A 144,179-nucleotide genomic window follows, 5' to 3' on the forward strand; every position below is an offset into this window, starting at 1 on the left:
CAAACAGGAACTAAAAAGCCTCTTGAAGAAAGTAAAACAGGAGGGTGAAAAAGTTGGCTTCAAACTCAACATTCAGAAAACTAAGATCATGGCATCCGGTCCCATCACTTCATGGCAAATAGATGGGGAAACAGTGACAGACTTTATTTTGGGGGGCTCAAAGATCACTGCAGATGGTGACTGCAGCCATGAAATTAAAAGATGCTTGCTCCTTGGAAGGAAAGTTATGACCAACCTAGACAGCATATTCAAAAGTAGAGACATTACTTTGCCAGCAAAGGTCCATCTAGTCAAGGCTATGGTTTTTCCAGTAGTCATGTATGGATGTGAGAGTTGGATTATAAAGAATGATGAGTGCCAAAGAATTGATGCTTTTGAACTGTGCTGTTGGAGAAGACTCTTGAGAGTCCCTTGGATTGCAAGGAGATCAAACCGATCCATCCTAAAGGAGATCAGTCCTGGGTGTTCATTGGAAGGACTGATGCTGAAGCTGAAACTCCAATAGTTTGGCCACTTGATGTGAAGAGCTGATTCATTGGAAAAGACCCTAATGCTGGGAAAGATTGAGGGCAGGAGGATAAGGGGATGACAGAGGATAAGGGGATGACAGAGGATGAGATGGTTGGATGGCATCACTGACTCAATGGACGTTAGTTTGGGTAAACTCCAGGAATTGGTGATGGACAGGGAGGCCTGGTGTGCTGCAGTCCATGGGGTTACAAAGAGTCGGACACGTCTGAGCAACTAAACTGAACTGAACTGATGACTGGTTTAAGCAAAACTTGCAAATGGTCACAAATATTTCACAGAAACATTGACAGAGCTGAAGACACAAACTTGAGCTGAGCTTCCAAAAACAGCTATGAATCCCACACCAAAGAACTGGCCTGCCAAGGAACAGTTGCTACGTCTCCCACTTTTAGGGAATTAGAGAAGCATGAAATTGGCTGACATGGCCTCTAGATTCACGGCAAGCCTATCTTTGCCATGAACAGAAAACTGCTGAATCAGGAAAGTCACACCAGTGGTCCTAGATGCATAATTATACCACCATTACCATGATCCTTGCCAGCAACATGTCTGCCCTGTATCCTTTCTTTCTATGTAACTCCGTTCTGTATCAAAGACTTATACAAATCCATCTCACTGGTGGAGCTCAAATCACATTTAGACTTACTGCAAAGGGAACTGAGAAACAGAGTTAGTTCTTTCACTTTTCAAGGTATCATGACTAGAAGGTAAGTTGTAAGGGGATCAGAACTGTTGTTGACAGCTAGGTGTCCTATTTAGGCACGTGTTAGTTTATAACCTTATTCAGTCTCTGCAAAAACACTGTAAGGTAGGTATCATCATGCACACTGAAAGTGAACAACATTTATGCCCACATTAATGAAGTCATCTGATGAGAGACTCTTGTGTCTTCTTTCTGGAGTTCATCAGCATCCTCTTTTCAGTTGCACAAATTGGCAATTTTTGTTTTGTTTATGATTGAATACTTTAGAGTTAAAAAGCAGACCATGACACTGTTTTAAAAATGTAAAGCCCAAGAGGGTACAAAAATGCAAATTTATGAACTTCCTTCAGAAGTGTCTTGCTGACTTTCAGCAGTGTTGCAAAGTATGAGTGAGGTAGTTTGGGACTTTCCTCCTGTAAAGGTGGCATCTTGGCGTACTTCCATAATAGTGGTCTAGTTCTCAGCTCTGCAGATACAAATTTTTCATTTTTATCAATTCTTTTTGGATGATAGACTAATAGGCAACATTTTACTAAGGGCATGTCTGCTAATATTATACCAAATTCATAAGAGATGGACTTAAAAATCAAATTAAACAAGAATGGACTGCTAAGTAACATTTACGGAATATTTACTGTGTGGCAGGCACTGTAGAAGGTATTTACTTGTGGATTTTTATTGTTCCCCCTAAAACTCTGGAAATGAGGTTTCCATCATTGAAACAAGTAGGTGATACAAGGCTTAATGACATGCTGCCACACCAGTTTAATGGACCTGAAGTGGCAGTAATTCTGCCTAGCAATGGGCCATATCTAAAAGTAGCTGTAGGTGTGCTTTTGGCATCAAGGAGTTGTTGCGAATCAACTTAGAAAACCCATATAATCTTAATACAGTTGTATTGCTAAAAGTGCTGCTGACCTAGAATAAAAACAGGTTGATGCTGTTTAATAAGTAAACAGATCTCCATGTTCAGAATTTTCTACAGATGGAAAACAGGCAGAGAAAGTTACTCAGTGACAGGGCAGATTAACTTATACCTTCTTTTAGAAATAACCAAAGAGCTGTTGGAAAAGAAAAAAAAAAAAAAAGCCTCAGAGCCTGGACCCAAGAGCTGTGGAAAACAGTGACCTAGTATCTAATAAAGGAACTTGCCTACCCTCAGTGGGGAGGGACATGGCCTGTTTGCCTAGTATAATCTCAGAATTTTCTCCTGGCCAGCGACTACTGTAGGCCTTTTATTCTCTCTCTTTCCAAATCGGAGTATTTATTACAGTTATTATATCCATACCTCATTGTATACTGATATGTGTGAAGAGCAGATTGTCCAAGAATTTATAGACCTATGGAATCAGATGAACCTTATCTTAACATGAAGTAGATCAAGAGATTCTGACCTTCAAGCTTGGGGCTAGAATTACATAACACTTTTAAGATTTTAGGATGGAGTGAGCATGTTTTATGTGTGGAAGATAAATATGAGCAAAAGGTGTAATGTGATGATTTAGATTGCTCTACAGCAAATATTTGTTCCCTTCTTCCTTCCACTATAGGCAAAGTATACTTCCCTGCATGGCTTCCTGACATGGCTTTGGTCATGTGACTTTTTGACCAATGTGATGTTAGTGTATAAGATGTTGGAAAAGGCTTGAAATGTATTTGTAAAGTGGATCTTGTCACATTACACTTCTGCCATCTCCATGAGAAGAACATCAGGTGGACTGCCTACTGCTCAAGGAGGAGGAAGGTATGCAGAGAAGACCTAGACATAATATGCAACCTGAGGACAAGTAAAACTGTGCCTGGTTTAGACCAGAGGACCCTCAGCAATTCCACCAGCATCAGGTTAGAAAAAATACAGGCCGGCCACAGAGACAGTGCAGGTTTGGTTCCAGACTACTGCAATAAAGAAAATATTTGACCAAGGGAGTCACACAGCTTTTTGGTTTCCCAGGGCTGGAGAAGGGATAGGCTACCCACTCCAGTATTCTTGGGCTTCACTTGTGGCTCAACTGGTAAAGAACCCACCTGCAATGCAGAAGACCTGGGTTCAATCCCTGACTTGGGAAGATCTCCTGGAGAAGGGAAGGGCCACCCAGTATTCTGGCCTAGAGAATTCCATGGACTGTATAGGCCATAGGGTCACAAAGAGTCAGACTCAAGTGAGCAACTTTCACTTTCACCTTAAGATCTGCTTCACCTTAAGTGCATATAAAAGTTATGTTTACACTACTCTGTAGTCTACTGAGTGGGCAATAGCTTATGTCTAAAAATGTGTATGCCTAAAATATTTTATTACTAAAAGTGTTAACCATCATCTGAACCTTTAGCAAGCTGTAGTAGTAATATCAAAGATCACTGGTCACAAATCACCATAACAAATAAAGCAATATTGAAAAAGTTTGAAGTGTGAGAATTACTGAAATGTGGCAAAGAGAAAAACAAATATTGTATATTAATATATATATGTGGAATCTGGAAAAATGGTATAAATGATCTTATTTGCAAAGCAGAAATACAAAAGTAGTGAAAAGACACTGTTGGAAAAATGACTGATAGACTCATTTGGCATAGGGTTGCTACAAACCTCCAATTTGTAAAAAAAAAAAAAAAAAAGAAAGAAAGAAAGAAAGAAAAAACAGTATCTATGAAGTGCTGCTGCTGCTGCTAAGTTGCTTCAGTCGTGTCCGACTCTGTGCAACTCCATAGACGGCAGCCCACCAGGTTCCCCTGTCCCTGGAATTCTCCAGGCAAGAACACTGGAGTGGGTTGCCATTTCCTTCTACAATGCATGAAAATGAAAAGTGAAAATGAAGTCATTTAGTCATGTCCAGCTCTTAGCGACCCCATGGACTGCAGCCTACCAGGCTCCTCCATCCATGGGATTTTCCATGCGAGAGTACTGGAGTGGGGTGCCATTGCCTTCTCCATTGAAGTGCAATAAAGAACAATTGAACAAGATATGCCTATAATTGTTGTTTTAAATCACTGATTCTCAAATATTGAAGTGGGTTGTCACACAGAAAAAGTGAACTGATCTAGAAATAAATGAGCAATTTAAACGTTCCAAGAACTGCCTCCCTGGTGCAAGAAACAAGGAAACTACATTGCCAGAGTTTACTTGAAGTACACATACAAAATCTAAGTAAAGAATTTGCAAATTTTTTATGCATTTCCACTGCCAGAACACATTTCTGCCAGTGACAGTATTATCACCAGTGGTGGCCTTTGGCTTTAAAGATTAGAAATCAACTTCTGCAAACTTGAGATTCAAAGAGAATGTATCATAAATACTATACTGTTTATAGAATCAAAGAGCTTTGATTACTTTGAATAACTAAGCTTTGATTATGCAGCCATAAGAAGGAACAAAATTGGGTTATATATAGAGATGTGGAAGGACCTAACAGTGACATACAGAGTGAAGTCAGAAAGAGAAAAGTATAGTATATTAATATATATATATGTATATGTATCTATATGTGCATATATATATATATATATATATGGAATCTGGAAAAATAGTATAAATGATCTTATTTGCAAAACAGAAATACAAGCACAGACATAGAGTCCAAATATTTGGATACCAAGGAGAATGTGGGGGTGGGAGGGAATGGAAGATTGGGATTGATGCATGTATACTATTGATACTGTGTTTAGAACAGATAACTCATGAGAACATACTGTATAACACAAGGAACTCTACTAAATGCACTCTGGTGACCTGATTGGGAAGGAAGTCCCAGTGGAAGGAAATATATGTATATATATGATGGATTCATTTTGCTGTACAGTAGAAACTAACACAACATTGTAAAGCAAATAGACTTTAATAAAAATTAATTTAAAAAAAAAGTTCAGGACCAGAGAATATTCACAGATCCTAGCAGCAGACTCATGGACATTTTCATGCTCAAAATTCAAGTGACGGAGTCTGATTAGCTTTGTTTATTTGATATGTCCAGTTGCATGGAGGGGAGGAGGGGCCGTGCTGTTGTGACTGATAGTTCCATTAGTACACTGTGAGTTGAGTTTCTTAGTGTCTAGTCTAGAAATAGCACTAGATGTTATACTTCAACTTCAGGATGTCTCCACTTAAGGTCATCCAGTACTTATCCATTCTTTATAACCTTATCAATAGCACCTTATGTAAGTATATCACCCTATATCTTTCAAAGAAATAAATCTTTTCATTCTCAGGGAACTCTAGATAGTTTCAGTTACCTTCTTTGATTCCAGTATACATGGATATTTTTGAAAGATTTCTTAAAACTATTTTCTCTGCCCATCTCTGATCTTTTTCTTAATAAATTGTGACTAGACTCTGCAAAGTATGGGTTGTGTTATCTATTATCTTTTTCTGCCTGTTCTCTTGGGCTGCAGGTAAGGAGTTCTTTGTATTGTGGGGACAAGAATCTAAATCTCCACCTTGCGCCTCTATAACATTACCTTCACGTCAATGATTAATTTGTGGATATGAATATCAAGAACGTTCTGGGCCCATTTAAAGAAGTGAAATTGAGAAATGTTTCTAACAAATAAGGATTATAATTTGGCCATGACTAAATGACCTGGGTAGCAAGCATTTTTCATCTTCATGACTCATTGTAGATTAAAGTTCTGCCTATCTTTATTCCATTCCTTGCACCATTCCATTCCAAACTAAAACTGATGAATTATAAGCAATAAAAAGGATTCATGATAGTTCCTGTTTCTGCTTATAAAAATAACAAGCTCCAAGCTCTCTTTCTCTCCTTTCTTTTTTTTTTTTTTTCTTTTTTTGGTTCTTATTTCATTTTGAACACTGATGTTTGGGGAGGAAAACATCATTCTAATGTCTCAAGAGACACGAGAGACATCTTGTATAATAAACATACCTACATCTTTATGGTAGCAATACTGTCTTCATCATTGTCCCTCGCTGATAGTGAAAAACCATCAGAATGAATTCAAGAGTTTTTGCGCTTTTCTGTTTGGTTGATTTTGTTTGTTAGTTTGCTTGTTCGTTTTGCTGATAAAGACAATTCTCCTGAGTGGGTTTCTCCCTACTTTGGAGTCAGCAGACCTCAGTGAGAAAAATAACTGATTAAAGGGCAATCTATCACCTAAAAGAACCCATGTAACTACATGATGTGCCTAAAAGAATAGTCCAGTTCCTGGAATAAGTTAGTTCAGGCAAAGAATAACTAAATGCAAGAGAGAATCTTGTATACCAAAGTACATCTGCTTGATTGGAATCTTTGGAAAAACTTTTTTTCCCAGTGATCTGAGAAAGCAAAATTCAGATGACCAATTCACCTTTTTCAGTAAAGCAGGCTATCTGACAATACCTCTTTACGAACCTCTCTAATGTATATTTAAGCAATCAGTGTGTTTCATTTGAATACCAAATGATTGACAAACATATTATATCAACATTTCTGACTTAGATGTACCCTCCTTATATTTCCTTAATTTGCCTTTTTTTCCCTCTGAAATTCTTTTATATCCTGCTTCTTATCTTTGGGTTTTTTAAAATTAATTAATTTACTTTAATTGGAGGGTAATTACTTTTTAACATTGTGTTGGTTTTGCCATACATCAACATGAATTGGCAACATGTATACGTGTCCCTATTGAAGTAGATTTGACTTACAATGTTGTATGTTAACTTCCATATTAAAAAGCAGAGACATTGCCAACAAAGGTCCATCTAGCCAAGGCTATGGTTTTTCCAGTAGTCATGTATGGATGTGAGAGTTGGGTCATAAAAAAAGCTGAGTGCTGAAGAATTGATGCTTTTAAACTGTGGTGTTGGAGAAGACTCTTGAGAGTCCCTTGGACTGCAAGGAAATCCAACCAGTCCATCCTAAAGGAAATCAGTCCTGACTGTTCATTGGAAGGAATGATGTTGAAGCTGAAACTCCAATACTTTGGCCACCTGATGCTAAGAGCTGACTCATTTGAAAAGACCCTGACATTGGGAAAGATTGAAGGCAGCAGGAGAAGGGGACAGCAGAAGATGAGATGGTTGAATGGCATCACTGATTCAATGGACATGAGTTTGAGTGAACTCCAGGAGTTGGTGATGGACAGCAAGCCATGGCATGCTGCAGTCCATGGAATCACAGTCGGACATGACTGAGAGACTGAACTGAACTGAACTGATTTTTACTTCCACTATACAACAAATTGATTCAGCTATATATATATATATATACATTATTTGTCATAGTCTTTTCCATTTGGTTTATCACAAGGTAGTGAATATGGTTCCCTCTGCTATACAGAATCTTGTTGCTTACCCATCCTATGTATACTAGTTTGCATCTGCTAATCCCAAATGCCAGCTCCATCCCTTCCCTCCTCCTTGGAAACCAAGAACACACTTTCCCTCTGAAATTCTATTTTCACAAGTCAATAAGGGATTAAATCAACTGACTTTCCTTCCTTCTTTCTTCCTTTCTTTTCTTCTTTATATATCTTTTCTTTCTCTCTCTCTTTTCATATTTCTTTCTCTTATCTTTGCATTCAATTTCCCTTTTTTTTGACAAGCAAACATTTATTGAACATCCGCACAGCTCTTGTGTTATATTTCCCAGAGAATAATATAACTGAGCTCCAAGACATTAGAGTTCTGCAGTGAAGGGAATACACCTCAGATTAGTTCTGCTGCTTGCATGAGACACACCTTGATTAGCATCATATTTTAAAGTATTCTATTTGTGAATAAATGACAGCAAAGCATTTGCTGAGCACTACTCTATATACGTGGAGAAGGCGATGGCACCCCACTCCAGTACTCTTGCCTGGAAAATCCCATGGACGGAGGAGCCTGGTAGGCTGCCGTCTATGGGGTCGCGGAGTCGGACATGACTGAGTGACTTCACTTTCACTTTTCACTTTCATGCATTGGAGAAGGAAATGGCAACCCACTCCAGTGTTCTTTCCTGGAGAATCCCAGGGATGGGGGAGCCTGGTGGGCTGCCGTCTATGGGGTCGCATAGAGTCGGACATGACTGAAGCAACTTAGCAGCAACTCTATATATGTACCACTGTTTTAGAGCTATGGAGCATACAGAAGAAACTTTCATGGGTGATCTGCTTTCAAAAGCTTTACTCTTTTTTTAAAGAGAATATGAAAAAGAATTTAGGAAAACATCAAAGAACGACACAGGCAGCATAGAACAGAAGCAGAAGAGAATAAGAAGAGGTGGCAAGAATACACAGAAGAACTATCCAAAAAAAGATCTTCATGACCCAGATAACCACAAGGGTATGGTCACTCTCCCAGACCCAGACATCCTGGAGTGTGAAGTCAAGCAGACCTTATGAACCATTACTATAAACAAAGCTAGTGGAGGTTATGGTATTCCAGCTGAGCGATTTAAAATCCTAAAAGATGGTGCTATGAAAGTGCTGCACTCAGTATGTCAGCAAATTTGGAAAACTCAGCAGTGGCCACAGGACTGGAAAAGCTCAGTTTTCATTCCAATCCCAAAGAAGGTCAATGCCAAAGAATACTCAAATTACCATACATTTGTGCTCATTTCACATGCTAGTAAGGTTATGCTCAAAATCCTTCAAGCTAAGCTTCAACAGTACTTGAACCTAGAACTTCGAGACATACAGCTGGGTTTAGAAAAGGCAGAAGAACCAGAAATAAAATTGCCAACATTCTTTGGATCATGGAAAAAGCAAGAGAATTCCAGAAAAATATCTACTTCTACTTCATTGACTACACTAAAGCCTTTGACTGTGTGGATCACAACAAAATTGTGGAAAATTCTTAAAGAGATGAGAATACCAGATCACCTTACCTGTCTCCTGAGAAATCTGTATGCAGGTCAAGAAGCAACAGTTAGAACCTACATGAAACAACAGACTGGTTCAAAGTTGGGCAAGGAGTATGAAAAGGCTGTATATTATCATTCTGTTTATTTAACTTCTGTGCAGAGTACATCACAGGAAATGCTTGGCTAGATGAATTGCAAGCTGAAATCAAGATTGCTGAGAGGAATAACAATGTCAGATAGGCAGATGACACCACTCTAGTGACAGAAAGAGAAGAGGAGTTAAAGAACCTCTTGATGAGGGTGAAAGAAGAGAGTAAAAAGGCTGGTTTAAAACTCAACATTCAAAAAACTAAGACCACACCATCTGCTCCCATCACATCATAGCAAATAGAAAAGGAAGAAATGAGAACAGTGAAATATTTTCTTTTTTTGGGTTCCAAAATCACTGCTGATGGTGACTGCAGCCATGAAATTAAAAGACGCTTGCTTCTTGGAAGGAAATAGTGAAAAGTTGCTATAAAGTGAAAGTCACTCAGTCGTGTCCGATTCTTTGTGACCTCATGGACTATAACCTGTCAGGCTCCTCTGTCCATGGAATTCTCTAGACAAGAACACTGGAGTGGCTAGCTGTTCCTTTCTCCAGGGAATCTTCCCAACCCAGGGATCAAACTCAGTTTCCCCAAATTGCAAGTGAATTATTTGCCATCTGAGCCACCAGGGAAGCACAAGAATACTGGAGTGGGTAGCCTCTCTCTTCTTCAGGGGATCTTCCCAACCCAGCATCTCCTGCATTGCAGGCAGATTCTTTACCAGCTGAGCTACAAGGAAAGCCCTGTATTCTCCTATGGTGTACCAGATATACTAAACAAACTCCAAAGGAACAAGCGCTGAATAATATAGAAAAGAAATCTTACAAAATGCATCAGAAAGTTGACATTAAAAAGAAAAATAAATTCTTAAAAGCCAATAAAGTGAAAGTTTGAATTTAGAGAAATATCACCAGGTATTGAAACTCACTTTTTTTGAGAAAATTCTTAAGAATCAGTGTTTTCATTCTGATTGTAATATAAATAAAAGAATAAGCAGCCAGGTGTAACACCACCACTTATTAAAAAAATTATCCTTTTCCTATTAAAATAAAAGTGCTATAAATATTTGCATATAAATAGTTTATTGTAGTTTAATTCAATGTTTTGTGTTATGCTCTTTTGATCTTTTTAAACCATTTTTTTTAATTGAAATATAGTTGGTTTACCATGTTGTATTACTTTCAGGTATACTGCAAGGTGACTCAGATATATATATGTATGTATATAGATAGATGGATATTCAATCATACATATATTTTTCAGATTCTTTTCCATTATAGGTTATTACAAGGCACTGAGTATATTTTACTGTGCTACTAGTTGATCCTTGTTGTTCATCTATTTTATATACAGTACTGTATATATATTAACCTCAAACTCTGAATTTCTTTCTCACCCACTCCCCCCCGCATTCTCACCTTTTGAAACCACAAATTTATTTTCTATGCCTGAGTCTGTTTTGTAAATAAGTTCATTCATATCAGTTTTTAAGATTCCACATACAAGTGATATCATATGATATTTGTCTGACTTCACTTTATATGATAATCTTTAGATCAATCCAGATTGCTGCAAATGGCATTATTTCATTCTTTTTTTGTGACTGAGTAATATTCTATTGTATGTATATACCACATCTACTTTATCCATTTCTCTGTTGATGGACATTTGGGTTGCTTCTGTATCCTAGAGGCTATAAATAATGCTGCTGTGAACATTTAGGTGCGCGTATCTTTTTTATTTTTATTTTTTGGTGGTGCTGTGTGGCATTTGGGATCTTAATTCCCCAACCAGGGATCAAACTTGTACTCCCTGCAGTGGAAACACAGAGCCCTAAACACTGGACAGCCAAGGAATCCCTGCATGTATCTTTACAAATTACAGCTTTGGCTGAGTATATGCCCAGGAGTGGGGTTGCAGGATCATATGGTAACTCTATTTTTAGCTTTTTAAGGGACCTCCATACTGTTCTCCATAATAGATTATTAAGTTCATTTTACCAGTGGGGAAACTAAGATATAGAGAGTGGTAGGAACTTATTTATTTGATTGGATTGTTTTAGTTTCCTGATTCTAAGCTAATTACCCTACATCAGTGGTTTCCAAACTGACTATTTAGAGAGATTTTTAAATATAGATTTTTCATAGTATCCATCCTTAGACTATCAAATCTTTGGAGTTTGAGCCTGGGAATCTGTCATTTATGTAAAGCTTCCCCAATTTCTGCTTCAGTCAAGAATTTTCTTTTGTCCCAGGCCAGTTACATAGGACTGACTAAAAGTTCACATAAGGTCACCCCAAAATACTAATATCTCTTTATGAGAGAGGTTTTGAAGTGATTATTAAAAACAGTATAATTTGGGGGAACAGTCATTAGGACTCATTAACACCAGAAGAGCTCTGAGTTCAAATTTCAAACTGGCCTTACTTTAATCTCAATTCTGCTATTAATAAATCATGAGATTTTGGGCAAATGACTCAACCTCACTCAAATATAATAAGCTTTATTAATCTTCAAAGTGGAAATATTGGAAGAATTGAATGGGATAACATATGTAAAACAGAAATTCCAATGTTGATGTTGTTGTTCAGTCACTCAGTCGTGTCTGACTCTTTGCAACCTCATGGACTGTAGCATGCCAACCTTCCCTGTCCGTCACCATCTCCTGGAGCTTGCTCAAACTTATGTCCATTGAGTTGATGATGCCATCCAACCATTTCATCCTGTCATCCCCTTCTTCTCCTGCTTTCAATCTTTCCCAGCATCAGGGTCTTTTCTAATGAGTTGACTCTTTGCATCAGGTGGCCAAATATTGGAGCTTCAGCTTCAACATCAGTCCTTCCAATGACTATTCAGGATTGATTTCCTTTAGGATTGATTGGTTTGATCTCCTTGTTGACCAAGGGACTCTCAAGAGTCTTCTCCAACACCACAGTTCAAAAGCATCAATTCTTTGGCGCTCAGCCTTCTTTATGTTCCAACTCTCATATCTGTACATGACTACTGAAAAAATCATAGCTTTGACTATAAGGATCTTTGTTAGCAAAGTAATGTCACTGCTTTTTAATACAAAATTCCAGTACGAAGTTAAATACAAGCCCTGAGTATGTTTAAATTATTATTATTATTTTTAAAATATGGCTTTAAACATTTACCTTTATTTCCCTGTTTGCTTTAACTATTCCTTTGCTTTGCATGAATCTTTCCATTTATACTTAGCGTTGTTCATCTGATTCAAATTTTCTGTAAGATTTCATGCTAAGGAATTAATAGTGCTGGGAGCCTGTTTTGAACATTTATTTTTAGTGATGAGGTCACTGAATACGCAACTTGTTTCTCAATCATCAGTGCTGAAGAGCCTTCAATTAGGGGAATAGAATTAGAGGCAGGTGTGGAGACTGCCCCACCTGCCACCTATAATTATTCTACAGACTGAGTCCAAATGTCAATGGGGATGTTGCAATGAAGGAGGCAGCTGAGTGAGCTGACTAAGCTGGTGATGCCAACACTAGATTTAGTTTGGTTTTAGCAGTCCTGACTGTCACTCCAAGGATAGGAATACCTTAAGTATGTCATGGGAATAGGATTTTAAAGAAACATAGTGTGGGGTGTCAGAAGACACAGTCAGAAAGCAAGTTGTTATTTTTTAACAAGAAATAGAGGAAACAAGCAGAATTAGGAGCACACCAAGAAATGAGTGCAATACAAGATTAGCAGAGAAACAGTTTTTTGAGGGCAGAGAGAACAATTAATCTAGTTTTTCTGAGTGATCACCAGGTAGATAGAGCTAGAGGCTTATGTGAGAGCATTGTAGCATTGTAGCAAAGAGCATGAGTTCTGGAGCTGCAGGCCCCGGGGCCAACTCCTGGCTCCCCTGCTTCTGAGCTGTAGGATCCTGGGCAAGCTACTTTTATTGTGTTTCTTTATTTATCTTCTATAAAAGGGAGGTGATAAGTTTTAGTGCCTCTTCACTATAAGGTTATTATATGAATTAAATTAGTTAATACACATAGGGAGGTATTAGCAGAAAGTAAACAATAAATGTTAGTTACTTTATGAGAAAGTTGTGCATATAAAGGAGCATACTAATTTTAATTATATATGAAATTATATAAAGTATACATTAAATTTTAATTGTATACATAAAATAGGTATAGGAACACATTGTACTCGTGTAACTTCTTTTTTTTTTTTAATCTTCTTTTCTCTGTAAAATGGCTCCAACCAACAGTTCTTTACCTTAGTTATTTCACCCCAGATACCAGTAGAAACTTGGGAGAAATATCCTTGCATTCTCCAAGAGGAAAATGGCAAGAGTACAGTAGACTCTCAGAGTATTAGGTCATGTAAGTACTTAGTACACAGTAAGCACTTTGGAAATAGGAGGAGCTGGATAAATCCAGAAATATGTAAAACAGAAGTCAGTCACTCAGTCAACAGTCACTTTCTATGTATTAAGCTCCTTACTTGGTACAGGAGTTAAAAAATCAAACAGGACATAGCTAGCAACCTCGAGAAACTGGCAGTATCATTTGGAAGACACACTTATAAATCAGTGGTTGTATGATAATGCACTAGTAATAATAAAAACATGACATAATATCAAGAGAGCCCACAGAGGAACATTTGCATCATGACAGAAAGTGAGAGACTTCTCAATGTGGGCAGATCTTGAATTGAGTTAAAAATAAAGAGTAGGAGTTTAGTTAGATTAAGGAGAGGGATGGGAGACTGATTTGGATGATGACAGAGGCAATTAACAAAAGGCTGTGTTAGGAAATGCGAACACCAATACAGCATACTAACGCATTTATATGGAATTTAGAAAGATGGTAACAATAACCCTGTATGCGGGACAGCAAAAGAGACACAGATGTATAGAACAGTCTTTTGGACTCTGTGGGAGAGGGAGAGGGTGGGATGATTTGGGAAAATGGCATTGAAACATGTATAATATCATATAAGAAACGAATCGCCAGTCCAGGTTCGATGCATGATACAGGATGCTTGGGGCTGGTGCACAGGGATGACCCAAAGGGATGGTACAGGGAGGGAGGTGGGATGGGGGTTCAGGATTGGGAACACATGTACACCCATGACAGATTCATGTTGATGTATGGCAAAACCAATACAATATTGTAAAGTAATTAGCCTCCAATTAAAATAAATTTAAATTTAAAAAAAAAGGAAATGCAAATCATTATAGTTGAATCAAAGGAGGAGTTGAAAGAGAGGAGGCCACAGGACTAGAAAGAATTTAAAATTATAGAGTTGAACACCAGCCTAGGGTTGGGAGTGTCTCACGTTTTAAGTAGGAGAGTGAGAGACCAAATGTGCATCTTAAAACAGACTGGAAGTTATTCAGAGTGAAGCAGAGGGTGTTAGACTGGAGGTAGAGAGGCTGAGAGTGAGGCCAAGGTAATAGACCAGGCCACACATGATGAGGGCCTGCTATGGCCATGCCAGTGGAGAGGCAGGAACATACTTTGAGAAATCCCCAGTAAGATTCTGCAGAGCTGGGTAACTACTGGGTGTGTGGAGTGTGTGCAAAAAAATGGCCAAGAATGATGCTGCAGTTTCCAGTTTGAGGGACTCCATGTAAGTTAAATCCATCTTCAAGACGGGAATTGGAAGACAAATTGGTCTAGAATTTGCAAACTGCCCTCAGAGATGAACTTTCTGACACCCAAAGGGTATGTATCAATAAAAGGACAGGGAAGCCTGACATGTTGCAGTCCATAGGTTTGTAAAGAGTCAGACATGACTGAGCAACAACAATAACAAATAATTATTAGCAACAAGGCAAAGGCAGAGAAATACCAAGTCCAACAGAGAAGAAATGAGAAGAGGAGGAGGAAGGCAGAGTTGACAGGCATGGTGGTGAGAGAAAAAATGAGTAGGATTTGTGATTGTTATTGAAGAGATATCTCAGACAGAAGACAGCTACAGAAGGGCCCTGTATTGGGGGAATAATCTGGAAATTTTACAAATAGTACTTTTATAAATCAACCAAACTCTTCTTTTCCTTTTTTTTTTTGTTACAAGAAATGCTGCCAAAGTCCACCCTGGAAGGTCACTCTCAAGAGGTCACAGCTCACTAATTCCTACAGTCTAACTCTGCTGGTTTGCACAGGCTGTTGCCTTGACCAAACTCATGTGAGGAGCAATTCCCTTAATCCAGATTCTGAGGTCGTCAGTGGCTTCCCTCCCAGAGTGGGGACAGCAGAAATGTGACCAAGACCTCATGTCAAGCGCCTGTTTCCTTCTAGGGTCCTGTCTGTGTGTGACTCCAGCAGGGGACTTGGATTTCCTGTGCAAGGTCAACCCAAGCAGAGGTGAGCTAGAACCACGGGAGAGTTGAGCTGTTCTTATATCCTTTTTCTTCTTCCCTGAGGTATTTAAAAAAAGAAGACTTACTCTGAAGAATAGTTTAGGATCTGGCAATTTAGAGAAAGAAAGAAGAAGAAAAGAGAAATGATTCTTAATCAGTAACCTAGCCTAGTATCCCTTGCTTTCCAAACATTTTTTCCCAGTCCCAGAGAGACCATCCATCGGCCCCAGCTCGGGCAGGCCATGAGACGACACAGTAGCAGCATGATGCTCTGGGGTGGAGCTGTGCTGTTGTTAGTCACTCAGTCGTGTCTGATCCTCTGTCCATGGGAAATCTCCAGGCAACAATACTGGAATGGGTTGCCATGTCCTCTTCCAGGGGATCTTCCCAACCCAGGGACTGAACCCAGGTCTCCTGCATTGCAGGCAGATTCTTTATTGTTTGGGCCACCGGGGAAGCCACCAGACATGAGCACTGATGAGTGTCTGACTTTTTGTCCTGCACAATGTATACCTTTGTTTTCTTTTTTTCTACTACATCTTTCATATACTTTAAAAAAATAAAAAACATTTTCTTTCCTGTCTTTCTCTTCTCTCCTTCCTTTTCTTTCTCCACTCTTTTTATCTGTCTCTTCTCTCTATATTTCTTCCTGTCATTCTTCTCTTGCTTGCTTGGTTTCTTCTTCCTTCTCTTTTCCCTTTCCCCTTTCTTCTTAACTAGACTAATTAAAAGTGTGAACTTGAAACCGACTTCTTGGTTTGGCTAAAATCTGTCTTCACTTCTTTGGTATATAATCATGGGTAAATTTCTGGACTTCACTATAGCATATTTTCCCTATCCACAATGGAAAGCTACTAATCACACCTACTTCAGAGTTTTATTCTAAAGGTTAAATGATATCACATGAGACTCTCATCATGCACTTGGCAACTAATAAGCATGCCATAAGCATAAGATACTACCATTAAATTTTAGGTTGCCTTTGGAAACTCAGTTCCCTCTCCAGGCATTTTTTAATTCCATTGATGTGACTAAGAAGTGCAATAGTCCCTGGCCCCAGCTCCCTCATTATCATTTTGCATGTGTGTGTGTGTGTGTGTGTGTGTGTGTGTTTGTGTTTAGTTGCTCAGTCATGTGAGCCCATTGACTGTACCCACCGGGCTCCTCTGACCATGGAATTTTTCAGGCAAGAATGCTGGAATAGTAGCCATTCTCTTCTCCAGGGGATCTTCCCGATTCAAGAATTGAACCTTAGTCTCCTGCATCTCCCATTGGTGGGCGGATTCTTTACCACTGCACCCACCTGGGAAACCCCATCATTTTGCATACAAACCCTAAAACACTGGACTCTTTTTCTAAGTGAACACTTTCTAAGTCATCTCACTCAAAATTTCTTTTATTATATTACAAAAAGGACAAAACCCTGTATTTTATTTTCTCATGTCGAATTTTCACATTGGAGAAGGCAATGGCACCCCATTCCAGTACTCTTGCCTGGAAAATCCCATGGACGGAGGAGCCTGGTGGGCTGCAGTCCATGGGGTTGCACAGAGTCGGACATGACTGAGCGACTTCACTTTCACTTTTCACTTTCATGCATTGGAGAAGGAAATGGCAACCCACTCCAGTGTTCTTGCCTGGAGAATCCCAGGGAGGGGAAGCCTGGTGGGCTGCTGTGTATGGGGTCGCACAGAGTCGGACACGACGGAAGTGACTTAGCAGCAGCATGTCATATTTTCACATAGCATCTAGACCCAGATAGGCAGAGCAATTCATAATACAATAAAAGATTTTGATAATGAACAATTTAGTTGGTCATTACATTTTTTAAAGGCCTCTGTAATGTTCTACATGGGAAAGGAATCTAAAAAAGAGTGGATATATGAATATGCATAATTCATTCACTTCTCTGTACATCTGAAACTAACACAGCATTGTAAATCAACTATGGTCCAATAAAAATTAAATAAATAAAAAGATAAAATATTTAGAATTACCTATTAAAATTCAAAGTATAAGTTATAAGAATGCATATAAATATCTTGTGTGTGTGAATAATTTGAGTATTCTTAACTTTTACTTTTTAAAATGTGATTAAAACTTATTATATGTTTACAAAAAGAAAACTATTTGCAAAACTGGAAGAAAAAAGGCCTGAGCACACACATTTTGACTGAATTAAATGAATGGAGTGCTTTAGTTCTTATACCATGCTTTTGAGTCTGGCTGGTCACATGAGTTAATTTATCTGACTGGCTTTCCTCTGATGAGTTTTTTGTCCACATGCTTGACTTAGGGTGATGGGTAGTTGCTTTACCCTTGAAGGTAGCTTTTATTCTGTTTTCTATATATGTTTTTAATTTTCAAAATTATCAATAAAAACTTTTTCATCTGTAGAATGAAACTAAAAATTAAACAATAGGTGAATGTTGCCCTTATACCAAGAATTAAAACTTATAAGCTATAGGGTAATATTGGACAGAAATGGGCATCATTAGGTAAAATTCAGAAACAGATTGTAGTACATAGTGAAACTTACTTAAAGTGATAAAATGACATTTCAACTAAATAGAAAAAGCACAGATTATTCAAAAATCACATGGTATTACTTTTGGCCTTGTTTGATTTCATATATAAAAGTAAATTCCCTAGGGGACTTCCCTGATGGTCAACTGGTTAGGACTCCATGCTTCTAATGCACAGGACACATGTTTGATCCCTAATCAGGGATCTATTAATAAGATCCCATATGCTACATAGTGCTGCCAAGTATTTAATTAATTAAAATTTTAAATAAATAATAAATTCTAGAAGTACCACCTCACTTCAGTCAGAATGGCCATCATTAACAAGTCTACAAATATAAAATGAAGGAAAGAGTGTGGAGAAAAGGGAACCCTCTTACACTGTATGTAACAATGTAAATTTGTGCAGTCACTATGAAAAACAGAATGGAGGTTCCTTAAAAAAACTAAAAATAGAGTCTCCATATGATCTAGCAATTGCATTCTTGGGCATATATCTGGACAAAACTATAATTCAAAAAGGTATATGCGCCCATATGTACATAGTACAACTAGTCACAACAGCTAAGACATGGAAACACTCTAAGTGTCCATGAACAAATGAACAAGGAAGATATATATATAATATATATATATATATATATGTGCACACATATACATAAAGGAATATTATTCAGTCATTGAAAGAATGAAATAATTTGCAGCAACATGGATGAACCTCAGTTCAGTTCAGTTCAGTTGCTCAGTCGTGTCCTACTCTTTGCGACCCCATGCATCGCAGCACACCAGGCCTCCCTGTCCATCACCAACTCCCAGAGTCCACCCAAACCCATGTCCATTGAGTCGAATATGCCATCCAACCATCTCATCCTCTGTCGTCCCTTCTCCTCCTGCCCTCAATCTTTCCTAGCATCAGGGTCTTCTCCAATGAGTCAGCTCTTCACATCAGGTGGCCAAAGTATTGGAGCTTCAGCTTCAACATCAGTCCTTCCAATGAACAGTCAAGACTGATCTCCTTTAGGATGGACTGGCTGGATCTCCTTGCAGTCCAAGGGACTCTCAAGAGTCTTCTCCAACACCACAGTTCAAAAGCATCAATTCTTTGGTGCTCAGCTTTCTTTATAGTCCAACTCTCACATCCATACATGACCACTGGAAAAACCATAGCCTTGATTAGACAGACCTTTGTTGGCAAAGTAATGTCTCTGCTTTATAATGCTGAGATGTTGATGCTGTCTAGGTTGGTCATAACTTTCCTTCCAAGGAGTAAGCGTCTTTTAATTTCATGGCTGCAATCACCATCTGCAGTGATTTTGGAGCCCCCAAAAAAATAGTCAGCCACTGTTTCCACTGTTTCCCCATTTATCTGCCATGAAGTACTGGGACCAGATGCCATGATCTTAGTTTTCTGAATGTTGAGCTTTAAGCCAACTTTTTCACTCTCCACTTTCACTTTCATCAAGAGGCTCTTTAGGTCTTCTTCACTTTCTGTCATAAGGATTGGTGTCATCTGCATATCTGAGGTTATTGATATTTCTCCCGGCAATCTTGATTCCAGCTTGTGCTTCTTCCAGCCCAGCATTTCTCATGATGTACTCTGCATATAAGTTAAATAAGCAGAGTGACAATATACACCCTTGACGTACTCTTTTTCCTATTTGGAACCAGTCTATTGTCCCATGTCCATTTCTAACTGTTGCTTCCTGACCTGCATATAGGTTTCTTAAGAGGCAGGTCAGGTGGTCTGGTATTCCCATCTCTTTCAGAATTTTCCACAGTTCTTTGTGATCCACACAGTCAAAGGCTTTGGCATAGTCAATAAAGCAGAAATAGATGTTTTTCTGGAACTCTCTTGCTTTTTCCATGATCCAGCAGATGTTGGCAATTTGATCTCTGGTTCCTCTGCCTTTTCTAAAACCAGCTTGAACATCTGGAAGTTCATGGTTCACATATTGCTGAAGCCTGGCTTGGAGAATTTTAAGCATTACTTACTAGCGTGTGAGATGACTGCAATTGTGCGGTAGTTTGAGCATTCTTGGCATTGCCTTTCTTTGGGATTGGAATGAAAACTGACCTTTTCCAGTCCTGTGGCCACTGCTGAGTTTTCCAAATTTGCTGGCATATTGAGTGCAGCACTTTCACAGTGTCATCTTTCAGGATTTTAAATAGCTCAACTGGAATTCCATCACCTCCACTAGCTTTGTGCGTAGTGATGCTTTCTAAGGCCCACTTGACTTCACATTCCAGGATGTCTGGCTCTAGGTGAGTGATCACAACATCGTGATTATCTTGATCGTGAAGATCTTTTTTGTACAGTTTTCTGTGTATTCTTGCCACCTCTTCTTCATATCTTCTGTTTCTGTTAGGTCCAAACCATTTCTCTCCTTTATTGAGCCCATCTTTGCATGAAATGTTCCCTTGGTATCTCTAATTTTCTTGAAGAGATCGCTCGTCTTTCCCATTCTATTGTTTTCTTCTATTTCTTTGCATTGATTGCTGAGGAAGGCTTTCTTATCTTTCCTTGCTATTCTTTGGAACTCTGCATTCAAATGGGTATATCTTCCCTTTTCTCCTTTGCTTTTCATTTCCCGTCTTTTCACAGCTATTTGTAAGGCCTCCTCAGACAGAGAGATTATCATACATACTAAGTGAAATCAGTCAGAAAGACAAAAACAAATGTATGATATCACTTACATGAGGAATCTAAGATATGACACAAATGAACATATCTACAAAACAAAAATAGATTTGCAGTTATAGAGAACAGACTTGTGATTGCCAAGGGGGCGTAGGGATAGAGGAGGAAGGACTAGGAGTGTGGGATTAACAGATGCAAACTATTATATATAAGACAGATTAAAAAACAAGGTCCAACTGTATAGCACAGGAAACTATATCCAATATCCTTTAATAAACCATAATGAAAAAGAATATGTAAAAGACTATATATAATAACTAAATCACTTTGCTGTACAGCAGAAATTAATATAACACTGTAAATCAACTATAATTCAATATTTTCAATTTCAAGTATATTAAAATAAATAGAACTAAAGACAATCTAATTAAAAACATTAGCATTAAACATAGAATACTAGCAAAATATCCTGATGAAGGTGGCCTTTGTAAGCTTTCTAAGAAGCTTTGATCCATAAAGCAAAGTTTGACAGATGGTTTCATAAAAAGTAAGACATTTTCATTTGCAAAAGATACCATAAACAGAGGCAGAAAAATATTGTCAAAAATATGGTAGGCAGAAAGTTAATATAATTTTTATGGGAAGGGCTTTAGCTATTAATAAAAAGAAAATCAAAATAGTTTGGAATGAATATGAACAGTAGCAAAATGTAGATATGGACAGTAAAATTTTATAAATGTCTTCAACTTTATGAATGGTTAGGACAACACAAGTCATAACAACAAGATGTCACCTCTATCCCATCAGATTGGTAAACCTGGCATTACGGTAAATATGGCATTATGACTTATTTAATGCCATAAAGATATGGGGCAACTGACACTTTTTATACTGTTCAAATGAATGTGAATTTTTAACACTTAAAATGCACTTATTCTTTTTTTATTATTATAATTAATTAATTTTTAAATTTTATTTATTTTAATTTATCCCAGTGATCCTATCCTTCTTCTGGGACTCCATCTCGAAAGATACCAGCATATAAGGATGGAGTACAAGGATGCCTATTATTGTTAATTTATACATTGCTAATATAGATTCATTGTTAAACATGCATTTTTATCAATTAAAAGTGAAAACTTCTTGAATTAAATATGGTACATTCAAACTATGGAATTTAATGAGGCTATATTAAAAATAATTGGTAGATGGCTATACCCTTGGGAAATTGTTCATGATATTTTTTAAGTGAACAATGAAAATGGACAGAGGAGTCTGGTGGGCTACTGTCCACGGAGTCTCAAAGAGTCGGACATGACAACACTCACTCACACACATACGTATACCTATATGATCATATTTTTTTCTTCCAGTTTTATTTAACTTTTATTTTGTGTTAGAGTCAGCCGATTAACAATGCTGTAATAGTTTCACATGCACAGGGAAGGGACTCAGCCATGCATATACATGTGTCCATCTTGCCCAAACTCCCCTCCCACTCAGGCTGCCACATAACATTGAGTAGGGTTGCCTGTGCTATACAATAGGTCCTTGTTAAATATAGTCATTTTAAATGAATCAGTGTCTTCCAGTTTTATTGAGATATAATTGACATCCAGCACTGTTTTAAGTTTAAGGTGTACAGTATAATTATTTAAATTACATAATTATGAAATGATTACCACAATAAGTTTAGTGAATGTCCATCACCTAATACAGATACAAAATAAAAGAAAAATATTTTTTTCTTGTGATGAGAACTCTAAGGATTCATTCTTTTTTTGACTTCCATATATAACCTACAACAGTGTTAATTATATTAATCAAGTTGTACATTACATCTCTCCCCTGGAAAAGAAAATGGCAACCAACTTCAGTATTCTTGCCTGGAGAATCCCAGAGGAGCTTGATGGGCTGCAGTCCATAGGGTTACAAAGAGTTGAACACAACTGAAGCAACTTAGCATGTACACACATTATATCTCTGCTGCTGCTGCTGCTAAGTCCCTTCAGTCGTGTCTGACTCTGTGCAACCCCATAGACGGCAGCCCACCAGGCTCCACTGTCCCTGGGATTCTCCAGGCAAGAACACTGGAGTGGGTTGCCATTTCCTTCTCCAATGCATATCTCTAGTATTTACTTATCTTATAACTGAAAGTTTGTACATTTTGACCATCTTTGTCACCATACAAAAATATTAATTATTCTTGACTATATTCCCTACACTGTGTATTTCATCCCCATGACTGAATCATGACTCATTTATTTGGTAACTGGAAGTTGGTAGCTCCTAATCTCCCCCACCTATATTAGTCATCTCCCCACCACCCTCTCCTTTGACAACCACCTGTTTGTTCTCTGCACTTATGTGACTGTATTTCTGTTTTGTTATGCTTATTCATTTGCTCTGTTTAGGTTCTTTTGCTGTTGTTGTTTGTTTGCTTTTTAGGTTCCACAAATAAGTGAAATTGCTTTTTTTCTGACTTATTTCACTTAACATAGTACCCCCTAGGTCTATCCATATTGCTGCAAATGCCAACATTCCATTCTTCTTTATGGCTGAGTAATAGTCCACTGTATATTTATATACCAAATCTTCTTTATCCATTCATTCATTAATGGACACTTAGGTTGCTTCCGTATCTTGGCGATTGTTAATAGTGCTAAAATGAATATAGAGGTTCATACATTATTTTCAAATTAGTGGGTTTTTTTTTTTCTCTAGGAAATACCCAAAAGTGGAATTGCTGGATTGTATAGTAGTTCCATTTTTAATTCTTTGAGAAACCTCCATACTGTTTTCCATTTTGGCTATACTAATTTACATTCCCACCAACAATACATGGGGCTTCCATTTTTTCCATATCCTCACCAAAACTTGTTAACTTTTTGATACTAGCCATTTTGACAGGTGTGAGGTGATATCTCATGGTTTTGCTGTGCATCTTCTTGATCATGAGTGATGTTGGATCTTTTCATGGATCTGTTGGCCTTCTGTATGTCTTCTTTGGAAAATATCTGCTCAGATCCACAGCTTATTTTTTTATACACTTTGTGTGTGTGTGTGAGTGTGGGTTTTTTGCCACTTTATTTTTTAATTGAAAGAGTATCGCTTTACAAAATTTTCTTGTGTTCTGCCAAACAGGGGCTCTGTCACATATTTTTTAATTGGGTTTTTTTTTCTCTTTTTGATGTTGAGTTGTATGAACTGCAACCTCACAGTCTCTGTGAGAGTCTGACATACCTAGAGTGTGTGAGAATGTTAGCAGCTTTGTGCATTTTGGAGTTGCAAGAGTTTCCTTTAAATATTTATGAGGATTTTGGATTTCTTTGTGTATTTTTATTAGTATACAGTTCATTGTTTTCATCGGATCCTTAAGAGGATCTATTCCTCAAAATAGCATAAGACCCTTTGTCCCTAACACCTTGTAAGCATGAGAGAGGTAGGGGGAGGGGGGAGGTCTCACGACAATACCTACGACTGTAAATGTGAATGTTCTATGACGTTTTTTCTAGGGAAAACAATGCGTAAAGAAGAAAAGCATTCTGAGCCATTTTGGCAGGGGCCTGTTTCTCTGTCATCTGCAGCTCCCCTGCTCCTGCTCAGTCCCCTCCTACTCCCTCTTCTCTCAGTCAGTCTAGAAACAGAGGTAGAACAAGTGTCGCTCTGGGAGGTGAACGCATCCCTTGAGAATTTATGGAGGACCTGCACGTAAACCACCAAATCTGCTCAGCAAAGTCTCTGAAGCCAAGACTGCCTCAGTTCTGTGAATAAAGGCAGACAGAGCAGTGGCAGGAACCAAGACATAAACAATTTTCATTTTCCACTTTCTTTCCCAGAGCTGGCATGGGAGAGATAAAAACCTGGTTATTAGCCATTTTCTACAATTGCCCCACACTCTGCTATTATTTCTCATAACATGTCTCTGTGGATCATTAATGTGTTTGCAAGCAGATAGCTTTGTATGAAGTATTTATTTACCCTTATTATTAAGTTGTGTGTGTTTCACTGGAAGCATCTGCTTTGAGGCTGTTAAAGCACATGATGATAAAAATGGGCACGCACATGGAAGGAGTATTCTGTCCATGGACCATGAGCAGGGAAGCTCAGCATGCCAAATAGTGATGAAATAAGGAGGAAATACAATGGAAAAACACACTTGAGAGATGTATTACATAAAATAATTTACTTCTCATTCAAAATGACCTTCCAGACCTATTGGTGAGACAGCAGTCTGTGAGTACAGATACGGTCTGAAAATCATGACAGTTCTAACAGGGCAAGACCGATAGAGTTACACATTTGGATCCTGGAGTTAATTAGAGACAAAGTGTGGAAATGTGTATAACAGAAAGAGACACTGATGAGAAACTCTGGAGGCATGGAAAGCAAAACTGCTAGAGATATAGAAAGGGTACAGTTGAGGAAACCTATAAATTTAATACAATGAGACTTTTATACACACACTCCAATGTCTTCATTTTACAGCCCATTGTATTGGCTTAAAAACCACAAAGGTGTCCATGTTTGTAAGTTATACTGGAAGAATCAGTGCCGTGTTCATGCATGAATATGTGTGCACTTCAAAGGCAGTAATTTTAGAAGAATGAGAAGAAAATTACTTCCTGGCCATTCATTAATAATTCAGGTGATATCTTGCACCTCCGTTTATAAAACAATACAATAATAAAAACATTACACAAAACATCATAAATAACATAAATGAGACATTTTCAAGTATTTCATGTGCCTTGGAAAATTCTAAACAGTAGTTTTAAAATTGATATCCTTTTTTTCTTTTATCCCTTTTCTCTCTCATTTCATCTCAGAACCTACAATGAAATGCTTTCAGCCTCTGTTAGTCCTGATGTTTGGGATTCAATGAGCCAGTTTCCAACTTCAAAAGAGAAATTTATGTGGGCTTTTCAGTTTGTGAAAACATGTTCTCCCCTTATAAAATGTAATCTTTCCCCTGATGCTGGTTTATAAGGAACAAGTATATAGCCTAGAGCTATTATGGGGGGAAAAACAACCACAATGAATTAAGGAGCGTCATCTAATGGCTAAAGTTCTCAGGGAAAAACAAAATGAGAAGAGCACCTTAATCAAGAGAGGAAAAAAGAGAAGGGGATAAGAACATTAACCTTTAAATTCTGTGCCCATACTAAACCAGCGTCTTATGGTAGGTAGAGCTGGCAAGGCTTTATCTATGTTTCTTCATTCAGTTCAAGCACTCTTTCTCCAACTCCATACCAACCTGGCTGCTGCTATTATGCATCAAGCACCCAGGCAAAGAAGGGGAGTCCAGCAGCTTGGGGACTCAAAAGTGCCATTAGTGACAACCAGCCAAAGACAGCACTGTGTCAGACACGCATAACATTTTTTAATGTTTGCTCCTTAGAATACTATCCAACTTGGAAGCTGTCGATGGTTAAATTAAGCATGAAGTCCACGCTTCTCCAGCAAGACTCATGGAGTTTTACAGAATCAACTTTCCACAGGTTAGCATTCCTTTTGGAGCCTGCAGGGCAGCTGGTTTAGTTTGCTCTGTTCAGTTGCAGAGTGAAAGGCAAGGGATCAAAACATGCATGTAAATATGTTCACACAGTCTAATTATGAGCACCTTGGGTCTCTCTTGTCTATTCTTGCAGAAATATATATGTATGTATACATGCATACATATATACAGACTGCGAGTATGTATATATGTGTGTATACATACATACACACAGACATACATGCACACAGAGATACACAAAACAGATCAACCCCATCTAAACATCTCAAGATGTTTACAGAACACATGTGCCTGTGGATGTCACGTGAAGTGTACCAACCACGAACCAACCAACCTGAGGTCACACTGTTGGCAGGAGAGTACTGCCAAGTCTTTGAAAATCCAGACCCACAAGGCCATTATTCAGATATCTGCTCACACGGCACACTAAAGGAAATCTGAGACAATTGGACTGGGATGAGGTCCTGCCCTGATGAACACCAAAATGTTATCTAGTTTTTGTATGGGAGTGACTCACACATAGCCAGCAGCATGGACACTAGGCTGCAATGTGGAAAAAGCACTGGTGCTTAATAAAGATCAATATCTGGCCTCGGATTTTCCGGGCATAGTCTTGGCATCTCAGCCTCCCACTGCTGAGTGAGGACTAGGCGCACTGGGGGACCAGGGAAGCACAGTCTGTGGAACTCTTTGCTCCTTTCTGCTTCTCTGAGCCACAGCTGGAAAGGTTGACCAAATCAAGGTAGAATCGAGATTTGAGGAAGCGGCGGTATGAATCCTTTTCCATCAGGTTGAAAATCTTCCTCTGAGCCTCATCGAAGCAAGTTATTGTGGGCTCCAGCATGTTCCGGCTTGTCTCCTCCCTGGTGCAAGAGTCCAGGTTTACCTGAGGGGCAGAGATCAAAGGTCCATTATACATTTTACCCCATAAGGATGGGAGGTTGTGAGCTCTGTACGAGTGCGCACCCTCTATACCTCAGGAGTGAATACCTCCACCCTGACACATGTGAGAGAACCCAGGGAAATATCTCCCCTTATTTCTCACAAACTCGGAAGATTCATTCGAAGCAAATTCATGAAGGGAGATAATCTGAGTCATCTCGATGAAAAAGCTTTTTACTTAACGAACTTATTTGAGGCCGTCAAGATTGTAATAACCCGCTCCACTGTTGTAGCTTTAACTCACATCATCTAAGGATCCATGTTATTGAAACTTATAGAAAGTTTCTTTAAGATCTATACAGTTCTGTTCCATGTATACTTACCTCTTTGGTTGCCTGGACTGAGATGAATTCATTATAGATCTTTTTGGCCTTGGGACTTAGTTTAGAGGGTGATTTGATTTTCTTGTATTCTTCACAGCTGATCCAGAAGTCAATGTTCTCCTCACTGTATTCGGACTTCAAGAAAGCTTTGAAAGCTGCCAGCCCACCTATGACAGAGGAGAAAGAAGGAGACAGTTGTCACTGCACCGGTGGACACTGTATTGCAAAGAAAGCTGGGATACTTGAGGGAAGAAAGCATTGGTTCAAATAGTTCCCTATCTGCCCTGCTGGAGGGATTACTGAGGGTCAGAGAATTATAATCTACGTTTGATATCTGTTGGATACCATTTATACCTAGTGCTTCTTGCTCATGGTTTGAAGTTTCTTTTGGGAACATTTTATGCTTCTGAGATACCTGCTGCTGCTGCTGCTAAGTCACTTCAGTCGTGTCCGACTCTGTGCGACCCCATAGACAGCAGCCCACCAGGCTCTGCCTTCCCTGGGATTCTCTAGGCAAGAACACTGGAGTGGGTTGCCATTTCCTCCTCCAATGCATGAAAGTGAAAAGTGAAAGTGAAGTCACTCAGTCGTGGCTGACTCTCAGCAACCCCATGGACTGCAGCCCACCAGGCTCCTCCATCCATGGGATTTTCCAGGCAAGAGTACTGGAGTGGGGTGCCATTGCCTTCTCCATCTGAGATACCTATGCTGCCCCTAATTGCCAAAGTGAGTTTGGGAAGATAAACTGAGGTCAATTCTGAAAGAAATCTAACTATTTGGAGTTTTTCCTCTGCCCTTTTTCAATGTGGTGAGAAAGATGGTTTTCCACATGGACTATGTATGAGCTTTCCATTGCATACCACAAAGATCTAGGGTATGGTAAAATTTTAAGGGGACTAATTTTTCGGAGCCTGAAATTTAGAAGAAATCCAAGCCTTTTTGTAATTCCTATCAGATCCAGTATAGTATGAAATAACTTGTCTATCCAGCATGCTTTATCTTCATCTTGGGGAATGGTGGATGGTGGGAAGCTGTCATACTTACATTCATGACTAATCAGGTTTTCCAGTGATTCAGCCCATTTTTTTACTTCCTCATGGCTCACCCTAAAGACATTAGAGAAAAAGAATAATTTGAATGCTAAGATATAAAATGGGGGCAAAACATTTAAGATTTTTAATAAAATGCAGAGATTTTATTTTTCATCATAACAATGAGACCTGTTGTTGAATAGGGCAATCTTTTCACTAGATGTATGGAAATTTCAAATGCAACCATAATCTTTGTGAAAATGGAGGCCTTCATGATACAAATCTAGGTTAACTAGGGACATAGCTTCTTTTTCCCTCACAGAGCATCTCTGTCATCAGATAGTTAATACTTAGTGGCTCTTCACCAAAGCCTTTTCTCTTACCTCTGACAAATCACCACTTTGTCCTTCTTGCTGTGTGAAGAATTATGTTCACAGGAATCTGACTTCTGCAGCAGGAAACCTAGCCGATGCTTCATATCTTTTGCACTGCACACAAGAAGGGGGAGAAACAGAATAATGACAATCAGTTCTTTTAAAAAGATACCTTATTGGTACAGTTCAGAGTCCATTACTAGTAAGGAGGCAGAGGCAGTTTATTTAGGAAATAGGAGTTGAGGCTGGCAGGAACTCTCAGGAAAATGAGATTCCACCTCTGCTTCTTCCTATGACTCACTGCAAAACTTGGAGCACAGCCTCCTCCATTTGTAACTGGATTTCTGACCCTTCAGGCTACCTGTAACCCTGTCATTTTGACCAATGGAACACTTAGGTATCTTCAGGAGAAACATAATGCAAACTTGACGATTTTCTAAGTTTTAGGAGTTGAAGAGCAGGGAACCGTGAAGTGTGGCATCTGGTTGTTGCATGCCACCTTCTGGAGGGTGGTTGCTATTTCCATCTGCCTCATTGTTAGCAGAGGAATGTAGGAGCACCTCAGGAATTAAAGGTTTGTTCAGTTTCAGCCTGGATGTAGTGAGCAAGTCACATTATGGGATATACACAGATGCGAGTGGCTCCAGCAGAGAGGAGAGGGGAATGAGGTGGTTAACTCAAAAGCTCAGGCTGAAACCTGAGCTCCTGCAGGCTAGATTCTAAAGACTCTCCTGCTTCCCTTTGAAATATCTACAGTCTACGGATATTTATACTATAAAGGACATCTGAGACTGAAAAACAATAACAAGGAGAAGCATCTAAGAGTCATCACTGAAGCTCGTGACTAGAGCAAAGCTTCCAGGTTATGGCTGCTGTTTAATAGGTAGCTAGGGTATGGCAGCACACATGACTTACTAAAAAGGGGGGCCTTCTAATAAGCTTTTAGCTCAACTTTCTCACTCTTTATTTGTTCTTTTGCTTGGATCTCCTTTTCTGTAAAAGCAGAGACATAGTTTTAAAGTGAAAAATGTCATTTTGAAGGAAATGAATGACTAACTGAATGAGTAGATGTTTCTACTTAGAGGAAAATAAAGCCACAAGGATAAAAGGACATTTTAGGATGGCTACTAATATATTAGATCCTTATCTATGTGCATTTCTCCAGGAAGTCTGAAATCCATTATGTTCTTGTGCTGCCCTTAAAACAGTATTTTCTCTCCACCCCCACCCCCAAGATTGTTCTCCTTTCTCTGTTTCCCCCACTGCTCATGGGATACAAAGTCTTTCTTAACAATAGCAAAATCTAAGCATGAAGCCTAAGATGATGATGTCAGCATATTGTGATCTCATATTTCCATGTGCCAGGTCTGGCTGAGATCTGACAGTTATTGACCGATACGGAGTCATTTCATGAAGACCGGGAAGTATGCTTAGCAAGTACATTACACTTGTCCTTATAACACAATACAACCAAAGAAATAAAAGTCAAAATATCTCCAGCGACCTCTGAAGTAAGAAGTCTGGATGTGATCTGCACTCCACCACCCACCACCTAGGTGACCTTGAGCCTTTCCCATTCCCTCTGGAGCTTAAGACACCAATGTGAGAATGAAGGTGCTGGGTAAGATGATTCACAGTTCACCAGTGAGGGAAGGGGAGAGCAGTGCTCCCTGCTGACATAGACGTTACCTCCCCAGGTTAGCCTCTTAGCTCCTGAGAGTAAAGCTCTAGAGCAATTATTTATCTGTCTCCTAAAATATTTACCAGAGCAAAACTTTCACCTGATATTCCTGTGTTTTCATGATTAATTTTATATCTGAGTTAACTGAAGCTTGGATTGATTTGCTCTATTCAATTCAGGAAATTAATGATGGAGGTCAGAGACACTGTTTTCATAAGCACTCTCTGCCAGATCCTCCTGCTTCATTTGAAAGCAGCCACGAAAGAATGGGGAAAAAAGAACATTTTTCGTATTCCTGAATGACAGGAGGTAAACTCCTTAGGATTGTATTAAAAAGTGTGCTTTCTGAGATAATTCTAAATTAAAATTTAAGGTGATTTCTATTTGTAGAGGAACATGAAAGGGGGTAGTACACCTATAAAATGACTTTTTACCTTTCACTGTAAGGTTAAGTAATGTAAAAGACACTAGTTTTGTATTTTTTCAACTGGCTAATATATGAGCATCCTATGAAAGCATTTATATGTACTTTTTTTTAAAAGGCAAAGACATAGGAGCAGCTGCATATCTTTGTTTGTTTATTAATCAAGAGACAGTAAATTGATAAAACAATGTCTCTAACGTGAGACTTTCCACAGAACCCTTAGCTGATTGGTTATGATCAGTACTTGACAACCACATGGCATTTCCAGAACTAGGGTAGGGAAAGAGATAAGGGAGATCTAGTTTTGAGACTCTTATTTTACTGTAGCATTTGCTTTTAAGAACAGAGAGTGAAAGATACTGGAGCATCACACAAATAGCACAGTGCCTTTCTGGTGATGTAGCCAAACTTCAGTCTGGAGTATCTTCCCCAAAGTGAGATTTAATATACCATCAGAAAGCCCAGACCCATGATTCCATGTGCCTCAGTGATAGTCAAACAGCAGTAATCACAGGTAGCGATATTACAGACCACCGTGCATAGTCCAAAACCTCATATTAGTCCTTAATTAGAACTAGCTTGGTTAGAGGATTAGAAGAGTCTTCAAGATCAAGGTCATAGAAAACAACGTATAGGATGCCAAAATCTGGAGTGAACACTTCCACAGTCACAATTTCTAGCTAGTTTTAAAGGAAAGCTAGGAGGTCGAAGATTTCTGCATCAGGTTGTTTCTAAATCCAAAGAACCAGGTTAGTAAGTAGAATATGCAAATAACTTAAAGTCTATTTGAAAGTTTAATGCAGTCTGGTTCAGTGGCTGAAAATAATCTTACCTCCTCAAGCAAGAAGCCGGCAGACCCGCAAGTCCTTTGCACATCTTGCGTAGTGTGGGATTCACGACAGGAAAGAAGTAAGTGCTGCCGGAGGAGCTGTGGCTTCTGTTCTGAGCGCACTTTGCCTTTTCTCCGGTGAAGATACTGTCAGAATTCTCCGAGCGTCTCTCTCCCAAGCCTGTAGGGGTCTCTTTTATAGCCCAGCCGCGACCGTCCAGCCAATCAGATAGCAGGTCTGTAATACCAGCTCCTCTCAGCCTCCTTCTGGCTCTCCATCCTCTGCAAGAGATAAGGAAGAAAGGGCTGACGCAACAAACCAGAGTGAACGGGCAGAAATCTCCTGCCAAATAGACATACAGAAAATATAAACTTGCTTACTGTCTCTAAGGCTGTCTCAGGTTTCAAACTTCCAGGAAAGGAAATAAGAAGTGTACAATGCTTCAAAACACGGGTTTATTCATTTGTCTATAAAAACAATGTCAAGAAAATTTGCCTCCTGGAAGGAAATGACCCAGCAAGAGTTTCTGGGCTTACTTTGGGGCTGACACTTAACGTCCTTCCTCTTTCGGGTTAGAAATATTATACCATCCATGGTCCAAAATCTGATTCTCACTGTTTCCAAAAGGGTGTGGGCAGAATCACTGTTTCCAGGCAGAGATTTGCAGAAGTTGCTTTCTTGGTTGTCACATCCACACAGGGATGTGGGGGAGGAATAGCTGGAAGACAGGCAGTTATACGCCTGGCAGCATAGAAAACTAGCTTAGGGAAAATAGATTAGCTACATCTGTAATCAGCCTGACTGTGGAATACTTTTCTAGAACTCTTACTAAGAACAAGATTAAGCCAAGCACTGACAATCTCTTTTGTACATGCATATCTCCTGCAAAAAGCTTCAAAACAGCAGCTTGAAGACAAGAACAGGGAACAAAGGAACAAATATAGACACCTATTCTTACTCAACAGTGGATTTTTATCTTATTATGTCTTATTCAATTTGAGGTATACAAACTAATATTTCAAAATATTGAGAAATGGGGAAACATAGGAGAAAAATATGTAGCTTGCCTTTCATATTACCAGGGTTCACAATGAACATAAAATATCTAACCCTGCAGCTGGTTCCAAACACATGGACAATTAGTATCTTTTGTATACAATATGATGGATCAAATACTTCAAAGAATCGTGCAGGTGTTTCACATCTTGTAGCTGTAGCTCAAACATTCACATCAGAGTTATAGAGGGATCTTCTCCATATAGGAAAGCTATGAGGGGAAGGAAAAATTAATTGGCTATGTCAGAACTGAACAGCTTTCACTTTGAAAGCACAAAGTTTCCTGATCATAAGATATAGTGAACTGTGCCTTAAGTATGAGAAGCTGAGGCATCTAATTGTTTAGGTGATGAAGATGAAAAACAGATGGGTTACAGTGAGATGCAAAGGGACTCTAGAATATTAAAGGGAAAGTGGTAAAGAGGAATGCCTCGACCACGTATGTGGCTCTCAGTATCCCCTCACTGACCCCATCCATGTCCTAAGCCCTGTCTATGGCTATCAGAACACAGAGATGGCTAAGAAATATAAAAGGCTGGAAAGACCACTGTCTCCAGAAGATACCCTTAAATTACAGGAAAAAATCTTTGGTTTTCTCACATGAAGATAGAAAAATGTATTAGATTAACAACAGGGCAACTTTTCTTTGAACATAGAACCAGTGAATTTCTCTGTGAAGTTGGTAGCCATCCTTTGTGGTGTTGTGGAGGGGACTATAGAGCAATGCAAAATGACAGAAGCTGAAGAAGGTGGGCCCAGAATGATGGGTCAATCAAAAATGGCGTCCAAGAGGCAAGACTAATTAATTAAAAGGGAGAAAAGGTCACCTAAAAATGAACCAGGGGCTTCTTTGCTTACCTGGACATCCAAGATAGTGATCACTTAAACAATTTGATTTTGGAAACATGAATGAAGACTTAATAGGATATTAAGGACCTAGGCTAAAGAAAAGCCTGATTTGTCATGAGTTGAATATAAATAGCTTCAATAGATGAGCTGAATAAGATTTAATACAACCTAGACTAACACCTTAATTTTACCAAAAAGGAAACAGAGAGAAGGTGACTTGCTAAAGTCACAGATTCCCAGTAATAGGGCTAGTTTCTTGACAGTAGATCATGTGGACTTTTTACTATACTAACCTATCACTCAATTGGCTTATCAAATGAGATAGACTATGTAAACAGAAGTCGTTCTAAACTGTAAAGTGCTATGCAAATATTTTTTATTGTTACATTATACACAGTAGATAACAAAAAGTAATATTAATTTCATACATTTCCTTCCAGGAAAACTTGCTCCTCTGTCCGATTTTTTTTTTTTCCTCCACAACAGTGGGAGCTGCTGCAAACCTCACTGCTATATTTTTCTATTAAAACCAGGTCTTTTTGGCTTTGCGACTAGTCCATTAATCTGTCAAAGCACTTCACATTTATTTACTTCTTTAATTATGATTTCTGGCTTTCTTAGGAATTCTGATATTTCAGAGTATTTGGAAAAGCTTTTCATAACGTATTTTTCACTAAGGGAGGCAAAGATTGGTACATCATGATACCTTGACAAATTTCCACCCTCTTTCTCTGACATGCAGAAAGCATTACACTCTATTATTCTAGGACCTGTCATTCCTGGATGATTCTGGTGATGTGAAAGAGCTTTATTCTAAAAAGATTTAATTTTTATTTATTCACTTATTTAATACATATCTTTTGAGCTCCTACTCTGGGACAGGTACCGTTTGAAGAACTGCTGTTAGTATGATGAGCAAGCAAACAGGGTCCCCACCCTAGTGGAGTTTTCACCCCAGTAGAAAAAAAGAGTCAGAAAATATAAAAATAATTCTAGAGTCACCCATATCATGAAAAAAAAATTGACAACTGATACAAAAGAAACTGAATAGCAAAGGGTGCATTTAGCCAAGGTATCGGGGAAAGTCCTCCTTGACCAAGTAATATCTGAAATGAGATTTGATGGCTGAGAAGGAATAAGAAATGAGAAAAGCTTAGGAAATATATACCAAATAGAGGTAAGAGCAAACAGTATACAGCAAATAGAGGTTAGATAAAAAATGAAAACATTCTTTATCTGAACTGGGAAGGGATAAAAAGGGACCAGCATGGATAGAAAAATGTGAACAAGGAGAGAATAACATGAAGTAGAGATGGGAAGGTGAAGGCCAGGTCTTGCAAAGATTTGTAAGCCATGGTCCAGAGGCTGGACCTTACCAACATGCCATGGAAATCTACTGCGGGAATTCACACAGGTGATGGTCACTGTCTGCTTATTCTGGCTATCAGGGAGAATGAATGGAAGAGGAGCGCGGAAGCAAGTAGACCAGTTAGCAGAACTAACAATTTGGATCCTAGCTCAAGTGTTTCTATATTCCAAAATGGATATTTACTTTACAAATATTTATTGCAGTCTATGTGCTAGACATTGTGCTAAGTTCTAGTGACCTTAGTAAAAATCAGAAAGAGTTGGTGCTTATTAGGAACTCACACTCTCAGGAGAAAGATTTTTAGTTGAGTGTCATTATTACAAACTTATTTATACAAAATTTGAGGAAAGCACAGAATAAACTCAAGCTCTGAAATTTGGAGGATTTGTTTTTTGCAAAGGAGACTGTTAAAAGACTTCAGTCAGTCAGTCAGTTCAGTCGCTCAGTCGTGTCCAACTCTTTGCGAGCCCATGAATCACAGCACGCCAGGCCTCCCTGTCCATCACCAACACCTGGAGTCCACCCAAACCCATGTCCATTGAGTCAGTGACGCCATCCAACCATCTTATCCTCTGTCGTCCCCTTCTCCTCCTGCCCTCAATCTTTCCCAGCATCAGGGTCTTTTCAAATGAGTCAGCTCTTCGCATCAGGTGGCCAAAGTATTGGGGCCTCAGCTTCAACATCAGTCCTTCCAATGAACACCCAGGGCTGAAAATAGAGACTTAGCAGGTATATAAGGAAGAGAAGAACATTACAATAGAGAGCAAATAATACTAGCTTATTTCATTGGGTACTAAGAATGCAAGGCACCAAGTTAAGCACTTTACATAAATACCTCAATTATTCCTTGAGTCATCCTGAAAGAAAGTCCTGAAATGTCCCCCATTGTACAGATGAGACATAGAGGGGTTAAATAACTTACCTGGGGTTATATAAGTAGTGGTGACAGGTGTTTAGTTCACACAGTCCAGCGTTTCCACTGTTAACCTCTATACCATTGACCTCTATACTGCCATGACCATAAATCGTGAAAGAAAGCATTTTTTTTGGAGACTGTAAAGAAATAGAGTATATCTTTTGAGGAGAGGGACAGTGAAATAAAGCCAGATGGTTACTCTGAGACCAAAGGGTGTTTCTGGTCACCTTAAAAACCAACGATTTTAGCCTGTAGTGGTTGGGGGAATAGCCAAGTTATTTAAGCATATAATATTCATGTTCTAGAAGTAACACTGTAGGTAAATAGAGTGAACATGAGAGGAACTGGCAAAAAGTTTGAAGACTATTTCAATAGTACAAGTGAAAGATGATTATCATGAAAAATAATGCTGCACAAGATAGTCACAAGAATCAAATGAGGTTAATACCTATAAATGTAATCCTTAAACTGAAAAGTTGAACATCTGAAAGGTATTGCTGACAAAAAGGATAAAGAAATACCGTTTTCTACTGAGGGACATTAAGCCACAGCAAGATATGAGCTGTGTGGGGTCTCCAGGTAAGTTTCTAATTTCTCCACCCTTAGCTCAGGAAGAACAAAGGAAAGCATTGTTCAAGCTCTGAGGGGATCTAATACAAGGAAATAAGCTACTGTGGCAGGCATTGCATTGTTCGCTTCTAGCAGGTTTTAGAAAAGGACACTTCTCCCCACTAGGGCAGGATGTGGGTCTGGTCTCAGCCTTAGGCACCATTCACAGCATCTACAATTTCCTCCCAGCTGTCAGAAGCCTCCTCTCCCTTTATTGTTTACTACAATGGCCTGGCCATCAGTGAGAGTTCACAGTTATTGATTTTTCAAGTTAAAAAGCAAACAGACCCAGCTGGAGGTTGCTGTATACCAGGAAGAGGGACAGGGACTTTCCCAGTCTGTCTTATGTTTGGGAAATGTATCCTACTCTCTACATCAGTTTTGTGGGCACCTGCGGGAAATCAGAATCTCTCACCCTGACACTTGCCACTTAACTAACTGGCAGGGAAATTTTTTTCCAAGAAGAATAAAAATATCTCACTCTCAAAGATTAAATCTTTTTTAACAGAACTTAGCCCAAAATAGAAACAGCAATTTCATGAGAGTTCATTTACCTTGTGCCAGTGGAAAGAGATGGCATGATGTCAAGGAATGTGCCTGAACTTCATAAACCCGCAGACTTAAATTTTAATTCTAGCTCCTCCATACACCGACATGGCCCTGAAAGTTAATCTTCGTGACTTCTAGCTACTTAATGTTTAAAATGGGTCAATAGTAAATTATCTGACAGCAGGTGCTCATAGTATCTTTAGAATAAATATTGTTAACATTTTATAACACAGTATAGTTGATTTACAATGTGGTGCAGGGAAATTTGATGGATAGAAAAAACACAATGGCTAGAATGCAGTGAGTAGAAGCAGGAATAGCATAAAGTTAAGGTGTTTGATAAGAACCCTGGCAATGACACCCCAGTCCAGTACTCTTGCCTGGAAAATCCCATGGACAGAGGAGCCTGGTAGGCTGCCGTCCATGGGGTCGCTGAGGGTCGGACATGACTGAGCGACTTCACTTTCACTTTTCACTTTCCTGCATCGGAGAAGGAAATGGCAACCCACTCCAGTGTTCTTGCCTGGAGAATCCCAGGGACGGGGGAGCCTGGTGGGCTGCCGTCTATGGGGTCGCAGAGTTGGACACGACTGAAGTGACTTAGCAGCAGCAGCAAGGGGGCTTAAGTTTATTTCACCTACAATCAGAGGGTGTTGTGTGTCTGTTTCATGACTTATGTTTCAAGGTTCTTTAGCTGTTTTATGGATAATAGACTCTAAGGGGTCAAGAGGCTGTGGAGGAATCTGGAAGTTGTCTGGATAAGGAATGGTGGGGCCCACACCCGAGAGGTAAATAAAGGCCCATCCCCAACACAAGAGTTTGTGTTCTGGTGGCAGAAAGAGTCATTAAAACATTAATTTCAGCAAAATGTCAAACATTCAAACATAGAGATAATCATGGATGCTAAGAGAGCAGGAGGGAGAAAAAAGCATGTGATTCTTGCAATGTGAAGTGAGCCTTTGAGTCTGGGGTAGCTGGATGAAGCACAAGCTGGAATCAAGATTGCTGGGATAAATATCAGTAACCTCAGATATGCAGATGACACCACCCTTATGGCAGAAAGCAAAGAACAACTAAAGAGCTGCTTGATGAAAGTGAAAGAGGAGAGGGAAAAAGTTGGCTTAAAACTCAACATTCAGAAAACCAAGATCATGGCATCTGGTCCCATCACTTCATAGCAAATAGATGGGGAAACAGTGACAGACTTTATCTTTTGGGGCTCCAAAATCACTGCAGATGGTGACTGCAGCCATGAAATTAAAAGACGCTTGCTCCTTGGAAGAAAAGTGATGACCAACCTAGATAGCATATTAAAAAGCAGAGACATTACTTTGCCAACAAAGGTCCATCTAGTCAAAGCTATATTTTTTTCCAGTAGTCATGTATGAATGTGAGAATTGGACTATAAAGAAAGCTGAGCACCAAAGAATTGATGCTTTCGAACTGTATTGTTGGGAAAGACTCTTGAGAGTCCCTTGGACTGCAAGGAGATCCAACCAGTCCATTATAAAGGAGATCAGTCCTGGGTGTTCATTGGAAGGACTTATGTGAAGCTGAAACTCCAATGCTTTGGCCATTTGATGCGAAAAACTGACTCATTTGAAAAGACCCTGATGCTGGGAAAGATTGAAGGCGGGAGGAGAAATGGATGACAGAGGATGAGATGGTTGATGGCATCACTGACTGGACATTAGTTTGAGTAAACTCCAGGAGCTGGTGATGAACAGGGAGGCCTGGCGTGCTGCAGCCCATGGGGTCACATAGAGTTGGAGACGACTGAGCAACTGAACTGGGGTAGCTTATGTTGTGAAACCCCCCACTCCCACTCTGTAAACCTGTACGCTGTCCTGGTGTTGGTCCTTCAGCATTTGCATCTTAAGAGAAAAGCAATGATCCAAACACCAAGAAAATGTTAATGATGTCACCCAAGTCCAGGAACTACCCATGGCTGATTCCACATTGGGATGGAGACATCAGTGAGATGATCAGGAAGCAGTATGTTGATTTGGATCCCGGGAAGCTGAGGATGGAATAACAAGATAGGACACTGAAAAGAGGGAATGGAAATAGAACAGAGACTTGAGCAAGTCACACATACCTGAACTTCCGTGGTCCCCACCCCAGCCCACCAACTTCCAAAGCATTTACAGATTCATTAAAGCCCAGCTTAAGATCTTGTCCCTCCATAAGCCTACCCTGAATATTGCAGTTAAAAGTCAGTTTTTTTCTTCCTGCAATTGTAGTCTCTGCCAATTTAAGACAACATATCCCTTTGGTTTATGTTTTCCTGTCTCAACATTTAAACAAACCTGTGAATTCTTTAAGTACTTCCTGTTGCTTTTGCACAATGTTGAGCTTCTAGTAGGTTCTCAGTGCTGAGTGGCTTGGTGCATATATAGCACCTGTGGCCTACAAATTCCCTTACTAGCTAATCTGAAGTGCACCTGCCTTTTTACATGTAGCTGTATCTACAGTCTCTGTTATAAAACCAGTTTAATTTTTTAACTTGTCAGACTTCACAAGTTCTATGATGCTTGTGAATTATATTGTATTATATTAATACAAGAAGAGCTTTGGAAAATAATAATAATAAAGCCCATCACAAAATCCATTACAGGAACTTCCTTGGTGGCGTACTGGATAAGAATCCACCTGCCAATGCATGAGACGAGGATTCGATTTCCTGGTCTGGGAAGATTGCACACACCAAGGAGCAACCAAAGCCATGTGCCATAACTACTGAGCCTGTGCTCGAGGGCCTGTAAGCTGCAACCCATGTGCTGCGCCTACTTTGAAGCCCGTGCATGCCTAGAGCCTGTGCTCCACAACAAGAGAAGCCATTGCAATGAGAAGCCCACACACCACAAACAGAGTAGTCCCTGCTTGCTGCAACTAGAGAAAGTCCATGCAAAGAAATGAAGACCCAGCACAGACAAAAATAAATAAACAAAATTTACATATATACATATAAAATTTCATATATGTATAAAAGCAAAATCCATTACAATGAGAAATAATGATACCTAGCAGGGGATCTGGGTTTTGTTTAGCTTTGGCTAGCAAAAAAAAAAAAAGTTAGATTGAATAGCTAAGTTCTTTTCCTCATCACAGTCTTGTTTTACTTCTTATTTATGCATCAATAACACTAAAATCCAGCTCACAGACGAAAACCAAGATGATTTCAGAAGTTTACCTTAAAAATCAGACTCAGGAGAGATGAGGAATGCCTGAGAGTGAAGAGAGCTGGACCTTCAGAAAAGTACCAGCATGAGCAGTTCTGTACACTGGACCCAGTCTATACTTTCTGTATCTTCCTTCAGGTGTCTCTTTCCACTCTTCATCAACTCTAGCTTTGGCATTATTTTGGTTTTGACTTCAGTGTTCCTCACACTTAATGCAATGTCTGAATTTGGACATGTTTTCAACTCTTCCCCTGCAGCAAAAGTCAAATTTGGGGGTCTTGACCTTGCTCTTACATTTCAGTCTTGGGCCTTCCTCCAGGTTAATACCTCTCTGTTGCTCTCAGCAACTCATAGTAACAGCTGATTCCAACGGAGCTCTTCACATGTATCAAAATGTTACCTTCATAACTCCCTCAAAGGATAGACATCTTTATATTCTAACTGTATAAATGAGGGACCTGAGGCACAAAGAAGTTAAGTAAGCTCTTCAAGGGTTACCCAGCTTTATGTCATGTGCTTGCTGTTCTAAAGATAAAATGTTACTTAGCGTGTATGCATTTCTTCCTTTCTTTCAGGGGCCAGGATGATAAGAGTCAACCTCGATCATGTCCATGAATTAAGCTTCCTATATCCACTTTGAATTTAATGACTTCAATTTTCACTCTTCAGCTGGCACGGATACAACTGCAGACTCTAAGTAAAGGCAAGATAAGGAGGAGAGGACAGTTCTAGAAGTCCTGCATATAAATTCATGTGGCAGCTCCTGCCAGGATGAATTCCTCTGAGTGTAAACCTTAGTTTTAAAATTACGTGTTTTAAAATTTATAATTAACCATTTGACATGACAATTAAGGTATGAGGCAGTAACTAACTATATCTGTTTCTAGATAGGTCAAGTTTTCAAGAAATACTACAACAAAATCCTAAAAAGAGGACCCTGAGGAGCTCCTATTAAGTTCTGCCCCTTGCTTCTGAGCTCAATGTCACCCAGTTCAAGATTGGATTCACCTGTATCAAACTATAAGAGCAGCTGCCCTTCGTTTCAGAGGAAATCACAGTGATTGAAATGGTCTCATAATGCTGAGGTGTTGACCTAGAAACAGGATAGGGTGCCCCGCAGTATGTCGTTCATGTTCCTCCATTGTTTTTGCAGGAGTGTTGATGGGTTGTGTTGAGTCATAAAATGGTCTCATCCATTTCCTCTTAAAATAACCCTTCCATTTCTAAAACACTTCACAGTTTGCAAAGTACTCTTTCCTACATTATCTCATTTGCCTTTCACATCAAACTCAACATATCCAAAATTGAAATAATTTCCCCTCTCAAAGCTACGCTGCTTTCAGTGTTCTTCATTCCCGTCAAATCCACTCCCACACTGTTTTTCACTCTGCTCTTTCTCTCCATGCCTCACTGCCTCAACAGGTGAGTTCCGACCCTCCTCACCCATCCCCTGGAACAGACCTCTTCATTTTTTATATAAGGAAGAGTGCTCCTATTTCAAAATCTTTAGGCAGAACAGAGCAGAGTGACATGAGGCAGTTGGTAGAAATGAAGAAGAGCTTTGTACACACTGGGGAGATCCCCTGAAAGCCCTAAAGTTTTATTGAACAGCCATCCATTTATTTTGTTGCCTGTGTCTATGTCCATGCTACAGTGGCTGAGCTGGGCAGTTGCAATACAGACCATAAGGCGCACGAAGACTGAAATATTTACTACCTGGTCTGTACAGAAAAAAACATGTTGACTGCTAGCTTACACTATAGCAATAATATGCTAAATGAACTTTCATATTAACTCTTCTCTGATAAACTACTATCATAACTGCCTCGTAACTGATACTACTAAGTTTCTACAAAATAAAGTTCAAATTTATTAACCAAGACTTCCCAAAACATGAGGTACAAATACCATTTTTACATTAATTTCCGTTCCCATTAATGAATCCCTTCACAAACACTCTGAAATATGTTTTTCTCTCTAAGTGGTCCATACTTCCTTACATCCAAGTCATTTTTACCTAGGAAAAGCCTTCTTGCTTTTAGCTATTCTATCTTTAAAATTAGTCCTCCTTCAGAAAGAGTCTTTTGAGCTCACAGTAAAAAGGGATCTTCTTTCAAATTTCCCAAAGTACTTTTATCACCTCTAGTACTTTTCCCACTACCAAAATATTTTTATCACAGACCTAGTTCCATCACTGATCAATTTCTGTCATAAATTCTAATTACAGATAGTCCCTAACTTATGATGGTTTGACTATTTTTCATATTTATGATGCTACAAAGGGCTTCACTTGTGGCTCAGCTGGCAAAGAATCTGCCTGCAATGCAGGAGACCTGGGTTTAATCCCTGGGTTGGGAAGATCCCCTTAAGAAGGGAAAGGCAACCCACTCCAGTATTCTGGCCTGGAGAATTCCACGGACTGTATAGTTCATGGGGTTGCAGAGTCAGACACAAATGAGCAACTTTCACTTTCAAAAGAAATATACATTCAGTAGAAACATATTTTGAATTTTGATATTTTCCTGGGCTAGCAGTATGTGATATGACCCTCTCTTACAATGCTAGGACCCGGAATAAGCCACAGCTCTGAATCAACCACACAATCATGAGGGTAAACAACTGATACATGACAACCATTAAATTGTTCACTTTCAGCAGATTATTCAATAAATTACATGAGATACTCCAAATATTATTATAAACTAAGCTTTGGGATAGATGATTTTGCCCAACTATTGGCTAACATAAGTTTTCTGAACACATTTAGGGTAGGCAAGCTAAGTAATGATGTTTGGTAGGTTAGGTGTATTAAACACATTTTGGACTTGCAATATTTTCAACTTACGCTGCTTTGTTGAAACGTTACTCCCTGGTAGCTTAGCTAGTAAAGAATTCACCTGCAATGCAGGAGACCCCGGTTTGATTCCTGGATCAGGAAGTTCCCCTGGAGAAGGGATAGGCTACCCACTCCAGTATTATTGGGGGTCCCTGGTGGCTCAGATGGTAAAGAATCTGCTTACAATGTGGGAAAACTGGGTTTGATCCCTGGGTTGGGAAGATCCCCTGGAGAAGGGCATGGAAACCTACCTCAGTATTCTTGCCTGGAGAATCCCCATGGACAGAGGAGCCTGGGCTACAGTCCATGGAGTCGCAAAGAGTCAGACACAACTGAACAACTAAGCACAGCACAGCACAATCCCACTGTAAGTCAGAATATGTGTGTGTGTGTATGTGTTCTTTATTATCTTCTAAACTCATTGATGATAAGAATCTAACTATATTTTCTCCCTCCAGAATCTGTTGATACCTGGCATGTGTTTTGCATTTCATTAGCTTAAGCTAAGGAGTTGCTAAATGAATAAACCTGTAGTCCTGTAGTAAGAACTACTGTAACATCCATTTTACAGATGAGTAAACTAAGACATACTCCCAAGCCTCAATCACTGTCTCCCATCAGGAAGCCTCCATAAGCCTCTTAGCCTTATCCATCAGAGGGCAGGCAGAATGAAAACCACAGTCACAGAAAACTAATCAAAATGGTCACATGGACCACAGCCTTGTCTAACCGAATGAAACCATGAGCCATGCTGTGTAGGGCCACACAAGATGGATGGGTCATGGTGGAAAGTTCGGAAAAACGTGGTCCGCTGGAGAAGGGGATGGCAAACCACTTCAGTATTCTGGTCTTGCGAACCCCATGAACAGTATAAAAAGGCAAAAAGATAGGACACTGAAAGATGAACTCCCTAAATCTGTAGGTGCCCAAAATGTTACTGGAGAATAGTGAAGAAATAACTCCAGAAAGAATGAAGAGACAGAGCCAAAGCAAAAACAACACCCAGTTGTGGATGTCACTGGTGATGGAAGTCAAGTCCAATGCTGCAAAAAACAATATTGCAAAGGAACCTGGAATGCTAGCTCCACGAATCAAGGAAAATTCTAAGTGGTCAATCAGGAGATGGCAAGAGTGAACATCGACATTCTAGGAATCAGTGAACTAAAATGGACTGGAATGGGTGAATATAACTCAGATGACAATTATATCTACTACTGTAGACAAGAATCCCTTAGAAGAAATGGAGTAGCCATCATAGTCAACAAAAGAATTCAAAATGCAGTACTTGGATGCAATCTCAAAAACAATAGAATGATCTCTGTTCATTTCTAAGGCAAACCATTCAATATCATGGTAATCCAAGTCTATGCCCTGACCAGTAATGCTGAAGAAGCTGAAGTTGAACAATTCTATGAAGACCAACAAGACCTTCTAGAACTAACACCCCCCCCAAAAAATGTCCTTTTCATTATAGGGGACTGGAATGAAAAAGTAGAAGTCAAGAGATACCTGGAGGAACAGGCAAATTTGTCCTTGGAGTACAGAATGAAGCAGGGCAAAGACTAATAGAGTTTTACCAAGAGAACACACTTGTCATAGCAAACACCCTCTTCCAACAACACAGAGAAGACTCTACACATGGACATCACCAGATGGTCAATACCAAAATCAGATTGATTACATTCTTTGCAGCCAAAAATGGAGTAGCTCTATACAGTCAGAAAAACAAGACCAGGAGCAGACTGTGGCTCAGATCATGAACTCCTTATTGCCAAATTCAGACTTCAGTTGAAGAAAGTAGGGAAAACCAGCAGACCATTCAGGTATGACCTAAATCAAATCCCTTACAATTATACAGTGGAAGTGACAAAAAGATTCAAGGGGATTAGATCTGATCAACAGAGTGTCTGAAGAACTATGGATGGAGGTTCATGACATTGACAGGAAGGAGTGATCAAGATCATTCACAAGAAAAAGAAACGCAAAAAGGCAAAATGGTTGTCTGAGGAGGCCTTACAGATAGCTGAGAAGAGAAGAGAAGTGAAAGCCAAAGGAGAAAAGGAAAGATATATATACTTATTTGAATGCAGTGTTCCAAAGAATAGCAAGGAGAGATAAGAAAGCCTTCCTCAGTGATCAACACAAATAAAGGAAAACAATAGAATGGAAAAGACTAGAGATCTCTTTAAGAAAATTAGAGATACCAAGGGAATATTTCATGCAAAGATGGGCACAATAAAGGACAGAAGCAGAAGATATTAACAAGAACTGGCAAGAATACACAGAAGAACTATACAAAAAATATCTTCATGACCCACATAACCACAAAGGTGTGATCACTCACCTAGAGCCAGACATCTGCAATGCAAAGTCAAGTGGGCTTAGGTAGTATGACTATGAACAAAGCTAATGGAGGTGATGGAATTCCAGTTGAGCTATTTCAAATCCTAAAAGTGAAAGTGCTGCACTCAATATGCCAGCAAATTTGGAAAACAGCAGTGGCCACAGGACTGGAAAATTCCAATCCCAAAGAAAGGCAATGCCAAAGAATGCTCAAACTACTGCACAGCTATACTCATCTTTCATGCTAGCAAAGTAATGCTTAAAATTCTCCAAGCAGGCTTCAACAGTATGTGAACTGTGAACTTCCAGAAGCTGAATTAGAAAAGGCAGAGGAACCAGAGGTCAAATTGGTAACATCCATTGGATCATTGAAAAGCAAACGCAGTGGCAAGCCATGCTTTATTGACTGTGCCAAAGCCTTTGACTGTGTGGATCACGACAAACTGTGGGAAATTCTGAAAGAGACGGGAATACAGACCACCTTCCCTGCCTCCTGAGAAACCTGTGTGCGGGTCAAGAACCAACAGTTAGAACTGGACATGGAACAACAGACTGGTTCCAAATAGGAAAACAGTATGTCAAGGCTATACATTGTCACCCTGCTTATTTAACTTATATGCAGAGTACATCATGCAAAATGCTGGACTGGATAAAGCATAAGCTGGAATCAAGATTGCTGGGAGAAATATCAATAATCTCAGATACACAGATGACACCACCCTTATGGCAGAAAGCGAAGAACAACTAAAGAGGCTCTTGATGAAAGTGAAAGAGGAGAGTGAAAAAGTTGGCTTAAAACTCAACATTCATAAAATTAAGATCATGGCATCTGGTCTCATCACTTCATGGCAAATAGATGGGGAAACACTGAAACAGTGAGAGACTTTATTTTAGGGGGGGCCTTCAAAATCAGCAGATGGTGACTGCTGCCATGAAATTAAAAGACACTTGCTCCTTGGAAGAAAAGCTATGACCAACCTAGACAGCATATTAAAAAACAGAGACATTACTTTGACAGCAAAGGTCCATCTAGTCAAGGCTATGGTTTTTCCAGTAAGTCACGTATGGATTTGGGAGTTGGACCGTAAAGAAAGTGGAGTGTTGAAGCACTGATGCTTTTGAACTGTGGTGTTGGAGAAGACTCGTGAAAGTCCCTTGAACTGAAAGGAGATCCAACCAGTCCATCCTAAAGGAAATCAGCCCTGAATATTCATTGGAAGGACTGATGCTAAAGCTGATATTCCAGTACTTGGGCCACCTGATGTGAAGAACTGACTCATTTGAAAAGACTATGATGCTGGGAAAGATTGAAGGTGGGAGGAGAAGGGGATGTCAGAGAAGGAGATTGTTGGATGGCATCACCGACTCGATGGACATGAGTTTGAGCAAGCTACAGGTGTTTGTGATGGACTGGGAAGCCTGGCGTGCTGCAGGCCATGGGGTCACAAAGAGTCAGACATGACTGGGCAACTGAATTGAACGGACTGAAACTAAAACCTAAGATGTTTGTCAGTAAGGTTAAGTCAGAGTAAGCTGCAGCAACTACACCACCCCACCCCGACCAAATCCAAATGCACTTAAAAGAACAAAGCCTTATTTCTTGCTCATACCATATATCCTTTCACATGAATTGTGGCTATTCACTGTTGTCTTGACTCCAGGACTACAGACTGTTGTTTTGACTTGGAACAACCTCTGTCTGGAATACTGCTGATATTCATGATATAGAGAAAGGAGAAAACATAGCAAAGTATTCACAGCCTTTGAGATTTACTACTTAGAAGTGTCATGTATTAATTTTGTTTATGTTTCATTGGCCCAAGCAAGTCATTTAGCCAAGCTTGATGTCAAAGGGGCAGGTCAGGATAATTTTCCCCTTAGGAGGGGCAGCAAATATTTTTTTGAACAAACCAAATCTACCACAAGGAGGTTGAATGATTTGTCTCAGATGACACAGCTAGCAAGTGATAAAATAAGTAAGTACTTGAAAGAAAGCCATTTGAAAGGGAGTCTTTTCATTTTGTCATAAAGCAAATAATCAGAAGGAATAAAGCAGTGCTATAGAAGCAACTATGCTTTTACCACTTGAACTGATCCGCCAGCTAAGAACCTTTGACAGGGTAGAGAACAATTGAGAACAGTCATGTCTTTAGGTCAGTTCTTTTAGTGTATCACTATTGGAGAATCAATAGTGGCCATAGATGGAAATACAGGAAGCGACAGCTTCTGTTACTGTTGATTGCTTTAAGAGGATGCTGGAAGCAGTGAGAACGCAGTAAATGGAAAAAGCTTCAACTGCATTACCTGCACTTTAAATACCATTACCAGCACTCAGGAATAAAAAGGCCTGGAGAAACTTGACAACACAACAGTTAGAGGGACATTTATAGGGATCAGGGTGACTTTGCTCATTGATGTCTTTTTAAATGTATTCACCTTCCTAATATTTAAATTTGGTTTGTATAAGCAGAGCAGATTTCTGATCATTTCTATCAAGAATTAAACAGCTTGTTAGCTTCCACTGTGTTCCAGGCACCATGCTAAGACAAGGGAACAAGACAGATATAGTTTCTGGCTTCAGGGAGATTATAACCTAGTACAAAATACAGACTTTAGGTAGCACATTATTATAGGAATGCTGAGAACAAACAGGGAAACCCGGGGTTGTAGGATATACTACTGCTGTCCCCAAAAGGTTCCCCTGAATCCCTTTTACTGTTGCTTTGAGTTTCTCCCCCCAGCTTCTGAAAGCTTCCACTTCTTTTTGTCTGTGTGTGTGTAAATTAATTTGTTTAATTGGAGGCTAATTACTTTACAATATTGTAGTGGTTTTTGCCATACACTGACATGAATCAGCCATGGATGTACATGTGTCCCCCAAGCTGAACCCTGCTCCCACCTCCCTCCCCACCCCATCTCTCAGGGTCATCCCAGTGCACCGGGCCTGAGCGCCCTGTCTCGTGCATTGAGTCTGGACTGGCGATCTATTTCACATATGGCAATATACATGTTTCAATGCTATGCTCTCACATCATCCCACCCTCGCCTTCTCCCACAGAGTCCAAGTCTGTTCTTTACATCTGTGTCTCTTTTGCTGTCTCACATATAGGATCATCGTTACCATCTTTCTAAATTCCATATATATGCGTTAGTACTAGTGTTTTTCTTTCAGACTTAACTTCTTTTTTCTAACAGACTTAACTCTGTATAATAGGCTCCAGTTTCATCCACCTCATCATAACTGATTCAAATGCATTCTTTTTAATAGCTGAGAAAGAGTGGCGGATGCGATGGCACAGGAGCCGCCGAGAGGAGCTACCCCACGTCCAAGCTCAGGGGTGACCGCCCAGAGGAGCTATCCCACATCCAAGGTAAGAAGCAGCAGCTGTGCTTTGCTGGAGTGGCCGTGAAGAGATACCCACGTCCAAGGTAAGAGAAACCCAAGTAAGATGGTAGATGCTGAGAGAGGGCATTAGAGGGCAGACAGACTGAAACCACAATCACAGACAACAGGCCAATCTGATCACATGGACCACAGCCTTGTCTAACTCAATGAAACTAAGCCATGCCATGTGGGGCCACCCAAGATGGATGGGTCATGGTGCCATTCCCTTCCAACTTGAGAAGGGAATGGCAAACCACTTCAGTATTCTTGCCTTGAGAACCCCATGAACAGTATGAAAAGGCAAAAAGATAGGACACTGAAAGATGAACTCTCCAGGTGCATAGATGCCTGATATACTACTGGAGATCCATGGAGAAATAACTCCAGAAAGAATGAAGGGATGGAGCCAAAGCAAAGACAATACCCAGTTGTGGATGGGACTGGTGATAGAAGCAAGGTTCGATGCTATAAAGAGCAATATTGCATAGGAACCTGGAATGTTAGGTCCATGAGTCAAGGCAAATTGGAAGTGGTCAAACAGGAGATGGCAAGAATGAACATCGACATTCTAGGAATCAGCAAACTAAGATGGATTGGAATGGGTGAATTTAGCTCAGATGACCATTGTATCTACTACTGTGTACAGGAATCCCTTAGAAGATATAGAGTAGGCCTCACAGTAAACAAAAGAGTCCAAATTGCAGTACTTGGATGCAATCTCAAAAATGACAGAGTGATCTCTGTTCATTTCCAAGTCAAGCCATTCAATATCACGGTAATCCAAGTCTATGCCCTGACCACTAGTACTGAAGAAGCTGAAGTTGAATGGTTCTATTAAGACCTACAAGACCTTCTAGAACTAACACCAAAAAAATATGTCCTTTTCATTATAGGGGACTGGGATGCAAAAGTAGGAAGTAAAGAAACACCTGGAGTAACAGGCAAATTTGGCCTTGGAATACGGAATGAAGCAGGGCAAAGGCTAATAGAGTTCTGCCAAGAGAACGCACTGGTCATAGCAAACACCCTCTTCCAACAACACAAGAGAAAACTCTACACATGGACATCACCAGTTGGTCAACACCAAAATCAGATTGATTATATTCTTTGCAGCCAAAGATAGAGCTCTATACAGACAGCAAAAACAAGACCAGGAGCAGACTGTGGCTTAGATCATGAACTCCTTATTGCCAAATTCAGACTTAAATTGAAGAAAGTGGGGAAAACCACTAGACCATTCAGGTATGACCTACATCAAATCCCTTATGACCATACAGTGGAAGTGAGAAATAGATGTAAGGGACTAGATCTGATAGACAGAATGCCTGATGAACTATGGACAGAGGTTTGTGACATTGTACAGGAGACAGGAATAAAGACCATAGCCAAGAAAAAGAAATTCAAAAAAGCAAAATGGCTGTCTGAGGAGGCTTTACAAATAGCTGTGAAAAGAAGAGAAGCAAAAAGCAAAGGAAAAAAGGAAAGATATACCCATTTGAATGCAGAATTCCAAAGAATAACAAGGAGAAATAAGAAAGCCTTCCTCAGTGATCAGTGTAAAGAAATAGAGGAAACAATAGAATAAGAAAGACTAGAGATCTCTTCAGGAAAATTAAAGATACCAAGGGAATATTTCATGCAAAGATGGTCTCAATAAAGGACAGAAATGGTAGGGACCTAACAGAAACAGAAGATATTAAGAAGAGGTGGCAAGAATACACAGAACTGTACAAAAAATATCTTCACGACCCAGATAATCATGATAGTACAATCACTCACACTCAACTAGAGCCAGACATCCTGGAATGTGAAGTCAAGTGGGCCCAAGAAGCATCACTATGACCAAAGCTAGTGGAGGCGATGGAATTCCAGTTGAGTTATGTCAAATCCTAAAAGATGATGCTGTGAAAGTGCTGCACTCAATATGCCAACAAATTTGGAAAACTCAGCAGTGGCCACAGGACTGGAAAAGGTCAGTTTTCATTCCAATCCCAAAGAAAGGCAATGCCAAAGAATGTTCAAACTACCACACAATTGCACTCATCTCACACACTAGCAAAGTAATGCTTAAAATTCTCCAAGCCAGTACACAAACCATGAACTTCCAGATGTTCGGATTTAGAAAAGGCAGAGGAACCAGTGATCCAATTGCCAACATCCACTGGATCATCAAAAATGCAAGAGAGTTTCAGAAATATATCTACTTCTGCTTCATTGACTTCACTAAAGCCTTTCATTGTGTGAATCACAACAAACTGTGGAAAATTTTGAAAGCGATGGGAATACCAGACCACCCGACCTGCCTCCTGAGAAACCAATATGCAGGTCAAGAAGCAGCAGTTAGAACTTGACATGGAATAACAGACTGGTTCCAAATTGGGAAAGGAGTACATCAAGGCTGTATATTGTCACCTTGCTTACTTAACTTATATGCAGAGCACATCATGAGAAATGCTGGGCTGGATGAAGCACAAGCTGGAATCAAGATTGCCGGGAAAAATATCAATAACCTCAGATACGCAGATGACACCACCCTTATGGCAGAAAGTGAAGAGGAACTAAAGAGCCTCTTGATGAAAGTGAAAGAGGAGAGTGAAAAAGTTGGCTTAAAACTCAACATTCAGAAAACGAAGATCATGGCATCTGGTCCCATCACTTCATGGAAAATAGGCAGGGAAACAGTGGAAGCAGTGGCTGATTTTATTTTTCTAGGCTCCAAAATCACTGCAGATGGTGATTGCAGCCATGAAATTAAAAGATGCTTATGCCTTGGAAGGAAAGTTATGACCAACCTAGACAGTATATTAAAAAGCAGTGACATTACTTTGTCAACAAAGGTCCATCTAGTCAAGGCTATGGTTTTTCCAGTAGTCATGTATGGATGTGAGAGTTGGACTATAAAGAAACCTGAGCGCCGAAGAATTGATGCTTTTGAACTGTGGTGTTGGAGAAGACTCTTGGAGTCCCTTGGACTGCAAGGAGATCCAACCAGTCCATCCTAAAGGAGACCAGTCCTGGATGTTCATTGGAAGGACTGATGTTGAAGCTGAAACTCCAATACTTCGGCAACATATTTGGCAAAGAGCTGACTCATTTGAAATGACCCTGATGCTGGAAAAGATTGAGGGCAGAAGGAGAAGGGGACAACAGAGGATGAGATGGTTGGTTGGCATCACTGACACAATGGACATGGGTTTGGGTGGACTCTGGGAGTTGGTGATGGACAGGGAGGCCTAGCATGCTGTGGTTCATGGGGTCACAAAGAGTCGGACACGACTGAGTGACTGAATTGAACTGAATATGCAATTGTGTATATGTACATTGCTTTCTTTTCCACTCACCTGCCGATGGACATCTAGGTTGCTTCCATGTCCTAGCTATTGTAAACAGTCCATGATGAACATTGTGGTACACATGTCTCTTTCAATTCTGCTTTCCTCAGTGTGATGCTCAGCAGTGAAGCCTCCACTTCTAATCACCTGAACGTGACCCTCTTTTTGGAGAACTGACTTCAGGATGCTGGAGCAACTTTGGCAGGAAGTATAGAAAGTGTGAGTTTCCTAGGAGTTTAAATGTCCTTAGGCAATGACTGATCGAGTCTAAAAGCAGAGCTCTCTTGCCTTCCAGGGAAATAATGTCAGAGGCATAATTCACACGTTCCCCTGATGGGGCTGAGACTGGACCTGATGAAATTATTTGCTTGCTAGATGTCAAGGCCATGAGAATGCACCCCTCAATCATCTGACTATAAAGAGTGTAAATGGCCAATGGCTGGGGGCCCTCTAAAATCCACCACTGAGTTTCTGCCAAGGCCACACTCTACAGGCTGCTGCAAGCCTGTGACTGAGCATGAAGGGACATAAAAGGGGGAAACATGTGACTCCTCTGACAGATGGCTTTGGTCGACTGACAGCCTTTCATTACACCGGACATCATCTAGGACTCTCCCACTAACCTTCCTTTTCTTTCTCCTTTACTTGGGGTGAGATCTGCATCATAGCCTTGTGGCTTCCCAGCCTGTTCTGACTCCCCTTTACTCATCTCATCATAGTAGCATTTCCCCAATAAGACCATCAAATGGTTAATCACATCTCAAAATCTGCTTCTCAGAGCATCTGAGCAAACACACTGGCTTCCTTACCCTTTCCTCTATCCTTCACCTTTTTTTTTCACATTTATTGGGGTATAGTTGCTTTGCAATGTTGTCTTAATTTCTGCGGTGTGTGCTGAGTAGTTTCAGTCATTTCTGACTCGTTGCAACCATATCGACAAGCCCTCCAGGTTCCTCTGTCCATGGGATTCTCCAGGCAAGAGTACCGGAGTGGGTTGCTATGTCCTACTCCAGGGGATCTTTCCCACCCAGGGATTGAAACCACGTCTCTTATGTCTCTTGCATTAGCAAGCAGGTTCTTTACCACTAGCGCCACCTGTGAAGCCCAGTTTCTGCTGTACGATGAAGTAATTGAGCTATATGTATACATATATTCCCTCCTTCTTGGACCCCACACCCACCCCCATAGGTCACCACAGAGCACTGAGCTGAGATCCCTGTGTTATACAGCAGCTTCCCATTAGCTATCTATTTTACATGTAGTAGTGCATAAATGTCAATCCCAATCTCCTAATTCATTCCACCCCTCTTCCCTGAACCGTGTCCACACATCTGTTCTCTGAGTCTGCATCACTATTCCTGCCCTGCACCCCAATGTTCATTGCAGTGCTATTTACAATAGCCAGAACATAGAAACAACATAAGTGTCCATGGAGAGATGAATGGATAAAGAAGATGTGGTACATATACACAATGGAATATTACTCAGCCACAAAAGGAAGTGAAGTTGGGTCATTTGAGAGACATGGATGAACCTAAAGTCTGTCATACAGTGAAGTAAGTCAGAAAGAGAAAAACAAGCATCATATATACAGTATATATAGTATTTGGAAAACCCCAACTTTATTGTTTCTCCTGTGAACATCTACATATGGTTCCTCATCCTGGATCTGCTTCCTGGGAACTCAGTGTAAGATAAGGGCTCAATCAGTTCAGTCGTGTCCGACTCTTTGCAACCCCATGAATTGCAGCACACCAGGCCTCCCTGTCCATCACCAACTTCCAGAGTTCACCCAAACTCATGTGCATCGAATCAATGATGCTATCCAGCCATCTCATCCTCTGTTGTCCCCTTATCCTCCTGCCCCCAACCCCTCCCAGCATCAGGGTCTTTTTCAATGAGTCAACTCTTCGCACAAGGTAGCCAAAGTACTGTAGTTTCAGCTTTAGCATCATTCCTTCCAAAGAAATCCCAGGGCTGATTTCCTTCAGAATGGACTGGTTGGATCTCCTTGCACTCCAAGGGACTCTCAAGAGTCTTCTCCAACACCACAGTTCAAAAGCATCAATTCTTCGGCACTCAGCTTTCTTCACAGTCCAACTCTCACATCCAATACATGACTACTGGAAAAACCATAGCCTTGACTAGACGGACATTTGTTGGCAATGTAATATCTCTGCTTTTTAATAGGAACACACAATAAAGTGAACTTAACTAATAGTATGATAGTTACATTGAGGCTCAAAAGAAGAGTAGATGTCAACAGGCAAAGGGATAAGAATATTCCAGGTGAACAAAATACCACATTCAAAATCCACAGGCAAGAATGAGAATGTCAGAGTCAAGGAAGGGACAAGTGATGATTAATGTGGACAGAGCTGAGGAAGAAGCCAGATCTGAACATCCTGATTGGCTGTGATAAAGGTTTACAACTTTCCCGAAAAGTGTAAAGAAGCCACTGTAAGATTTTAAGCAGGAAGCAACAACGGTCAAATTTGCATTCTTTAAAACAGACTTACAGACTTATGTAAAGCTGGGGACACTAGATAGAAGGTTATGCAGTGGTCTGTGTGAAGAGTTAGAATGGCTGACTACAGCAGGGATCTTATAAACCACAGTCCATAGCCTGATTCCATATGCTTCAAGATCAAAGAATAATTTTTCATTATTAAAGGGTCATAAAAAAAAAAAAAACAACCACCAAAAAATAAGACTAACTTGGAACAAAGGCTGTATGTGGTCCTGAAAGTCTAAAATATTCACTATCTGATCCTTTACAGAAAAAATTTTTGCTGCTCCTGAACTAGAGTGATAATGATGGAGATGGGGAAATGCACTTGGATCAAAGAGATATTTTGAAAGTAGAATCAATCAAAATGGAAATGCAAACATAGAGAACAGACTTATGGACAAGGGTAGAGGAGAAGAGAGAGAGGGTGAGATAAATGCGGAGAGTAGCGTGGATGAATATCACTAATATATGTAAATGGACAGCCAATGGGAACTTGCTGTATGACTCAGGGAACTCAAACAGGGACTCTGTAATAACCTAGGGAGTGGAGATGGGCGGGAGGTGGGAGGGAGATTCAAGAAGAAGGGGGCATATGTACACCTATGGTTAATTCATGTTGATGTATGACAGAAATCAAGCCAATATTGTAAGCCAATCATCAATCAATTTAAAATAAATAACTATATATATATTTTTTTAATTTTGATCTATTGAATTTAGAAGAGAGGAGGAAATAGGCACCCAAAATTTCAACCTGGGCAATTGGATGGATGGAGGTATTATTTCCTGACAGAGTATACAAGCTGAGACTCTAGTTTGAGAGAGCCTGCAAAATATTCACATTGCATCAGAATTTACCTTTCCTCTTTTTAACTAAATTCCAGTTTTAAAGCACAGACTAGAGAGATGAGAAAACTGCAATCTTTCCTGTAAGATACTTTATAATCTTATAACAGGAAGAAAGTAAAAATAAAGTTAAACATATCATAATACAAAATAGAGGCAGATGACTGTCACAAGAGAGGTACAAGATGCCAAAGAGGTTCACAGGAGGAAGAGAGAGTTTAATACCACATCAATTTAGGGAAACAGGAAGGATTTCATTGACGATGTATCACTTGAAGTAGGCTTTGAAGTATAACTAGAAATATAGCATAACTTGAATTAATCCCAGGTTCTCTCAGTGCCACATTCACACATCCACAGAAGATGAAGCAAAACTTATTGAACGTTAATTCCAATCTTAAATATTATCGATTTGTAACCAAGAACTGCACTTATTAAATTCCTCCTTCCTCTCCTAGTCTATGATCTGACCTCTTCAACAGCTCTGGACTCTTCCTCTAGCCCACTTACACCCTCTCCCAGAAATCCGGCTGTCTTGGGTGGCTTCATCTCTCCTTCCCCTCCATTTCCTTCTACTTTGGCAGTTGACACACATGGTATCTGGTGAAATAAACTTGGTATCAGGTTTTCTCATGAAAACCTGAGAACTGCAGTGACTAGGACAGAACTCTTTCTAAAGGGCTGTGTTTGGAGAAGGGAAAGATGAGATGGCTCACCTGTTATGAGATGGCTCACCTGTTAAAAAGTGTCATCCTTGTTCCGAGTAAATAGAGTGGACAACGTGGAGGCTTGTATTCAAGGAGAATTGTGGGTTTAATAAGAAGAGTTAAGCCCGACAGCACGTCTCAGGATATACTGTGTAGATTTGTCTTCCATGGACCCAACAGGTGCTATAGTGTGAGATGTAAAGACTTCAGTATTTATTTGCCAGAGGAATGACTGTACTTAGTGAATTGGAAGAGGAAAGAAGGCAGGTAAGACCTAGCTTTGCTGAACTCCACACAGCTTAATTCTCTGTTGTACTGTTGAAGCTACATTCAACATTATGGAAGACAAGTCAAGTTACACGGGAAAATATTTACATTGGAAATCTATTCAATATTTTCAAAAGTTCCAGAGTAGTATCTAAAATCAGCACACAGTTGACCCAAGCTCTTTCTTTGGGCCCCTCCTCTCCCTCCTGAGGATCCTATTTCACTGATAAATGAGAATTAATGGTTATGCTCCTGTTCCTACAAGTCACTGAGTCACTGGAGATTCAATTATGCTCCTTACACATTCTCCCTTAAGGCAGAAAATGGATTCATGCACTTTAGATTTTTAGTGAGGAGTCTTGAGTCTGAGATATTTTCCATCTTAAATTTCAGATAATTGGAAAATGAGGCCATGATGATTATCAACTACATTATGGACCTAATTCTAAGTGAAAAGTATAGTGTTTTTCGTATCATGGATGTTTTAAAGACAAAGAAGATGGAGCTTCTGGTCTTAAAAATAGACACATACAGATGATGAGATAGAAGGGAAGGGAAAGAAAAAGAATCATTTGGAGTGTGAACTTTGGTAACTTCAACGTCTCATTTGAAGCACTGATGCTATCATGAGCTTCAATTTTGAATCCTATCATGACTTCAGCAGCAAATTAATATCCTACTCAAAACTAGATGGATGCCATTAATTCCAGTTTTTTTTAATATATAAATTTTTCTCCTTGTCTTTCTGACTTGTCATGCTGAGTAAAACGTGGAACAGAAGGGAAAAAATGTCGGTGTGGTTGGCAGTACTCCTGCTCTCTTCTTTTTTTACAGATTCTTTTTCAGTCAGTCATTCCTTGACCCTCATCTAACCTAGACATCAGTGCATGACCTCTCCCCCTAATCACTGCTACCTATCCACATAACAGGCATTTATTGAGAACCTACAATATTCTAGCCCTTTCACACCTGTGAAAACACAAACTACTTGTGTCAAGAGACCAGTAGCATTAGACTCTTACATATTCACAATTTTTTTTTTTTAATTTTCAAGATGATCTCACATTTTGATCAAGGAATTTTTTTTCCTCTTTGGAGGAAATAAGAATGAGTTTTCTGTTATAAATTTTTGAAAAGAAAATTCACTAATACATGATTATTCATTCAAGAAAGCAATCTGGGGATTCTTCTCATTCTATATGAAATTTTACTTTCTAGATCAATTTTCTCTGCTAAATAATCAGAAAAGGAGTGAATGGTTTCTAAAAGTTTACAACCAACGCAGCATGAGAGATCCTTACAGACCCTCTAAGAAGTCAGGACGGAGAAGACAATGGCACCCCACTCCAGTACTCTTGCCTGGAAAATCCCATGGGCGGAGGGGCCTGGTAGGCTGCAGTCCATGGGGTCGCGAAGAGTCGGACACGACTGAGCGACTTCACTTTCACTTTTCACTTTCATGCATTGGAGAAGGAAATGGCAACCCACACCAGTGTTCTTGCCTGGAGAATCCCAGGGATGGTGGGCTGCCATCTATGGGGTCACACAGAGTTGGACAAGACTGAAGTGACTTAGCAGCAGCAGCAGTAGCAAGAAGTCAGGAAGCATGCATAGACCATATCATAGAGCTTCAGAAAACTGGCTCAAATCCCAGAAAATCCTACTCCTCTCTCCTGACCCAGCAAAGCACCCACATGCTTCCACATGCATATTCTTTGGTAAGCTCTGCACTGGGGAAGGGGGGAGGGGAGAGGGGGGATAGGGAAGGAAAACAATCTTTAAGTCCATTTTTTAGCCAAGGAAAGTATAATTCAGAGAGATTAACTTTAGGGAATTATTGAAGATAATAATTAGTAAGTAATAACTAAGACTAGGGTACTGGTCTTCTGTCTTTAATTCCAGTGGTCCTCCTGATGACTCACAGCTGCTCTCTGAAACATGCTCTCTTTGAAAAGCCTAGTTGGAGATTCATATAGAGATGGCAGGGACTTCAAAAAAATGTTATTGAAGTATAATTGATTTAATGTTGTGTTAATTTCTGCTGTACAGCAAAGTGACTTAGTTATACATATGCATATTCTTTTTCACATTATTTTCCATTATGGTTTATCCCAGGATATTGAATATAGTTCCCTGTGCTATACATTAGGACCTTGTCTTTATCAAGCCTATATATAATAGTTTGAATCCTTCCTCCACCCACCCCCCTCTTTCTTGGCAACTACAAGTCCATTATCTATGTCTATGAGTCTGTTTCAGTTACGTAGATATGTTCTTTTGTGTCAAATTTCAGATTCCACATAAAAGTGATATCATATGGTATTTATCTTTCTCTTTTTGACTTCCTTCACTTAGTATGATAAACTCTTGTTGTTGCAAATGGCATTGGTAGGACTTTTTGACCAGGTTCATCCAGCTTCTGCTCTTACTTTGTAGGAGGCAAGTCGAAAAACGTACCAGGCTATTAAAAATTATACCACTACAGCATTGTTGATGGGAATTGTGGGTGATTCATTCTGCTTGGAGATATCAAACACATCCAACAGCAGGTTGCTATGGCAATGTTAGTCTTATCTTAGTGGCTTTAAACAAAAATATCTCAAGGATAAAGTAATTAGGTAAGTAGAGCAGAGAATCTTCGTTGTTTCATGCAGTCATTTTCCAATGATTGCCATTTTATGGTTGTGACTTGTGCTTACAGTCCTACCTAATATAGCAGTTCTCCCTTGGGGGAGAACGCGTATGTGTATTGGTGTGTGGGTGTGATGGGGGCAGTATCTCTGATTAACACCTGCCCCCAAAACTCCTTTAGCAGGTGGCACCATATGGCAAGCTCCCACTCAAGTGCAAATGTAATGATTGAAGAATATGTAGGACTCAAGATAAACCTACAACTTCAAACTAGGTCTGTCAGGGAGTTATGAGTGCATGTTAGGAGAATAATGTTCAACGGTGCCTTGTTTTTTTCCTTTTAAATTAAATTTGAATGCATGTCAATATTGTTTGTTCTAATTCTCTCTGACTCAGATGGTCATTTCCCAAGGCTCTGGAAAGGTCTTTTGTATCTAAGAGCTGGCATTCCTACCCACTCAATCAGGCACCACCACTCATCCACATCCTACCCCCTCTTCACCTCGGAAATATAGAACTCTTTCCTTGAATTGATTATTCATCCCAGGAGAATGCTGCCAGAAAGCATAATAACTTTTATGGGCTTCCTGTAGTATCCACTTTCAATATGCCAGAGAGGATGAAAGAAACTGATTTTTTACTGAGCACTCACTATGTGCAATGTCTTTAGTCAGTCTTTGGACATTTTCCCAGTAGATCCATCTTCTCAATAACTCAGATGAGAAACTGAGACTCATAGAGGTTCAAAACAAATCCCAGACACATCAAGCTAGTAAGTAGCAGAGCTGGAATATAAACTCAGGTCTGCATGAGCTTAAAGTCTATAGTATTTCCCTTATGCCATGCTACTTCACTTAAGGAAGGTTTATATTTTTAAGCATAAGCTGGAATCAAGATTGCTGGGAGAAATATCAATAACCTCAGATACACAGATAATACCACCCTTATGACAGAAAGTGAAGAAGAACTAAAGAGCCTCTTGGTGAAAGTGAAAGAGGAGAGTGAAAAAGATGGCTTGAAGCTCAACATTCAGAAAACTAGATCATGGCATCCGGTCCCATAAATTCATGGCAAATAGATAGGGAAACAGTGGAAACAGTGGTTGACTTTATTTGGCTGTGGGGGTGGGGGCCGAAAGGGGTTCAAAATCACTGCATATGGTGACTGCAGCCAAGAAATTAAAAGACATTTGCCCCTTGGAACAAAAGTTATGACCAACCTAGACAGCATATTAAAAAGCAGAGACATTAGTTTGCCCACAAAGGTCCATCTAGTCAAACCTATGGTTTTTCCAGTAGTCATGTATGAATGTGAGAGTTGGACTGTAAAGAAAGCTGAGCACCGAAGAATTGATGCTTCTGAACTGTGGTGCTGGAGGAGATTCTTCAAAGTCCCTTGGACTGCAAGGAGATCAAACTAGTCAATCCTAAAGGAAATCAGTCCTGAATATTCATTGGGAGGACTGATGCTGAAACTCCAATACTTTGTCCACCTTATATGAAGAACTGACTCATTGGAAAAGACCCTGATGCTGGGAAAGATTGAAGGCAGGAGGAGAAGGGGACAACAGAGGATGAGATGGTTGGATGGCATCACTGACTTGGTGGACATGAGTTTGAGCAAGCTCCGGGAGTTAGTGGACAGGGAAGCCTGGCATGCTGCAGTCCATGGGGTTGCAAAGGGTCAGACATAACTGAGCAACTGAACTGAACTGATATATTTAAGATGTGGAAGGGTCAATTGTCCTGCTCTGCTTTGGTCTACTTTCTAGATTTTTAAGCACTCTCTCTACACATTTGAACGAATGATTCTCAACCAGGATAATTTTGTCATCCAGAGGATATTTGACAATATCTGGGCCCATATTTTGGTGGTCATAACTAAAAGGGGTTGCCACTGGCATCTAGTGGGTAGAGGCCATAAAAGCTGTTAACCATTCTATAATGCATGTAAACACCCCTCACAACAAATAATTATCCTATCCAAAGTATCAATACTGCCTAGGTTGAGGATCCTGATTTAGAAAACCCTGTGGATTCTCAGGAGCTGGGTAATATTGTGTGTATCTTTTACCTATGGAAGTAAGTTTACTGATTTCTACACAGACTTCAGTGCGATAGGAGAGTCTAGAGCACAAGTCTGTTTCTCAGAAAACTGTGACCATCCTTCTTTCATCATAGATCTCGGTAAGTTTTAACACAAAAGTTAAGAAATACCAGTAGAGTGAAGAAGAATAAGAAATGTGACAAAACAATATGATAACTTGCAGGGGATGCACAGGGAATGTAGTATTTGCCTAGAAAATCAAAGAACACTGCCTGCATAGAGGTGAAAATCTTTGAGTGGAGACAGAAGGAAGGTACTCTCCAGGTACAGAAGTGAAGTGGTAGGCATTCCAAGGAGAGTAGACAATGTGTGCTATGTCGTGGGAGTTTGAAATAGCGTGGTCTGCTTGGGGAACATCGATGTTCAATGCATCTGGAGCACGAGGGAGTGGCAGGGTAAGAAGCTGGACAGGTAGCTAGGAGCTGGATCCAAAAGGACTTTGTATGGAGCTTCAGTTTTGTTTTCTAGGTACCAGGAAGTGCTCCACTGGTTCTCAATTTCCACTTCATAGAGGCAAGATCATCCCAGCCTAAGGATCACCTGCAATTCCTCATCCAATAACAGCTCATGAGAATATGCTGATGTATTAGTTTCCTATGGTTGCCATAGCAAAGTACAAACCGAGTGGCTTACAACAACAGAAATTTATCTCAAAATTCTGGACACTAGAAGTCTGAAATCAAGGTGCCAGCTGGGTCATGCTGTCTCCAAAGATTCTAGGAAGGATCCTTTCTTGTCTCTTCTGGTTTCTCACAGTTGCCAATAACCTTTGATATTCCTTGGCTTGTGGAAACATCATTCCAATCTCTGCATCAGTCATCACATGACATTCTCCCTCTGTGTCCAAATTTCCCTCTTATGAGGACTTTGGTCATATTAGACTAGGAATCACCCTAATCCACTATGACTTTGCTTTTACTTGGTACACCCACAAATACCCTTTGTCCAAATAAGGCCACATTGACAGATTTTGGGAGTAAGGACTTCAACAAGCCTTTTTGAGGCAACAATTCAATGCACAACCACTGATTAGCTCATATTTCCTTCTTTAGAGAGGTCAAGTCCCTTTGAACTAAAATTAACACCTGTTTGTTGGGACCTCACTCAAAGGACAGCCTATCTTCTTTTTCACATTTGTGCTACTATCTAAAATGGGATAAATAAAGTCTTATTGTGTGTAAAGGGTTTTTTGGAGGAATGAAAAGAAGTTTCATGTCTGAGACTGCTCAACTAAGGCAACATTTCACAATCTGACAAGATAAACTGTGCCCTGTCTTTGCAGGACTATCGTCCTGGCTTTTTCAGCCTCAACAAATGTTCTACCAAGTATTTCTCCCTAAAGTGGTTTCACAGGGGAAATTAGAAGCAGAAATTATTATTTTCATTATCTGAAACTACATAGCTACATTTGTCAGTAGGTGGGTGTTTTAGACTTTAGGTTGTATCCTGTTCTGCTGATTTTCTTTTTGTTTCCAAGGCTGTCATCTAAATACAAATGTTGCCCTCAGGAACAATCTGTGAGCTGATTTCATGCCTCAGGGGCCACAGCTTGTGGAAAAGCACAGTGCCAGCACCATGGAGACAGAAAGGCACATTGGAACGGACTCTAGCTTGAGAACTTGGGCTATCTTCTTAGGGCTGCCATGAATTTGCTGTGTGATCTTTGATAAGTCAACTTTAAACTTCAGTTTTCCTATCTAAAATTTGTGATAATAAGCACTCTCTGTGTCTAGCCTAAGTTCATCATGAAGAAACAATCCTTTAATGTTCAACTTCTTTGGCTCTATCCTGAACATGGTAGTTAGCAACGATTGTGTTTATCTTTCATTATTGACTTGAAAATATTCCTGCCTCATTTATTCCATATAATTAATTATAAATTCTTCTTCAAATCACCCATTAACTTTCTTAAGGGAAAGTCGACATCTTACTTTACAAAATCAGTCAGGCATATTCCCCCACTCAACTCACCATGTACTCACTGACCCTCTCAAGGTTTTCCCCAATACTCAGAATTTGATCCCATCTATATGAGAATGCTTCAATGCCAAGTCCTCTCTAAACAAAGTATATTATGTTTTATAAAGTAAGGTAATATCAAATTTTTAATTCATGTAGATTGTGGACAGGTACCACAAGGCTTAAAGCTGTGCTTCTCATAATTTATAGGAGAAGTCTCCATAATTCCTCCAGAATGCACAATGGAGGTTCTATTTACCTACATAAAAGGAAAGGTACACATGTAAGGAAATTTGGTAAAACTAAGAAGTTTGGCTTTAGAGTACAAAATGAAGCAGGGCAAGGGCTAACGAGTTTTGCCAAGACAACAAATGGGTCATAGCAAACACCCTCTTCCAACAACACACTCTACACATGGACATCACCATATGGTCAATACTAAAATCAGATTGATAATATTCTTTGCAGACGAAGATGGAGAAGCTCTATACAGTCAGCAAAAACAAGACCACGAGCTGACTATGGCTCAGATCATAAACTCCTTATTGCCAAATTCAGACTTAAACTGAAGAAAATAGGAAAACCACTAGACCATTCAGGTGTGACCTAAATCAAATCCCTTATGATTATACAGTAGAAGTGACAAAGATATTCAAGGGATTAGATGTGAAACACAAAGAGCCTGAAGAACTATGGACAGAGGTTCATAACATTGTACAGGAGGCAGTGATCAAAACCATCCCCAAGAAGAAGAAATGCAAAAAGGAAAAATGATTGTCTGAGGAGTCATTACAAATAGCTGATAAAAGAAGAGCAGTGAAAGGCAAAGGAAAAAAGGAAAGGTATACCCGTCTGAATACAGAATTTCAAAGAATCGCAAGAAGAGATAAGAAAGCCTTCCTAAGTGATCAATGCAAAGAAATGGAGAAAACCAATAGAATGGGAAAGACTAGAGATCTCTTCAAGAAAATTAGAGATACCAAGGAAACTTTTCATGCAAAGATGGTCACAATAAAGGACAGAAATATTATGGACCTAACAGAAGCAGAAGATATTAAGAAGAGGTGACAAGAATACATAGAAGAACTATACAAGAGGTCTTAATGACCCAGATAACTATGATCATGTGATCACTTACTTAGAGTCAGACATTGTGGAGTGCAAACTCAAGTGGACCTTAGGAAGTAACCTGACGAACAAAGCTCATGGAGGTGATGGAATTCCAGCTGAGCTGTTTCCTGAAAGATGATTCTGTGAAAGTGCTGCACTCAATATGTCAGCAAATTTGGAAAACTCAGTAGTGGCCACAGGACTGGAAAATGTCAATTTTCTTTCCAATCCCAAAGAAAGGCAATTCCAAATAACGTTTAAACTGCAGCGTAGTTGCAATCATCTCACACACTAACAAAGTAATGCTCTAAAATCTCCAAGATAGGCTTCAACAGTACATGAACTGAGAACTTCCAGATGTTCAAGCTGGATTAAGAAAAGGCAGAGAAACCAGAGATCAAATTGCCAACATCCATTGGATCACTGAAAAAGCAAGAGAATTCCAGAAAAACATCTACTTCTTCATTGACTATGCTAAAGCCTTTGGCTGTGTGGATCACAACAAACTGTGTAAAATTCTTAGAGATGGGAATACCAGACCACCTCAGCTGCCTCCTGAGAAATCTGTATGCAGGTTAAGAAGCAACAGTTAGAACCGGATATCAATCTAATTGATTGATATCTAATATCTATAATATCTATTGATAGATAATATTGAATAATAAATAATTATTGAAACCTCAGATATGCAGATGACACCACCCTTATGGCAGAAATCAAAGAGGAACTAAAGAGCCTCTTGAAGAAAGTGAAAGAGGAGAGTAAAAATGTTGGCTTAAAACTCAGCATTCAAAAAACTAAGATCATGGCATCATGGTCCCATCACTTCATGGCAAATAGATGGGGAAACATGGAAACAATGAGAGACTTTATTTTATTGGGCTCCAAAATCACTGCAGATGGTGACTCCTGTGATGAAATTAAAAAACGTTTGTTCCTTGGGAAAAAAGCTAGACATCATATTAAAAAGTAGAGACATTACTTTGCCAACAAAGGTCCATCTAGTCAAAGCTATGGTTTTTCCAGTAGTCATGTATGGATGTGAGAGTTGGACCACAAAGAAAGCTGAATGCCTAAAAATTGATGTTTTTGAACTGTGGTGTTGGATAAGACTCTTGAGAGTCCCTTGGACAGCAAGGAGTTCCAACCAGGCCATCCTAAAGGAGATCAGTCCTGAATATTCATTGAAAGGACTGATGTTGAAGCTGAAACTCCAATACTTTGGCCACCTGATGCGAAGAACTGAGTCATTGGAAAAGACCCTGATGCTGGGAAAGATTGAGGGCAGGAGAAGGAGATGACAGAGGATGAGATGGTTGGATGGCATCACTGACTCAATGGACATGAGTTTGAGTAAGCTCTGGGAGTTGGTGAGGGACAGGGAAGCCTGGTGTACTGCAGTCCATGGGGTTGCAAAGAGTCAGACATGACTGAGGGTCTGAACCGAGCTGAAGAGCTCATTCAAGTTTGTCTTCAACTTTCTCCTCTACATCTTTTGGATATTCTGACTTTTCTTTAGACTGTAGCTCCATGGAAATCAGAGAAGTACTTGATATCATCTACATATTAAAAAAAAAATTCCTGTCTACATACTGTGCTAGTACTGTGATTCCAAAGACCAAATATCCTACACAAATCAAGAAGACCACGGTCTAGTTAGGGCAAAAATCAAGCAAATTAGTAAGGTGCTATAGAACTCTATATACCTCTTTGGAATCTACATTTGAGGGCAGAGATATTTTTCAGTCTTCGCCCCAGTGGTCTGTTTCTACTCACAACACTCTGATACCAAATAGGTTGGCTTTTTTCCCCTCCACACTAACCATGTCTCCAAATATACAGACAAATTGGGTATCCTAAATAACTCTGGTAGAACTGGGATAAGAAGGTAAGAGTCAAAAACAGGAAGTAAGTTGGGAGATGATGTATATCTGGAGAAAGGCTGTCACAATGAGGAGGGAAATGAGAGAAGGTAGAGGTCAGGGGAAAGAAGAGCCAATCACAGAGCTTTGAGTGCAACAGAGGATCATGTTGGGAACACAGGACAGTGGGTTGGCCTGAGGAGAGCTTTGTTCCTTGGGTAGTGAAACACTTGCCTGGAAGAGGAGGTGCTTGGAACACTGCACTTTATTCTTCTTTTCTGAATATCACTAAAATTCAATTTGAAATTTTCTGGGTTTACATTTTTTTTGAAGAACAAGCTCTTTGTGTCATTGATACTTCTAACTGTTTTTCTGGTCTCTACTTAATTTATTTCTGCTCTAATCTTTGTTTTCCTTCCCTCTGTTAACTTTGGGCCTAATTTGTTCTTTTTATAGTTCCCTGAGGTATAAAGTTAGGTTGTTTGAGATCTTCTAATTTCTTAATATATGTGGTTTTTGGTTTTTTTTTTTTTTGCTATAAATTTTCCTCTCAGAGCTGCTTTTGCTGCATACTACAATAGCTGATATGTTATATTTCCATTCTAATTTTCATTTTCAACATAATTTTTATTTCACCTTTCCGTTCTTCTTTGACCCAATGATTGCTGAGAAGTACATTGTCTGGTTTCCACATATTTATAAATCCTCTCATTGTTCTCTTGTTGATATCTAGTTTCATATCATTGTGGTTAGAAAATATAGTTGGTATGATTTCAATTTAATTTGTTAATATTTGTTTTGTACCCTATCATATGATCTATTTGAGAGAATGTTCCAAATGCACTGGAGACGGAAGTGCATTCTGCTGATGTGAAATGAAATATTCTGTATATGTCTGTTAAGTTCATTCATTCTAGAATGCAATCCAATGTTTCCTTATTGGTTTTCTGTCTGGACCAGCAGTCTCCAACATTTTTGGCACCAGGGATTGCTTTTGTGGGAGACAATTTTTCCATGGGTGAGGATGTTAGTTTTGTGTTTGTTTTTTTTTGTTGTTGTTGTTTTGTAAATAACCATGTGCGGAAAATCCAAGTCTTAACATTTATTTTCATGATTTAATGTAAAAATACAAACCACAGTCATTTTTTCAAGTAATAATCATGTTTCATGTACAAAAGGAGTTATATAAGGGTTAAAACAATTACATAAAAGCTATTCCTTGAGGTAACCATTGTATTTCAGTATATAGCAAAAGTGCATCATGCAAAATTTCCACTTCATCTTACACAATATTTAAAACATGAATCCCAAGCTTAAGCTTTAAGAAAATTAGTCTTTTGGACTCTGTGGGAGAAGGTGAGGGTGGGATGATTTGAGAGAGTAGCATTGAAACATGTGTATTATCATATGTGAGACAGATCACCAGTCCAGGTTTGATGCATGAAACAGGGTGCTCAGGGCTGGTGCACTGGGATGACCCTGAGGGATGAGATGGGGAGGGAGGTGGGAGGGGGGTTCAGGATGGGGAACACATGTACACCCATGGCTGATTCATGTCAATGTATGGCAAAAACCACTACAATATTGTAAAGTAATTAGTCTCCAATTAAAAGAAAAAGAACAAAAAAGAAAATTAATAATTTTACTGTTTATAGTTTTTATAAAGAATAAAGAGAAAATTAATTTTTTCTGTAAGTGAAGAATATAATGACTGCAGGCACAGTTTGGTACTTTGATTCATGCTAAGGTGCTAGAAGTTTTACCCAATATTTTTTAATATAAATTTATTTATTTTAATTAGAGGCTAATTACTTTACAATATTGTATTGGTTTTGCCATACGTCGACATGAATCCACCAAGGGTGTATACGTGTTCCCCATCCTGAAGCCCCCTCCCACCTCCCTCCCCATACCATCCCTCTGGGTCATCCCAGTGCACCAGCCCCAAGCATCCACTATCATGCATCGAACCTGGACTGGCGATTTGTTTCATATATGATATTATACATGTTTCAATGCCATTCTCCCAAATCATCCCCCCTTCTCCCTCTCCCACAGAGTCCAAAAGACCGTTCTATACATCTATGTCTCTTTTGCTGTCTCGCATACAGGGTTATCGTTACCATCTTTCTAAATTCCATATATATGCATTAGTATACGGTATTGGTGTTTTTCTTTCTGGCTTACTTCACTCTGTATAATAGGCTCCAGTTTCATCCACTCATTAGAACTGATTCAAATGTATTCTTTTTAATGGCTGAGTAATACTCCATTGTGTATATGTACCACAGCTTTCTTATCCATTCATCTGCTGAAGACATACAGATGGCTAACAAACACATGAAAAGATGCTCAATATCACTCATTATCAGAGAAATGCAAATCAAAACCACAATGAGGTACCATTTCCCACCAGTCAGAATGGCTGCGATCCAAAAGTCTACAAGCAATAAATGCTGGAGAGGGTGTGGAGAAAAGGGAACCCTCTTACACTGTTGGTGGGAATGCAAACTAGTACAGCCACTATGGAGAACAGTGTGGAGATTCCTTAAAAAACTGGAAATATAACTGCCTTATGACCCAGCAATCCCACTTTTGGGCATACACACTGAGGAAACCAGAATTGAAAGAGACACGTGTACCCCAGTGTTCATCACAGCACTATTTATAATAGCCAGGATATGGAAGCAACCAATATTTCTTTTACAACATCAGTTCAAATGTCAACATGATTTTTAACTGAAAGAAGTGACTCATATAGAAACCATGGCAATTTGGACTTGAGTATTTCATAGACATTTTCTCAAAAAATGAACTAAATGAGTTTATCACTTCATGGACAACAACTGACGTATTTGTTACCAAAGATAAAATCGGAGCTTTCAGTGAAACTTTGGTAAACTAGTATCAGCCACCATCAGCTTTAAGAGCTTTTTGATACTTTCCAATACAAAATAGCAACCTTTCTGATAAGATGACTGGTAATATTCATGGATTTTTAAAAAATTGTATGAGGAAATATGTCAATGTTTGGAAGCTCTGTATAACTCAGGGGGCCAATATTTTCCAAAAGACCAAAATCATGCATGACTGAAACAATCATTTAAAGTACAAAAAGGAGGACTAATGGATTTTAATGTAAACAGTGTTAAAATTTATTTGATACAGTTTCAGAATTTTGCTGCAAAAATTTTTTAAGAAAGTTTTGATGTATAAGCAAAGCAGAATGTCAGCAACTATTTTAAAAGGTTATTAAAATATTCCTTCTTTTTCCAACCACATATCAAGTTGGTTTTCTTTCAGATGCTCCAATAGGACCATTTATTATAATAGATTGAATGTTGAAGTAAATAGAAGAATTAGCTGTCTTCTTTTAAATAAAACAATAAAAATATTTATTTAAAAAAGTAAAATAATACCACCCTTCTCCCTAATCTTTTGCTTTGAAAAATTTAGTATTTTTCATAAAAATGTTATTATACTAACAATGATGAGATTTTGTTTTTTAAGGTTTAATTTTAAATTCTAAATTAACTTGAAAGCAAAAAACACTAAAAATGTAAGGATATATTAAGATTCATAGAAGAGAATACCTTCTTAACTGAGATGAAGAGACTCTAAAGCAACTCTAACTCTTCCGTTTTACTGATCTTAAATACCAGATACCTATGAGAAAATCTTTTTCTCCCATAATTTTCCTTGTTAGTCCTCCCCATCAATGGAGTCTTGCTAAAAGAAAGTATATGCTAAGTCACTTCAGTCATGTCCAACTCCTTGCAACCCTATGGACTGTAGCCAACCAAGCTTCTCTGTCCATGGGATTCTTTAGGCAAGAATACTGGAGTGGATTGCCATGCCCTCCTCTAGGGAACCCCATGGCAAATAGAAGGGAAAAGGTGGAAGTAGTAACAGATTTCCTTTCCTTGGGCTCCAAAATCACTGCAGACAGTGACTGCAGCCATGAAATCAGAAGACAATTGCTTCTCGGCAGAAAAAATGTCATGACAAACCTAGACAGTGTGTTGTAAAAGCAGAGACATTACTCTGCCAACAAGTCTTTATAGTCAAAGCTATGGTCTTCCTGGTGGTCACCTACAGTTGTGAGAGCTGGATGATAAAGAAGGCAGAATGCCAAAGAATTGATGCCTTTGAACTATGGTGCTGAAGACTCCTGAAATTCCCTTGGACAGCAAGGAGATCAAACCAGTCAATCTTAAGGGAGATCTACCCTGAATATTCACTGCAAGGACTGATGCTGAAGCTCTAGTATTTTGGTTATTCAGTGCGAACAGAACATTTATTGGAAAAGTCCCTGGTGCTAGGAAAAATTAAAGCCAGAAGGAGAAGAGGGCATCAGAGGATGAGATGGCTGGATGGCATCACTGATGCAATGAGCATGAACTTGGGCAAACTCCAGAAGACAGTGAGGAACAGGGAGGCCTGGCGTGCTGCAGTCCATGAGGTCACAAAAAGTCAGACATGACTGGGAGACTAAACATCAACAAACCTTATTCAGCCTCCAAACAACCTACTCTGAAAGTCAGTCCTGCTTCTGCTGTTGACCTGGAGTGAGGAAAATAACTCAGTTATACTTAAGTCTAGCTTAGCACAATAATTCAGTTGCATCTAATTCCACCTCTGAAAATAACCTCCCTTGAATTCTTCCGCTAACTCATTCACCTAAATCAAAGTTATACTCTCTTGCTATGCTTGTGTAACACCTTGAAAAAAAAGTGAAAGTGTTGGTCACTCCATTGGGTCTGACTCTTTGAAACCCCAAGGACTGTAGTCCATAAGGCTTTTCTGTCCATAATCTGTCCATAATGGAATTCTCTATGAAGTGGCTTGTCATTTCCTTCTCCAGGGGATTTCCTGACCCAGAAATGGAACTTCAGTCTCTCACATTACAGGCAAATTCTTTACTGTCTGAGCCACCACAGAAGCCCCCTATAACATCTTATACTTCTATTAATAACGTATATTATTTTTTCTTCTCAAGTCTTATCTTTACATATCTTTCTCATCATTAGATTATCAACTTCTTTCAGTTGTTTCTGTGTTTCTCTAATTTCTTTCTTCCCAATTGGTTGGAATGCATTAAAGCCTCTTGAGGAAAGTGAAAGAGGAGAGTGAAAAAGTTGGCTTCTAGCTCAACATTCAGAAAACTAAGATCATGGCATCCAGTCCCATCACTTCATGGCAAATAGATGGGGAAACAGTGGAAACTTGCTGACTTTATTTTTCTGGGCTCCAAAATCACTGCAGATGGTGACTGCAGCCATGAAATTAAAAGACGCTTACTCCTTGGAAGGAAAGTTATGACCAACCTAGACTGCATATTAAAGAGCAGAGACGTTACTTTGCCAACAAAGGTCCATCTAGTCAAGGCTATGGTTTTTCCAGTGGTCATGTATGGATGTGAGAGTTGGACTATAAAGAAAGCTGAGTGTTGAAGAATTGATGCTTTTGAACTGTGGTGTTGGAGAAGACTCTTGAGAGTCCCTTGGACTGCAAGGAGATCCAACCAGTCCATCCTAAAGGAGACCAGTCCTGGGTGTTCATTGGAAGGACTGATGTTGAAGCTGAAACTCCAATACTCTGGCCACCTGATGTGAAGAGCTGACTCATTGGAAAAGACCCTGATCCTGGGAAAGATTGAGGGCGGGAGGAGAAGGGAACGACAGAGGATGAGATGGTTGGATGTCATCACTGACTTGATGGACATGGGTTTGGGTGGACTCCGGGAGTTGGTGATGGACAGGGAGGCCTGGCATGCTGCGATTCATGGGGTCGCAAAGAGTCGGACATGACTGACTGACTGAACTGAACTAAACTGAACTGAAACATTTGTTGGATTGAATTAGCCATATGATTTCCACTGATTGTAACTGTGACGTTTCTGTGTTGAGAATGCTGTTACTCATTCAGTTCAGTTCAGTCGCTCAGTCGTGTCTGACTCTTTGTGACCCCTTGAACCGCAGCACGCCAGGCCTTCCTGTCCATTGCCAACTCCCGGAGTTCACCCAAACTCATGTCCATCGAGTCAGTGATGCCATCCAGCCATCTCATCCTCTGCCGTCCCCTTCTCCTCCTGTCCCCAATCCCTGCCAGCATCAGAGTCTTTTTCCAGTGAGTCAACGCTTCGCATCAGGTGGCCAAAGTATTGGAGTTTCAGCTTTAGCATCAGTCCTTCAAAGAACACCGTTTTAAATTATCTCAAATAAATACTAGAGATGATCCCACCTTATCCACTTGGCAAATATCTACTCATTCTTTAAGACTCCACTCATGGATTCTTCTTCCCCCAGTATAATTACCCATATTCTCCTTTCATGCACAAGGAGTCATGGATCATCAAAAACATTATCCCTCTCTTACCAGTTTTTCAGAAAGAATCTCTGCGATGCTAGAATTTGAAGTTAAACATTCATAGAAAAATGCATTATAGCAGCCTTTTTTTTAATTTATAGAGGTTATTTATTTATTAAAATTTTATTTTATTTTTAAACTTTACAATATTGTATTGGTTTTGCCAAATATCAAAATGAATCCACCACAGGTATACATGTGTTCCCCATCCTGAACCCTCCTCCCTCCTCCCTCCCCATACCATCCCTCTGGGTCGTCCCAGTGCACCAGCCCCAAGCATCCACTATCATGCATCAAACCTGGACTGGCGACTTGTTTCATACATGATAGTATACATGTTTCAATGCCATTCTCCCAAATCTTCCCACCCTCTCCCTCTCCCACAGAGTCCATAAGACTGTTCTATACATTAGTGTCTCCTTTGCTGTCTCATATACAGGGTTATTGTTCCCATCTTTCTAAATTCCATATATATGCATTAGTATACTGTATTGGTGTTTTTCTTTCTGGCTTACTTCACTCTGTATAATAGGCTCCAGTTTCATCCATTTCATTAGAACTGATTCAAATGTATTCTTTTTAATGGCTGAGTAATACTCCATTGTGTATATGTACCACGGCTTTCTTATCCATTCATCTGCTGATGGACATCTAGGTTGCTTCCATGTCCTGGATATTATAAATAGTGCTGCGATGAACATTGGGGTACATGTGTCTCTTTCCCTTCTGGTTTCCTCAGTGTGTATGCCCAGCAGTGGGACTGCTGGATCATAAGGCAGTTCTATTTCCAGTTTTTTAAGGAATCTCCACACTGTTCTCCATAGTGGCTGTACTAGTTTGCATTCCCACCAACAGTGTAAGAGGGTTCCCTTTTCTCCACACCCTCTCCAGCATTTATTGCTTGTAGACTTTTGGATTGCAGCCATTCTGACTGGCGTGAAATGGTACCTCATTGTGGTTTTGATTTGCATTTCTCTGATAATGACTGATGTTGAGCATCTTTTCATGTGTTTGTTAGCCATCTGTATGTCTTCTTTGGAGAAATGTCTATTTAGTTCTTTGGCCCATTTTTTGATGGGGTCATTTGTTTTTCTGGAATTGAGCTGTAGGAGTTGCTTATATATTTTTGAGATTAGTTGTTTGTCAGTTGCTTCATTTGCTATTATTTTCTCCCATTCTGAAGGCTGTCTTTTCACCTTGCTAATAGTTTCCTTTGTTGTGCAGAAGCTTTTAAGTTTAATTAGGTCCCATTTGTTTAATTTTGCTTTTATTTCCAATATTCTGGGAGGTGGGTCATAGAGGATCCTGCTGTGATGTATGTCAGAGAGTGTTTTGCCTATGTTCTCCTCTAGGAGTTTTATAGTTTCTGGTCTTACGTTTAGATCTTTAATCCATTTTGAGTTTATTTTTGTGTATGGTGTTAGAAAGTGTTCTAGTTTCATTCTTTTACAAGTGGTTGACCAGTTTTCCCAGCACTACTTGTTAAAGAGATTGTCTTTAATCCAATGTATATTCTTGCCTTCTTTGTCAAAGATAAGGTGTCCATATGTGCGTGGATTTATCTCTGGGCTTTCTATTTTGTTCCATTGATCTATATTTCTGTCTTTGTGCCAGTACCATTCTGTCTTGATGACCGTGGCTTTGTAGTAGAGCCTGTATAGCAGCTTTTTGTAGCCTGTGTTCTACTGAATGTAGTCCTTCAAGGTGTTTCTTGAAAAAGGCATGTACCATCCGATAAAATCTAGAGGTACTGCATTACCACATCACTTGAAGATTTATCACACAGAATACTGTTGTGTGAAGTCAGTTTCAAAAGAAATAAGGAAAACAGTTTAAATTTCTTTGGCTAGGATTGTTTAGCTCTTTTGTCCCAGGACTTCTGTTTTTATTTTTTCCTTTAACTTTATGCCTATTGACATGCCAGGGAATTCCAGTTCCATGAAAAACACTTTGGAAAATGGTAATGATAGGACTAAATGTGGTTTCTTCACACATAATTTGGCAGAATGACTAAGTGTGCATCTGGTCTGGTTTCCTTTATTTTTTTCATATCTCCTTATGCTTTGACTTACTTCTATTCCCAGGGACTACCCAGAGATGTAGGGTAGCAGAGTACTCTTATCTCTATTTTATAGAAAGAAAGGAGATTTACTAGGGTTAAGTGGCTTTTCAATGGGCCCCCAGTTGACAGGCAGCAGAGCCGGGGTGACAGCACTGGACTTCAAACCCCTAAAGGGCTTCTTTGGGGTTCCAGCTGCTTCCCATATGGGCATATCAGCGTGGGGAATGCAATATTTATTTCTTTTTCTTTTACTTACAACTTTCATGCCTATTTAATCACAAGGAAACTAGAGTGTTGTCTTTAGAGTCAGACAAAGATAAATCTGGTTTGAAGTCTCAGCTCTTCAATTGGTGTCTGGTGTGCGACTTCTACAAATTACGTCACCTGTCAGAAACTTGGTTTCTTATATAGAAAGAAAGAAGAGTGTTCACTTGTAGGGATTTTTGTGAAGTTTCAGATCATGTTCAAAAACCACTTGTCCACTTCCTGGCACAAAGTTACTGTTTGGCAGCTATTCATTCTTCTCCTCTTCTTTCATTCCTGAAGAATCTTAAACATTATGGGAGTGGAAAGCCTCTTTTAATGAAAGCAACTATTTGATACTAAAGCATCTTCAAGCCAAGAAGTCCACTTCTAAAATTCCATATTTTGAAATACTTGACTGGCGTAGAAATCTGATAGCTGCATATCATTATTGGTAGTGATAACAAGTTGAACATTTACAAGGCAGGGGGCAGAGGGGCTTCATATGATGTGAATCCCCTATCACCCCAACCTGATGTTGTAATAAAGTCATCTGGCCTATGTATCCAGCTGAGATGAGGAAGAATCAGATTTTCTGAGAATCACAATAGCTGCCATTTACTGAATATTGGCTACACTAAGGCATTCTTCCATGACCTTTAAGTTTATCATCTCTAACCCTCATAACAACCAAGCAATGTAAATATTATTAGTCATTTTTTATAACCCTCTTATAGATGTTATGATGACAAATTCAGATTTCCTAGCTATTCCAATTATGCATCATTATCTATGTAGATGTATGTTAGTCACTCAGTTGTGTCTGATTCTTTGCGACCCCATGGACTGTAGACCACCAGGCTCCTCTGTCCGTGGAACTCACATATATTTATACACACCTGACCAAGAGCATCTAGGAATAGAATTGAGTGTCAAAAGCTATGGTCATTTAAAATTCTGATAGATTCTACCAATTTGCTCTCCAAAAAGAGTTGTGCAAAATTAATACTCCTCAACAATGAATGAGTATGACTTTTCTCTGGCAGTGAAAAATCAAAGTGTTAGTTGCTCAGTTGTGTTTGACTCTTTGCGACCCCGTGGACTAAAGCCCACCAAGCTCCTCTGTCCGTGGAATTATCCAGGAAAGAATACTGGAGTGGGTTGCGATTTCCTTCTCCAGGGGATCCTCCTAACCCAGGGATCGAACCCAGGTCTCCCACATTTGTAGGCAGATTTTTTACTATCTGAGCCACCAGGGAAGCCCTAGCAGTACTGTTTATTATCCACTTTTAAAGTTTTTCCAAATTAATGGGTAAAAATGATACCCTATCAAGGATGTTCAAATTTGTATTTCTTAAGTTGTGAGGTTTAGTAACTTTTTAAATGTATTTTGGACATGTAGTGTTCTTTTTCTTTCGAATACATGTTATATAGCCTTTTCTTTGGAGTTGTCTGTCTTTTTGGTTGTGGAAGACAACTTGACTTGTTAAGCATTTGGCAAATATCTTTGTTCATTTAAAACAAACTGAAGACAATCTAGTGAAAGTGTTAGTCGTGTCTGACTCTTTGCAATCTAGTCATGTCCAACTCTTTGCAATCCCATGGACTGTAGCCTGCCAGGCTTCTCTGTCCATGGAATTCTCCAGGCAAGAATACTGGCGTGGATAACCATTCCCTTCTCCAGGGAATCTTCCTGACCCAAGAATCAAACCCAGGTCTCCTGCATTGCAGGCAGATTCTTTACTATCTGAGCCACCAGGGAAGCCCTAATCAATCTGATTTTGTCAATGGGAAATAAGTTCATAATTTATGATATATCCTTACAATGGGATTCCATGCAGTTATTAAAAAGGAAAGGGAGATTGTCTGCACTGATTTGCAAAGATGCCCAAGATATATTGCTAAATAGACTAGACAGTGGCCGAATTATATGTATAATAGACTCCCCACTACATCATTTATGTATACACATATATGTGTGTGCTTAGTCACTAAGTTATGTCCAACTTTTTGTTACTCCATGGACTACAGCACACCAGGCTCCCCTGTCCATGGGATTTTCCAGACAAGTATATTGGACTGGGTTGCCATTTCCTCCTCCAGGGAGTCCTCCTGAGCCAGGGATTGAACCCAAGTCTCCTATGTCTCCAGTATTGGCAGGCAGGTTTTTCACCACTACATCACCTGAGAAGCCATGTATACATGTATACATGTTTGTAAATCTCTGGATAACAAAGAGACATGGATGTGAATGCTTCTGGTAAATATAAATGGAGATGAAAAAACAGTAACTTACTTTTCAGTTTTTGTACAAATGAGCAAATGTTATTTTTTTTTCATTTTTATTTTTTTAATTTAAATTTATTTATTTTAATTAGAGGCTAATTACTTTACAATATTGTATTGGTTATTTTTATAATAAAAATAATTAGTAACTTTGCAAAACTGATTTTTAAAAGTCACTTCCTTTTTAGGTAATAGAGTTGGTAACAGGTCAGCCAGGCTCCCCTTTCTACACTATGCTGCCCCGAGCAGAATCAAGGCTTTTCTGCAATACATTGACATTTCCAGTGGCAGGCTGTCATGGCCTGCTTTCACCAAGACAAAGGGAAACCTCTGTGAGAGGTGGGAAGAACCATGGGGTGGAGGGTGGGAGGCAGAAGAGTGATCTGAAGATGCAGCGTCATGAGTGATGAGGTGCATGTTTTTTCTCTTACTCATGATGATGATACTACATTATCATAAAACCGAGGCTTTTCAGAAACTATGTTTTCAAGGCTGAGGTCAAGGTACCTCTATTGCGAGGAAGAACAAATAGACAGGAGGGGGCAACTTTTCTAGAAAGGAGAAATGAGGTTAGGGCCAGAAGCGGAAGTTAAGTGAATCATGGGCTGATGCTGCTACTGCTGCTGCTGCTAAGTTACGTCAGTCGTGTCTGACTCTGTGCGACCCTGTAGACGGCAGCCCACCAGGCTCCCCTGTCCCTGGCATTCTCCAGACAAGAACACTGGAGTGGGTTGCCATTTCCTTCTCCCACGCATGAAAGTGAAAAGTGAAAGTGAAGTTGCTCAGTCGTGTCCAACTCTTAGCAACCCCATGGACTGCAGCCTACCAGGCTCCTCCATCCACGGGATTTTCCAGGCAAGAGTACTGGAGTGGGGTGCCATCGCCTTCTCCACGTGGGCTGATGATTCAGTAGCAAATCACCTTTGGGGATTGTCCTATCCACCAGGGTCTGATTGCTTTACAAGGAACTTGAGGAGCAAGAGGATCACCTGTATTCCTCAGGAGGTAGTAGTGTAAGATTCCTTGCTTTTCAGACTTTGCTCCTTAAGAATCCCTCACATCATTGGCCAAATGAGATGCACCTCCTTATCAGTTAAATATGAAGTATCATGTTTTGTTAATATCTATATAAATTTTTAATCCTATTCTATAATCATCTGTGTTGATTATAATAAAATTATTTTTATTCTCTGTATTTTCAATGACACCTGCTGACTAGGAAAATGAGCTGTATATGCCCTGAATGGGTACATTCCTGACACGAAAGGTGAGAGATGTCTTGTACCAGGTATATCTGGCTTTGATCTACTTGTTAGCTGTCCTTGTTCATGACATTCAGCTGCTAAACTGCAACTACCTTATTTATTTGTAAAAGAAAAACAGTAATCCTACCTGTATAGAACCATGTGAGAACTAAATGAAATAAAAATATATTGCAGTACCTTTCACTACAGAGATATATTAATAACTAACACTTACTGACCACACCTCAGATGGTAAAGAATCCGCCTGCAAAGCAAGAGACCCAGGTTTGATTCCTGGGCCAGGAAGATCCCCTGGAAAAGCAAATGGCAACCCACTGAGTATTCTTCCCTGGGAAATCTCATGGACAAAGGAACTTGGCGGACTATAGGCCATAAGGTTGCAAAAGAGTCCCACTCGGCTTAGTGACTAAACAATTATAAACAGTGACTAAACAACAGTAACAAACACTGAATGGTTAGTATTAAAGTAAGCGTTTAAGGCCCGTGATGTAATTACTTTGTCTTTCATTTTAGAAATGAAGTAACAGAGACTTAAAGCAGTTATCCTAATGAATATCAAAGCCAGGATGTGAACCAAGCAGGGTTTCTGCAGAGCCAGCTTATTTAAGTGAACTGCCTTCCACTGCCAGGGTTGGAGATTGTCACACATAATTTTGATGACCAATTTAGACAGCATATTAAAAAGCAGAGACGTTGCTTTGCCAACAAAGGTCTGTCTAGTCAAAGCTATGGTTTTTCCAGTAGTCATGTATGGATGTGAGAGTTGGACTATAAAGAAAGCTGAGCGCCAAAGAATTGATGCTTTTGAACTGTGGTGTTGGAGAAGACTCTTGCAAGTCCCTTGGACTGCAAGGAGATCCAACCAGTCCATCCTAAAAGAAATCAGTTCTGAATATTCATTGGAAGGACTGTTGCTGACGCTGAAACTACAATACTTTGGCCACCTGATGTGAAGAACTGACTCATTTGAAAAGACCCTGATGCTGGGAAAGATTGAAGGCGGGAGGAGAAGGGGACAACAGAGGATGAGATGGTTTGTTGGACATGACTTGATGACTTGATGGACATGAGTTTGAGAAGTTTCCAAGAGTTTGTGATGGACAGGGAAGCCTGTTATGCTGCAGATCATGGAGTTGCAGTTGGACTCTACTGAGTGACTGAACTGAACTGAATGTTGATGAATTTTCCAAATACCAAAAATGAAATGTTTGATACCATCAGTTGTGTGTTTAAAAACAGAGGTTTTACTAGAGGAATTGAATTGTTGGGTAGCATTTCATTCACCAAAGCCCCATCAGATGTAGCCTCAAGGCTTTATCTCATTGATATTTTGCCCTTAAGGAAGAAATGTTTTTCTGGCTTAAAGGTGGCTCTATATATATTCCTTGAATTGCGTGGTCATCATTCACTGTACATTAAGTTTTTGGATTGCCCACTATGTGCTAAAACTAGGTTCTATTCAAGCCCCTGGGAATACAAAACTAAATAAAACAGAGTCCTTACTACCCTCAAAGCTCACAATTAAAGCAGTGGATTTCAAGCAGTTCAACCACAACCCAAAGTAAGAAATTCATTTTACATTGAACTTCGTAGAACACACACACACCTACATAAATACACACACACACAAATGCACATACAATATAGTTAAATTTCATAAACTAATCTTACTATATGCAATGTACTGGGATATTTTCTTTTTGTTATATGTTATTCCACTCCATTTTATTCTAGTCTATTCTGTGTTTCCACGTGTTGAATGCCCTAAATTATTTCAAGACACTCATGGATTGTGACATGGAATTTGAAAAATACTAGTCTTTGGAAAGAGTTGTTGTTGTTTAGTCGCTAAGTTGTGTCTGATTCTTTTGCAACCCTATGGACTGTAGCCCACCAGGCTCCTCTGTCCATAGGATTTCCCAGGCAAGAATACTGGAGTGGATTGCCATTTCCTACTCTAGGGGATCTTCCCAACCCAGAGATCAAACTTGCATCTCCTACATTGGCAGGTGCATGCTTTACCACTGAGTCACCTGAGAACAGCAGTTAAAAGGGCAAGTTCAATATAATATGGGAATACACTAAGAGCCATCTAGACAATGAACTCTTGGAGATAAAGGAAAGAAACTAATTCATCCTAGCGGTTGTTAGGTCAGATAACACTAGGATGAACTCTGAGCCTCAGTTCATCCCTTAAGGGATAAGAAAATTGGTGGAAAATGAGAGGGGGAACAATCCAAGCAAATAAAACACCATATGTAGGTGTGAGAGGAAATGGTAAAAAGCCAAGCAATGGAGGACGGGGGAAGAATGCTAGTTTCAGTTTGAATTTGTGCATCAGGCAAAGGACAACCATACTACGAAAAAAACTAAACTTACCGGAGACCCTGTTATAACAGAAGCAGTCGGTTCACATTCACTAGAATGATGTCCACATCTGGCCATGATGTCCATTGACTCTCTGCTTGGGGCCAGCACATTCTGCGCTAAAGCCAAAGAAGAGGAACCTTGAACTTTGACCTTAAGAGAATCAGTTTAAGTAAGAAGTCAGACACCTATACAAATAATTTTGATACCATGTAATTAGTTCCATAATAGCAGTATGTACATAGCGCAGTAAGTGTGTAAAGTTTAGTATAAGGAGTTTCAGCTTGTTTTAATTGTCACCAACTGTGAGATGGTCATTCCCATATCCTGCTGATGGGAGTCTAAATTTATATAAAATTTCTGGAAAGGAACTTGACAATATGTTTCGACAGACTTAAAAACATTCACAGCCTTTGGCCAAACAATTTTGCTTATAGGAGGCTATCTCAAGTGTAACTCAAAAAGAGACCCAGCCCTCTTATGGCAGCTGCATCTCACCACAGTGTTGTGATAAAAAGAAATATAGTCTGGCAACCAAATGTATTTGAAATTGGTCCCAATCTTAACTACATCTCTGGAAGAACACTAAAGGAAATCCAATATAGCTGCACTTTACACATGGTGATCAGGAATGGTGTGAAGGAGTTTATCTTGTCTGCATATGCATCCCAAAAAGGGCCTGTGTTCTATGCCAGAGTCAAAGCATGGGGAAGGGAGGTACGAAAAAGAGTGAGAGAAATAAACCTATCCAAAATTAAACTAATTTGACACACGTAAGAGCAGAAAGCCAGGGTTGGACTGCTATGAGAATGTGATCTCCATGGGAATGTGTTCAACAGTGGGGGAACTTCCATGCGAAGTGAAATAAAGTCAAAAAAATATTTAAATTACCTCAAGTAACATCTGGATTTCATTTGTAAGGATGAAAAATTACTCCAGAAGATATTAAGTAATAATCAATTAAATGATATATTCGTACGGACTTCTCTGGCGGCCTAGGTGGTAAAGATTCTTCCTGCAATGCTGGAGACCTGGGTTTGATCCCTGGGTCAGGAAGATCCCCTGGAAGAAGGCATGGCAACCCACTCCAGTATTCTTGCCTGGAGAATCCCATGGACGGGGAACCTGGTGGGCTACAGTTAGTCACAATTAGTCGGACATGACTGAGCAAATAAGCACACAGCACACATATTCTTATGATATAATATGTGCATCTACTGACTGTCATAAGGTAGAAAAAATTGTTTAGAGACTGGAGAAAGCAGAATATAAGAACACAGAATAGTAAAAAGTATACCAAAATAATAACATGGAATATATTGATTTTATTCTTTACTTTTCTATATTTTCTACACTGTATGTAATGAACATGTATTACTTTCTCTATGCAGAAATTTATTTTTTAAAACCATTGGCTGGGCAAGGAAAATTACTAAAATCTGGGATTAAGAAATAATTACAAGAACCAGTTTTAACTTTCTAGATGCCTGCTAGGTTTTATCCCAGGAAGCTGGCAAGATAATAATTATCCTATGTAAAACTTGAGTATGGAAACTTTGTTGGGCAAAGTATTAAATGTTTTTATTATAAAAGTGTCCTATAGGCAAGTGCTTATTTGCATAGGTTATTTAAAAGTAGGACTTCATGGAGCCTTTGTCATTAATAATCACAATTACAGCAACTAGAGCTTCCCTGGTATCTCAGCTGGTAAGAATCTGCCTGCAATGCGGGAGACCCCAGTTCAATTCCTGGGTCAGGAAGATCCCCTGGAGAAGGGATAGACTACCCACTCCAGTATTGTTGGGCTTCCCTGGCAGCTTAGCTGGTAAAGAATCCATCTATAGTGTCAGAGACCTGGGTTCAATCCCTGGGTTAGGAAGATCCCCTGGAGAAGGGAACAGCTACCCACTACAGTATTCTGGCCTAGAGAATTTCATGGACTGTATAGTTCATGGGGTTGCAAAGAGTTGGACATAATTGAATAACCTTAACTTCACAGCAACTAGACCCTTAATTTTTTTGTCCTCACAGCAATCCTGTGAGTTGAATACTGTCCACATGTTTCAGACAAGGAAACTTATTGTTGTGGTGATTAAGATGTTTACCCAGATCCACAGATAATTGATAGACTCAGATACAATACACATTTGTCCTTTCTGTCACACTTTTCCTTTAACTAAGTAGTTACACTGGAGGAATTGTCAGATTATTTGCAATATGAGAAAAGCAAAAGACCTAGGAATGTCATATGGGCCAAAATTTCAGAGAAAAGCACATCTCTTATATCTTCCTTTTTTTTTTTAATTTCTTCCTTCCATTATGCAATGGCAGGCAACTGGGCTGAGAAATCTGTTCTCTAGAGCAGTGTGGAATAAGGAGCAGGAAGCTCTGTCTAAAGTTTTGACATAATCCTTGAGAGCTCCCTAGCACTTTTTTAAATGAAAAGTATTCTACTAGCACCACAGATGTTTCAAGCTGTTTTTAAAAGACTATTTGAAACTCGATAGATTGAAACTTTAGCTTATAATTCACCTTGGAATGAGCCAGGGTTGATTACTGCTACCAATTCTTACCTTCTTCAGACTTCCAGCTCTAATCACTTCCATTAAGCTCTGTGCCACTCAGTAATTTACGCATATGATGGCCAGCAAAAAATGAACAGCAACCTCCGGTCACCAGTAAGAGGTGCTATCCAGCCTGACAACTGTGAGTCATGCACATGACCACCACATTGGTCCTCTTTATCCTCTGTCTCCAAATGGTATAGGTCCAGTCTGATCACAGGTGACCTTGGCCTGCAGTGGCTTGAACCAGGGTTTTGCTTCCTGGCCAGAGATTGAGGTCAGGCAGTGGCAGTGAGAGCACTGAATCCTAGACACTAGACAAGTCACCAGTGACAAGACTCCTGACGCTTTGGGCTTTGTAGAAATTAATTCCCACAAAGACAAAAAGTAGTGAAAGAAGTAAAGTGTTTATTAAAAGGAAAAGTAAGAATAGGCACAGTGGGCAGGATCAGAGAGTGAGTTGTGCCCTGTGGTCATTTGAATCATTTATACAGGGCTTTCTTCCAGATTTCCTTTGGCCGATCATCCTGCTTTGCCTGGTTCTAAGTCTGTATTTGGTTTATCTCCCATATGTGCATGCACATCTCGTAGCCAAGATAGGTGTTACAGAAGAGGGTCGGTTGACATCACTCTCTTTTTGACTTCCAAAGAGCCTCCAATTAAAATAAATAAATTTAAATTTAAAAAAAAAAGAGGCTATCTGCACACATACAGTTGGGAAGGTCTCCTTGACCTGGAGAATGAGAAATATCTGGGCAGGATTTAGCTCCTCCTGCTCTTCATCTTGCAGTATCTGTCCACAGGAGACAAACTCCAGCTGTTCAGAGTGACAGGGCCCCATCTGTGTCCTGCCTCAAGTCAAATTTGTGAGGTTTAATTCTGACTTGCTTTTATTTTTCAAATTCAGATTCTTTTCTAGGATTTCCTTCAACTCCAACTTGGTTGAAGCTTGACTATTTTTCTAGCCTTTTCTCAGCCACCACAGTCAGCAAAGATTGTCTTCTGTCATCTCTTGCCTGCAAAGATTCACTACATGACTGGTATTCCTTTTAGAAAGTTCACACAGTACCAAGACACCTCAAGATATGACTCTCAACCTTACCAAATTGCTCTAACACCTGATTTTTAGTTTCCCTGCCTTGGAGACCACCTGTTGAGACCATCTATTGTCCTGATATTCCTTACCCTAATGATTAGTTCTCTCTTTAGTGGCCCTCTCCAGAAATTTCCTCAATTTGTTCCCTGAGTTTCCTCAAGACTAATGGATGCTAATAAGCTAAGGATGCTAATCTCCATTCATTATTGCTTCTTATCCTCATGAGTTGAAATTGAGGCATAGACAACTTTTCATAAATATCTTTGAATTTTCCATTCTGATCTAGACATTGTGATAAGTCCTATAGAATGTGAAAATGCTCATGACATAGTCTTACCTTTATTGTATGAAATTTATTGACTTTTTAATAAGGAAAATATGGATAAAAATAATTCTAAGATAATTTGAAATGCAGTATGTGCTAAATAGAGCAATGAGGTTTGGAAATGAAAAACAGAGTAATTGTTTTGCCTGTAGCTATCAAGAAAGCTTTCTGGAAAGGAAAGAATTTGAGCTGAGCTTTGAAGCAAGAGGAATTTAAATACAGGCGGAGAAAGATATTCTAAACACTGGGAATGAAAAATGTAAGACAGTGTATGGTAGGTTAGGCTTCCCAGTGGCTCAGTGGTAAAGAATCTGCCTGTAATACAGGAAACATGTCACATATGAGTTGGATCCCTAGGTCAGATAGATCCCCTGGAGCAGGGCATGGTAACCCACTCCAGTATTCTTACCTGGAGAATCCTATGGACGGAGCAGCCTGATGGGCTACAGTCCATGGGGTCGCAAAGAGTTGGACATGACTGAAGTGACTAAGCACACACATGGTAGGTTCTGGTTTTAAGAATTTTCTGTGTGTTTGGGCACGAGGACGCTTGGAAGGAAATTGAAGGAGGTGCCTGGAAAATTAGCTTTGTACTTGATCTTGTAGAAATCTAAATTATGATAAGTACCCTGGACTTTGTTAATCAGTATAGTTACTGTCAAGTTTTGAGCAGTGGCTGTATGTAATGCTTACCTAGTTATTTTCTCCAGCCTTTATACTCACTAGTAGGATTCATGTATAGGTAGGTGACTTGGGATATCAGAGAGAATGGATGGGAGCAAGGGAGAGGAGAGACAGGAAACCCACCAAAATCTGCTCCCTTAAGTGAAGTGAGAGGATGAGAGTCTCTATCCAGGTAAAGGTGCTGGGAAAGTAGAAGTTATGACTGCACTGGGTAAAGAATCTCTGCAGCCTACAGTCTGACTTAGCAGATGCTGCAATGATGGATGCAAAACATTTTCCATTACAGTTCTCACTTTTGGCTGCTCACAGTTACTTATGATCTCAATTTCTGAAGGGTAATCTCAGATCCAAGGCAGTTTTTGGAAATATTTTGGGAAAGATTCCATCTGCATCACATCAAAAAGAATCAAAACCACATTTCTATAGGGAGGAAAAAAGAAGGAAAAAATGTTATTTTTTTTAAAGTATCCAACATCTGAAAGTCTTCTTTTAATAAGCCACACTCACATTGTCTTAAGCTGGTTACAAAATAAGAAGTAAGATTTGGTGGATTTCATTCCAACCAACAGTTTAAAATAAACAGAAATTTAATTGTTGATTTTGTTGTTGTTGTTGTTTTGTTTTAAGACCACTGAAGCCTGACTTTGAGTAAGCTTCTGAAATGACCAGTTGATATTAATAGGACTCTTTCCTTCCCAGAGGAGCCTGGAACCTTCTGGGCTTGGGGTCAAGGGTCTTGGGGTCTAGAGTTCTAGACAAGGAATTCCCTCCATTAAGTTGGAACTGCCACATGTCTTAAATTCAGAAGGTAATTTTGGCAGATGCATAAGAGAGATGTGTTGGAAACAAAGACCCTCCAGCTTGGAAGAAACGTTAAAGATCATCAGCTTCCAACTTTTCATTCTAGAGATAATGAAACTCAGTTAAGAAGATTAAACAATTTGCCCAAAGTCAAATATTAATTTATTGCAGAATCAGAACTATAGCATGAAGTTTCTTTATTTCCAGATTGTGTCACTCTTATGTTTAAAATTATCCACCACTCCACATACAGAATGTTAGAACCACTTTCCATACTCAGTGGCTAGCTGTTGGCAGGATGCTGGGAATAGAAGATATGGATCCTTGGAATCATATGAAAAATACTGAGACTTCTTTAAATATACAAAGTCTATAAAGTTCTGCTGGCAAAATTTTCCCTTCCTCCACTCTCATAACCCCTTCCACAAGCTATTTCTCTATCACTTCTTGTGACTTTCACAGTTGCCCTTAATAGTCATTTCCATTTTAACTTAATTTCACCTTCTACCTCCTAATGTTTCTCCCCCTAATCTCATGCCCCAATCCCACCAAATCAAGCTAATGTGTAAATACTTCCAATTCAGGAGTGACTGCTTGCCTAGAGATCTCTAGAGATTTTTCCACAATGATGGGAGGATAAGGTTGTAAGCATTGGGAAAGTTTACAGGCATCAACTTTTCAAATAGTTTGGAGACTGACTTCCTCGACAATATAGGTAAAAACAAGAATATAATGAATAGACTTTACATGAATCATTTCTCATTATGCATCATGAATTCCTCTGCCACAAATTGTTAAGTACTCACAGGCCTTAAAGAATATAAATGAAAACAGATAATATCACATTAGTTCCTCTTTGATGACATGGAAAAATAATGCATCTATCAATGATGCATAAAAACTACATCACTGGGAGTGGACAAGACAAGGAAATTCATTATTGCAATTTTGGTTGTCTGTTGTCATAAATGCAAGAACTGAATAAGCAAAGAAACAAAGGTATGTGAAGAATATGAAGCAGCACAGCATGCCAGGTTCTGGGGGTATTTTCACATGCCATATCTCATTTAGCATTCACTCCAAATCTTAGTGGTAGGTTATTAATTTTCAGTTCAGTTCAATTCAGTCACTCATTCATGTCCGACTGTTTGCAACCCCATGAATCGCAGCATGCCAGGCCTCCCTGCCCATCACCAACTCCCGGAGTTTACTCAAACTCATGTGCATCTAGTCGGTGATACCATCCAACCATCTCATCCTCTGTCGTCCCCTTCTCCTGTCCTCAATCCCTCCCAGCATCAGGGTCTTTTCCAATGAGTCAACTCTTTGCATGAGGTGGCCAAAGTATTGGAGTTTCAGCTTTATTAGCATCAGTCCTTCCAATGAAAACCCAGGACTGATTTCCTTTAGTTTTAGACTGATTTCCAGTGATGCACTGGTTGGATCTCCTTGCAGTCCGAGGGACTCACAAGAGTCTTCTCCAACACCACCGTTCAAAAGCATCAATTCTTCGGTGCTCAGCTTTCTTTATAGTCCAACTCTCATATCCATACATGACCACTGGAAAAACCATAGCCTTGACTAGATGGACCTTTGTTGGCAAAGTAATGTCTCTGCTTTTCAATATGCTATCTAGGTTGGTCATAACTTTCCTTCCAAGGAGTAAGCGTCTTTTAATTTCATGGCTGCAATCACTTTTAAAATTTTTAGTAAAAATCTGGGAAAGGAAGAATTGTCCCTAAACTGGTAAAGGACAAAGAGGAGGCTCAGCACTAAGTATATTTTATTGAAAATTTTATGTTCTCTCTTCTAAACATGAATGCCTCCTAGATCAAGTCTGTAGGTTCAAATTGTAATAGTTATTGCACACTTCTTACAGTCTAGGCACTATTCTAAGTGCTTTGCATGTTCAGTTCCTTTCATCTTCTTAACCACCCCCATGAAGTTAGTACTATTATTTTCTCCTTTTACAGATGTGGGAACGAAGGCACAGGGTAGTTAAATAACATGACCCCAATCACACAGCTCTTACATGGCAGCCACACCATGATTTAAAACCAAGTACTCTAGCTCAACATTCAGAAAACTAAGATCATGGCGTCTGGTCTCATCACTTCATGGGAAATAGATGGGGAAATATTGGAAACAGTGTCAGACTTTATTTTGGGGGGCTCCAAAATCACTGCAGATGGTGATTGCAGCCATGAAATTAAAAGACATTACCCCTTGGAAGGAAAGTTATGACCAACCTAGATAGCATATTAAAAAGCAGAGATATTGCTTTGCCAACAAAGGTCTGTCTAGTCAAGGCTATGGTTTTTCCAGTAGTCATGTATAGATGTGAGAGTTGGACTGTGAAGAAGGCTGAGTGCCAAAAAATTGATGCTTTTGAACTGTGGTGCTGGAGAAGACTCTTGAGAGTCCCTTGGACTGCAAGGAGATTCAATCAGTCCATCCTAAAGGAGACCAGTCCTGGGCATTCATTGGAAGGATTGATGCTGAGGCTGAAATTCCAATACTTTGGCCAGCAGATGCAAAGAGCTGACTCATTAGAAAAGACCCTGATGCTGGGAGGGATTGAGGACAGGAGGAGAAGAGGATAACAGAGGATGAGATGGCTGGATGGCATCACTGACTCGATGGACATGGGTTTGGGTGAACTCTGGGAGTTGGTGAGGGACAGGAAGGCCTGGCATGCTGCGATTCATGGGGTCACAGAGAGTCAGACATAACTGAGTGACTGAACTGAACTGAACTGAACTCTGACTCCAGCACATGAAATCTTCACCTTTAGGCCATAGCACCTCACTTAATTTTCTTCCATTTTGCTCTTTTCCATTCCATTCTTTTCCATACTAGGGCTTCCCTGGTAGTTGAGCTGGTAAAGAATCCCCTTCAATGCAGGAGACCCCACTTTGATTCCTGGGCCAGGAATATTCCCTGGAGAAGGGATGGGCTACCCATTACAATATTCTTGGACTTCCGTGGAGGCTCAGATGATAAAAAAAATCTGCCTGCAATGCAGGAGATCTGGGTTGGGAAAATGCCCTGGAGGAAGGCATGGCAACCCACTCCAGTATTCTTGCCTGGGGAATTCCATAGACAGAGGAGCCTGGAGGGTTACAGTCCATGGGGTCACAAAGAGTCAGATGCGTCTAAGTACACTACACAGCACATTTCCATTTATCCTTTTCTATTCTGCCCTTCCCTCACTCCTCTCTTACATCCTGCTTTCCTTCCCTCTCTTCATAAGATGAATTACCTAAGGTTAAAGAACCAAGAGGGAGAGACACACAAATATATCATTTTAAAGACAAGGGTGCCCACTCTCATCACTACTAGTCAGCATAGTTTTGGAAGTTTTAGCTACAGCAATCAAAAAAGAAAAAAAATAAAAGGAATCCAAATTGGAAAAGAAGAAGTAAAACTCTCACTGTTTGCAGACGATATGATCTTCTACATAGAAAACCCTACAGACTACACCAGAAAATTACTAGAGCTAATCAATGAATATAGTAAAGTTGCAGGATATAAAACCAACACACAGAAATCCCTTGCATTCTTATAAACTAACAATGAGAAAACAGAGAGAGAAATTAAGGAAACAATTCCATTCACCATTGCAATGAAAAGAATAAAATACTTAGGAATAAATCCACCTAAAGAAACTAAAGACCTATATATAAAAACCATAAAACACTGATGAAAGAAGTCAAAGATGACACAAATAGATGGAGAAATATACCATGTCATGGATCGGAAGAATCAACAGAGTGAAAATGAGTATACTACCAAAAGCAATCTATAGATTCAATGCAATCCCTATCAAGCTACCAACGGTATTTTTCACAGAGCTAGAACAAATAATTTCACAATTTGTATGGAAATACAAAAAACCTCGAATAGCCAAAGCAATCTTGAAGAAGAAGAATGGAACTGGAGGAATCAACCTGCCTGACTTCAAGCTCTACTACAAAGCCACAGTCATCAAGACAGTATGGTACTGGCACAAAGACAGAAATACAGATCAATGAAACAAAATAGAAAGCCCAGAGATAAATCCATGCACCTATGGACACCTTATCTTTGACAAAGGAGGCAAGAATATGCAGTGGAGAAAAGACAATCTCTTTAACAAGTGGTGCTGGGAAAATTGGTCAACCACTTGTAAAAGAATGAAACTAGATCACTTTCTAACATCATACACAAAAATAAACCCAAAATGGATTAAAGACCTAAACATAAGACCAGAAACTATAAAACTCCTACAGGAAAACATAGGCAAAACACTGTCCGAAATAAATCACAGCAGGATCCTCTATGACCCACCTCCCAGAGTAATGGAAATAAAAACAAAAATAAACAAATGGAACCTAATTAAACTTAAAAGCTTTTGCACAATGAAGGAAATTATAAGCAAGGTGAAAAGACAGCCTTCAGAATGGGAGATGATAATAGCAAATGAAGCGACTGACAAAGAATTAATCTCAAAAATACACAAGCAGCTCATGCAGCTCAATTTCAGAGAAATAAACTACCCAATTAAAAAGTGAGCCAAAGAACTAAACAGACATTTCTCCAAAGAAGACATACAGATGGCTAACAAACACATGAAAAGATGCTCAACATCACTCGTTATCAGAGAAACACAAATCAAAACCACAATGAGGTACCATCTCACGCAGGTCAGAATGGCTGCTATCCAAAAATTTACAAACAATAAATTCTGGAGAGGGTGCAGAGAAAAAGGAACCTTCTTACACGTTGGTGGGAATGCAAACTAGTACAGCCACTATGGAGAACAGTGTGGAGATTCCTTAAAAAACTGGAAATAGAACTGCCATATGACCAGAAATCCCACTGCTGGGCATACACACTGAGGAAACCAGAATTCAATGCATGAGACAGGAGGCTCAGGGCCCGTGCACTGGAACAACCCTGAGGGACAGGATGGGGAGGGGGCTCAGGATGGGGGACACATGTATACCCGTGGCTGATTCGTGTGAATGTATGGCAAAAGCCACTACAATATTGTAAAGCAATTAGCCTCCAATTAAAATAAATTAATTTAAGAAAAAAAGAAAAAAATGCATGTCGTAAATATGAATACAGAAATATATATCCATAGATACATCATACACATGCATGGGCAAAACTGTAGCTATCATCTGATTTCCTGCTTTTTTGTCCTCCCACATCAAGTCATGTTTTATTCCTAGAATAGAAGCAAGAACTATTCTGTCAAAATGCTAAGTCAGATCATGTCAATTCCTCTCTTCCAAATTGTCCAAAGCCTTCAGATATCATTTAGAGTAGAAGCCAAAATTCTTCAGTAGCTGCAAAGTCTTGCAAGACCTGAACCTCATTATTCCATTTTATGTACTTCTTGCAGCTTCATCCACACTGGTCACCTCGATATTCCTTGTTCTTGTGAAGCCTGCTTTGACGTTAGCATCTTTGCCCTTGCTCTTCCCTGAAATGTCCTTCTCCCAAACATATCTGCCTGGTTTATTCCCTTCTTTCTTTTTAGGCCTTTGCTCCAATGTCAACTTCTCAGTGAGGCCCCTTCTGGTGACCCAATTTGACACTGAACTCTACCCTACACTTTGCTGCTTTGTTGTCCCATACAGCACTTACTACCATAGAATTCATTATTTACTTTGCATCTTGTCATCATCCAACCCACTCCCTTCCCCATAGAATATAAATGATTATATGCTATATATTCTGTAAAAAAAATCCCTTAAATAGCAAAGGGATTCTTATCTGTTTTATGTGCTTATGCATCCCTAACACCTAGAATAATGTTTGCCATATGGTCATTCACTAAATTATTTATTGAATTTATGAAAAAAATATTTAATAGGGGAGGAAAGGAAACAGAAATACTTATAAAATACTTCACAGAGATGGAGACATTTGAATTGATCATTGAATAATGAGTAAGCAATCTGTTGACTAGATAAGGATGAGGAGGAAGCATTTATGTAAAGACACAAAGACACAGACATAGAGAACAGACTTGTGGACTTGAGGGGTGGGGAAGGAAGGAGAGGGTGGGTTGTGTGGAGAGAGTAACATGGAAACGCTCATTACCGAATGTAAAATAGATAGCCAATGAAAATTTGCTGTATAACTCAGGGAATTCAAAGCAGGGCTTGGTAACAGCCTCCAGGGGTGGGATGGGGAGGGAGATGGGCTAGAGCTTCAAGAGGGAGGACACATGAGTAAACCTGTGGCTGATTCATGTTGATGTTTGGTAGGAACAAAGACAATACTGTAAAGCAATTACCCTTTAATTAAAAATAAATTTTAAAAAAGACAATGGAAGGACAGTTGGTACATATAGTACATATAAGGAACCCATCTATGATATGTATGTCTTTATAAAACACATTAATAAATAGAGATGGAAGATACAAAAACTAAGTAAATAAATAACACGGCTGACTTAGGGGACTGTGAGTAATATGGCATGACTGGATTTGAGTGTGGAATGGTAGGAACTGAAGTGAGAGAAAGAAAGACCATATACATGATGGATAGGAACATCATTATTGTGGTGATGTGACATTGCTGATGAGTTGTAATCATGAGAGTGACTTGATACGATTTTGATATGTCACAAGGTACAACCTATTTTTTTTTTTGAAATATGAAAGGAAAATGTGAAAATGCTAGTCGCTCAGTTGTGTCTGACTCTTTGCAACCCCATGGACTGTAGCGCACCAGGGTCCTCTATCCACAGAATTCTCCAGGCAAGAATACTGGAGTGGGTAGCCATTCCCTTCTCCGTGACATCTTCCCAACTCAGGGATCAAAGCCAGGTTTCCTGCATTGCAGGCAGATTCTTTACAGTCTGAGACACAAAGAAGCTAAACATAGTTTTCTAAAATATAGTAGATGAAGAAATAATGACACAGCTTAGAAATAAACAAAACAACATATATTTTAGCACTTACAATGTGAACTAGGGCAATGACTGGAAATCAAGTGAAAGGAATGGATTTGATTGCCATTGGAAATAAAGAACATTCATGAAATCATGATAAATCAGCAAGGAGATTGTGTAAGGAGTGTTAGGAAAAAGGGGAGTCTAAAAGTAATGCCCAGATCTTAGGCTTGATAACCTGATGCATCTAGAGAGGAGAGGAAAAGAATAAGCTAGGCATAATTAGTTCTGAATGAGTCATGTTGAGTTGAAAGTGCTTGTGTTATATTCAGAGGATCACTGGGTAGGACAAGAAGAGGTGAATAGTTTTCTGATTTATCTGGAATGAACTGAGACCCACTACAAATAATGCAGCTCCATTAATTCATCTTCCACCAAGGTGAGAGTTGCCTAAGCCCAATTTGGAAGACTTTCAGTTTTAGTGTATCTAGTTAACTTACATTATAATCACCTGAGATGCTTGCTAACAATGCAGATTCCATAGGTCTAGCTTTGAACTGGCATTATTAACAAGCACTTTTATGATCCATGCCATATAGGGCCACCCAAGATGGACAGGTCGTGATGCAGAGTTCTGACAAAACATGGTCCAATGAGAAAGGAATGGCAAACCACTTCAGTATTCTTGCCTTGAGAACCCCATGAACAGTATGAAAGTGCAAAAATATATGACACTGAAGGATGAAATACCCAGGTCCGTAGGTGCCCAATAAGCTACTGTAGAAGAGTGGAGAAATAGCTCCAGAAAGAATGAAGTGGCTGAGTCAAAGCAAAAACAATGCCAAGTTGTGGACATGACTGGTGACAGAAGTAAAGTCTGATGCTGTAAAGAACAATATTGCATAGGAACCTGGAATGATAGGTCCATGAATCAAGGAAAATTGTAAGTGGCAAGAGTGAACATAGATGTTTTAGGAATAAGTGCAGTAAAATGGACTGGAATGGGTGACTTTAATTCAAATGACCATTATATCTACTCCTGTGGGTAAGAATCCCTAGAAAAAATGGAGTAGCCCTCACAGTCAACAGGAGTCTGAAATGCAGACTCTTACTTGGGTGCAATCTCAAAAACAACAGTATGATCTCATTCATTTCCAAGGCAAACCATTCAATATCACAGTAATCCAAGCCTATGTCCCAAACACTAATGCTGAAGAAGATGAAGTTCAATGGTTCTGTGATGACCTACAAGACCTTCTAGAACTATAACCAAAAAAGATGTCCTTTTCATTATAGGGGACTGGAATACAAAAGTAGGAAGTCAAGAAACACCTGAAGTAACAGGCAAGTTTGGCCTTGGAGTACAAAATGAAGCAGGGCAAATGTTAATAGAGTTTTGCCAAGAGAACACACTGGTCATAGCAAACACCCTCTTCCAACAACACAAGAGAAGACTCTACACATGGATGTCACCAAACGGTCAATACCAAAAAAAGATTGATTATATTCTTTGTAGCCAAAGAAGAAGAAGCTCTATACAGTCAGCAAAAACAAGACCAGGAGCAGACTTGGCTCAGATCATGAACTGCTTATTGCCAAATTCAGACTTAAATTGAAGAAAGTAAGGAAAACCACTAGACCATTCAGGTATGACTTAAATCAAATCCCTTCTGATTGTACAGTAGAAGTGACAAACAGATTCAAGGGATTAGTTCTGATAGGCAGAATGTCTGAAGAATAATGGACAGAGGTTCATAACATTGTACAGGAGATGGTGATCACAACCATCGTCAAGAAAAAGAAATGCAAAAAGGCAAAGTGGTTTTCTGAGAAAGCCTTACAAAGAGCTGAGAAAAGAAGAGAAATGAAAGGCAAAGGAGAATAGGAAAGATATATCCATCTGAATGCAGAGTTCCAAAGAATAGCAAGGAGAGAAAAGAAAGCCTTCCTAAAGTGATTAGTGCAAAGAAATAGAGGAAAGCAATAGAACAGAAAAGACTAGAGATCTTTTCCAAAAAATTAGAGATATTAAGGGAACATTTTATGCAAAGATGGGCACAATTAAGGACAGAAACAGTATGGACCTAACAGAAGCAGAAGATATTAAGAAGAGGTGGCAAGAATACACAGAACTATACAAAAAAGATCTTGATGACTTAGATAAGTGCAATGGTGTGATTACTCACCTAGAGTCTGGAATGTGAAGTCAAGTGGGCCTTAGAAAGCATCTCTATGAACAAAGCTAGTGCAGGTGACGGAATTCCAGTTGAGCTATTTCAAATCCTGAAAGATGATGCTGTGAAAATGCTGCACTCAATATGCCAGCAAATTTGGAAAACTCAGCAGTGGTCACAGGACTGGAAAAGGTCAGTTTTCATTCCAATCCCAAAGAAAGACAATGCCAAAGAATACTCAAACTACCACACAATTGCACTCATCTCACATGCTAGCAAAGTAATGCTCAAAATTCTCCAAGCTAGGCTTCAGTGGTGCATGAACCAAGAACTTTCAGATGTTCAAGCTGGATTTAGAAAAGGCAGAGGAACTAGAGATCAAATTGCCAACATCTGTTGGATCATGGAAAAGTCAAGAGAATTCCAGACAAACATCTACTTCTTCTTCATTGACTACACTAAAGCCTTGGACTGTGTGGATCAGAACAAACTGTGGAAAATTCTTAAAGAAGTGTGAATACCAGACCACCTTAACTGCCTCCTGAGAAATCTGTTGCAGGTCAACAAGCAACAGTTAGACCCTTACATAGAACAAATGACTGGTTCCAACCTGGAAAAGAAGTAATTCAAGGCTGTTTATTGTCACTCTGCATATTTAACTTACATGTGGAGTACATCATGCAAAATGTCAGGCTGGATGAAGCATAAGTTAGAATCAAGATTGCCATGAGCAATATCAGCAATCAAATATGCAGATAACACCACCCTTATGGCAGAAAGTGAAGAGGAACTAAAGAGCCTCTTGATGAAGGTGAAAAGGGGGAGTGAAAAAGCTGGCTTAAAACTCAGCATTCAGAAAACTAAGATTATGGCATCCAGTCCCATCACTTCACGGCAAATAGGTGGGGAAACATGGAAACAGTGACAGACTTTATTTTCTTGGGCTCTAAAATCACTGCAGATGGTGACTGCAGCCATGAAATTAAAAGATGCTTGCTCCTTGAAAGAAAAGCTATGACCAATCTAGACAGCATATTAAAAAGCAGAGGCATTACTTTGTTGACAAAGGTCCATCCAGTCAAAGCTATGGTTTTTCTAGTAGTCGTGTATGGATGTGCGAGTTGAACCATAAAAAATCTTGCACCAATGAACTGATGCTTTGAACCATGGTGCTGGAGAAGACTTCTAAGAGTCCCATGGACTGCAAGGAGATCAGACCAACCAATCCTAAAGAAAATCAGCCCTGAATATTCATATAAAGGACACACTGAAGCTGCAGTACTTTGACCACCTGATGCAAAGAGCTAACACATTTGAAAAGACCCTGATGCTGGGAAAGATTGAAGGCAGGAGGAGAAGGGGATGACTATAGATGAGATGGTTGGATGGCATCACAGACTTGATGGACATGAGTTTAAGCAAGTTCCAGGAGTTGGTGATGGACAGGGAAACCTGGCATGCTGCAGTTCATGGAGTTGCGAAGAGTTGGATACAACTGAGCAACTGAACTAAGCGAATACTTTTAGGTGATTTTGATGCTGGTAGTTCACGGGCCAAATTTAGGGAAATGTTAATTTAGACAAAACTGAAATCAATAATAATGGTTGAAGGATGACCAACTGCAGCTCAATGTGTGACTCCTCCCCATCAGTCTGTATCCTGCTAATTTATCAAAACTTTCTGACCCACTTCTTATACTCCTTCCTCATGTTTAATTACCATCTATTGAGCAGATTTGTATTAATTGTCACATTTAATTCTCACAGCCATGAAAGGTAGGAATTTGCTACATTCTGAGGAGAAAGGAACTGAGCTCAGAGACTTTTGATAGCATACCCGAGATCCTTGAATTAATCAGTAATAATAGAAAATCATACTTTCACTGTCTGATTCCAAGACTTGCACCCTTTCCACTGTGGCATGGCACTTCCTCCATAAAGCCTTACTGGTGAGTTGTTTCCTTTTTAAAAAAGTTTAAATGCCACAAATTTCAGCACTATTTAACATATGCTATGGTTCACGTGGGCTACCCAGCTGGTGCTAGTGGTAAAAAGCTGCCGGCCAGGAAGATCCCCTGGAGTAGGGTATGACAACCCACTCCAGTATTCTTATCTAGAGAATCCAACGGACAGAGGAGTCTGGTGGACTTCAGTCCATGGGGTCACAAAGGGTTCAACACATGGAAGCGACTTAGCACATGGTGCATTATTTTCTAGCTAATTTTGGCATATTAAAATTATATCCTTAACTCTTCATTCTACAACCACAGACTCCCCTTTAGTTTTCTGACCATCCCAATGGGCCAGGCACTCAAAATAGTATTTAGTAGGAGTTTAACAACAATGTACTCAATTCCCCTGAGGTTTCCGCAGGCTGCTCCAAGAGGTGGCAGATGCAGACTTCCTATGTACTCTTGGATGACTCACTGTCTTAAATCCTCCCTTTTAACATGAGAAAACTCATACAATTTTTTAGCACTTGAGTCACAGGAATTTTGGGAAGGGTAACGATGATGCTGTGGTAAACTTGCAGTGAATCAAAGTAAAGATATTAATTTGTAAGTAGAATATTAATTACTTATTAAGGAGGGATAGTACTGTTGAAAAAAAAAAGGGGGGATTTTTGAGTCTCTTTTCCAGAAAAGTAATAGGTCCTTCCTGTTCTCAGAAAATCCGTTTACTTCCCCCAGGACCAGGATGGTTTTAGTGTGCTCAAATCTTCTGATAAGCAAAGCAAGGTCTGGTGCAGAGACAAAGGATCAAGCTACAGGGTGGCCAGAGGAAGCAGATGCTGCGATCCTATAGGCCCAGAGGCTGGCATCTCACTCCTTATTACTCAGCCCAGGGCAGAATCAAAAATCAATTGCACCATGAGAGATGAGTTCAGTGTCTCAATTGATGCAAACACAACTTGCCACAAAGATTCCACCCTGGCTCACCAGGGGCTCAAGAAGGTAACCGGAATAGTAATAATAGTGTAGTTCCTCAGTCGTGTCTGACTCTTTGCAACCCCACAGACTGTAGCCCGCCAGGCTCTTCTGTCCATGAGATTCTCCAGGCAAGAATACTAGAGTGGATTGCCATTCCCTTTCTCCAGAGGATCTTCCAGACCCAGGGATCAAACCTGGGTCTCCTGCATTGCAGGCAGATTCTTTACCGTCTGAGCCACAGGGAAGATAAGGACCAGATTTTTACTGAACCAGAACCAGAAAGAGTGATTGTAACATCTCATAAAAACTGAGGAACATTAAAGTAAGGGTAAGAGATCAGAGACTTGCAATTTTGTTTTAAATTTGAGGAAATAAGATCTAATGAAGCCTTTCCACTTCCAATCAATTTAGAAATCATCCCTCCAGAACCATAAAAAAAAAAAAAAAAAAAACACCTAGGCAAAATATAAAGGTAGGAATTCTTTTAAACTTAGAGGAAAATAGCAAGTTTTAGGTTCTTGTAAATGGGAAGAGAAACCATTCAAGACAGTAATCAATTCATAGCACTAATCTCATCAGGAGGGCAACACGCACACATCATTTTAACTTAATACTTCCAAAAGGCCCCAACTCCTAAGAGTATCATTTTGAAGGGCAGGGCTTTATGGGTACAAATATTTAGCCCATAACAAAAACTGAGCTGATAGGGGATGTTTTATTCAAAGTTGAAAAGTCAGCTAAATTTGAGATGCAGAAAGAAATAGTTATCCACAATGGACAGTATATAGATTTATTGAAGAAAATAGCTACCCTAGGACCTATGAGCAGTGGAAAAGAATGATATAGAAAATTCCATACACCAATGACATGACAAAGCAGAGTGTTTTCCTTTATGCACAATTGGCTGTGCATATTAATGCATTTCAAATTGGAGCCCCATTGTATATTACCTATAGGTTGTTGGATACTGTTATAATTACCAAAATGCCTTTGTTGTCATTTCCTGGAGTTGGTTTGTCTTTTTCTATCATTGCCATTGCAAAATAATGAGTCCATAAGCATTCCAGGCATTACCCTTATTGTATACCGGACCAAACTGGGCCCTGTCTGAAAATTTTAAGTGCCATTCTGGTGCATTGAATGAACAAGGAAGATACACAACATCCCCGACAGCTGCTGACTTTGGCCAAGCTTATTGCAACTGGAATATGCAACATTCAACATATCAAACTCATATTCAAAGTGTATTCTTTCAAGATGAATAGAATATAAACAAAAGGAATTCAAGATGCTGTGAAGATTTAAGAATTCAAGACTAAAAAAAAAAGAATTCAAGACTATGGTAAATAGTAGAAGCAAAAATATCTAAATACTCAACATGATGTATGATGTTTACATGATGTAAACATGATGGTTTAGAAGACAAACTTTAGAGAAAATAGATTTTGCATAAGATTGCAAATGAAATTACAGCAAAGTGCATCCTCCATTAGAAGGTGGTCCAAGAGACTTGTCCCCCTCTAGGTTCATTGCCTATAGTTTAAGAATAATTCATACATTGTAAAAGTTCTAAGAATTATTAGAGAGGTACATGAGTGTGATTCTCTGTGTGTGCTGTTTGTGTGTGTGTGTACCTGTATGTGCATGAATGTTCTTTGCAATAAAGAAGAAAACACAAACAAGACTTATCTGGAAGGGAAAAAAAATGAGAGGCAGAAAACTTTTAACATTTAACAAATTTTAAAATAGGTAAATGATATATAGTCATTATAGCTCCTCATTTTGCACATTTGATGACAACACTAGTATTATTTAATCCTAAATAAGACATGATCACACTTTATCAATCTGTAATGAAAGACTATTAACATAGATATGTAGCAGGGGGGGAATTTTTTCCATCTGGCACCAATGTTTCTTTAAAAGGCCACAGTCTTGGTTTAAAAAATGCTCTGGTAAACATTTAGGCAAAAAGCTAAAAATCTTGGGGCAAGGCTTGCTAAAAGATACAAAGTCAAAGTGCATACTTAAACTTTTAAGAATAAACAGGGTAAAAAAATTTCAGGGACAAGAAAAATGGTCAAAGGTCTACAATCAGAAAAAGCCAGTAGATTATTTTTGAGACTAATTAATAAATTTTATTGAACTTCCCAGGTGGCTCAGATGGTAAAGAATCCAACCTGCCAATGCAGGAGAGACAGGTTTAATATGTGGGTTAGGTAGATTCCCCAGAGAAGGAAAGGGCAACCCACTCTAGTATTCATGCCTGAGAAATCCCATGGACAGAGGAGCCTGGTGGGATACAGTCCATCAGTTTGCAAAAGAGTCAAACACAACTTAGTGACTCAACAACAACTATAGAATTTATTGCTTCAGTATAGTTTTAGACTTTAAGAATGATTGAGCAGAGTTCCATACATTCACCCCTCACCTCAGCAGAGTTTCCCTTATTACCAATACCTGCGTTAGAATAATGCCTGATTTGTAATCTTTATCATTAATGAAAACATACTGGCACAACATTGCTAACTATAGCCCACCATTTATATTAAGGCTCACTTCTGTGTTAAATATGTTTTGGATTTTGATGAAAGCCTAATAACCTAAATCCATCATCACGGCAGCTGCGGCTAAGTCTCTTCAGTCGTGTCCGACTCTGTGCGACCCCATAGACGGCAGCTCACCAGGCTCCCCCGTCCCTGGGATTCTCCAGGCAAGAACACTGGAGTGGGTCGCCATTTCCTTCTCCAATGCACGAAAGTGAAAAGTGAAAGTGAATTCGCTCAGTCACCTCCGACTCTTCGAGACCCCATGGACTGCAGCCTACCAGGCTCCAACATCCATGGGATTTTCCTGGCAAAAATACTGGAGTGGGTTGCATTGCCTTCTCCACAGTTTCATATTAAAAAAAATTTCACTGCCCCTCAAATCCCCTGTGCTTCACCTATTCATCCCTTTAGTCCTACCCTCCCCTCAACCCATCACAACCTTTTACAAGTGGATAAGATGTCTTGCCCATCGTGGTACCTCTAGTATGTCTAGCACTGTGTCTGATTTATAGTTGCCTCTTGTGTGTGCATGCTCAATCACTCAGCCGTGTCTGACTCTCTGAGATCCTATGGACTGTAGCCTGCTAGGCTCCTCTGTCCTTGGGATTTCCCAGGCAAGAGTACTGGAATGAGCTGTTATTTCCTTCTCCAGGGATCGAACTCTTATCTCTTGTCTCCTGCCTTGGTGGGCAGATTCTTTACCACTGAGCCACCTGAGAAGCCCATAGTTGCCACTCATATGTCTTTAAAATGAATCAAACTCAAACAAATGCAGGCTTAAGGAAGGTCTTGAAAAGTAACAATAATTAACACAAGGGGATTTGGACACCAAAGGGATCAAAGACTGCTCCAGATTGGGCCCTCTGGAAAGCAGATGTCAAAACAAGGTAAATGCACAGTAGATGTACTGGAGGGACAATGCCTTAAAAGATAGGGGAGAAGGAGCAGAAGCAGGCAGGGAAATGTTTCGATTACAAAGCAAGTTAAATGCTTGTGAAAACAGGTAGTAAGAAAGAATGCCAGGCAGCAGCAGACCAGAGTAAAGTGCAGCTCTGGTATCTCAGCCAATCTAACATGGAGACCCAGAGCAAATGATCTATTAATATTAGAAGATTCCCACATTGCACAGAAATGCAGACCCTTAACCTTCACCACACTTAGGCATTGGCTAGTGCTGTGTAGGAAGAGTGTGTGTGGTTCCAGTGCTTCATTGGATCCAGAAGGCAATGCAGCAATAAGCTGTCAACTGACTGCCCTTTATTTAACAGGCCCTGTCTCAAAAACGGATCTGAGTGACATTTTACCATGACTGCTGCCAGACACTTAGGACAAGAGAGAAGAGCTAGGAAGCTTCTTCTTTATCCAAACTCAATTCATCCTGGTGTGGCTTTATTATGCTGTTGAAAATACCTTGGATTTCAAAAATTTCAAAGTAAGACATTCTGAAAGTTGCATATATAAATGTGCTCCTTAACTAAATATGTATTTATTGTTTTCAATTATGACTTCCAACCTCTTTAAAATAGAACATTAAGAGCTTGTTGCCTGCTACTCAATTGCCAGGCAGTTTCCCCACCCACATTGCGCTGAAATCTACCCACTTATCTATCCCTTCTTTAATTTTTATGCATGGAAACTTCTCTTGGGTGTTCACTTTCTAAAAATGGAGATGCATAATTTACTTGAAGATCTTAAAGTTGAATATTTATGAAAATATGTCAGTGGAAAGCATGTATTATTAGCAGGATTTAAACTAGGAAGAATGATTCCATTTCTATTGAGTAGATAACATCTCTTAGAGTCCCTAAACAAGGAAAAAAAGAAGTCACGTAGCTTTTCCAAGGAAAGCACGTGGATAGTGGTCGGACACGACTGAAGCGACTTAGCAGCAGCAGTGCATGTGATTTGTGAAACTTTATTTCTTCTCTTTTAGCGCTTTTCACATTTCTATTTTTCTACCAACCTCTTAAATAATAGATATGATTTATGAGACATAACTACCTTAAAGCATTTTCTTATAAATGTTTCAATGGCTGTCATGGAAACAGCTGAGAACAATTCATTGTAAAGATCTGGCGTTAATGATCATATTTGAGGTTTATTGCCCTGGAACTTCATGATGGTACTTTCCAGTCATGTTACAATCTTTTATAGAGTCCTTTGAATAGGATCATTTGGTTTAATCAGTTATATAACACAAGACTCTAGCTCATCATACAAACTCAACAATTGATTAAATTAGTCTAAGCTATTTATATTAACTGATTTCAAAATACATATTAAAAAGTAATTTTCTAGAATGACTTTCACAAAGTAATGAGAAAAATAAGCTTGAGCTTTTATTCAAGCTGGTGGTATGCTAGTACCCACTCTTGTTTGTTTAATAGTTGTAAATAAAAGGCATCCTTGATTAAAATTCTTCAAGTAAATATTAGTAAGTATATGAAAGTTGTGTTTACTTATATCCCCCAAGCTTGATTATCTTCTAATGCTTTCCCTCTCAGTAAATGACATCATTTAGGAATACCAAGTTCTACTAATTTTATCTCCAACATATATATCTATGTTTGATAAGAAAGCCTTAAGTGAATGGTGCAAAGAAATGTAGGAAAGTAATAGAATGCAAAAGACTAGAGATCTCGTCAAGAAAATTAGAGATACAAACAGAACATTTCATGCAAAGATGGGCAAAATAAAGGACAGAAATGGTAAGAACCTAACAAAAGTAGAAGAGATTAGGAATATGTGGCAAGAATACACAGAAGAACTATACAAAAAAAGGTCTTAATGACTTAGATAACCACAATGGTGTGGTCACTCACCTGGAGCTAGATGTCTTGGAGTGTGAAGTTAAGTGGGCCTTAGGAACCATTACTATGAACAAAGCTAGTGGAGGTGATGGAATTCTGGCTGAGCTATTTAAAATCCTAAAAGATGATGCTGTTGAATGTGCACTCTATATGCCAGCAAATTTGGAAAACTCAGCAGTGGCTATACAATTGGAAAAGGTCACTTTTTATTCCAATCCCAATGAAGGGCAATGCCAAAGAATGTATGAACTACCACAAAATTGCACTCATTTCACATGCTAGCAAGGTAATGATCAAAATCCTTCAAGCTAGGCTTCAGCAGTACATGAACTGAGAACAGGATGTACAAGCTGGATTTAGAAAAGGCAGAGGAACCAGAGATCAAGTTATCAACATTCACTGGATCATAGAAAAAAGCAAGAGAATTCAAGGAAAACATCTACTTCTTCTTCATTGACTATGCTAAAGTCTTTGACTGTGTGGATTGCCGCAAATAATGGAAAATTCATAAAGAGACAGGAATTCCAGACCACCTTACCTGCCTCCTGAGAAATCAGTGTGCAAGTCAAGAAGCAAAGATTAGAACCAGACAAGGAATAAATGACTGGCTCAACACTGGACAAGGAGTATGTCAAGGCTGTATATTGTCACCTTGCTTATTTAAGTTCTATGCAGAGTACATCATGTGAAATGCTGAGCTGGATGACTTACAGCTGGAATCAAGATCACTGGGAGAAAAATCAATAACCTCAGATATGTAGATGACACCACCTAATGGTAGAAAGTGAAGAGCCTAAAGGCCTTTTGATGAAGGTGAAAGAGAAGAGCAAAAAAAGGTAGCTTTAAACTCAACATTCAAAAGATACAGCCACTATGGAGAACAGTGTGGCGATTCCTTAAAAAATGAAATAGAACTGCCATACAACCCAGCAATCCCACTGCTGGGCATACACACCGAGGAAACCAGAATTGAAAGAGACACATGTACCCCAATGTTCATCGCAGCACTGTTTATAATAATCAGGACATGGAAGCAACCTAGATGTCCATCAGCTGATGAATGGATAAGAAAGCTGTGGTACATAAACACAATGGAGTATTAGCCATTAAAAAGAATACATTTGAATCAGTTCTAATGAGATGGATGAAACTGGAGCCTATTATACAAAGTGAAGTAAGCCAGAAAGAAAAACACCAATACAGTATACTAACGCATATATATGGAATTTAGAAAGATGGTAATGATAACCCTGTATGCGAGACAGCAAAAGACACAGATGTAAAGAACAGTCTTTTGGACTCTGTGGGAGATGGTGAGGGTGGGATGATTTGGGAGAATGGCATTGAAACATGTATATTATCATATGTGAAACAAATCACCAGTCCAGATTGGATGCATGATACAGGATGATTGAGGATGGTGCACTGGGATGACCCAGAAGGATGGGATAGGGAAGGAGGTGGGAGGAGGGTTCAGGATGGGGAACACGTGTACACCCGTGGCAGATTCATGTCGACGTATGGCAAAACCAATACAATATTGTAAAGTAACTAGCCTCCAATTAAAATAAATAAATTTATATAGAAAAATGATCTTTCATGGCATCTGATCCCATCATTTCATGGCAAATAGATGGGGGGAAAAGTGGAAACAGTGACAGGGTTTATTTTCTTGTGCTCCAAAAATCACTGTAGATGGTGACTTTAGCCATGAAATTAAAAGATTTTTGCTTCTTGGGAGAAAAGCTGTGATAAACCTAGGCAGCATATTCAAAAATAGAGACATCACTTTGCCAACAAAGGCCAGTATAGTCAAAGCTGTAGTTTTTCCAAGAATCATGTATGGGTGTGAGACTTGGACCATAAAGAAAGCTGAGTGCTAAAGAACTGAGGCTTTTGAACTGTGGTGCTGGAGAAGACTCTTGAGAGTCCCTTGGTCAGCAAGGAGATCAAACCAGTCAATCCTAAAGGAAATCAACCCTGAATATTCATAGAAAGGACTGATGCTGAAGCTCCAATACTTTGGCTACCTGATGTGAAGAGCTGACTCAATGAGAAAAGACCCTAATATTGGGAAAGATTGAAGGCGGGAGGAGAAAGGGACAACAGAGGATGAGATGGTTGGATGGCATCACAGACTCAATGGACATGAGTTTGAGCAGGCTCCAGAATACAGTGAAGGACAGGGAGGCCTGATGTGCTGTAGTTCATTGGGTTGCAAAGAGTCAGACATGACTGAGTGGCTGAACAACAACAGATGAAAACTTGTGTTGAACATCTTTTCATATGATTGCTTGTTACCTGCATGTTCTTAGGTGAGATATCTGTTCAGATCTTTTATCCATACGGTTTTGGCTTTCTTATTGTTTAGTTTTAAGAGTCCATTATATATTTTAGATGCAAGTCCTTTATTAGATATCTGTTTTGCAAATATTTTACCTCAATGTATTGCTTTTGTTCTCATTTTCTTAACAGTGTCTTTCACAAAACAAAATATTTTAATTTAAATAAAGTCCCACTTAACCTTTTTTTTCTTTCAAGAATCATGCTTTTGGTGTTGAATCTAAAATTTTATAACCAATCCCAAAGACACTTATATTTTTTCCCTATGCTATCTGCTAAAAATTTTAGAGTTTTGCACTTTATAAGAAAATGAAAAACTATGAATCAGAGTTAATTTTTGTGAATGGCATAAGGTTTGTGTAAATTCATTCATTTATTTTTACCTGTAGATTTTCATTTGTTCCAGCAACATTTGTTAAAAAGATTATCCTTTCTCCATGGAATTGTTTTTGCTCACTTGTTGGAAATTTGTTAATTATATACCCATGTGGGTCTCTATCTGGGCTCTCTATTCTGTCCCATTGGGATTTTTGTCTATTCTTTTACCAATACCATGCAATTGGGGATTATTTTTAACTTTAAATTCCAGTATACCATACATTGAGAATAAACAAATCATAAGTGCACAGTTCAATGAATTTCCACTAAATGAACACATCTGTATAATCTGTTCCCGAACCAAAAATCTGTGTATTACTAGCATCTTAGAAGCTCTTTTCCTTTCCCTTCAGGGAAGCCTGGTGTGCTGCGGCTGCAAAGAGTTCATGAGGTTGCAAAGAGTCAGACTCGACTTAGTGACTGAACAACAAAAGAAGCTCCTTAAGTTCCTCTTTCCAGCTACTACACCTTTCTAGGAAAAACCCTATTCTTTTCCTATAAAGTTCTGATAGCATAGGTTTCAAATTTTACATAAGTAGGAATCATATAGTATGTAGTTCGATGTGTGTCTGGCATCTTCAGCTCAGCATTACATTTGCAGGAGTCACCCATATACATGTACATTGTTTTAAATCATTCTCATTGCAGTTTAGTATTATGGCAATGGTATCTGATTATATTTCAGTTTTGACCTATTACAATAATGCTGCTATGAACATTCCTATACATCTTGGTAAGTAGAGGTGTGCATTTCTATTGAGTACCTACCTAGGAATGGAACTGCTGATTCATAAAGAAGGTGTATGTATAGCTCTAGTGTGTGCATACATGCTCAGTTGTGTTCAACTCTTTGAGACTCAATGGAATGCAGCCCACCAGGCTCCTCTGTCCATGGGATTTTCCAGGCAAGAATATTGGAGTAGGTTGCCATTTCCTTCTCCAGGGCATCTTCCTGACCAAGCAATCGAATCCGCGTCTCCAATAGATACTGCCAAAAGTTTTTCAAAAGAAGTTGTACCAATTTACACTTGCCCCTTTAGGGTACAGTTGGCCATAAAGCTTCATGAAAGCTTCCCAGACACCTAATGTTCAGCTGACTTCGAAAAATACTGTTTTAGGAGCTTCCCAGAACCTCAACTTATTGATCCAGATTCTCCAGATATATACTGCTCCTCAAGAAATTCCTGAAATCTTTTACATTAACTCTTGGCATTTCCAAGCCCGCTTCCCATATAGCCACTCTTTGACATTTGCCACATGCAAGCATACACTACAATCATCATAACCACCACCACCACCAAGCAGTGATATATTTTTAAAAGCAGAATAATGTAATGTATTTCCCGATTTTAGCATCTTTAAGGATTTCCACTTCCATTTATATTTTATTATATCCACCCTGTTTCATAGGTTTCCCCTCAAATCTCTTTAGACTTAGGTCCAGACACAGTGTAAATTTTCTAGTAAGTTCAAACCACCCCTTGGTCTGCCATCTAAAGTTACTCTCAGCTGTCCTAGAGTTTGGCAGTCAGGACCAACTGGCCCTCCTACAGATCCCAGTAGACCAGGATTTGTTTGTATTATATTTTAGAAGGGCAGAGATATGAGGCTGGATAAACAATAATTGATCTTCTGAAAACAGCATTAGACTGTGCTCTCCCTGTGGCTTAGCAACCAGACTGTGGACACGTGCAAGGAGCATCACATGGAGACTGTGAATCCCGGAGCTTGGAGACTCAGCTGGCAGAAATGAGGAGGAGGGCCGGATGCTGCCCAAACTCCATATAATAAAATTTTGTTTTAATGGTTACATTTCTAGGAATCACACCCTTGTTTTCAAACAGCTGGGGACCAATCTATTTCTCTGAAGTGAATTAGTGAGCCAAAGGGAGTATTCTTCCTATAGCAAGTAGAAAATGAAAATGATAAACAGAAGCCCCCATGCCTAAGCTTTCTTCCCCCTTAGCTTTTTGAAAGGGAGAACAGCTAGCAGTTATTACAGAGATAAATGATACACTGGAGCTGGAATGGGGTACATAAAATTACATGGAATTCTGCAGAACCAAGTAGTACTGTTCTAGAGTCCAATCTCTTGACATCAGTGTGAAAAAACATACAAAATGGATTTATATTCTCTTGAGCAAATTGTAAGTGTAGTACAAACACTTGCTCTGTTTAGTACAAACCCATAGCTTTCAAGATAGACCTAAATCTGAGTCTATCTGCCCTTCCATGCTTCCACCCACTGTATCATCCTATCTCTCTACTTACTTTCTATAGATTTCTATAGATTTTACAACTTTTTAACTTTCATTCCCTTCCACTTGAATTCTTTCCTCCTTCTTCTTATGCTCCATTTTTATTTCCCCATCTCTCCTTTTGAAAACCAGCTCAAATGCCACCTCTTCCAGGACGTCTTCCTTAAATTTTCCCAGTATTACAAGGCATGTATTTCTTTTTGCCCTAATAGCATTGCTTTTAAACTTCTGCTTAAGTATTTATTGCATCTGGCCTCAGTTTATGCTTAGCATATTTATAAGTACCTTCACTGTATTCCATGGTAATCTTTATAGAGGCAAGGTTCTTTCTCTTTTATTTGAACTTTATATTCCTCACAGCACGTCCACAATGCCTTAGTAAGTGCTATACGAACTTGAATTGTACTTGCCCAAGAAAAAAGAGAAGGATTTATAGAGGTCAGTTATCTTACAGAATGCCTTGCAAAAAACAAAAAGCAGGAGAACATGAATCACCTGTTGGATTATGGGGACAGCTTCCTGTATAGTTACTTTCATAACCACCTCCTGTGGCCACAGGATTTCACCCCTGCAATATTTTTTCCTTCACCAGTTTCAACTCCAGCTCTCATCTTCTCGCCAAGATCACCAAGTAACTGGCAACTCCCGATTTTTTGAGAAAAAACTTTCCCCATGGCTGAATATAAACAGAGAAGAAGAACTGGCATGGATCCAGCAAGAGGTGATGGCAAGGGACTGAGATAATCTGCCTTCCCTGTGATCAGAGAACACAGAGGGGAGACTTGATCAAATGTATTTTAATGGGATTTAGACTGCTTTTGTCTTGGTTAAGCCCTGGAGGAAATAGGTTTCCATTTCTGTAAAATAATGATTTTCTTTGCAGCAGCTGGTGCCCAACCAGCAATCCACACGTGCAAGGACTCTCACATGGAGAATGGCCCACACCTCCTTCACCAGTTCCCCCCCACACGCTCTCCATTTCCTGGTGAAAGAACAAGCACCCAAAGATTCCATGGCCTAAATCTGTGCTATTTTATTTTAAAGAAAGATGAGGGCAATCACCAGAAATTTTCCACTGTACCTGAATAAGTCTTAGCAACAGAGAATCACAAGAGTATGAGTAACCATTCACTGGCTTATTTCCTTCAAGGTAGGTTTTATTGTCTGCTTCTCTTGCACCTGGGAGAGAACATTGCTTATGACAGGGGCTCCATAGAGTTGTTTTTTTTTTTTAAGTTCTGATTTTTTTTTTTGAACATTTATTTCCCTACTGACTTGTTGATTTATCTATTAAATACACCTCTTCTTTTTCTGTCTAAACTGTACACATCATTCGTTTTACTCTTTCTTCATGAAATCCTTTTGCCTGATTCTTAAATCACTTAAGGAAGAAATTCTATAACTCAGTCCTTAACTGGGCAAATAGAATAAGGTTTGTGTTCTGCTTGATCTCTCTAATCACCTTATTTATCTGCTTCTTGCATCCAAACTTTAAGAAGAAATGACTGATTTGGACCAGTGGTTCTCAAACTTGACTGCATATTGGAATCCCCTGGAGAATATGCCAACCCCAGAGTTTCTGATTCAGCAAGTTTGGTGGGGGGCATGAAAATTTGCCTTTCTAAAAACCATAGTTCAGATCGGGGCTCTGTGACAACCTAGAGGGGTAGGATGGGGGTGGATGGGGTGGGAGCTGGTTCCTGTTGCTATACAGCAGAAACGAACAGAACATTGTAAAGCAATTATCCTCCAATTAAAAATAAATTTTAAAAGTAACGAAATGAATAAATAAAAACCGTAATTCAAAAAGACACATATACCCTAATGTTCACTGCCACAATATTTATAATAGTCAGGACATGGAAGCAACTTAAATGTTCATCGACAGATGAATGTGTGGTACATATGTGCAGTAGAAAGATGTGATACATATATGCAATGGAATATTATTCAACCATAAAAAGAAAGAAAATTGAGCCATTTGTAGAGCCATGAATGGACCTAGAGCCTGTTATACAGAGTGAAATAAGCCAGAAAGAGAAAAATGAATATTGTATATTAAAATATATATGTGGAATCTTAAAAAATGGTACAGAAAAACCTATTTGTAGGGCAGCAATAGAGACACATATGTAAAGAATGGACTTGTGGACATGGCAGGGAAGGGGGGTGGGATGAACTGGGAGATTAGGACTAACACATACACTGCCATGTGTGAGATAGTGGGAGCTGCTGCCTAGCACAGGGAGCTCAGCTCAGTGGTCTGTGACGACTGAGAGGAGTGGGATTGGGGTGAGGGTGGGAAGGAGGCCCAAGAGGGAGAGATACATGCATACATATAGCTATTTCACTTCCTTGTACAGCAGAAACTAACATAACATTGCAAAGCAATTATACTCCAGTAAAAATAAAGTTTTCAAATGATATTAATTTAGCTGGTCTAGGGGACTAGTCCTTGAAAACCACTGATTCAGAGGAACCTTGTTACAGCCCTTAAATGTTTCAGCTCAATTCTTCTTTCAAAATCTCTCTCTTTCTCCTGCTTATCAGACCCATAAGATCCTGGATATATTTAAATCTTCTTACCACAGCAACACATTCCTTCCCAGTATGGTTACTGCCTCCCTTTGCATTTCTGGGCAGATGGTCTCCTACTACCGTATCCAATCCTACGCCAAACCCTACCCTCTAGCTATGCTGTGCTTTTTGTGGTTTCCTGAACATCTGCAATGCTATTTCAACTTCTTTGCACATGCTGTTTCCTCTAACTGGAATGCTCTTTCCTTCCTGACAAGTTCTTTTTTAACCTTCAAAATTCAGCTCTTAAGCTGACTTTCCTAATGGTTTTCTCTAACCAGCATATACTCTCTGCCTCCCCCAACTCTGTTCTCTCTCCACTTTTGTACACAGGCAGTTGACTGATTTGTTTCTGGATGCTGCATAATAGTACCTACCTCCATTTGCACTCACCACATTATTTTGTCATTTTTTAAATGTCAGCCTTCTCCAACTGAGTGTGAGCTTTTTTTAGTGGGGGCAGAACTAGAGTGATGTCTTATAAATTTGGGAGAAACATGGCCAATAAGTATTAACATGAATGAACATCTGAGTTCAATATGTATTCCACTCTGCTCTCATAAAATAAGATGATGAGATGAGATCAAAAGAGTTATGACTGACTATTAATGGGCAAGGATACTGGAAGTCACGGTTATGAGACTTAGGCAGAATGGTAACCAACTGCTTGGATACTCATGGCTTTAAAGTTTAGGACTATAGAGTGTGAGACCGTGAGATTAGTTCAGAGAAAAATATAATGCCTCCGGGGTCGCTGGAAAAAGCAAGGTGCTGCTTGCTCTGTGGAACTCTGTGAGGCTCCATCCTAAGCCAGCCTGTGAACTGTGTCGGATTCTCTCCGGAAGTCACCTTTCTTGATTTACTGACAGACTTTCCATTGATGCAATTTTCTTGAAGGGAGGCTTGGCAAGTGCTCAAAAAGAGTGCCCTCACCTTGGCTCCAAAAAATCCACTGACAGATGACATACAAAGGGAATAAAGGTGGGAAGAGCGCACAACTTTGCAAGCCTGGATTTGGGTCAAGGGCTGTTTCTTCAAAGGCATGAATTCCTCAGGTTCTTCAAATGCACATTTAATGATACTAAAAAGAACATTTCCAGTCTTTGGAGAATGGAGAGCCTCCAAGTCATTCATTTTCCTTTGTGTATGAAAAGTGCCAAAGGAACAATGTTTACCAGAGGCCCAAGAATTTTCTCTCAGCTTAAAAGAACTGCTCAAAAAGGCAATGTGGTCTTTCCATCTCTTTTATAGAATCCTTGATGAAAAATAGTCCCCACATTGGACTCATGTTTCGTTGCATGGCTCATGGCAAGATAAGAGTGGAGAGAAAATGGCTGAAATGGGAAGATTTAGCTAGAATGAGGAGGATTTATGTGAAAATGCCCATGCCCAGTTTGCAGATCTATTCTTACAATTTAATTGAAACACAATTAAATTCCAAAGCCTGCTGTATGGAGTGACCTTTTAATGCATACTTTAGTCTGAAGGTCTTCATAGAACCATTCAACTTCAGCTTCTTCAGTGTTACTGGTTGGGGCATAGACTTGGATTACTGTGATATTGAATGGTTTGCCTTGGAAACGAACAGAGATCATTCTGTCGTTTTTGAGATTGCATCCAAGTACTGCATTTTGGACTCTTTTGTTGACCATGATGGCCACTCCATCTCTTCTGAGGGATTCCTGCCCACAGTAGTAGATATAATGGTCATCTGAGTTAAATTCACCCATTCCAGTCCATTTTAGTTCGCTGATTCCTAGAATGTCGACATTCACTCTTGCCATCTCGTTTGACCACTTCCAATTTGCCTTGATTCATGGACCTGACATTCCAGGTTCCTATGCAATATTGCTCTTTATAGCATCGGACCTTGCTTCTATCACCAGTCACATCCAGAGCTGGGTATTCTTTTTGCTTTGGCTCCATCCCTTCATTCTTTCTGGAGTTATTTCTCCACTGATCTCCAGTAGCAAATTGGGCACCTACTGACGTGGGGAGTTTCTCTTTCAGTATCCTATCATTTTGCCTTTTCATACTGTTCATAAGTTGGCTTAAAGCTCAACATTCAGAAAACAAAGATCATGGCATTCGGTCCCACCACTTCATGGGAAATAGATGGGGAAACAGTGGAAACAGTGTCAGACTTTATTTTTGGGGGCTCCAAAATCACTACAGATGGTGACTGTGGCCAGGAAATTAAAAGACGCTTACTCCTTGGAAGGAAAGTTATGATCAACCTAGATAGCATATTCAAAAGCAGAGACATTGCTTTGCCAACAAAGGTTCGTCTAGTCAAGGCTATGGTTTTTCCTGTGGTCATGTATGGATGTGAGAGTTGGACTGTGAAGAAGGCTGAGCGCCGAAGAATTGATGCTTTTGAACTGTGGTGTTGGAGAAGACTCTTGAGAGTCCCTTGGACTGCAAGGAGATCCAACCAGTCCATTCTGAAGGAGATCAGCCCTGGGATTTCTTTGGAAGGAATGATGCTAAAGCTGAAACTCCAGTACTTTGGCCACCTCATGCGAAGAGTTGACTCATTGGAAAAGACTCTGATGCTGGGAGGGATTGGGGGCAGGAGGAGAAGGGGACGACAGAGGATGAGATGGCTGGATGGCATCACTGACTCGATGGACGTGAGTCTGGGTGAACTCCGGGAGTTGGTGATGGACAGGGAGGCCTGGAGTGCTGCGATTCATGGGGTCGCAAAGAGTCGGACACGACTGAGCAACTGATCTTGGTCTGAAGGAAAGATCTATCTGTACAGGGAGAGCTGAAGAGCAGATTTTAGAGAGATAACAAGCAAATATAGTCCAGAGAAAAAGAAATACTATTTGGGCAAAAAGCTCCATCAAAGATTGGGGTTATCAAAGGAAAGTGCTGTAAGTGGTCCTAGGGGTACAAAAGGCCCATACTTTCCTCTAACATCCTCCAACTTCCTATTTGAAAACTGGCAGTGATAACCATTCCCTTACCTTTTTTATTTGGAAAGAATTTTTCCTTACATGGAAAATTATCTTCTCCACTATCATGACCATTTTTCCTCCTGGGTCCCATTTTAACCATCAAGTTCTATAATTTATGATTCTTTAAGGTAAAAATGGGCTTCCCAGGTGGCTCAGTGGTAAAGAATCTGCCTGCCAATGCTAGAGACTCTGGCTTGATTCCTGGATTGGGGAGATCCTCTGGAGTAGGAAATGGCAACCCACTCCAGTATTCTTCCCTATAAAATTCAAGGACAGAGGAGCCTGGTGGGCTACAGCCCATGGGGTCACAAAGTGGTGGACACAACTGAGTGACTGGGCATGGCAGAGCAGGATAAAAAAGCAAAGCAGGAAGAAATATTAAGTATGGGCCAATTCCTTCTGCCTAGTTGAATTTTGGGGGCAGTGGGAGTTTGTAGGGGGTTGCAAAAGGTACAAAGGATATTATAAGTGATAAAGGTCTTAGCTCTGTTCTAATTTTTCACCTTTACACTTTATAAATGGTTCCAGAAAAGTATATGACTTATCCAAGTTAACTGAGTAAATAGTAGCTGCCCTTATACAAGCCAGGAAATCTTTTAGATTCAGTATCCTATGAGATTTGCATTAGAAATGAAATTCGTATTGACTTAGAGCATTCCACAGCAAGATGGCTTTGAGGAATGTGGAGAAGGGACCTATTCTATCCCATTTAAGCAGTTGTTTCCAAAGCCAGATTTTGCATCCCTTTGTCACACTCTGCTACCTCTACTTCAAACTGAACTGCCCTGCTGATGCTAAAGAAAGATGTCATTACAACTTCATCCCTTAGAGGGGAGGCTCTATTTTGGAAGAAGGCCCTCTAGAACCTTCCTCATGCACCTGGTTGGTGTTAGATCAGAAACTATGCTTCCCTAAATGTCTCCCATAAGAGTAGAGGAAGTGGTCAATCTATCTCCCCTCTCATCTTTGGAGTGTTGGAGTGAAGCTGTTTAAAGACCATATAGTTTCCAAGCAGCTTGGGATTCCTGCTCATTTTTTCCCTTCTACTTTCTGAAGGCACCTTGTCTTCCCTACCTGATTCACCAAAGCCCAATGCCATGGCTGTGTCATCTGCCAAGTCTGCTACACCCTGCTCCTTGCAAACAGCAATCTGGCTCTTCAGATATCATAGCTCAGTGTGCTGACACAGGTACACACAAGACATGGCTCCTCCAGCCTGCCTGACTTTCCAGGGTTCCTTTAGGAGTTGAGGAATGATAATTGTAGCTGTCCAGAGATAATCACAAAGATAGCTATAACTAGGAGCTGTGGCTGAGGCCCAGGGGTGAACTATTTGGAGGATCTTGGGCTCTCTGCCCAGCAGCCAGGTACAGCTCTGTCATGCAGGAGTACAAGAAAGATGGTGGTTAAGACACTTGATCATCTCTTTCCTTCTTCACCCACATAAGTCACTTAAGTTCTCTCATACAGGAAACTTTTCTCAAACTAGGGCTCTAAAGTGGGCCAGTGGTATATTCTTAAGATATATCAAAAATATCAAGGGTTAGCAGATACTTCATTTGCAGTATCAGGAAAGAGATCACTGTCATTGGGGTGGTGCTGGTACTTGTGAGAATTCGTTGCAGGAGAAGCTGGAGAAGCCATTCCCCATCCCACTATTGAAAAGGTCTCTTCTCCTTGCCTAAGACGGACCAAAAGTACTATGCTCACTCCTATGGCTGTCAGCTTATTTGCCTCTGACTCACAGGATGACTGTGATTAAATTTCATTATCCATTCAGTTTCTAGCTCTGGAAGTTTGGGGCTTTAGGTAGACCATAAGCCTCAGCTCCACTAAAGGGTTTTTGACTAATGTGCACTGGTATTGAATCACAGTAAATTTTCACACATTTGTAATTTATCTTCTGAAGCAGCACTGTACCCACGGTTATCTCTGGAGCAGGGAGAGCAACAATGTAATTTAAATCCTTTCTTCTAAAGAGATGAAAGCAATTTGTGACCTAGTTTTTTGAGTACCCTGAATTTTCATGAGGCTGAAGAGAAGCATACAGCCTTGAAAGGCAGCCATGAGGCTCAAATAAGGAAAGGAAATCTGGTTCTGGGTGGCTGTCTTCACTGCCTTCCCAATACCTGTGAGCAACATTGCAGGCAAGGGTCAGAGGTTGTCACTATCCAAGCCTACTGTTATACACAAAACTACAAAGAATTATGCATATAGAAGATTCGACTGAAGCCTGTTATTATACTAGTTTAGTTTGTTATGAAACAGGTAATTTTGGTTCTCAGTGTGCCCTGAGTTCCTCGTTAGTGAAACGAAACAGGATTCTATTGGGCTTTCCTTACCACCTGTTTGTAGAAAAGCTTTAGTCTCCTAGACCTTCTTCCAGATCCAAAGAGCAAATTTAGTCAGAGAGGTGACTAAATGCAGAAACATAGAAAAACAGTCAAACAAAACAAAATAATAATAGTTTAGCCATAAAACAAAGTCAAGGACTTTTCATTCTTCTTCAAGGGCTACGGATACTATCCTGAACCGCTGTGAGGAGGAAAAAGTTAACTGTTTGATGACCATCAGCACATAGAATGAACAATGGCTGGAATCAGAAAGTTGATGGTATTAACTCCTGAAATGCCACCCAGTTATATCCCATTACCAAGCAATGAGAAGAATGTCCGTGGGCTGATCAGGCACAACCTTCCCTCCAGTGTTACCTTAAAAGTCCTTTCCTGAAAGCCATTCAGGAGTTTGGGTCTTTTGAGCATGAGCTGCCTCTTCTCCTTGCTTGGTCCCACTTTGAGCACCTTGCAATAAAAACTCTACTTTCCTTCACCACAACCCAGTGTCAGCAGATTGACTTTGCTGGACACTGGGTTAGCGGACCTAAGCTTGGGTGAGTTACATTGGGAAGATGTCAATTCATATTTCAGTTTCAAATCATAGACCCCACATATAGGCTAACAGGAGAACTGAGTTTCCAGAAGAAGCACAAACCGATTTAAGATTTGGGGGGGAAAGTTAAACAGTTCCTCCTAGATCCATGCCAAGCCAGGGATAAAACAGACAGGAAACCTACAGTTTTGATGAGTGACCAAGGAAACCCAAATGGTGAGGTCTATACCCCATACTCATGCCATGCAAGATCCCAAGCCACATTAGCATTTGAGTAATTGATTTTCCAAACATCTAAATGCGGCAGGGCATTTTCAGCTGGGGTCCATGTGCTCTTAGTTACCCCTCCCCCACACACATTTCCTTCTCAGTTAAATCTGTTTCTGTTGGTAGACCTAGGATTTTTTGCTGTATAATTAGAATAGAGAGAGAAAATTTAGTTACAGAAAGAGAAAAAGAGGAAAGCTAGAGACCGGGGATGGTGTGGAATCTTTCCTTCATTTCTTCATTCATAAGATGGACTATTCTGACCTCATCATCTCAATTGCTAAGATTTGCTCTTTTATAGTCAAAGGATATTACTACCTGTAAGGAGGCACTCCAGCAAAATCTTATCTTTCTATTTTGCAAGAGGCCAAGAAAAAAGAATGATTCCATGAAGGTCAGACAGCTTCTCAGTTAGAAACTAAAGTTAGAACCATCTTTCAGACTTCTATTTGTGAGCCATCTCTAAGGCAGCGTCTTTCTTCTCAGGCACATTTACAACAGGAATAGGGGCTCTCAGAGGCCAGAAAGTCTAAGAGACTTGGAGAGTTCAAGCTCCAAAGAAATTAAGTAAAAACTATGAGAGTTCTATTAGTGACAGAATAAGACAGAGATATTTGTATTCTCTCTACACTGATGCAATTTAGTAGCTTCCTAGTGTTCTGGTGAAATGGCAGCAAAACTCTCTAGGACAGGTTGGTCTGTCTCTACACATCTCCACTTTAGCCCTCCTCCAGGTGTGTGACTGTAGGCAAGTAAGACCACGTGGGTGTGGATGGCTGTAGGTACGTGTTGCACGCTCACCACTGATTCTCTATTTAGTGTAATGAGAAATTCCTTTCTTTCATAGTCCCTATCTAACAGGGGAATTAAGGAAGGTGAACCCAATCACACCCATGTTTAACTGACTATGGATTACAAGATACGTATTTTTACAAAGCCAGAATATATATGGCCTGAACTAGAAAACAGCATTTTTGACCTTCACAAATTCTAATAAATTTCCTACAAAGTGAGTAGGGGTGAAATAACAGATTGTGCAGCCAGCTAGTTATTTCTTCTTGAGGATGGTCTCACCACTCCCTCTCCAAACCAAACCTGTTCAGTGTTGGTAAAGCTAATTTGATCTGAGTTGCTATGGGAACAGAGAAAGCCGTTCCTGGAAATGCAATAATAATTGCTGTCATCTGAAAGGGCAGCTCTCTACTTCAATACCTTTCCATATGTTTGCATTAAGCTGGGGTTAGCAAATGGGTGTCAAAAGTCATTCTCATGCAAATTGCTGAGAGGAAAGCTTGCAGTGTTGGGGGTTGCTCTACTGAGCAGTGTAATAGGAAAATTTTTCCATAGATGTTTCTGGATTTGAATTCTTTTTTGCAGTCCTTAATGATTGGGCAGCCCGGAGCATCCAAACATCACACCTGGTCAGGCTAGGAGCCACACGTTTGCACATGGTCAGAGTGTCTAGCTTGGTTTTGTGTGCTTGATAGGCAACTGACAGACACTGGAAACTCCAACTACAGGCATCTTTATTCAATGAAATGCTTATCGTTTAGAGGATATAGTGGAGGAAGTGGTGCCCATGGATACAGGGCTCAAAGAACCAACAGAATCAGAAGCACAAGGCTGAAAGATAGCCTTTGGGGATCAACTGGTCCTTTGCTCTTCAAAAAATGGCTCATGTTCTGTAAAGCAACTGTCCTTCAATTAAGAAAATATATAATTTTTTAAAAATGAATACTGGCAAAAAACAAAAGTCCTGTGAACAAGCAGCATTAGTATAACCTGGGAGGAGGTTAGAACTGTAGAATCTCAGACTCTGTCCCAGACTTTCTGAATCAAGGTATACATTTTAACAAGAGATTCCTAGGTGGTTCATTTGCGTACTGAAATCTGAGAAGCACTGGTCTGCTCCAACTTTTTAATTTTACAGATAAAGTGACTAAAGTCCTTAGAAGAGAAGCAATTTGCTCAAGGCCTTGCTAAGGACCAGCAACAGAACCAGAACAAAATTCCAATGTCTCCAAGAGTGAGATTTTGCCACTTCTCCATATAGCTTCTCAGAGGCTGTGGACAGGGCAGGATGTTATAAGTTGCATCTACGAATTCCTGGTCTTGTCCTTAGTTTTATATCATCCCAGGTACTGTCCCTTCCAATCTTAAATTCGTACATGCTGCTGGCCCTGATGTGCCCAAATTGGCCACTCTGAACACCAGTTTTAGGAGTACTTCATCAAACCAGTCAATCTTAAAGGAAATCATGCATTGGAAGAACTGATGCAAAAGCAGAAGCTCCAATACTTTAGACACCTGCTGTGAAGAGCCAACTCATTGGAAAAGACCCTGATGCTGGGAAAGATTGAAGGCAAAAGGAGAAGGGGGCAGCAGAGGCTGAGATGATTAGATAGCATCACAGACTCAATGGACATGAATTTGAGCAAACTCTGGGAGATGGTGAAGGACAGGGAAGCCTGGTGTGCTGCAATTTATGGGGTTGTAAAGAGTCGGATATAATGGTCATTTGATAAGCCATCATGGTCAACAAAAGAGTCCGAAATGCAGTACTTGGATGCAATCTCAAAAATGACAGAATGATCTCTGTTCGTTTCCAAGGCAAACCATTCAATATCACAGTAATCCAAGTCTATGCCCCAACCAGTAACGCTGAAGAAGCTGAAGTTGAACGGTTCTATGAAGACCTACAAGACCTTTAAGAACTAACACCCAAAAAAGATGTCCTTTTCATTATAGGGGACTGGAATGCAAAAGTAGGAAGTCAAGAAACACCTGGAGTAAAAGGCAAATTTGGCTTTGGAACACGGAATGAAGCAGGGCAAAGACTAATAGCGTTTTGCCAAGAAAATGCACTGGTCATAACAAACACCCTCTTCCAACAACACAAGAGAAGACTCTATACATAGACATCACCAGATGGTCAACACCGAAATCAGATTGATTATAGTCTTTGCAGCCAAAGATGGAGAAGCTCTATACAGTAAGCAAAAACAAGACCAGGAGCTGACTGTGGCTCAGATCATGAACTCCTTATTGCCAAATTCAGACTTAAACTGAAGAAAGTGGGGAAAACCACTAGACCATTCAGGTATGACCTAAATCAAATCCCTTATGATTATACAGTGAAAGTGAGAAATAGATTTAAGAGCCTAGATCTGATAGAGAGAATGCCTGATGAACTATGGAATGAGGTTCGTGACATTGTACAGGAGACAGGGATCAAGACCATCCCCATGGAAAAGAAATGCAAAAAAGAAAAATGGCTGTCTGGGGAGGCCTTACAAATAGCTGTGTAAAGAAGAGAAGCAAAAAGCAAAGGAGAAAAGGAAAGATATAAACATCTGAATGCAGAGTTCCAAAGAATAGCAAGAAGAGATAAGAAAGCCTTCAGCGATCAATGCAAAGAAATAGAGGAAAACAACAGAATGCAAAAGACTAGAGATCTCTTCAAGAAAATTAGAGATACCAAAGGAACATTTCATGCAAAGATGGGCTCGATAAAGGACAAAAAATGGTATGGACCTAACAGAAGCAGAAGATATTAAGAAGAGATGGCAAGAATACACAGAAGAACTGTACAAAAAAGATCTTCACAACCCAGATAATCATGATGGTGTGATCACTCACCTAGAGCCAGACATCCTGGAATGTGAAGTCAAGTGGGCCTTAGAAAGCATCGCTATGAACAAAGCTAGTGGAGGTGATGGAATTCCAGTTGAGCTATTTCAAATCCTGAAAGATGATGCTGTGAAAGTGCTGCACTCAATATGCCAGCAAATTGGGAAAACTCAGCAGTGGCCACAGGACTGGAAAAGGTCCGTTTTCATTCCAATCCCAAAGAAAGGCAATGCCAAAGAATGCTCAAACTACTGCACAATTGCACTCATCTCACATGCTAGTAAAGTAATGCTCAAAATTCTCCAAGCCAGGCTTCAGCAATATGTGAACCATGAACTTCCAGATGTTCAAGCTGGTTTTAAAAAAGACAGAGGAACCAGAGATCAAATTGCCAACATCCGCTGGATCATGGAAAAAGCAAGACAGTTCCAGAAAAATATCTATTTCTGCTTTATTGACTATGCCAAAGCCTTTGACTGTGTGGATGACAATAAACTGTGGAAAATTCTTCAAGAGATGGGAATACCAGACCACCTGACCTGCCTCTTGAGAAATCTGTATGCAGGTCAGGAAACAACAGTTAGAACTGGACATGGAACAACAGACTGGTTCCAAATAGGAAAAGGAGTATGTCAAGGCTGTATATTGTCACCCTGCTTATTCAACTTATATGCAGAGTACATCATGAGAAATGCTGGGCTAGAAGAAACACAAACTGGAATCAAGATTGCCGGGAGAAATATCAATAACCTCAGATATGCAGATGACACCACCCTTATGGCAGAAAGTGAAGAGGAACTAAAAAGCCTCTTGATGAAAGTGAAAGAGGAGAGTGAAAAAGTTGGCTTAAAGCTCAACATTCAGAAAATGAAGATAATGGAATCTGGTCCCATCACTTCATGGGAAATAGATGGGGAAGCAGTGGAAACAGTATCAGACTTTATTGGGCTCCAAAATCCCTGCAGATGGTGACTGCAGCCATGAAATTAAAAGACACTTACTCCTTGGAAGAAAAGTTATGATCAACCTAGATAGCATATTCAAAAGCAGAGACATTACTTTGCCAACAAACGTTCATCTTGTCAAGGCTATGGTTTTTCCTGTGGTCATGTATGGATGTGAGAGTTGGACTATGAAGAAGGCTGAGCGCAGAAGAATTGATGCTTTTGAACTGTGGTGTTGGAGAAGACTCTTGAGAGTCCCTTGGACTGCAAGGAGATCCAACCAGTCCATTCTGAAGGAGATCAGCCCTGGGATTTCTTTGGAAGGAATGATGCTAAAGCTGAAACTCCAGTACTTTGGCCACCTCATGCGAAGAGTTGACTCATTGGAAAAGACTCTGGTGCTGGGAGGGATTGGGGGCAGGAGGAGAGGGGACGCCAGAGGATGAGATGGCTGGATGGCATCACTGACTCGATGGACATGAGTCTGGGTGAACTCCGGGAGTTGGTGATGGACAGGGAGGCCTGGAGTGCTGCAATTCATGTGGTCACAAAGAGTCGGACACGACTGAGCTACTGAACTGAACTGAAAGAGTCGGACATGACTTAACAACTGAATAATAACAACCATTGATCGGTGAAAATAACTAGTAAAAGTCCTATTTGAGGGACTTCCCTAGCAGTCCAATGGTTAAGACTTCACCTTCAAATGTAGGAGGTGTGGGTTCAATACATGGTTGGGAAGCTAAGATCCCACATGCCCTGTGGCCAAAAAACCAAAGTATAAAACAGAAACAATATTGGAACAAATTCAATAAAGACTTTAAAAATGGTCTACAGTTTTAAAAAATCTTTTAAAAGAATTAACACCGAAAGGAGAGGCTGTCCTCTAGTCTTTGCCCTTCTTCTCTCCTCTCTCAAAGCCTGTATCAGGGGACAATTGATAAATCATTGTGAATTACTCCAAACAGGAACACTTCTCTCATTTTCTGAAAGCTGGAAGCAAAGCTTTTTCCAGATGATAATACGAATAAACAAGTGAAAATGACAAGCACATAAAGAGATGTCAAATGCTTTCTGCCTTCTCAGAGCTCACAAAGAAATGCTCTTACTAGGCTGGAGTCAGTCTGGGCTGGTTTTCCATGTTTCCTGTATGAATCAGTTGGGCATTGGTGGGTACACACTGTCACTGTTCCCGCCCCTCCCCAAGCACCCCTACTCACCTCAGCCAAAGATAAGCCTATTAGAAAGTGACATGTATCCTGTTTATGCATACAAGCGATGCCTGAGAAAATAATTTCCTGTAATTCTCAAAGCCTGGCATAAGCTTGGCTTCCTTATTTTTATTGCCCCATCTCTCACAGGTTTCTGCCTTGACTGTTCTAGCCTGGTTATTCATCATACTATTCCCTGCAAACAATTTATTAATTCCCAGTTCCCTACTTTTCTTCTAGCCATTTGTTTCTGATACCTATTAATCCATAACAAATCATCCCAAAATTTAGGGACTTAACACAAGAATGGTGTTATCATCTCATGATTTTACGGGTTCATTGGGTTTGTAACTGGACATTTGCGCTTCACATCAGCTCTGAAAGGTCTGTTGTTCATTTGTTAAGTTGTGTTCAATTCTTTGTGACCCTGTGAACTACAGCACACCAGGCTTCCCTGTCCTTGACTATCTCCTAGAATTTGCTCAAACTCATGTTCATTGAGTCGGTGATGCCATCCAACCATCTCATCCTGTCATCCCTTTCTCCTCCTTCCTTCACTCTTTCCCAGTATTAGGGTCTTTTCAAATGAGTTAGCTCTTTGCATCAGGTGGTCAAAGTATTACAGCTTCAGCATCAGTCCCTCCAATGATTATTCAGAGTTGATTTCCTTTAGTATTGACTGGTTTGATTTCCATGCTGACTAAGGGACTCGCAAGAGTCTTCTCCAAACCACAATTCGAAAGCATCAGTCCTTTAGCACTCAGCCTTCTTTATGGTCCAACTCTCACATCCATATCATCTGTAGACATATAGTATTTTTACTGGTTGGAACATTCAAGATTGGTCATTTTATATGCCTTGGCAAGGGTAGACAGAGAGCTGGACTTTTCTGGGGTGTTGGTAGAACTAGCCACTTCTCTCTCTCTCTCTCGCTCTCTCTCTGGCCTTTCCAATTCTTCTTGCTGGAAAAGTAGGCTTTTTACCTGGTGACCCACAGCTCTCCAAACCATGAAATTAAAGGCACCACATCTTTTTAAGGCTCAGGTCCTGAACTGGCACAGCATTACTTCCACCATATTCTGTTGATTTAAGTGAGTCACAGAGCAAGTTCAGACTCTACCAACCACAGGGTTCTCATAAAGCCCTCTGGGAACACCCAGTTTCCCTCTTTTTGCCAATGATTCTCTCTTACTTTCTTCAAAACTAGAAGATTGTATAGGTGAATTTCAGGAGAGCCTATTGATATCCAGAAACTATAGTTTTACACAAATGTTGAGTCTTGATGCATATGTACACTTCTCTGAGGTAGGATCCCATACTTACATCAGATTCTCAAAGGGATTCATGATTCATAGACAGCTACATCACAGGAAATGCTATACATCCTTCCCAGACTGAGTCACGTCTAATTCCACACACCATCTGCTCAATATTTATGTCTTGATGTGAGCCTTTGGAAAATACACTGTATGTGTTCCTAGTGTATCTCACTAACTAGTGTTGAAATTCTACCAGACAAGAGTTATATCTCTTATTCCAGAATCCCTAGATCTTAGCAGAGTCATTTAAAACAAAAGATACTATGTGAACAATGTAGGTGGATTTCCTATGAAGAAATCTGGAGCAATCTTTCTAGATCTTGATGTAAGCAGAACATAAATGTGGCACCAACCACCACAAGCATCTTTCCTATTGAATTCTTGTGTAATTCTTTTCAGTGTAAAAAGGTTTCATTTGGTTCAGTGGAACAGATGTTATCATAATGCTATTTTGCATTATAATAAGGACACTGAGGCTTGCATAATCTTTCTCAAGAATTTAGAATTAGTTAAAGAACTAGCAAGTGATGAAATCCAACTTTCCTGATTTCCACTCTCCCAGGCTGTGGGGCATAAGCCTCTGTGATGAGGAGGAGAAACGACAAGAGAGACAATGTGAAAAGCTAGAAGAGGAAGAATTCAGGTGTTGGGAGCACAAAGACGTAAGTTTACAAGTGGAATATAGTTGTCTCCCTAAAATAAACCAGAGATGAGACAGTGTGTGGACAGAGCTGACTTCCCATCCCCTCTCTACTCCATCTTGGCTATGAGGTCTTGAGATGTCATTTCACCTCTTTGTGCCTCAATTTTCAAGCCAGTGGGGTGAACTAGAATAGCAGTTCCCATACTAACCGAGCAACAGAATCACCCAAGGACCTTCTTAAAATTGTACTCGTCCAGCTACCTCACATCTACATCAGAGATGTGCCTTTTCATTTTATTAACCATTTCTTTTATTTTGGGCCTGCCAAGCCTTTGCCAATATATATCTTTAATATATATCTATTTCCCTCTTTATCCTCATATCCTGTTGATTTTGTTTCTCTGGAGAATCCTGACTAATTCAGTATCCTTGATGTCTGCTGGAGTATGTGGCCCATGATAGATATTCAATGAATATTTGATTTAATGAAATAGCTTCTTAATTAACTGTAGGACAAGGGTGCATTAGAGTCTTAGAGGAAGTAAGTAATCAATGGAATGAAAGAATCATGGGTGAGACTATGAGATGCCCTTGATGAAAAATCAGTGCCAAGATTCACAGTATTCTACCCTGATCGTTTGGCCCAGAAAATTTGCCACACATCCTCTAAGCTTCACCTAAAAGGCCCTCCCTTAGTATCCTGCGGTTATTCTCCAGATTCCTGCACATCAGTTTACAGTCGTGTCTCTAACTTTCATTACATGGCTGCGTCTACCTAAGTGAACTTCTATGTCACTGTTTCCCACTTTAATCCCTATAGGGCTGGAAACCTAACCAATCCTGTAATCTAGGCCCAAACACACTGTCTAGGTCTTTCAGCCTTTTTCTTCAGTGGATTCCCCTCCTCTCAATTCCCTTAGCCACTGATTGGGTTTCTGAATTAACCCCCTTGGACCCTCAATCAAAACCAAAAGTCCTTATCTGCTAGAAGATAAGTAAAGAGACTGGATATCTCATGTCTTCTCAGATACATTGGATTTGGTATCAGCAAACTTTTGAATTTGAGCAATGGTTACTAATGCATCCCACTGGACCTTGTAATTTAAAATGCAGACCTCTCTTTAGGATCTCAATTCCTCCACCATATAAGGAGTCTTCTCTCAGGGACTTGGAATTGATATAGTCTAAGTCAGTAGCTCTCAAGCTTTAGTAATCATGAGGATTCCTGGCAGGGAGGGGGTGTTAAACAACAGATTATAGTTCAACAAACTACAAAAGTGTCTGATTCAGCAAGTGGAGACTGTGGATTTGCATTTTTAGTAAGTTCATAGGATGTGCATATGTTGCTGCTGTGGTCTGGGGACTACATTTTGAGACCCTGGTCTAATCTATGGACTATATGATCATAAAAATTTATATGAGCCTACAGTTTCCACTTCCAATCTGTTCAGTAGTATCCAAGGTATGATGTCATCTATTCCTGTTCTGAACTTTTTACCCAGAAGAGAGAGGTTAGGAACCCCATTCCCCCATCCTAATTGAACAAGCACAACACCCTTATATATTCCTCTCTTCTCCAAAATGAAGAGAATCCTGGCAGTCAAATGCCATATTAACCCTCCACTCTTCATTACTATTAGAAAATTGTGATGGGAAAGTTAAGCAGAAGCCAATAGAGTGTACCTTCAAGGATCGGGAAATGAGTGTAAACCTTATGCCTGTCTCTGACAGGAAGTGATTGACTTCATCAGAATTGGAGAATTATGCTTATATCAGATTATTTGGATCTTAAAGATAATTTAACCAAATAGATCAAGAGCTAATTTTCTTAAATATTACATCCAAACACACTTATTCACCTGGAAACAATTTTATTACCAACTCTGTGGAAGAGATGGGTCTCTTTATTCGTTGGTAAGCATGCATAGCTTCTCTTACTCTTCTAAAACTAGGGCTTACAAATCCCTATCTTTGAATTTTATAATCTCCTGAAAGTTTTGTTAGAGGCTTGTGGACTCTTCATGAACAAAAAGAAGGGAGCAAAATGGGCCCAGTGACATGCCCATTATGGGACTTTTCAGGCTTAAGGTCATCTTGCAGTGCACAGAGTATGCTTTGGGGGCAATTATTGTCCCTTGTCCCTTTAAGGGCTCAGACTATCACAGGATTGTTGAAAGTATTTATCATTTGCATTGGGAAAGGTTAATGTATTCCTTCCAAATATAAGCTCCTGTTTATGCAAAAACATGTCTCTCCCATTAGCTCTGCCAGAGCTCTGGTCCAAGCTTGGATTTGAAATCTGATGAATTCAGGTAGATATTAAAGGGTTTCTGGGCAGAACATGCTCTTGTTAATGCAATAGGGAGGAGTCCTATGTAGTCAAAATCATCTGGAAGTGGATCGGTCTTTGTCAACTAGAACATTTAGATATCTATTAAATGTTCCCTTGTGCTTAGGGAATAAGGTTCTGCAAGATAGTTTTTCAAGCAGAGACTCTTCACCCTTTTATATAGGCATCTAGGACAAGGAAGTCTGCCAGACTTGAATGATTGCTTGTTAGCGGAGTTGTTAGCTAGCTCACAATTATATGTAGACCTTCATCTTACAGGCCCCCTGCCAATAGTCCAAGGATGAAGAGAGTGGGCAAAGGAGCCTGACACACAATTTGCAGATGGGAAAACTGAGGCCTGGTGGAGCAGACACAATTTCAAAGCATCAGTTATGAATTAAGAAAGAGCCATATTCCACAATCTTCATCAGTTGGCTCTGAAAATCAGGATTTGAGAATGCGGTCAATTTAAAGGCATGTAATGAAATTTACTCTTTTAACAAAGTAGAAAACTAAGGTTTACAGAAATTAAGTCACAGTATTTAAAGCATATGGCTAGTTAGAAGTAGAATCTGAACTAGACCTAGCTATCTTGACTCCTAATTCAGTATATAATCAACAGTGTTCTTCCTCTGGGCTTGAAAATGACTGTGTGAAAGATTATTCCCAGCCATGAGAAGGACTGCTGCTGCTGCTAAGTCGCTTCAGTCGTGTCCGACTCTGTGCAACCCCATGGACTGCAGCCCACCAGGCTTCTCCGTCCATGGGATTCTCCAGGCAAGAACGCTGGAGTGGGTTGCCATTTCCTTCTCCAATGCATGAAAGTGGAAAGTGAAAGTGAAGTCTCTCAGTCGTGTCTGACTCTTAGCGACCCGATGGACTGCAGCCTACCAGGCTCCTCCATCCACGGGACTTTCCAGGCAACAGTACTGGAGTGGGGTGCCATTGCCTTCTCCCATGAGAAGGACTATCTTATCAATAAACAGATATCTTTATGATGTAACTTAAAGAAGTGCTGGGTGAAATCCTTGCCCCAAATATCCATCTTAATGCTTTTTTGGTTCATCACTGGAGTTTTATCCTTGGGATCTCAAGGCCTTTTGTTCTCATATCTCTCTATGCCAAACCTCTGGGGAAGCTAAGTCTCATCAACTCTTACCTCAGTCTTGGTTAATCATCAGCTTAAAGAACAAGATTCAGAAGAAATAAAATTGGGACCAAAGAGGGATGCCTAAGTGTTAGTCGCTCAGTCCTGTCTGACTCTTTGTGACCCCATGGACTGTAGCCTGCCAGGTTCCTCTGCCTATGGGATTTCCCAGGCAAGAATACTGGCTGCTGCTACTGCTGCTAAGTCGTTTCAGTTGTGTCCGACTCTGTGTGACCCCATAGACAGCAGCCCACCAGGCTCCCCCGTCCCTGGGATTCTCCCAGCAAGAACATTGGACTGGGTTACCATTTCCTTCTCCAATGCATGAAAGTGAAAAGTCAAAGTGAAGTCGCTCAGTCGTGTCTGACTCCTAGCGAACCCATAGACTGCAGCCTACCAGGCTCCTCTGTCCATGGGATTTTCCAGGCAAGAGTACTGGAGTGGGTTGAGTGGGTTGCCATTCCCTTCCCCAGGGGATCTTCCTGACCCAGGGATCAAGCCTGAGTTTCCTGCATTGCAGGTAGATTTTTTACCATTTGAGCCACCAGGGAAGCCTCCTAGTGAGAGCCAAATAAAAAGATAACTGGGGCTTGCTTCCCTGGTGGTGCTAGTGGTAAAGAACCTGCCTACCAATGCCGGAGACATAAGAGATGAGGGTTCAATCCCCAGGTCAGGAAGATACCCTGGAAGAGGGCATGGCAACCTACTCCAGAATTCTTGCCTGGAGAATCCCATGGACAGAGAAGCCAGCAGGCTACAGTCTGTAGGGTCACAAAGAGTCAGACACAACTGAAGTGACTTAGCAGCACCCGAGTCAAAACAGATTCTTCAATGTCTGTAGGGGTTCAACGGGTCTTCCCTGGTTCAGACCCAGGAACCTCACAGGATGGGAAAGCCACTGAGCAGAGCCTACTGTAAATAACTCTCTACTCCCATGTATTCATACTCATCCTAGGGTGAAAAGGGGTTAAATTATTACCAGGGATATCAAAGGAAAACACTTGTCACTGCAGGGCAATATGAGCTGGGATATGGAAGAAGGGCAGTCTGGGGGAGATGGCCAAGGTATTTGTAGACAATTCAATTCTATTTTACTACAAATTAGCTAACTCTTCTTTTCCCCAGCTGGATACCTCTCTGAATCCAGTTACCAATAGCAAAAAGAATCCATCAAGTCACTGCACAGAGTGTCACCCCAAAAGGCTATGTGCTGTATTTGCTAGGTACATGAGTGCTCAGATATTTCTATAGCATAGGAATATAAGACCTGTATCCAGGTCCAGAATTTTCAGCTTGTTAGCTGAGTGATCTCACTCATGAACTTTCTTCAGTTAATTCTTCAGTTCAGTTCAGTCGCTCAGTCGTGTCCGACTCTTTACGACCCCATGAATTGCAGCACGCCAGGCCTCCCTGTCCATCACCAACTCCCAGAGTTCACTCAGACTCATATCCATCGAGTCAGTGATGCCATCCAGCCATCTCATCTTCTGTCGTCCCCTTCTCCTCCTGCCCCCAATCCCTCCCAGCATCAGAGTCTGTTCCAAAGAGTCAACTCTTCACATGAGGTGGCCAAAGTACTGGAGTTTCAGCTTCAGCATCATTCCCTCCAAAGAAATCCCAGGGCTGATCTCCTTCAGGATAGACTGGCATAAGCACTTAAAATATGAATCATTTTTCTTGGTGAAAATTGTTATTCACACTTTGTAAAAGTGTGAAAAGAGTTATGCCCAACTTTTTGCAACCCAATGGACTATAACCCACCAGGCTCCTCTGTCCATGAAATTCTCAAGGCAAGAAGACTGGAGTAGGTTACCCTTCCCTTCTCCAGGGGATCTTCCTGACCCAGGGATCAAACCCAGGTCTCCTGCATTACAGGCAGATTCTTTACTGTCTGAGCCACCAGGGCAGTCATTTTTTCTTGGTACTAGTGCCCAAATTAGCATATCTCTTTTCTCATGTAAAATGGAAACCATTTATCATGATATTACTACTTTGCAGTATCATCTAGGGATTAAATGAACTAACATATGACGTCTTGATCTATGGTAGGCATACAATAAGTGATAGACATTATTTTGGTGGGTCACATTTTTTCACCCTTAAAAGTGTGCCTGTGTGTGGCATGTGTGTGTGTGTGTGTGTGTGTGAGAGAGAGAGAGAGAGATGAGGGATGAGACTATGTGGAATTACCATCAAATTGTCTTATACGCCCAGGTGAAATATTTAGTTGGCAGAAGCAGTAAGACCACACAATTCTTTTAGTAAATCACTAAATACTTCTTTCTGTTTTTCTATTCTTTCCACTTTTCCCATGTGATTAATCAATCTAAAAGCCCAAATGAGGATTTCAATGGGATCTAAATAATTTCCAGATCCCTTGGTTTTTTTGTTGTTGTTGTTGCAGTATAGTTGCTTTACAATATTGCATTATTTTGCTGTACAGCAAAGTGAATCAGCTGTATGATTACATATATTCTCTATTTTTGGATTTCCTCTCCATTTAGGTCACCACAGAGCATGGAGTTCCTTGTGCTATACAGTAGGTTCTCATTAGTTATCTATTTTTGTACATAGTATCAATAGTGTATATATGTCACCCCCAGTCTCCTAATTCATCCCATCCCCTTTTCCCCCTTGGTATCCATACATTTGTTCTCTATGTCTGTGTCTCTATTTCTTCTTTACGAATAAGATCAGCTATACAATTTTTCTAGAGTCTACATATAGGCGTTAATCTACAATGTTGTTTTTCTCTTTCTGACTTATTTCACTCTGTATGACAGTCTCTAGTTTCACCCCCTCCTTGAGTTCTTTTATGTCTGTTTCTGAAAGTGGGGACCCAGCCTGTTTGTTTCCTATCATGTGACTTTATGGCTCTTACTGTTCAGTAATGCCGCAACTTGGGAAAACACTTGTGATTCTGGTCACAGGCAGAAGGCAGCTGATTGATTCTTGTTTGGATCACCTTCTCAGCATCCAGTTTATTTCCAGGAGCACATCAGTTCCAGGATGTGCAGGACCCTGGGACACAGTATTCTCTCTCATCGCCCCATTAATGAGATGAGTGCAGCAAGTTAAGAGACAGCCACAGCAAAAACAACAAGCACTCCACTGTGCACTTCCTCTAATTATCATGTTTGTGTTCTTGCCAATTTGAGAGAGGTTTCTGTGATGAAGCAAGGTCCCATTCCCTTTACTCTCCTTCCCTAACTCCAACTTTCTAAGGAATATCTATAGTATTACCATCTCCACTAACAGGTTTTTGCCACTAATTAAAGGATTTTTTTTACTGACGGCATTGAGGGCTAACTTGGCCATCTGGATCCCCTCTGTTGTTCTTCCAGAGAACAAGAGGGCAGAATGGGGGGGCCAGAGTTTATTCCTTCCCTTTACTCTGATACTATGCATCTCAGTAAGAAGGTCAAAAATAGAGAGGACACTATTAAATATCACTTATGGGGTGGAAGAGTACTTCTTCTGGTATTTTTATATATAATCTATTAATGCTAAGTTTTTACAATAGGTCTAACATCATGTAGATCCTGGTGGTGTTGCTGCTGCTGCTGCTGCTAAGTCACTTCAGTCGTGTCCGACTCTGTGCGACCCCATAGACGGCAGCCCACCAGCCTCCCCCGTCCCTGGGATTCTCCAGGCAAGAACACTGGAGTGGGTTGCCATTTACTTCTCCAATGCATGAAAGTGAAAAAATAAAGTGAAGTCGCTCAGTCGTGTCGTACTCCTAGCGACCCCATGGACTGCAGCCCACCAGGCCCTTCCGTCCATGGGATTTTCCAGGCAAGAGTACTGGAGTGGGGTGCCATTGCCTTCTCCACCTGGTGGTGTTAGGGAGTATAAAAGACACATATGGTAGGGGGACTGGCAGACACAGAGAGAGAAAAGAACAAGCACAAAGCCATCAAGAACAAGAGGATCTGTGTGTTTTTGTAGCTGTGCCCCTTATTGTGCGCCTTGTGGAATATCTTATAACAAGAGTGACTCTTTATTATCACCTCTCAAATGCCAGGTACTTTTCATAGATTTCTCTACACCTGTAAACCTAAATGTCAGCCCCTGATTATCCTTCAGTTCTCCAGCTTGCTGAATGCTTGTCTTAACATTTAAGAAAAAATGACATATCTATCTTAAGTCTATCAGGAAATTCAGAATCCTTGGTATCTCTAACAATTCTTGAGATACTTATATTTTTTTTCTAATCCTTCCTGATTCTGAGTTCTTCCTTGCAAATAATTTACTTGCTATTGTCTTGCATTTTATCATGAAAAGTAGCAAACATATGCAAAAGAAAAGAGTAAAAAAAAATGTCAGAGATCAATCAACAATAGCCAATAGCTTCAACAATAGCCAATGTGTTGATCAAATTGATGTAATCAAGATCCCCTAATTCCTACCATAACTGAGTCATTTTAAAGCAAATCCTAGATATAAGATTATTCCTAGAAATAATGCTATTTATGTGCACATATAATATATACATGCATATAAATATATTACATATATATATATTTTTTTTTCAGTTCAGTTCAGTCACTCAATCATATCCAACTCTGCAACCCCACGTACTGAAGCACACCAGGCCTCCCTGTCCATCACCAGCTCCTGGAGTTGACTCAAACTCATGTCCATTGAATCAGTGATGCCATCCAACCATCTCATCCTCTGTCGTCCCCTTCTCCTTCCGCCTTCTTTTATTCAGGATGTGTGGTGAACAGACTCTAAGGTGGCTCCTTTGATTCCTATTTCCTGGTGTTCACACCCTCGTGCAATCCCCTTCCCTTGAGTATGGGCAGAATTCGTATGACTTAGTTCTAATCAATGGAACATGGCAACAATGAGACACTGTACATGAGTAAATAATTTAAGACTCTAATATCCATCTTTCTAGGAGATTCCTTGCTGGCTTTGAAGAAGCAAACTGCCATGTCATGAACCTTTTTGTCGAAAGGGCCACATGGCAAGGAACCAAAGGTGGTATCCAGCTGACCGCCAGTAGGACACTAAGACCCTCAGTCTTATTCCTTGCCAGGAACTGACTTTTGACAATGATTACATAAGCTTGGAAATAAGACCTTACCCCCGGAGAGACTGAAGTGAGATTCTAGCCCTGGTGAACACCCTCAATGTAGCCTTTCAGAGAAAACAGCAAAGCTGTATTCATATTTGACCCACAGAAACTGAGATCATAAGCGTGTATTGTTTTAAACCTCTAAGTGTGTGATAATTTGTTATATAGCGCTAGTTAAATAAAACAGTATGCACTTCTAAAAGATAAAGACGTCTCTTTTACATACCACAGTAATATTATCACATCAAAAGATAATTCCTTAATGACATTTCTTGATGATGTAATTAAGTACCCAATGCTCTCCACATTCCCCTAATCATAATTTTCTTATACAGTTGGTTTATGACAATCAAGATTTAAATAGCCCACACATTGCTTTTGATGGTATGTGTGTGCATACTCAGCCGCTCCGTTGTGTCCATCTCTTTGTGACTCCACGGACTGGAGCCCTCCAGACTCTCCTGTCCATGAGCTTTCCACATAATGAAACTGGAATGGTTCGTCCACCTCACTAGAGCCTGTTATACAGAGTGAAGTAATTCAGAAAGAGAAAAAGATATTGTATATTAACACATACATGTGGAATCTAGAAAAATGATATTGATGAACCTATTTGCAGAGAAGGAATGGAGACACGGATATGGAGAATGGACTTGCGACACAGTAGGGGAAGGAGAGAGTGGGACAAATGGAGAAAGTAGCATAGACAAATATATACAACCATGTGCAAAATAGATAGCTAGTGAGAACTTGCTATATAACACAGGGAGCCCAACCTGGCACTTTGATGATCTAAAGGGGTGGAATAGGGGGAGCGGAGGGAGGCAATATATCTATAATTATGGCTGATTTGCATTGTTGTATGGCAGAAACCATCACAACATGGTAAAGCCATTTTCCTCCAGTTAAAAAATAAGTAAGCTTTCAACTTAAAAAAAAAAAATACTGGAGTTGGTTACCATTTCCTCCTCCAGGGGATCTTTCCAACCCAGGGATTGAACCTGCATCTTCTGCATTTCCTGAATTGACAGGTGAATTCTTTGCCACTGAGCCGCCTAGGAAGCCCCACTTTTGATGACAATGTTTCTTAAATCTCTTTTGTTTTGGGGGTTACCTTTCCCTCTTTTTTTTCTTTTTAGTGACATTTATTTATTGAATAAGTGGGTCATTTGTCCTATTACAGTTTTCCGCTTTGGAATCTCTAAAGCTAACTGCTTCTCAGTGGTGTTAACAAGATCTTTTAGCCACTGTGCTTCCAGTAAGTTGAAAGTTTCAGAGGCATGATCAGATTCTGATTATTTTTTGAAAGTGTAGGATCACTTCCTTCATAATGCTGTATATGTCTGACTGCATCATCCTGGGAACTCATAATGTCTAGAAACTACTTTTTGTGATGCTAAGAAAAATCACTGGGTTTGGAGGTTGTGAATGTGATCCATCCATTACAAAAAATTTCACCAACCCTTTATGTAAGAAGTTTAGCTGCCATTGATAATCACTGCCTAGATTCATTATTTCACTATGATCACAAAATAATACAATAAATTATTGCTCTCCATCCATTGCTTTCTTTTTCCATGTACTTCTCTTTTCTGTATCACTGTGCCCTCTCTACCATCCCAGAGCTTTCATTTCCCATAATCCTATTGACTCAAAGTTGGGAGTATACAAAATTTCACTAAAAGTTTGGGACAATATTGGTGGAAGAAGAGTTAAAGTGCAGTTTAGCAAAGAGCTTAAAATTAGAAATTAGGTATCTCTGTTCTTAAAGGCTTCTCTGTTATCTTTTTCACTCTTTAGTGATTGTCTCAACCTAGCAATAACCAGTGTTGTGGTTGGACCAACACTTGCGGTTCTGATAATGATTGAAAAATGCTGTTAAGTGATAAACAGCAGGAAGCATTGAAAAAAATGGAGGTTTATTGCTTACAAGACTTGGGGCCACACAACAAGCTCACAGGTAGAGAGAGAGGGAGCATATAAACTTGGGGTTCCACTTCTATTTGAGTTGACTGTGGAGACCTAAAGTTTCATTGATTCATTCTTTTTTTATTAATAATTGAAGTATACTTGATTTACAATATTATATTAGTTTCAGGTCCACAACATAGCAATTCAGTGTTTTTATAGATTGTACTCTATTTAAAATTATTATAAAAGTTGACTATATTTCCTGTGCTGTACAATGTATTTTTGTAGCTTATTTATTTTACATATTGTAGCATGTACCTCTTAATTTCTTACCCCTACGATGCCTTTTGGAGAAGGCAATGGCACCCCGCTCCAGTACTCTTGCCTGGAAAATCCCATGGACAGAGGAGCCCCTTACGCTGCAGTCCTTGGGGTCGCTGCAAGTCGGACAGGACTGAGCGGCTTCGCTTTCACTTTTCACTTTCATGCATTGGAGAAGGCAATGGCAGCCCACTCCAGTGTTCTTGCCTGGAGAATCCCAGGGACGGGGGAGCCTGGTGGGCTGCCGTCTATGGGGTCGCACAGAGTCGGACACGACTGAAGCGACTTAGCAGCAGCATGATGCCTTTTCCCTTTCTCTCTATTTGGTAACCACAAGTCTATTCTCTATATCTGTGAATTTGTTTCTGTTTTGTTACAGTCATTCACTTGTCTTATTTTTCAGTTTCCACATGTAAGTGATACCATACAGTGTTCGTCTTTCTGTGTCTGATTTATTTTACTAAGCATAATACCCTCCAGATCTGTCTTTGTAGTTGCAAATTTTATCTTTGAGTAATAATCTATCGGGGCTTCCCTGGTGTCCTAGATAATAAAGGAGACCTGCAATGCAGGAGACCCTGGAGAAGGGAATGGCTACCCACTCCAGTATTCCTGCCTGGAGAATTCCATGGATGGAGGAGCCTGATGGGCTACAATCCATGGGGTCGCAAAGAGTCAGACATGACTGAGGGACTAACACTTTCTATTACAATAATCCATTGTATACATTTACCATATATTCTATATCCATTCACTGGTCAGTGAACATAGGTCGCTGATATAACTTGCTATTATAAATATTGCTGCTATGAGCATTGGGGTACATAAATCTTTTCAAATTAGAGTTTTTGTTTTCTTTGGATATATGCCCTGGAGTGGAATTGCTGGATCAGGAAAGGACAGTCTCTTCAATAAGTGGTGCTGGGTAAACTGGATAACTACATGTTAAATAATGAAATTATAACTTTTTTTCATGTCATATACAAATATAAACAGAATGGATTAAAGATCTAAACAGAAGACCAGAAATCTTAAAAATCCTAGAAGCAAACATAGGCACAACACTCTTTGACATAAGTCATATCAAAATCTTTTTGGATCAGTCTCCTAAGGGCTTCCCAGTTGATGCTAGTGGTAAAGAACCTGCCTGCCAAAGCAGGAGATGCAAGGGACTCAGGTTTGATCCCTTGGTCAAGATCTCCTGGAGGAGGGCATGGCAATCCATTCCAGTATTCTTACCTAGAGAATCCCATGGACAGAGGAGCCTGGTGGGATACAGTCCGAAGAGTCAGACACGGCTGAAGTGACTTAGCATGCATGCCTAAGGCAAAGGAAACAAAAGCAAAAGTACGTAAGTGAAACCTAATAAAAATTAAAAGGTTTTCACAGCAAAGGAAGCCATCAACAAAATGAAAGGGCAACCTACTGAATGGGAGAAAATATTTGAAAATGATACTGCTGAGAAAGGGTTTATATCCAAAACATATAAACACCTCATACAAGTCAGTATAGAAAAACAAACAGCCCAGTTAAAAAATGGGCAGAAGACCTGAATAGACATGTTTTCCAAAGAAGAGATATAGATGGCCAATAGCATATGAAAAGATGGTCAGCATTACTAATCATCTGATAAATGTAAATCAAAGCCATACTGAGATATCACCTCACACTTCCATTACACACCCATGCACATACACACCTGTTAGGACTTAAACTACAATTCATCCTGTGATGCCAAAACATCAGGGTCAATGGTGAGGACACTAACTGCCTGGGTAGTAGATATGTTGAAAGTCAAGAAGCGAGAAAGCAAAAGAGACGCTGATGTATAGAACAGTCTTATGGACTCTGTGGGAGAGGGAGAGGGTGGGAAGATTGGGGAGAATGGCATTGAAACATGTAAAATATCATGTATGAAATGAGTTGCCAGTCCAGGTTCGATGCACGATACTGGATGCTTGGGGCTGGTGCACTGGGATGACCCAGAGGGATGGAATGGGGAGGGAGGAGGGAGGAGGGTTCAGGATGGGGAACACATGTATACCTGTGGCGGATTCATTTTGATATTTGGCAAATCTAATACAGTTATGTAAAGTTTAAAAATAAAATAAAATTAAAAAAAAAAAAAAAAAAAGAAGAGTAAGGTCAAGTAAAGTCAAGAAGTATGCTGCTGCTGCTAAGTTGCTTCAGTCATGTCCGGCTCTGTGCGACCCCATAGACGGCAGCCCACCAGGCTCCCCTGTCCCTGGGATTCTCTAGGCAAGAACACTGGAGTGGGTCAAGAAGTATGCTATAACTCAGAAAATACACATCTAAATAGATTACAATAGCAAATTCTATAATGGTTATACAGGCAATAGCCTGAAATCCAGTCTGTTCCAAACTTGAAAATATTCAGCCATGAAAACTAACTTAGTGATTTTAGGGGCCCTAGGAATCTAATCAAAGATTTGAGTAACATTGTGGACTATTTTAGCATCTTGGGTCTTCTGGGGTAAGTAGGTCTGAACCAGTCCTGAGTTGGTGGATGACTCCTTATTTCATTGAACCACTGTCTTAGTTCCAAGAATAAGTAGTTTCGTTAAGGTTGCGTCTCATTTCAGGAGGCAGTGATGCAGGTGGCCTCCCAAAATTAGACATATGGAGTATTTGCTTCAGGTTATTTTTAAATACTCATTTATTTGGTTGTGCCAGGTCTTGGCTGCAGCACGCAGGATCTTCCTCGCTGCATGCAAGATCTTTAGTTGAGGCATGTGAACTCTTGACTGTGGCATGTGGGATCTAGTTCCCTGACCAGGGACTGAACCCAGGCTCCCTGCATTGGGAGCTCAGAGTCTTAGCCACTGGATCACCAGGAAAGTCCCGGCTTCAGGTTATTTAATAAGAGGGGTTTCTATGGAAATAAAAGGAAAACAATAGTTAGATGATTGGAGCAGACCATAATCCCAGCTTTTGAGTTCTGAAGGCAGGGAGTCAAGAAGATTTTTAGATGTCTGAGTTGAAGAATTTTCAGATGGAGTGAGGACAGGAAGTGACAGTTTGATAGATTTTTCTGATTTGCAGTTTGAATCTCTCCAGTGATTTTTCTGAGAGCTCCACACAGCAACAACCATAAATATTGTTCATAGATGAACTATTGTGGAGGATGCTCTGAAGTTGATATCACATGGTTCAAGTTTACCTTGCATGACTCTGGAGAAAAGACAGTTTTAGCTTTTTAATAATTCCAAGTCTAAAGGTTGGGAGAAAAAATGAGAAAAATTAGTTTGGAGAGTGGTAATGAAATATTGGAGGGAACTAGAAGAATTCAGGATCCAGTCTCATTTACAGGTAGACAACAAAACCTCAAGACAATGACCAGAAGTAAAATCTGATGTCCACAAATGTGCCTTATACTTTCTACTGAAATGTAAGTTTTGTCTCCAGATGTATATTTATCAAAGATAACCACAGTAGGACTACTTTGTTTGCAAAATAAGTTTAGCTTCCAATAACATTGGCCTGTTAATTTACATAAGTACAGTAAGCTAAAACTTCAATACTTTGCCACCTGATGCGAAGAACTGACTCATTGGAAAAGACCCTGATACTGGGAAAGATTTAAGGCGGGAGGAGAAGTAGACGACAGAGGATGAGATGGTTGGATGGCATCACTGACTCAATGGACATGAGTTTGAGTAAACTCTGGGAGTTGGTGATGAACAGGGAGGCCTGGTGTGCTGCAGTCCATGGGGTCGCAAAGAGTCAGATACAACTGAGTGAACTGAACTGAACTGAACAGCAAGAATAGCTTTTGACCATATAGGCTCTTTTATTCTGCTTTGTTGAAATTTTTCAGGTTAGATTTTTAAATGTCCCTTGAGACTAGAAAGCCAATATAAGGGTTGCTATCAGACTCATCCACAATACCCAGATAAATTTCTCTATTCTCAGGGTCCCCCAAATACCCTGAGTTTCTTGCACCTGCCAGGAAGTGACCTTCCTCATTCACCTGGTAAGGCTGCTGGGAACCCTGTAAGCAATGAACCAGGCTGTTTTTCTAAGGGGCTTTATGACTCAATGAAGTCAACCTTAGATCCTAAAAGCTGTCTGGTCATATCTTGGTCTATGCATGTCTCTCTGAAAAATGACAACCCAAACAAAGCCTTGGTAATATAATCAATGCTTTCAATGGTGTCTTGTTAATGGAAAAGACTTTTAAGATTTGTTATCTGTTCTTGACCAATCTAAAGGAGACTGTGGTTTAGGATTTGGGCAAGAGAGGCCTTTTAGCAGTTTGTATTTTAAAAAACCTCTTTCCCTCTTTTTCCCCCTTCAATTTCAAGAGAGTTTTAATTACTTCCTGGGGTGTTTACATCTCAAAGACATGATAAGATTTACATTCTCAAGGAACTGAGAAAAAAATATAAGTTTTCTCTTAGGAGTTTTGGTGCTTTTCTGGTGGTTTTGGCAGTTCCAATAAAATGTACTAGGGATTCTCTGTGATGACGGGAGTACCCTGTAAAAATGATTCTCTGAACACAAGGTCAACTGGGGCCTTTTCAGCATTGGAAATGAAGAAGGGCTCACTATGAATATAGAAATGATAAACCAAATTGAACCAAACTGGTTCATGCCAATTTTGTGCAATAGAAGATGGGCTTCATCTTTAAGTTTTCCATTCCCTGTGAGCTTTAGCAGTGATTATTGTTATGAATGGAGAAGGCAATGGCACCCCACTCCAGTACTCTTGCCTGGAAAATCCCATGGGCGGAGGAGCCTGGTAGGCTGCAATCCATGGGGCTGCAACGAGTCGGACATGACTAAGCGACTTCACTTTCACTTTTCACCTTCATGCATTGGAGAAGGAAGTGGCAACCCACTCCAGTGTTCTTGCCTGGAGAATCTCAGGGACGGGGGAGCCTGGTGGGCTGCCATCTATGGGGTCACACAGAGTCAGACACAACTGAAGTGACTTAGCATTGTTATGAAAGGATTGGCGCATGCCAGGCAATAAATATCCAAGTGAGGAGAGGGAGGGCTCTAGCACAAATATTAGTGGCTCTTAGGGGCTTTGCTTTCTCATTTCCCTCCTCCCCTGATAGCTCACTTGGTAAAGAATCCTCCTGCAATGCAGGAGACCCTGGTTTGACTCCTGGGTCAGGAAGATCTGCTGGAGAAGGGAAAGGCTACCCACTCCAGTATACTTGGGCTTCCCTTGTGGCTCAGATGGTAAAGAATCTGTCTGCAATGTGGGAGACCTGGTTTCAATCCCTGGGTTGGGAAGATCCCCTGGAGAAGGGGAAGGCTACCCACTCCAGTATCCTGGCCTGGAGAATTCCAAGGATCATATAGTCCATGGTGTCACAAAGAGTTAGACACAACTGAGCAACTTTCATTTTTCCTCCTGCTCCACCTAGAGGCCTTGATAACACCATCAGCTTTTCCCTTAGCATCAGGGTTGCCTCTTGAGGTGTGTTTCTTAGTTTTGTACTGTTCAAGGGAAAGCCAGGGTGGGGGGGTCGGGGGGGTTGAGGGGGAGCGTTGCTAAAGGTCTCTGGTATCTCAGAGACTGTAAGTATAATAGCCTAGATGGGTTTTTTGAAGTTATAAAATTTAGAGGCTTTAGAGATACTGGCTAGTTGATACATTCTGGCAGTTGTGAATAATAATTCAGAGCTCGTAACAAACAAATCACCACCACCACCACCCCAAAATAGCCAGCTAATTCCCCCTCTCTTTCCTGCTGCATAAAATCTTTAAGAAAGGTCCGAATTTCAATTAATGCAGATTTTTATATTAGTTTCTGATTTCTGATTTTATCCTGTTAACTTTATCTTATATAGTTACTGGACAATCTTGGATGATGTCACGATAAGCCCTCTTTACAGGTGGCCACTTTTCTTTCTCTGGATTCCCAGGATTGGGGCTTATCTATGCTACTGAGGTATACAGTAATATCACACCAGGGATTGGGCCCACAGTATCCCATCGGATCAGCAGATGAAGAGTGACAGTAGAATGAAGTCATGACACAGAAACCAGAGACCTCTGTTACATTTTCATGCTGCCTTAGGTTCCTGATTGCAAGGCTATTTCACTCTTCTGGGCTAGTATCACAGAGAAGAAGCCAATTCTGACTCCATGTTGGAACTGTTTCTCTAACTTTCTTTTCGTTGCTTTTGTTATTATAATCATACATAATGGGCTACCTCAAAGGACCCTGCCCTCTGCCTATTAAATTAAAGAACCTTTTTTCAGCTCATAGAGAGATAATCTGACCTTGCCCACCTGTGAATGACTACAAAAAGATATTAACACACTCCTTCCAAAGGCTTGTCCTTCCTGGAGATGTTTTGCAAGACTGAAGATTCTTTTCATGTTACTTCCTCACTGCCTCTCCCTCTCTATTCTCCCTCTTGACTTTAGTTCCTCATTGCTTCTCTCTCTGAATCTATAAAAGAACCTGGCATCCAGACCCCAACAAGATGGTTACTTTGAGACATGAGTCTGCCATCTTCTCAGTAAGCCAGGTTTCTAAATAAAGTCATATTCCTTGCATCAACACTTCATCTCTCAAATTCATTGGCCTGTGCAGTGAGCAGGGCAAGCTTGGACTCAGTAACACTAGGACATATAATGTGACTCAGTCGTTGCGGGTGGAGGTCTCCCATCCTACTTACCTATGAGAATCTTCTCCTCATGCCTTTTGCCCAGATCCTCTCCATGGGCAGTGACAATAGCTTTGCAATCCAACCCACCCTCCTCTGCTCCCTGTCCCTGAGGGGCAGAGGACACTTATCCACATTAATAGTCAATCGAGGAGTTTCAGACCATATGGTCTTGATCATGCGGATCTGGGGTGATCATTAGATTACTGTGGCAGGTGTGACTTTTGCAGATTGGATTCCACAGGCAACACATGACAGAGAGAACATGTAAAAGCACAGAGGAGCACAGCAGACACCCAGTAAGCAGCGCTCTTCTCCCAGATGGAGTTACCTGCCTGGGTTAGGTGGTTAGTAAGCAGGTTACAGGTAAAGGGCATTCTCCTCAGTTAACTGAAGGGCAATCATGCAATCCTGTCAACTATGCTAATTGTTTTGTGCTGGTCTCAGCCTATCAGTAATCAGTGATGTGATTGGACCAGCTGGGTAGTTCTTACTATCGTTGTAAGATGCCCTCCATCAATAACCATCAGGAAACTTTTTTTTCTTTAAGTGCAGTTCTATTACTTATAAACCTGAGTATTACAGAGCACATCTGAGGCCACATAGCAAGGTCATGGAGAAAGAGAGAGAAAATTTGGGATTGGGATTGATGGTGGGTTCACAGTTAGTGAATTTTAAACTTTGATTTTTCAAGCATGACAAGGAAAAAAAAAAAAAAAACTGAGTAGCCCAGATGGTCAATTATTGAATCAATGTGCATGCATGCTCAGTCACGTCTGATTATTTTTGACCCTATGGACTGTAGCCCACCACACTCCTCTGTCCAAGGAATTTTCCAGGCAAGAACACTGGAGTGAGTTGCCATTTCCTACTCCAGGAGATCTTCCTAACCCAGCAATCCAACCCTCACCTCCTGGCCATTGTCAGGCAGATTCTTTACCACTCTGCCACCTGGAAAACGCATTGAAATCAATCAAGATCTCTAAAAGGAACTTCAGTGAGAGAAGACAGCCTAGCCCTTTATCTAGTTATGTGGTTGCCTCTTTCAAATGGGTGCCTCAGCAATCAAAGCATATGTAAGACACTTGCATTACAAAACAATAATAACAAAAAAGCCAACTGTGAGAGCTTACACTACATTCTCTTTAGGTACTAACTCCTGCCATGGCTCTAGGATGACCAACTTGTCCCAGTTGCCTGGGACTTTTCTATGTTGGTAGGGACAGAAAATCTGAGAAATTTCTGTGAAATCTGGAGAAAATCTTGGAAATCAGGAACAGGAAGCCTGGGAAATCCCTCAGTCCCAGGACTGGTCTTCATACCTGCTATTGATACCTCTTCTCTCTCCTTTAATTCCTTTTCTTCCTTTAATTTTTATCCTCAATGCCTCAAAATCCTTTTCATTTCTTAAGGTTCAGCAATCCTTGCGTTAGGTAGTTAGAATAGGAAAAAGGAGTCCAAAATGGCAATGCCTAAAAGACAAAGAAAGGGAAAAGCCTGCAGAAATGAAACAAAAGAAAACCTGCAGACTGGAGTGAGACCTTCAGGCGAATCAAGCACGCCCGCTTCTTGGTTAGCCCAATTTGCATAGGTCCGGCTCAGCCTAGAGGAGACAAAGGAATAAAAAGAGGAAGCCAAGATGGATTGAGGCCCCTCATTTGGGGTCAGCCCATCCTCACGCCTTATCCTTTGCTTAATAAAACTGAGCTGTAACAGAACTGTAACACTGGCCCGCCATTTCAAATCTTTGCTTCCATGA

The 144,179-nt window shown here is 40.0% G+C and overlaps 1 protein-coding gene and 1 long non-coding RNA gene across 2 annotated transcripts; both read right to left on the reverse strand.

Moving 5' to 3' along the window:
• Positions 1–24,759: 24,759 nt before the first annotated feature.
• On the reverse strand, positions 24,760–84,138 carry RGS4 (regulator of G protein signaling 4). The gene is made up of 8 exons (XM_044944866.2): positions 84,010–84,138; positions 80,746–80,886; positions 35,912–36,042; positions 31,718–31,996; positions 28,790–28,894; positions 28,420–28,481; positions 27,376–27,542; positions 24,760–26,996 (listed from the first exon to the last, which is right to left on the reverse strand). Exons 1-8 carry the CDS (start codon positions 84,136–84,138, stop codon positions 26,757–26,759), a joined length of 1,254 nt encoding a protein of 417 aa, XP_044800801.2. The 3' UTR covers positions 24,760–26,756.
• Positions 84,139–133,735: 49,597 nt separating this feature from the next.
• Positions 133,736–143,249, reverse strand: LOC123334218. Its single transcript, XR_006552049.2, has 3 exons — positions 142,433–143,249; positions 137,010–137,091; positions 133,736–134,056 (listed from the first exon to the last, which is right to left on the reverse strand). It is a non-coding gene; the product is annotated as an uncharacterized LOC123334218 (long non-coding RNA).
• Between the last annotated feature and the right edge of the window lie 930 nt (positions 143,250–144,179).

Source organism: Bubalus bubalis, chromosome 6, assembly GCF_019923935.1.
Source record: "Bubalus bubalis isolate 160015118507 breed Murrah chromosome 6, NDDB_SH_1, whole genome shotgun sequence".
Lineage (NCBI taxonomy): Eukaryota > Metazoa > Chordata > Mammalia > Artiodactyla > Bovidae > Bubalus > Bubalus bubalis.

Bases quoted from the DNA above. Each gene is read 5' to 3' on its own strand.
- RGS4 (XM_044944866.2), bottom strand. From the start codon at position 84,138: ATGGGGCCCTGTCACTCTGAACAGCTGGAGTTTGTCTCCTGTGGACAG. The intron at 36,043-80,745 runs GTAAGTTTAGTT...ATTTCTTTACAG, and splicing joins CTGTTATAACAGGGTCTCCG to TCTCCAAAAAAAATGCTTTC. The intron at 31,997-35,911 runs GTAAGTTATTTA...TATCTCTTGCAG, and splicing joins CACTACTTATATAACCCCAG to AGGATGGAGAGCCAGAAGGA.